The 134,764-nt window shown below is 41.1% G+C and overlaps 4 protein-coding genes across 6 annotated transcripts; 1 reads left to right on the top strand and 3 right to left on the bottom strand.

The window, feature by feature from the left end:
* Positions 1-9,603: 9,603 nt before the first annotated feature.
* Positions 9,604-12,459, bottom strand: ccn1 (cellular communication network factor 1). Its single transcript, XM_079350500.1, has 5 exons — positions 12,204-12,459; positions 11,798-12,023; positions 11,060-11,404; positions 10,742-10,944; positions 9,604-10,624 (listed from the first exon to the last, which is right to left on the bottom strand). Exons 1-5 carry the CDS (start codon positions 12,249-12,251, stop codon positions 10,322-10,324), a joined length of 1,125 nt encoding a protein of 374 aa, XP_079206626.1. The 5' UTR covers positions 12,252-12,459; the 3' UTR covers positions 9,604-10,321.
* Positions 12,460-13,552: 1,093 nt separating this feature from the next.
* On the top strand, positions 13,553-94,038 carry ddah1 (dimethylarginine dimethylaminohydrolase 1). Of its 2 annotated transcripts, XM_079350647.1 has the most exons (7): positions 13,553-13,816; positions 19,197-19,529; positions 71,316-71,415; positions 74,859-74,932; positions 78,469-78,588; positions 85,790-85,933; positions 91,128-94,038. In XM_079350647.1, the coding sequence occupies exons 2-7, from the start codon at positions 19,230-19,232 to the stop codon at positions 91,242-91,244; spliced, it is 855 nt and encodes a 284-aa protein (XP_079206773.1). In that variant the 5' UTR covers positions 13,553-13,816; positions 19,197-19,229; the 3' UTR covers positions 91,245-94,038. The 2 variants fall into 2 exon arrangements, with proteins under 2 accessions (XP_079206773.1, XP_079206774.1); XM_079350648.1 differs by lacking the exons at positions 13,553-13,816; positions 85,790-85,933; positions 91,128-94,038 and adding an exon at positions 78,862-80,617 and having other exon boundaries at positions 18,605-19,529.
* A 284-nt stretch (positions 94,039-94,322) lies between these two features.
* On the bottom strand, positions 94,323-106,517 carry mpl (MPL proto-oncogene, thrombopoietin receptor). The gene is made up of 12 exons (XM_079350646.1): positions 106,187-106,517; positions 105,503-105,626; positions 104,978-105,159; positions 101,702-101,862; positions 101,298-101,442; positions 101,060-101,174; positions 99,102-99,271; positions 98,076-98,218; positions 96,816-96,975; positions 96,311-96,392; positions 95,750-95,837; positions 94,323-95,454 (listed from the first exon to the last, which is right to left on the bottom strand). The coding sequence occupies exons 1-12, from the start codon at positions 106,278-106,280 to the stop codon at positions 94,984-94,986; spliced, it is 1,935 nt and encodes a 644-aa protein (XP_079206772.1). The 5' UTR covers positions 106,281-106,517; the 3' UTR covers positions 94,323-94,983.
* A 2,296-nt stretch (positions 106,518-108,813) lies between these two features.
* Positions 108,814-130,683, bottom strand: tie1 (tyrosine kinase with immunoglobulin-like and EGF-like domains 1). Of its 2 annotated transcripts, XM_079350644.1 has the most exons (24): positions 130,407-130,683; positions 128,832-129,128; positions 128,504-128,614; positions 128,218-128,373; positions 127,508-127,639; positions 125,847-125,987; positions 125,592-125,720; positions 124,806-124,951; positions 123,027-123,171; positions 122,719-122,877; positions 121,714-121,854; positions 120,115-120,417; positions 118,624-118,914; positions 116,805-116,998; positions 115,999-116,145; positions 115,858-115,921; positions 115,609-115,719; positions 114,024-114,214; positions 113,305-113,418; positions 112,912-112,982; positions 112,014-112,054; positions 111,017-111,113; positions 110,843-110,942; positions 108,814-110,747 (listed from the first exon to the last, which is right to left on the bottom strand). In XM_079350644.1, exons 1-24 carry the CDS (start codon positions 130,450-130,452, stop codon positions 110,676-110,678), a joined length of 3,399 nt encoding a protein of 1,132 aa, XP_079206770.1. In that variant the 5' UTR covers positions 130,453-130,683; the 3' UTR covers positions 108,814-110,675. The 2 variants fall into 2 exon arrangements, with proteins under 2 accessions (XP_079206770.1, XP_079206771.1); XM_079350645.1 differs by lacking the exon at positions 120,115-120,417.
* Between the last annotated feature and the right edge of the window lie 4,081 nt (positions 130,684-134,764).

Raw genomic sequence — 134,764 nt, 5'->3', positions numbered from 1 at the left:
ACTATGTCGGGCTGCTATAATGTCACACTGTTACGTAGCTGACGCGGCTATCACCATCCAGGTTCCACCTCTCCTGCCAAGGAGGGCTATGGTTGGCTGTGGAAACGCCAGCAAAGATCAGTTTAGCTGGCCTTTACCCGAACCCAAACTGAATGAACCAAAGCGGACCATTTGGTGGAAATGAGGCTCATATGGTCCAGAACATCAAGTACATACACCTACAAATAATGTGTTGGGTTTTTTTTTTTAATTGTCTCAATCGTATCAATGAAATGTAATTTGACATCAATAAAATCTACAAAATAAAGTAAATGGAGAATAAGACAGTGGCATCACTGAAGAAGATTGATTACAAATATTGTTTAACAATAGGTTTATCTGTTCCTGCACAAATAGTGACGCAATTAAAAGAATGAAGTGAAATAGTGAGAGAAGTATTTTTCTTGCTGTTTTAAATCTTGTTTCCTGTCGACTGTATGTTTTAATCAGAAGCAGCCCCCTTGTTGAGCCTCATTAACTTTGAAGTCCAACAAACTTCTTTTTTTTTTCAGGCTTCAGTTAAACCATTAGTCTCATTTTTCCATCAGCTCATAAACGTAAATGTTGACATACTCGTTTTTCTGACACCTCGGGGTGTCTCCCTGTGCGAATGTTCTCGCACACATGTGGTGCCTGTGCGTATCGTATTCTTACCTAATGTCGGTTTATTACGACAACGGATTGCCAGTAATAACTGACGGTGTGGCTGGTTGGTCCAGCCTGTGTTTATAGATGTGTTTTTATAACCTCTGCTGACCTCTGTGGAGTGTTAACCCCTCTGGATGGGCGCCCTTTGATGTCCAGGCTCTAATGACGCATTTTCCACCATTCTGCAGTCAGAGGCAATGATCTCACATCTCACTGCGCATCCCTCCTGTGAGGCATAACGCAGGGACCCCAAACTCATCCACCACTCAGTCTCGGTGCAGTTTTAAAGCTTTGCGTTTGGACCATGTGCTCATAGAATCTCCAGCTAGGCCCTTATGTAATCATTGTTTGATGGATAAGCAGCTCTCATTCTGTCCTACAGAAATATTACTTGAACCTTTTTTTTGGGATTAAAAACTTAATTGGAAAAAGTACAAAAATACTTTTCAGACAATCTGCTTATTCATCTTTTGACCCGTAGACGACGTAAAGATTGAAGAGAACGCTTCTTAAAGAAGTTTTCCTCCTGACCTACCATTTATAGGTTTTGTTTGAATTAAATGAAAATGTGTCGATAACATTTCTTCCAATTTCTAATCGAGCCAGCCGATAATATCAGCCAACATAATATGATTTTACTGTCGGTATCGACCAATTTTATTGCATGGATATGTCCAGATTTATTTACCAATCAAATAGTATTTCATTTGAGTTTTATTGTACGACACAAGCAGTTCTCTTTCACCAGCAGACAGTGATCTTTGGATTACAACAAGCATCGTTCTCCATGTACATGCAGTTACTTTCCAGTTGAGTGACTCATCTTGTCTTTGTTATGCTATATACATTTACTATATAATGTATTTTTTCCACAAGTATTTGATAACTGCATTAAGGAAGCCACTCAACTAATGTGTTTATCTATTTCTACAGTTTAAATGTGGATCTAAGAAAGATACGGCTGATATCCCGATATCTGATTTTTTTTTTCTTCTCTCCAGTGTCGATAATGGCATCAGCCACAAAAGTCAGATATCAGTCAGGCCCTGTTATGAACACAATCTTCCAAAAGGAATTATATGTGCAGGAAATAAATATATGTTCCTTCCTATATTAAAAAAAAATCTGAAAACTATTCTTTTAACTAAGGAAGCTTTTAGGTATCTTGTGAGTAACCTGAACCTGTTGTAAACACTAACCTAGAGTAAAACCGGAGAGCACGTCCTTCCTTTGCAGTGGTCTCCTTTTTTCCCTGAGTTCGATGTCAAGGTGGCAAAATCCATATTGGACACCTTTTTTTTTATTATTTATTTTTTTATTTAATGGAATCTATTTCATTAAGTTACTTAGCTGGACTAAGCTAACTATCAGCTTGTGCTGGACTACTAAGCTAACTATCTGCTTGTGCATGCTTCGTATTTCCCGTCTGATGTGACGGTGTTGTCAAGTGTAAGTAATCCGTTAAGCCATGTGTCACTCTGGCAGGCAGCAGTGCTACTGTGTTGGGCCTCCTCAAACCCCCAACAGGGGTGAGAAATGTTCCTGACATTGACAGCTAATAGAGAAACGTAATTTTGATTATCTCTTGTCAATGCAGTATAAGGAACAAAGTACTTGAATACATGGTTCAGTTAGAGCAAACTAATCCACTGTCACATATCAACAAGCATCTTAAAATAAAAAATATAAACCCTTGCTCTTTCAGATCTGCTCCTTGAGTCACAGCTTTGCCTGTGTTGAATTACCACCCATTTTATTTTAGCGGCTTTCTTAATTTTCTGTCTCAATAAAGTTACTCAATGCGACCACACAAAAGCTCGACTGTTGTTTCTGCTTGTTGTTAAAAGTACATTTGAGCTGTTTTTAGTCTGTGGAGAGCACAGTCATTGGAAATAATTCCTCCAATTGAGGTTAAGTGCCCTTTGAAATTTCTCTAGCTGGTTTGGACTTAATTAGTCTTAATTTGGTGGGCGGGGCATGATTGTGCTGCGTGCAGAGCTGCTCTTTTTATGAGAGCAGCTTTGGGACACAGCTCTGAAGTGGTGGCTTTATCCTGAAACAGGCTAATGTTAGCAGAAGTCTGAGTCAGGAGAGGCAGGTACTAAAACCCAACATCATGTTTCCACATCCTGATGTCATACATATTCACATCATGGCACACAGAGAGAGTGGACCCTCAAAGAAACGTTTATAAAGCAGAAGCTCACGTTTAACTCCTTCAGTGTTGAAGAAGCTGAAGCGTAAATCAGCAGTTTGACACTTCTGTCACATTTTGAATTGAAAACTACTCTGGTTGCTTTTAGTCTCACACATAGACAAACACAGCTGGAGAGGAGATGAGGTTTATTTTTAAAATGATATATGGTGGTTTTCGTTGGCAGTTCATTGTCCAACTCATCTGATGTAAGTTATTGTCTTTGGTCAACAGAACAAGATGGCCCAGCTCAATCTTTGGTGATTGCTCTGACTTTTTCCCCTCTTAAACTCAGACCAAAACAAACAGGAAGCATGTTTGAGAAACCCCCAATAGTTCTTAGAAGACTTTAACTTACAGTACAGTCTTTATACAGAAGTCCAAAGTGAGCATGCATTCTTACATTTTACTGACTCAGTTTAACCGTGATAACGATCATTTCGTTGGGTTTCCTTAAGATGTAAAACTAATTTATGTCGTTTTCTGAAGATAATACTGATTCTTCCTTGACAAGCTAATTTTCTTGAGATTTTTGCCTTTGTTTTCTCATTACACTACATAATGAGGAAAATTAAGTCAGTCCGTGATTGTTTTGCTCTTTTGCAACTCTGGAGATGAGATAAATACGTCGAGATTCCAAGAAAACAACCCGATATTTAATTGTTATCATGGGAAAAATGGAGTTAATGAATAACATGTTTCCATGCATGTCTGTTGACAGATTAATAGAAAAAAAAAGTAATTGGCTTATAGAACTCATCTTGTTCTGGGGATTAACAAACTTCATAGGACACTTCATCACAAACAGACCGGCAGTGTTGTCACCGCCGTCACCTTGGAGACGGATCCCCTGTAGGGGTTGTTAGCAGGAAGTGATTCACTTGTTCCCTGATGTCTGGTTTCTGTCAAGCTGACAGAGCCTGCTTGTTGTCTGTTATTCTTTTACTATCAGCCTGGAGTTATCATGTGAGTTCGTTTTTTAGAGCACCTGTCATTGTCTCCCGAGATGTTCTGGTTGCATTATTGAAGCTGTGTTTCGTGTTTGCATAGCTGAATAATTCCTATTAGCACTAGATTTCTTTCTGAAGTAAAAACGGAGCATCAGATGATCCCAGTTACCTAAAACAATCAATCTAATGTCAGCTCTTATTTCCCACATGTAAACCTGCATGTCATATTGTATTGATAATCAAACAGCCTAAACTGTAATATGCTTTTTGCTTTCAACATGGTGTTGCCATGGATTGTGTAAACTCCCAGTTATTCTGAATGACTGAATGTTTTTATTTTTTAGATACAAATTCAGGAAAACTAGAAACTGTTCCTTTATATTGGAGAACACAGGAACTTTATAGGAATCTAAATGGATCTGATCTTGACATTGGGGTCAGTTTGTAGAGTCAGTCGTCTCTCAAGCCGAAGGTTGGGGGTTTGATCTCCAGCTCCTACAGCCACATGTCTGATGTGTCCTTGTGCATGTCCTTGTTCCCACTACTTCGGCAGCGGCGGGCGTATGCATGTCAGTCAGTCAATCATTATTTGTGTAGAAGTCAACTCACGACGTGTTATCTCAAGACGAAGGATGTCTCCGTCGTATTCCTCGCCTTCCTGTTGTCCTCACTTCCTGGCTGCTGAGGTGGCAGAATGAGGACGGTGGTGGTTGTGGGGTCGATACAGTCCAATGGGCTGGCTGGTTGTCGGTCGGTGGATGAGACGACAAAGACCTATTCATGTATTTAAATCTGATGGTCACTTTACATAGCAGCCTCTGCCATCAGTGTGTGAATGTGTAGCTGTGACCTGCGGTGTAAAATCGCTTGGAGTCATCAGAAGACGAGAAAAGCTTGATACAAGTCCATTTTCCATGGAGCAGGTACAGTACAGAAATGCTGTAATGGAGACCAATTTCCTGTAATTTTTCATTCTCATGCAATATGTATATATGATGAAGCAGAGTATTCCTGTAGAAGAGATAATTATATTTGAAAAAAGAGATAAAGCAAAAATGCAATATCCTGAATGTCATCGTGTTATTCCTTCCCATCCATTCTGCTTGATCTAACAAATTGTATCCATACACTCTGTCATCAAGACTTCAAAATAAAAGGGCACATGTAGTGTGCGTGTGTGCTTCCTTCTTTAAATATACATCTGGTTCTTTGCATGTTTACTTTATTGCAGTTTGTGACAATGGGAGGGCCAGCAGGCACTCTTTAACTGCTTTGAGCTAAAGTCATAGTTGCCACTCATTAGCCTCATTTCCATGGTACTACCATTGTCCGCTCTAAAAGATCAAAAGACACAGAAGAAATCAGAAACCGTGTTACATAGGAAAGTGTGTGGCAGACGCCATAATGACTAAGGCCTTACTAGCCTTTATGCATTTACAATAGTGGAAACCAGGCTGCAATTACCCAGCATGAGTCCGACCCAAGAAGAGGAAAATACATCACTTTTGTCACTTAATGTTCCATTGGAACATCAGCAGAATCCTGATCCTTTGGCCAACCACTGCTGAAAGGTTTAAGTCCCATTTTAATATGCTAACCAAGAGCATTTTGTTTTATGACTTCAAATATTGTGGTCAAGTTTGAAATGATCTGTAAAAGAAATAAATACAGCTATTGTGCTTTTATGTGACCGACATTTACTGAAAGTTGAATATTCAAATGTGAGCAACAAGGGAGTTAGTCATTTGGAAAGTATGGTGGTCAAAAGTGTCACTCTTTTTATTGTGTTGTTTAAAGATCTACCTGTTTTAAATCAACCTCATTTGGTTTTGTGTAACATAAGAGAATGTGTAAAGAAAATCTGTGGCTATAAGGACAGACCGTTTAATTAAGCATTCTTTGATGATGAATGATGACCACAGTCTGATAACTGTCCATTATTTTCTGTGCTGAAAACTATCCAGTGTTCGTGCACATCTATGGCTCTGTAAACAGAAAACAAAAAGTCGCTCATACCATGCCGCAAACACTTGTATACCGCCAGTAACATTTGACCTTCATGCTCTGAACTCTTCAGCAGCTCTTTACTCTCCCTCTTATACATCATTGCCTGTGAGGAACTGAGCTTCACCTCGATAGTTCTTCAAAAAGGTATCTTCTACTCAATCATACTTTGTGTCTCTGTAACTTTTGTGTTACTTGTGGTGTTTACTTCTGTCTGTCTTGGCCAGATCTCCCTTTTAAAAAAGGTTCTTAATCTCAGTGGGACCAACCAGTTTAAATACAAATAAATATTAACTCAGGCAGCCGATGCTTTTTATTTCCCCAAAAGTATTTATTATTGGGTACAGTCGGTTCCCTCAAAATGCCCCTTGATTAATTTTTTCGTCCAGACCAACTGTAGTGTCGGGTGGATTTGTCTGGCTGCTTGATGTGTTATAATAAAGTTTTAGACAATAGATTTTTATACCCCAGCTTTAATATTGAGCTTTCTGAACACTGCGTTGGATTTACACTAACTAGACTTTAAGGTTGTCACAGTGTCAGACTTTTATTCTTTGATATTATTCTCGTAAAAATCAACAGTATTGATACCTGTTTTGATACCAAGGCAACAAAGACACAAGTCCCTGGCACCAATTGTTGAGTAATTCATTGTTTTGAATGTGCCAGAAAATGCAGGATAACTGTCCAACTTGCACAAATATGCTGGTTCCAACTTATTAGTGCGGCTCAGACAGTGCTCTCTCTCTCTCTCTCTTCGGTGTCAGTGGCTTTGGGGAAAACATGACTAAATGTCAAGTTTTCTGAAAGCAGCTTTTCAATACTGTCGCTCATTTAAATAACAGCGATTGCATCATTTTGGTATCAAAAAAGCATCAATTCAAATAAAAATAAAATGTGTGTGTGTGTGTGTGTGTGGGAGGGGGGGGGGGGGGGATTCAAGAAAAGTTTGACAACTTTGACGACCTTACAACACCTAAATATGTTGTGAAAGAGGAGAGGCCTGGAGAGCTGGGATTCAACGCCACATCTGCACCTTACACCTGTTAGTGTCCAGATCAAATATTGTTTTCACTGATATTTTGCATTTGGAAAAAATCACAAGTGTTAAATAAATGAGCTGTAGTTCAGTGTCTCTATGACATGTTGAGGACTTTGAAGGCAGAATAACAGTTTCTGATATTGTGATCTCATTGTTAAACACTAGTCAAGCAGCATATGCCAACATTAGCTCAGTTGTTGACGGCATCTGCCCCCTCGGAGAATATTCCCTCGAACATTGTCTTTAGACGCCCAAAGATTCTGTTCTGCCTCTTCCATCAATGCTCGGCTTGTTTGAGAGAAATAATCACCTCAGTAGCCAGCAGGCCTCTGGGGACAGACTGTACAATCCAACAGCCTGGGAGGGGATGGTTGCTCTTGTGTAATTACAGATGTGGATGTGCAGGGTGTGTCTGTGGAGCTGCATTACTGTCACTGTTGTGTATGTACGTGTTCATGCTGATTTATACAAGAGGGTCCTCCGCCCTTTAGCTAATGGATATCTTTGACATCACTGTGTTTCAGTGAGATACAAAGGGAAATACATGAGTTCATTACAGTACACAAATAAAAGACTTTTTTTGCTGCACGTTGTTTTCTTAAAACTTTCAAACGTGCAGGTGTATCAGGTGACAGACTTCAGGATGCTAGTTCCTATCTTGTCCAGCAGATGGTGCCTTTTGCAACAAGCGTCTGCCTCTGCATTAGTACTTGGTGGCCAGCCTCTAACCCTCTTTACTTCTTCCCCACTGGTTCCTTATAACAGTGAGTATTAACCTGAGGTTGCAGACAAGGGGGTTGTAAAATAGCTTACATCAGTGCTCAGCAGCTTCCAGCATGTTGTAATGGCCACTCTCAGTGCTGTTTGCTTCTGGTTACAAAGCATTACGTAGTAGTTGATGAAGCTTTAATACTAATGTCTTTGTCATATAAACACTTTCTGGGTTCAGGGGATGAGGTAGTCTCTGGGTGATATAATTACAGTGGTGCATGTGAGCGAGAGTGTGATGGTTTTTACAGAATTGTGCCGTCTTGGCTGTGACAATACTATTTCTCGTAAAGCATGGTGAGATCTTTTGGAGCTGAAGGGTTGTGGCTGTTTCCACTTTCTGTACGTTATGCTACAGATGATCGAAAAATACAAATCGGCCTAACATGCAGGTGCCATTACGTAAGCAAGTCACCTCCACTGTGTTAACAAGACAACTGACAGTCTCATTACATGGCACTTTCTAAACTCTGCCGATGTATGTTTTCTCCTTATGGAAACAACAGAAAGGCAAAGAGCACAAACAGGGCTCCCTGGAAGTGTACAACTGGCTGCATGGGGTGGCCACACATCTTTGTGATTTGGTAAACCTCAGGAGCCTTTCATGTGAGCAATCTGTAAAACCTCAGTGGGCACATCCTGTGCGGTATGCAGCTCAATCAAAGGCAGTGTGTCCTGCTCAACCTCTTATTAAACACACTCGATCAAGGCTTATTTTCCAGCAGCTAGTATGCAGGAATGTTGTGCAGGAGCTCCCTGTAGCTTCAGATAGTTAGGGTTCTTCATAGTTGTTGTTTGTGAGGAGACAAAATGCCTTTTTGTGGATTCAAGCGTGCACTCGGGAGTGTTTGTGTATATTTGGAAAATCCACTGAGCTGAAGTGAACATGTTGCTCTGAAATATTTTCCAACATCTGCCGCCCATCAGGATGTCTGCTTTCTGAGCCACTGCTACATTCCTGAGCCGCTCCCTCTACCTGGATCAAAAAAGAAACCCTTCCCTGTCGTTGCCCCTGAGCTCTGCTCTCCTTACCCCAGTTCAGACTGTACTGTAGGTGTTTGTACCAGGTGCAAGAATCTGCCATTAGACCCTCTGTCTCAAAAGAGAAAAAGAGAACATCCTTTCAGACTCATATTTATTTTTGTCTTCGAGTGCCGCTTGTGACAGTAGCAACACACTGTTTCAGAAGCTGGAAAACTGAAGTTTCTATGACCACGGAAGAAACTATGTTACCCCTGTTTCCTGTCCTTCCCCTGCTTCTACCTCGTAATAGTATTTCTTAATGCTTGTTAAAGTGAAACCTGGAAGGTAGACTTAATCCCTCACGACTTTGCAGGGCTGTTTACAACTGTTTAGCAGACCCCTGCAGTTTAAGAGCCAACAGAGGCCAATGCAGCTAATTCTCTGTTAAAGGCAACTGCTAATGAATTAGGTCAATTTGGTATTGCTATGCTGCCGTGTGAAAAAAAAAAAAAAAAAAGAAGCGAAAAGCTTCCCAGGGAATGCATTCTTTGTATACTGCCCATTGTATGCAATAATAGTCATTGTCCTTCTTGCAGGGTGTCTAATCCAAGCCCATTCAGTGCAGCACTTAAGATTCTTGGCATACTCAAATACTCATTGCTGCTCGTGGACTTAATCTCCCCCCCCCTCAGAATCAGTCAAGTGTATGGCTTAGCTAGATCAAATGAAAGAAAGCTAGCTTGCTGCAGAATTGCATTCCAACGCACAGAAAGTCAGGAGAGAGAGAGAGCCTCTGAGGTTGTGTTATATAAGAAGGGACTGACCCTGCTCAGTGTCTGTCTGAGAATCTGTTGGCTCTACAGAATGATATAACAGGGGGATTTTCTCTGGGAATGGTTGGCTTTAACCTCCCCCCATCTCCCCTGATGCATTGGAGCATTGTCCTTTGTGCTGTCCTGCAGCCTTGCTCAGACAAACGGAACCCAGACAGTGTCTTATTTCATAAATAAATCAGTTTTATTTGTAGCATATAAAATTAAATCATTTTACAATTTATTCCAGTATGACACATAATATCCAAATAAAGAAGCTACATTTTTTGATAAATAATATTAATAACAATAATAAAAACATTCATTCATCCTTTGACATGTTTCGCTTTGTCTTTTTTTTCATGAAAGGAGTTCAATAGCTGCCACAAAACATGAACAATAATGCCCACGTCAGGAAGGAATGAAACCGCACACTTGTTAAACAAGTCGAGAGGTTACATTTCGGTGTCTTGCTCTTAAGATACAGGATGGTATGCTAATTGAAGTTGCGCATGTGCATATCTACCTATACACACACAAGTCTACAGTCTGTGTCATGTCTGATGTAAAGGATCAAAATATACACAGTGAATTGATATCAGAGACTAACATGAATGTACAAATATTAATTACATCTTGCTCCATAACGAAGCTACTTTTGATGCTCCATTCATACGAAGCGGTTCTTAGTTAAGAATGCTGCCGAGTCACAGCAAACAGTGCACTTCATTAAGTCCTCATGATGTAAGCCAACGATTCCTTAGGAATCTAGTTACAACAAGAAGCTGGTAGTTGATTGGAAGTCTATTTACACCCCTGCATTCATCTTGACCGCCATTGGCCGCCAGTACTGCTGATGATGTCTTTCTCTTGCCGAAGGCTTTGGACATCCGCCACCAAATCAGTCTCTAAACTTGTGGATGTCATTGGAGAGGCGGTAGAAGGGGTAGGAGGCTTCGTTGGCATGGGGACAGTTGTAGGTGCACTTGCAGGACTCGATCATCATGATGTTCTTGTTGAAGGTCTCGCCGTCCTCGCAGCGGAACTTGACGCGGATGGTTCGGGTGTCGTGGGGGCTGCAGCAGCGGCCGTCCACGCAGGCTCCGCAGTACTTGGGCCTGTACTTCTTCAGGCTGGAGCAGCCGGCGTAGGTGAACTTCACTGGCTGGCTGGACTTCTTGGTTCGGCTGCACTTCTTTCCTTTCTGCAGACAAACAAAGAGAAGATTGACATCAGTCGTGCACTCAAACCCAGTTAAAATGATGCATTTGAAGGTTTTTGCATGCTTGGATCACATTGAGTACTGGCGCCTCAAGCTTACCTTCAGACTGGAGTAAAGTGACTGGGTGCATGGCCGCACTTCACAGATTCTTGTCTCTTTGACCAGCTTGCACTCGCTGTTGTTATTAGTGACTCTGGTCGAGATTCCTGTTCCACAGCTCTTGGAGCACTGGGACCAGGGCGTGGTTTGGACGATGCACTTCTGGCTGTCAAACATGTGGACTTCAGGCTGTGATCTGAATGCTGTCAAAAGAAGAAAGAGGAAACATGAGCATTTTAGAATCCTGCATATTTTAAAATCTTATGAATGTGTCTGAAGAGAGAAAAAAAAATCCAGGATAAGGGACAACTTTCTTACCTGCGAGAGACTTGAGTCCTCCCTTGACGATAGTAATGAGCTCGTTCCTATTGGTGAGTTCTCTTTCCGACTCATCGGTTAGCATGTCTTTGCCAAAGATCTTCTCCAGGATATCTGTCTGCTTGCCATCATCACACACCCACTCTTCACAGCACTGGCCTGCCACCTTGACCAGTCTTGGGTTGGCACAGCCCAGGTTTGGCAGGGAGAGCTCCTGCGGGCACAGCGGGACGCACCCCACCGCTCCATCGATGCATGTGCACTGATGTTTACAGTTGGGCTGGAAGCTCTCTCCATTCTGATAGATCCTGCTGTTGTACTCGCAGGGTCGGCCCTCTGACTTTGCTGCAAGGGGAGAAAAAAAACAGGAGGAAAGGAATGTTATTCTTTCCTGCTTTGCTTGGAAAAGTCTGCAGAAGACATCACATGGCTGCCAGGTAAGGATCAGTTAAACTGTGAAATTCTTGAGGCTGCCTGAGGAGTCTTTTTTTCCTCCACAGTGGGCTGTCTGTACTGTGAGTTTAGTCTAGTTTCCTTCTATCTGCATTCCTCACTGTTGAAATCACACAGCTTCCCATACTCCTAAATCTAACCCCCTTATTTAAACTGGAACCTTAGGCTAGTTAAAAAAGCATAATCATCTCACACTGGAATAGTCCAGAATAACTTCCCATATTTTAACAAACACTCATAGAAAATCACCATGCATATCTGTAGCTAGAGGCTTTTTCTACATACCTCGGCAGATGCCACGAGTAGTAGCAGCAGCGAAGCTGGCCCCAAAGTTACACTCCAGCCCTTTGGTGTGGTCACAAGGCTCGGTCAGGCTGCAGTCCTCGTTCAGCTGCCTGGCGCAAACTTTAGAGCAGCCACAGCCATCCAGCACGACGCTCACGCCTGGTGCGCATTTGGGCATCTCCAAGGGGGACTCACACACGGAGGGGCAGGAGGAGGAGGAGAGGACCTAAACAACCAGCAACACAGTCTGTCGTTAGAGACTGAACTTTTTTTTGTTTAACTCATGCCTCAGCAAACTTTAATAAAACTCTTCGTGTGTTTTTAACAAACATCTGCTGTCTCTCACAAGAGTATACAAACAACACGAAGTTTCTACATTCAGAAGCGAAGAAGAGGAATAACTCACCAAGTTTAGGCTTCCCAGGAAGGTAACGACAACAGTAAGCATCAGCATCTTTGTTAAATATCTTCTTCGCGTCAAGGAGGAATCCTGTGCTCGGTTGTACAAAAAGTAGGTAAAGAGTGTCTTCGGAGGAGTCCTTAGGTATTCCCTCGCTCGCTCGGTTTGTTTGCTGGTAGTCTCTGCTGTTAGAGGCTCCTTTAGAGAAGTTGAAGCTCTCGGTAAAGCGCTTGCAGTCTGCTGAGGTCCAGCCACCTCCGGACTTTTATACCGTAGTGGGAAGCTGACGTCGTTCCTGGGCTGCCTGCTGAACTGTTCCCAAACTATGCCAGGAATGTTTCTCGGCGCATTTTCCATCCAAGACCTAAGCTCCACCCTGTCTAAACCTTTCTCTTTTTTTTTCGCTCTCAAATGGATTTTTCCCCCCTGGATCCCATCTGAACACACTTTTCCGTCTCACATTTTTTCCCCCCTTCTTGTTTATCCCCCCTTTCATTTTCTTTCTCTTGCTCGATTCTCACATCTATCAACTGTTGTCGAAAACTCCACTGATTCTCTGTAGAAAAAGTTAAGATGCTTTTCTGTCACTTTTAGACCTGTGCTTCCTCCCTCTCCTTACTTTATACCCAAATGACTTCGATGAGATCATTTGGTATTTTTGGTTTCAGTGACGTGTTCTTCTTTTAAAACAGTTTATCACTGTGTAATCTTTTACAACAAACCAAAGCATATAGTAAAACAATACCACAGTGTGATAAGTATAATAACGTTATTATAAACTTATTTCAGCTGACCATATGTGCTACTTTGTTCCGTATGGCATGATGTCATTTTTTGTGCGTAAATTTTTTTCTGATGAATGCACTTTGTTAAATTCACTTTTATAGCATGATGCAGTGGCCACGTTTAAAATGTGTCTTGGGGTCTAAAGATGTGGGTAGAAATACGTTTAACAGTGTCTATTTCTGGCTCTCCAGCGCCTTTATTCAGAGCAGCTAAGCATTTCCAGATGCGCACCAGAGCTCAGACGTAACAGTATTGCCATATTTGGTATGGCAGTAGCCTACATTATTAACATATTTCTCTCCCTTCGGCCAGCAGACCACAAAGCATTCCTGACAGCTTAAAGTCTTGTTAAATATGTTCTTCATGCAGGAAAATTCCTCTGCATTCATTCCTTGTGGCAATTTGACTTTTTCACGCAATCTGTCCATCACGTTTGGAGGGGGGGAGTGGGTTCCCGTTGTAGGTAAAGTGATCTATTTTCCACTAGAGATGTTGTGGTGTTGGTGGGGGGAGACAGATACTTGCTCTTTGTCTCTCCTTTTTTTTTTTTAACTCAGGGGTCCCAATAAGTCCCTTCCACTTATATTTTTCAATGATTCCGATTGATGAAAACTTTTACCAGATGGAAACGAAGTGCGTAAAGACGCAACATAAAACCAATATTATCGCCTCGAAGATGCCAAAGAAGACATTTTTCATGAAGGCAGAGGTTTTATTTGTGTTTTATAGGGATCGGAGTCTTCCCTTCCCTCTCCCGTGAAGCCTCGTGTAGTTTGAACATGACCATAAACAGAGACAACAGGACAGAACAAGACGGCTGGAGAACCTCTCCGGTGAGTTTCTACTTATTTTACTTTTCTGCGTACTTGAGATGACTTAGAGGAGGTATGAACGAACTTATACCAGAGAAAACCTATATTACTATTGTATTATTTTGTATAAATGTGAATTATAACTTAGTCCGAGAGATAACATCCGTTTAACAGAACTGAGTAAATAACTGCAAAGTTTGTTTTTGCGCATCGTTCGGGTCCGATGTAAATCCCTTTTAAACTAAAAGGAGACTGGAGGCGTCTACTTTCAGTCTGAGCTGAGTTTGAGAAGTTATTTAAATTAAATAATGATCTTTTTTTCAGGATTTACAGCTTATTTGAAATGTAATATTCATAATGATAACATTATGGGCAGATCTGTGTAGTCTGTGTCTGCGGAAAGAATGTAGACTGTGGGTGTGTGCAGACTTTTTGGACAGGGGGTGTGTCTGAGTGAGCACATGTGCACAGCTCCCTTGTGTGTATCCCTAAGTTCTGCTAATGCATAACTGTGTGTTTTTATCCCCATGAAAATCAATCGTTTAAGACATTTCATTGATTTTTAACATCAACTTTCAGTTTACTCCTCATTTCAAGTAAAGAGTCAGCTTTCAAATGTCTTTATGAGGAAACACAAGAATTCAAAAAGGAAACGTCATTGCCTTGTATGGGGTTTTGAGGAATTACTATGCTTGAAGATAAACATTTCAACTGTGAGTCAGCATTCAAATCATTGACATTAAGTTCAGAGAGAAGGACATTTACATAACTTAGACAATATCATATGGATTTTATTATTCTGTAGGAAATAATGCATCAGGTCAATCTAAAGCTCAAAGTCAGGATACCATTGAACACTCATGTTTGTCTGCTTGGACAACATGCTGTCTTTGTTGACCTTTGGGCTTTCGTGTGTGTGTGTGTGTGTTTGTGTGCAGCATGTCTCTACGTGTGTGTTTATGGCTGCATGTGTGTGTGTGTCCGCCCATGTGTTCCAGCTATAGGAAACAGTGTTGTCATTGTACGTCAGTGGAGAATAACATGCAGTAATTGTCGTTCCTTTAATACGCATTCACTTCAGGAAGTCTTCACAAAGCTGGACGCGTGTCGACTTGTTGCAATTACTCTGGCATAATAGTTTCCATCGAGTTTGTCTGAGAGCCCCCATCACACACACTCCTTTGCCCCCCCCCCCCCCCCCACCCCCCTAAAAACAAGGAGGGGGTTTCTCTTTTTCACTGAGATGACCATTGTGCTCACAGCTTTGTAGTGTCTGTTTGCAGAGCTGTTTTAGAGCCTCCAGCTGGGAAGCTGAGGAGATTTCACTGTTCATTAAAGCATGAGAGATGGCGTGTTGCATTGTGGCTGGATGTATTGGAAATTCGTTGTCAGATATCACCAGGAGCTCTCACATTTGAAGAGAAAGCCGCCCTCGCTATTGGATTCCGGAAATCTGCTGCCTTTTAAGTTCAAGTGACAGATGGAACAGAACCGGACGTCCTTGGATGTTTAAACAGCAAATTCCATCGTATTATATTCAAGATAAATGTCATAACTGGTGTGCAGTTTGTACTTGTAACACTTCCGCTCTCTGTCAGCTCAGACTTATGGTTCCTTTTTGTGTGAATCAGGGGCAAAGATGAGGCCAGCAATAAAAAAAATAAATTAAAAAAACACAGAGTCGAGTTTGAAGAAAAGTTGATCTGACCAGCGCAGGAAGGAAGAACTCTGTAAATCACAGATCCACATGATGTTTATTGGATTGGATTTGTCTGTAGGTTTTGCCAATTCTTTGAAAGAGAAAAAGAGGCACAGTCGATGTGTTCAGCCATATTGTCTTTGTTATCCTGACTTAATTAAATAAAGAAAAGGGTCCTGAGAGACGAGAGATGTTTCATAACCTTGTTAACGCACAATTCCTTCATATCCTGTATTGTATAATTTTTTCCCCCACAGAATATTTTTGGACAGTTTATCCTTCGAACTGCAGAGAGCACTTTTGTCCTTGAGACAAGTCCAAATAATTACGAAAATATTCTGCTTTCTGTTCGTCACTGTCAGTGTTACGTCAATGCAACCAATACTGGCTGTCGCACATCTTCCGTTTGTAGATTCAGGGCGGTGGCTATTCGAGAGTCCGTTGGGGCCCAAGGCAAAAATCAATTGGGGTGGCCCTCCAACAAGGGTTCAGCAGGGCAATGAGAATGAATGTTGTCTGATGGGGGTCCTCTTAGTGAGGTTACTGTCATCGCAAAATTTACACAAACTGGGTTACATCTTCAGCTGCCTCTGGGGCGCCAAGCAGTTTACCGCCTTGCCTGTTCACAAGCAGCGCCTCTGATTCAGGGAGTTTTTGTGATATTTTTACACCATGAATCTGTTTAACAGGATTGTAGTCAATGCTGATCTGGAAAATATTGAATAATATGACGCTTGAGATGCTTTTTTTTCTGCAAGGCAGTGCTAGCATGGCAAAAGGCAATTCACTGTGCAAGAAATGTATTCGTGTAGCGTGGAAAAGTAGGCCTTGTTTTGCATCGTGGATTACTATGAAGACATATTCTATAGCTTGACATGGTCGTCATCTCCAAAACATACATTTCAGTGCATTTTGAACATTTTTGGGAAATGGTGAAAAGTAGAGATTGTGAAGGAAAATCAAAGTGTCCAATCTGATGTGAAACAGAACCTCTTTACGATCTTGCCAGAAATGTGAAAACCTGATGTGAAGCAGCAACAAGCGAAAAGAGAACAGGATATTCTTGTTAGTTAAGATCAGTTAGCGTTCACATAATGTTCTCTAACTGTCAAAAATGTGTGTTGTTGAAAAGTCTTTCATGACATGATCAAAGAAGAAAGAACACGCTCTTCATCAATAATGTGTGATCAGGAAAATAAAAAGTCAGCCTTATATGTCCAAATGAATTTGATTGAAAACAAGTTAATTGAACAATAAGTTATTTGATTCTCCAGCACATTATCCTCAGTGGAGTCGCACCAGTTATTGTTGAGTAACAGATTGTCAGTGATAGAACTGTATATGACAGGAATGTAGTTTCTTATTGTACACATTCTGAGGAAAGATGACAATCTACGATGAAAAAGTCCTGAACAAAGATTCAATTGATTCTTAAAGACATTGACAAAAACACAAAAATAATGAGCCACACATTGTATTGTTCTGTAAACCATGCTCATACAGGAATACACAAATGCATGCATGTTGGTTGATTGAGTGACCATGGTCTGCAGAGGCTAAATTCATGAACGTGAGAGGGGATAAAGGGGTCAGGTCAACCTCACATGCCTCTGCAGCCCATTTGAGCTGATATCAAAATCTCTCAAATAACAATCCTTTGCATCTGGAAACAGATGTGATCAACTCTTCTCCTGTCATTCCATCACTTTATTTTCTGTGCTATTTAGGTTCATAAATTTGCCTGACTGCTTTGAGATGACTTTGCTCCATGCACCTGTGTAATCATGCATGACTTTGTCACTTAAGATGTCTGGGATCTCACCACAAGTTCAATCATACCAGACAAATATGAGCTTTTGGTGCTGCTTCATTTGTAGCTGGGCGGATCATGTCTGCTTTCACTCCTTTCCTTTAGAGCCGCACAGAGAACCAGCCAGGTGTGCTCAAATGTATGAGGGCTTTCCCTCGTCTGGAGTAACCCAAATTCCTCAGCATGGAGAAAGAGAGAAGAGAAGAGGGTCTTTTCTTTGGCCACGTCCATCCATAATGAGGAATGATGGAAAAAAAGAGAGGTCTTGGTGTGGGCAGGTGTTAGCACTGAGAGGAGGGTGGTGGTCCTGGCCGGAGTGGAAAAAGGAATGTGGGGCTCCTGGAACCTCCTGGAATGTTTCAAGCAGTCTGGGATAATTGAGTGAATTTGGAACAAGAAAAGACAAACCGAGGTCCCGCGGTGGAAGAATGTGCTTTTGGGACGTCTGAAGAAACATTCCATCCATTCAGACGGCTTCAGCGGGCCCAGAACCTGCCTTAGATGGCACCATGGGGAATATAACACTCCTTCCTGCTTCCATACCCACAGTTCTCTTACTAACACAGACTTTCCTTTCACACTCCTCATACCGAGCACTTCTCACACTGCAGACAGGCTTTCTCTTTGATGTTTGTTTATTGCCCTTTTAAATTTGTCTGCATCATTTTACAAAATCTGCAGAGTTAAGAGCTTTGACATGTCTCCGAGTTCTCAGGTGCAAGACCTGAGAGCTGCGCCCTCTCTTTTTCATCCATAACAACTAACATGAAGCTAACTAGATATGAAGTGGTGAATAAATGTCCTAATGGTATGTCTTTATGATCAAGACAGGAAAACACGCTTGCTTTTGGGCAGCTTTGGCTCAGGTCTTAGGCTCAGTCGTCTCTCATAGACAGTCAGGGTTCAAGCACATGTCCGATGTGTCCTCGGGCAAAACACTTAACCCCAAGTTGCTCTGCTGCTTCGGTGGCGTACATGAATTTGAATGAATGGGATTAATTAAAACTAATGAACACTTTACTTAGCAACCTTTGCCATCAGTGTGTGAATGGGTGGGTGTGATTTGTGGTGTAAAAACGCTTTGAATAGTCAGAAGACTGTGGGAATATATAGTTTTTCTTGCTCTCCATCTAAACTTAATTTCCTGGGGGGAAATGGAGGAGCCTCTATACTTATCATTATTTGGGTTAAAAATCATCATCATCTTTTTTTTTTTTTTTTTTTTTTATAAACTCTGGACTGTAGCACTGTGATTTTTTAAAATAGTTTATCAAAGAACAATAAAAGGTTGAAATGAATGCAAATCACAATTTCATTCAGCTCAAACATGATGTATTTGGTTATACCCAGCCCAAAGACATTCCTTCCACTATCACATAAAACTAAGAAAAATGCTCACTTATCCACACATTGACTGGAACCGAAGGTGTCATTAGTTCCAATAAATGTTCCTCGAAGCAGCCTTACAGAAATGATGAGGAATAAGAAGTGATGGAGAAATAATTGATTATTCTGCTTTAATGTCTCCTTAAAGAGGCTTTAAGAGCATGAAGGAGTTTGACTTGCACACTCTGCCTCGCTGATCCAGTGTAAAACTGATTGAGCCTCATGTTCAGTGTATTCGGACTGTCACTTGTTGGGCTGAACGGCTCGCGGACGGCTGACAGTCTGCTGCACGTGATGGTCTGTGCGCGTCACAGCAGCGCCGTTTCTCGCAGGGAGACTGAAGCAGGGCTGACTGAAAGTGAATGTAGCAGGCTACTGTAAATAAAGAATTCAAACCCTACAAACTAACAGGCAACAAATACGCGAGCAGGGCAGCAGCGGGTTAACTGACGGCAGTTTCTCTCATTCATTCGCTGAGGGTGTTTCTTTGGTTCCTTTTCTGTCAGGTTTGAGCGTGCCAAGTGAAGAAAAGCAAAAACATGGCTGGTTTAATGGCAGGATTTGGTCTTTACACCCACGCTATCGTCCGGGGAATCCCTGCGTCCCTGGCCAAAGAGGCGCTCCGGACCAGCCAGGCGGAGGTTGAGGTGGACCTCGCCAAGGCGCGGAGGGAGCACGAGGCGTACGTCGAGGTCCTGAGCACGAGGCTGGGGCTGGAGGTGGTCGAGCTCCCGGCGGACGAGGCGCTCCCGGACTGCGTGTTCGTGGAGGACGCGGCGGTGGTGTGCGGTGATACGGCGCTGATCACCAGACCCGGAGCGGAGAGCAGGAGGAGAGAGGTAGGCAAGCAAGTGTCAGCTCATGTTATACACAGCGAAATAAAAAATAAAAAAGTTTGAGAGAAAGGCGTGTGGATTGAACAGTCTGCAGGTACGCATTATTAAAAAAAAGAAAGAAAGAAAGATTGCTCATTCAAGTGGCTGAAGTCTGAAGGTGATCAAAACATTTGAAACTCAAAAACAAAACTCTCCTTCTCTTAAAGAGTTTTCCTTCAAAGTTCGCTTCATACTTCACTTAATCTTCACTCCAGATGTGTGATGCTGAGGTACATCTTCATGCAAACATCTGTAAAAGTAAAGTCATTGTTTTACTGAGGCCTTACTTCTCTGCAGGATTGATGAGATCACATTCAATTTTTATTGTGCACCAGCCCATAGAAAGAATTATGATGATAGGTATGAGGCAACGCCCATTTATGAGAGGACCATGCTATTTTCATGCATTAGGTGCTTGATCGATTTGTCTTAGGGGGACACTAATGGTCCAAACATTATCTGTTTCTCTGTACGTTTTTGTCAATTTATTGTCATCTCATTTTATATTGATTCAATATTACCAATTTAAGACGTTTTGAAGCATCCAAGAAGCTGTTCCTCCATACCTGGCTGACTCAAACCACATATAACTAAAGAGTAAAGACAAGCAAACTACTGTGTGGCTGCTATTTAGGACTCTTGACTTGTTTTGGAAACGGACAAACAGTGGATGTCCTGGTTGCCGAGTGAGAGTATAGCTTCATTGTAGGGTAGCAGTGTGTGTGTGTTTGTGTGTGTGTGAGAGTGCGACAATGAGAGGGACGATAGGATGGCTCCTGTGAAAGCCCCTGTCATTTCACATCAGAGTCACTTTACTGTGCGCACTGGTTCTAATGGTCCCCGGCCTCTCTGGCAGCAGGGTTATTGATTAAAAAGCTCGGCGCTGCTACCTCCAGTCATCACATTCATTTACTGTACACTGAGTGTGGCGCACGTTACGTTTGCATGCACATGTTTGCACGCCATTAGCAGTCATCCCCCCCCCCTTTTTTTATGAAAAAATAGCAGAGGTTTGGTTGTTGTCTGTATGCTGCTCCTGGGAGATGTCAGTTGTAAGACTGAAATGTTTGCAGGATTGTCAAAAATCGCACATTGAAGTGCCGACCTGCTGGATTAGGAATGAATTTTATTTATATTGTCATCACAATATGAACATCTGAAGATGTGTGGACGTGACCATATGAAGACAAAAACTGGCTGAACTGGAACCAATTAGAAAAACAATTAAATGTACAGACACCAAACTTTAACACCATTTAGCCAACCAAGCTTCTCCTAGACATCAACTATGTGCGTCATCTACCATTATATATTCTTTCAGCCAATACCAATATTGATACTGAACAGAGAAAAAATCAGATACCATTATATCAGCCAATATCTTTCTTTGAACTTTGTTGGATGTATAGAGATGTACGTATTTTATTGGTTGGGCCCTCGTTAGATAATTTTGACTTGGAACCTTTTTTGAGACATTTCACTTGCGCGGAATAAAACATCCTTTAACACAGGCAGATGACCTCTTCTTCTGTGGAGAAGTCAATATCTTTTCTGCAGAATGTGGGCAGTGTCCAGTGGAGTCAAAACATTTATTGTCCTTTTGTTTAAGCAAGCTGCTTCACCGGTCAAAGTTCAACAAAGTTGAGCTTTGAACGAAGCAAAGGTTCCATTTATTATTCTGTCTTTGCAAATGTTTTATTTGGCTTTTGCTTGAATAATGAGAAAGTTAACATTAGTTAGATATTTATTTTGCACACCATGTATGTTTTAGTGGCTGCACACGACATCTGTTGATGAAAACGTTTATTGTATTAATATATCATGTTAATCACACTATAAATGTCTTTTAGACTTGAATCCTGAGATGTCGTGTGTTGTTCCTGGTGATGCTGGGTGCAGAAGACACATGCTTGATCACCTTTATGGCATTTGTCAATGTGGACTAAATAGTTAGCTTTAAACTCTTATCTGATAAACCATATACTGTTCAACAGCTGCAGGGCCTGCAATGAGTAACTCAGTAGAATCTATTTTGCTGGTCTTTAAATCAAGTGTGCAAAAATCAAGGTGATTATAATGTGGGTAGTTTGCTGGTGTTGTAGTTCTTGAAATCTGTTTTTTTTTTTTTTTGAAGGTCTCGGAAGTGAAAGCATTTCAACTGGGCATACTCTGGATTAAATCAAGACCGGCCAAGTCCATCACTGACTGGCTATTTTTCCACTTCATTACTGTGATTAGAAGAAATCACAGAATTCTTCCTAAAAGAACAAAATTCAATTCATTCATAATTTGATTGTTATCCCCGCTTATGGCTGCAACATTCCTGGTGTTACTGTCGAAGTGAGTGACATCCGTGCTGCACACAAGATATTGATTTTTCATCGATATTTCTGTTCTTGGTCTTGTCTCGGTCTCGCCCTGCCCTCTGCTCTCGAGTATGCCTTGTCTACAGTTTGTGTGGTCTTGACTTCAACACTCGTGCATACAATTGCGGTACATGACGTTGCCTCATTGTGCACAATACACAGACGCTCCTGTGATTATTGGGAACAGGTTTTTAAAGGGAAAACATTTTTCTATGTTATTTTCCTGTCGAGAATAAATCCTTGGAGGAGGTGGGAGTGATCACTCACTGTCTGTTGTCAATGACAAATGCTTTCTCTGCCTGTGTGCCTATTTGCTCTGTCAGTTGCAGTTAAACCATCATGTGTGAAGGCCCTGCTGAAGAGTCTTCACATATTCCCGTGTTGAAATAATTACCATCTCCCTTTCACCAGTGATTGAATGGTGAGGGCAGATTTCTATCACATAATTTCCCTCTTGACGGTTTAACAGCCTTGCGTACAGATGAGGCTCCAGCACGGCTCCACATCTTTCTGCTGTGTCACTAGGTATGCGTTCGTGTGAGGAGTCGAGATCATCGAGCTTTACTTTAAGTATAAGTGAACTCCTTGGAAGAGTAATGAGGGTTCATCAGTAAATGACCTTTCTGTCTACTTCTTGGTTTGTCAGGACCATTTGTTGATGCCAACTTACTCCCAAAGGGTATGAAGACAAAGATTCAGCCGTTTTAGGCGCTGTGAAAATGAAGGCCTGGTTCCTGCTTGTTGTTTTAGGGAGAATTATTTTCCAGACTTATACAGGGTGTAAGGGAAAGCGAGTGATTCTCTTATTTGGATTCTGTTGACACAAACATAACTTGATCAACCATCTCTGAACCCAATTCAATTATGGTTTGACAACTTTGGACAGTTGCTGAGCCACAGCCCCTTATTGGGTCCTCTTATGTTGCCATTGGTAATTTGGTTAAACAGTTAAGAATTTCTGGGCCAAGACTTCTTGTTATGCTCTCATCGTCCTGTTTAGTTTCACCCATTGGCCCTTGTCTGACGAAGATGCAGCCGATGGGAGAGGCAGCCACCATTTTGAGGTTTATAGTGTATCCATTTGTTAGTTATGAAGGACTTACAGCAGTGTTGTCCTTTATCAGGCATTGCAATTGTTTACTGTCTGACTAGCAGCTTGAGTAGGGAAGGTAGCATTGTATTATGAAGAACTATGTCGAAGAGTGTATTTTTCATAGATATAAAACGACTGCCGACGAGTCCTATGAGGTTTCGGTTCTATGGAGCTTTTATCTTTTTCCCTTTTGCTTTCAGGGGACGAAGCTTCAAAACCCACTTAAAATCCGAAGATCAGATACTTTGAATTGATGGTGTGCAATGCTGTAAGATATCTGACGTGGGAATTCCGAAGTGATCCTATCCAATTTTGAAGGAATCACTTGTTATTGTTTTGGGTGTCTCATATCCGATAAGGTTTTTGGTCTGTTTGCCTCCTACAGCTGGTTTACTGTGAGGTCTGTTTCCTTTTTCTTCCTGTAATGGTTTTGTGGAGTCACCGCAGGGGAGATTCAATAGTTGGCTCACACTATTTGATCATTAACCTCCCTGCCTTTGAGGGATGAGGCCATATGCTTTTGTAATTGATTGTATGCACTGTCGAGTACATCATTGTTTAACTCCATCAGTCAATAGATTGGAAGAAGTTTCTAAACTTTTCTTGAAGGCTGCAGTAATCTTGTCCATTAAGCCGCAGCTTAAAAGCCTTATTATTAAGGGAAAAGCTTGTCTAAATGGATTGCATGATCTGTCAATGCAGACTGCAGCATTTTCTAAAAACTTTCCAACATGGAGCCGAAGCTAATTGTTACATAATGATAAACATTAGCCTGATGCACTACAACTGTTCACTCAAAGCTGCAGCTTGTCAGATGACCTTTAAGTTCTCATTGTGAAGCTATTTAGGATTCATGATGAGAAATGGCATGTGTAAAATGGATGTTGTTTCATGCCTCGGTTGTTTTTGTGATGAGATAAAACACAATTATTTCCACATCGAGCTGTTTTACAATTTAAAAAACGGACTCTTTTCTCCACGCCGAAATGAACTCAGTTCACGGAATATGAGCTTTGATAGATTTCATGTCCTCCATAGCTCATGAGTTAATGTTTTTACATGACAGTGTCATGTAATATGCATGTTTTCATCATGTAGTGGGCAGCCTTAATGTTGAGTCTGTTTGCAGGGTTTTGATCTTTGCATTTGTGTCCTAATACTAGGTCCAGTCAAGTTTTGTATTAATGCAGAATTTTGGGTTCAAAAAATGCTGATTGATAAACATTTCTCTTCACACTGTTTGTTCAGTGTTAACTATGTTATGCAACACACTGCTTCACCGGCTGTGATGTAACCAGCTCCACGCCACGGCCACTGACACAATAATCACATGACAGAAACAAATCGGCAAACCAATCCGTTGCCATCTGTTTTTATTTGTCGGTTTATAGATTTCATTTATACATTGTTGCATCACAAATGCACATTTTGACAGACTTGAAAATATACAACAGGCATGTTGACAACATTTAAACCCTCTGAATCATCATCTTCATCATTAGCTGCAAAGTTGCAGATTTTGCCAAACCCTCCTTCCTGTGACCTTCATTTTAAATAATTTCTCTTTAAAATTCAAATGAGTGATTCTCTTGTATGTGTTTGACAGGAGAGGAAGTGTGTGTACTGCAGATGTGATGGATGGGTTTACAGTCATTTTTATTGTTGCGCCTGTCAGCTTCGTCACTAGTCTCTGTAGGTCCTCCGATTCAGGTTTTGAACTGCTGACATTCCTTATGTCAATCAAAACTCACAAGTTTTTGCTTGCTTACATGCTTTATTGATATCTACTCAGCACCAACCCAAGTAAAGGAGGTCAGCTGTCTCTTCATCATCAGGGATCAGCTGTCTGTTCACCTTGATTAAAGGGAGTGTAAAAGGGCATCACAACACTTCGCCAATGTAGGCCAGGGTACATATTTTTGCAATCCAGCCTGAACTAGAAAAACAACCACTGTTTAAATAATGATGTAGAAACATTGATGTCAACCATGGGTTCTGTCTTTTGAAAAACTTTGTTGCTGTCAGAAATGACCATATTTGGATGAGAGAGTAGACTTTGAGGAGTGTGAACATGTACATTTTTTTCTGTAAAATAAGGCAATCACCCTGACAGTCGGTAGAGATTGACTCACTTTTAGAACCAGCCTCAAGTCGCCACTGGAAGAAGTGCAATATTTGTCACTCCCATATTTGCTTTCAATGTTGCCATTTGCCAGTTACTGGGCTCCATATGGACCGGTATCGACAGGCCAATTCCCCTCACGTTTCAGTTTCCAAACAACAAAATTAGTTATATTGCAGCAGACTTCTTATACTGGTGGCCCTTAGCTCCATGTAATGTCACAATGTTTGGAATGGCGTAATGTAGAAGAAAACACTTTAAAGTATGTGATATTTGAAACCACCAAGTTTGTAAAATACTGAAGCCTTTAATGATTCACATCGCTATTCCTTTAAACCTTGGCAGACTGAGAAAAAATCATCAAGGCATATAGACCCCTTCCAGTGCTAGGCATCACACAGCTCAGGGCAGTCTGACTCATAATCCCTGACTGGCTCCCCCCCAGAGCACAAGTGGGTGATAGTGGTAACAAATACAGCAGTATAGGAAATGGTCGTTCCAGACCTGCTGAGAAATTAGAAAGCAACTTGATTTTTTTCTCAAAATTGCCCGGTTATTATTCTGTTTTCAGGAGATATTGTTAATTTGTGTACAATATACACTATATATATATATATATATATATTAAAGGGAGTTAGCCTAACCATTTAGGGACCTGAACCTCAGAGCAGCATTCACAGTAATCTTACAGTCGTCATCCTTAGGTCTCTGAGGTGGAAAGCATTTAGCAGTGACTGGAACAGAGAGGTGAGGGACCCAAGTGGCCAAAATGAGTTTTCTCCACAGGATATCTGGATTCACTCACTGTGACCAAATGAAGAGCTCAGCAATCTTCGTCAGTCTGGTGCTCCTCCAGAATCAAAATCAGCCTGGACAGGTAAAGGGCTAGTTCACGCTACAATGTGACAGACACTTGGGGAAGGCACGTTGACCCTGGTCCAGAAATTCTACAATTGTACTTATTTCGGAGACATTTGGTCCAAAGTGACAAAATGTACAAAATAGTACATCTGGGATCTCCACCTCTAGTATCAAACCTTCTTTTTTCTAACATTAGCGATTTTGAACGTACTTTAGTAGACACATAAATTAGATATATAAACTCCAAAAAGGGCATAATATGGGACCTTTAAGACCTGCATCAGCTCCTACTCTTTGCCGATACTCGGTAGACTGAAAGTTTTCCATATCTCCAGAATGGTGACTGCCATCATTGGCCTTCAAAACTCCCCTGCATTAAACGATAGCTGATGTCACTGAGACTACGTCCATGTTTCATACAGTCTACGGACAAACACAACCATTTATTTTTATAGAGTAAAATCCTTTATGTTGATGCTCTTACTCTTTTATTGGATATCCATTTCAACTGTAGTATCATGTATGGATGTACAGCAATGTTAGTTGTTTTTAAATTATAAATTCATTTGCCTTTAATTTAAGTGTTTTCAGAGCTGGACCACTCTTAATTATTTTAGTAAAGGTGCATGTGTCATAGCTGAAGACCAACTCTAACTTTTTTCTATAGTTGGTGCCAATTCCATATAACTTCATTTCCTTTGCGTCTTTTATTTACAGCCTTATTTCCTAATTGATTTTCCCAACATACTGAACGATGTACAGTAGTAAAGCTACTTGCAGGAAGTTGCTATAGATTTTCCTCATCTTCAAGCTGTTTCGTATTGTCAACTCTGACTCTAGCAGCCATGAGAGGTTGTAACTTGATAATTTCACATGTCTCCAAGTGGCTGCAGTTGGGTCACTTTTTCCTTCATATTCATACCCAGAACTTGAGGTGTTGCTGGCAGTCTTTTGGTATGAAAGTGAAGAGCAAACCTTATTCACAATGAAGAAAATCCCTCAAAAATTGTCTCCACTTGTACTTTTTACTTATCTACAGTTTCTACTGAAGCAAAAAAGAATGGTTGACTTCCAATCAGGTGATTAGGTTTGTAATTCTAGTGTTATCATTGGTTGAACTGAAGTTTATTTATATCCCCCATTCGATGATTATCAAATCCATCAACATGTTACTGGTGTTGCTCAGACAAGATGATGGCTTGAAGCGTAGGGATTTTGGAAATTCCAGTTGGTACTTAATGTATGTTTTAATGGTACACTGCTGAAAGCATTTACTGTAAGTTCAGGTTACAGACAGGAAAATAATGGTTGTTAAAAGGTGCTAGAATCTGTCATAACAAGTGAAAATGGCCGAGGCGTTAATTCAAGTCTGGAAACCGGATGGAAAATTCAGCTTCTCAGACTCAGTATTTGGGTCATGTTTTTATAGATGTAATATTTAGGTTCAGCCCTCACAGTTTATACGTCCGTGTGGGCCTCTTTCTTGTCATGCCTCACGTAGCCACTCCCAAACGAACACCAGACAGCACAGGAGCCTTGTTTTGACTAGACGGCGAGCAGATGCAGATTCCTCGCCGTCCTCCCAGCTCTTATATGACTTCCCCAACGGAACCGACCTGGTTTCCTTCAGGGAGGCTTGACATCCGCATGTGAACCGAGTAGGAGGGTGAGACACCTGGAACCCGCCAAGTAGCATCTGGACCAGGGTCAACGTGCCTTCTCCAAGTGTCTGTCACATTCCTACGAAAATTAACCTGCCCTTCCTCTTGCCGTTTGCCTGTCTGATTCCTCGTCTGGCATGTTTGTTCATACATCGCAGTTATGCTGCCGCTCCCAGCCTCTGCTTCTGATTCATTTTTCTTTCAAATTGTGGGGTCTTTTAAGGTCTTACTCAAGCTATGCCGACAACATCTAACCACCTGAATCACCCACTCAACAATGTAGAAGGTCTGCCAGTGATGAAGTTGAAAGTGTCCTTGACTGAGCAATGTAGGTTAGCCTGCTTTCAATCCAGAGAAAATTGCATTCCAACCATGTTCAATAATGTGATAATAGTGATAGTAAATCCCTGTGCTGCCAAGATGTCTTGTGTTGGCATGAACATTAACTGGAATTGAAAACACATTTAGGAAAAGCTGTAAAATGCAGTAGAAAGTAGGTCTTTGGCTTCCAATGTAGGACAGTGAGCCTGACATCTTAACCTGGTGTGTCAGGCTTTAAGAAGTTGTTTTAAATTTAACATAAAGCAGACTGAATATCATGGTTGAAAGAAGAATATAGAAGAGTTTAAACAGATTAGTTGTCTCTACATGTTTATACTAAGAGTCTGCCAGTTGTGATAATGTCGCAGCTAACCAAAGCGACTAATATTAGCTTAGATACCAAAACTGTTATTCTTGACTGCTATGTTCACAACTTGTGACGCTGTATTCTGTCGCTATACCTATAACTGCTTTGGACTTAACAGTTGCTACTGATGTTTGTGTGCGACTGAATTACACAATACCGTTCTGGCTAATGTCTTTCGAACTTCTTAGCAAAGGCAAAACAACCAAATCTTACTGACCTATCAACTATCAGCCGCTACGTCCCATGCCAGGGGCCTGTACTACGGAGCGGGATTTGAGGTTAGCGAGGTAACTTCATGGTTTACCCTGGGTTTTCAATCCTACGAGGGTCATTCACTTCTTACCTGGTTAAAAAACACGGTAACTTATGCTACACCCCTACAGAAACCTGCTCTGGACCAGGTTATGTTGGAGATTGGAGATCAAACTGTGAATATCTAGCATTTGTTGCTGCAGCTGTGTGACTTTAGTCTTTGGGAGCCTGTTTGTCTTAAACGTCTTTATATTGTTTGTAGATGTGACGATCTGCTGACGGCAGATGTGGTGATGATTGTGATGGTTAAGTGAAGATAACTCTGCCCTTTTATGTGAACGCGCCCTTGTCAACTCTGGGTTGACTTTTCAGGTTGATAACCAGCATCATAGGACTGATAAGCACGATCTCTCATGTTAGGGTTAGTGAAGCCAGATAACCCAAAGAGACCCTGGATATGTTGAACTGGCTTCGTAGTACAGGCCCCTGGATAATTATCTGTTCATGTTTTTGCATTATCATGATATTTTCTGCCTGGGTCAGTCAACACGTGCCAGGACTTTGACTCCCATGTGTACCAGAAACAGTTGTGTAAAGAGCATGAATAGACCAGACAGCTCTCCCGCCCCCCGTCACCTTGGACCCAGCCCCTGTTTGGCCACAGGTTCACCCACCTCATCCCTCTAACCCAGCACGGCACAGCAGCCTGTGAGACAGCTGCGGCACACTTGTGAACAGGAACTCCTCTCAGCCTCACAGGATGACCGGGTCACGCTCAGCCGTCACCGTGGGTGTGTGAATGTCTGGTTTGGTATGTGAGACAGTGGAGCAGTGGAAGACACAGGAAGTGGGCCCAGCACTGCAGTGCAGAAAAGTCACGCTAAGGTCAGAGAGGGCGCAGCATAAGCCGAGACAAAACCCCTTTTTTTTGTGAAGGCTCAGTGGAAACTGTCAATTTATATTAAAATGCTATTTATATCTAGCTTCTCTTTCTTCCTTCCTGAAGCTGTAGTCTGAACCATGTACATTATGAGTCAGGGAAACACAAGTAGTGGCCCCGTATAACTTTTGTATGAAAGTTATATCTTTTTAAAAAAAAATAGACTTCTTTCAAACAAGTAGTCTGCAATACTTTCAATTTCAAGGACAAACAAAATAAAATATACTACACTGCTCTTGTGCAAAAACTCCTTGATGGTCATAAGGCCTGCCTCTGTGAGGGCAAACATCCAATCCCAGTCTAGGCATCAGATTTCAAGGGGGGGCCCCTTGCCATCCAAGGCACCCCTGCCTGTGGAAAAAATCTGAAAAACCTTACTCTTTGCTGATCCTGACCTGTACATGTGTAATTAGTGTCCCCACACCCCACCCTCCTGTAATTTTTATCCTGTCTAAAAAATAATTTTAGTACCTGTTACTGTTTTTGCAGTTTAAACTCTTCGTTGGATGCCTTCACAGTGGCAGATGTTTCAGGCTTCAAAAATGACTTAATAGAAACAAGAGTTTCAATGCTGATGGTCTTGTTTGTTTTTGCAGAATAGAGGTTTCAATAGGCCGATACATTTCAGTTTGTTTCATGAGCAACTAAAATCACCTCAGAGGAGCTTTAAAGGATGGCCTCATTAACCTTTAACTCCTTCAGTGTTAAAGCGAGTAAACGTGCAAAATGACAAGTTCTTGTACTTTAAGACATTCACACATATTAGCAGAAATACATGTTTGGAATTTTTCTCAAAGAGGAACAACAGCTATAAATGACCAAGTTATTTATTTATTATTTGTTAGCCTGCTTGCTTTGGGCATATCGGCCGTATTTTTTGGGGGTAAACAGAAGAGACAGATGTTGTTTGGGAGCAGATTATGCAACAAGCACTTGTAATACTGAGGACTCAGTGGATGCCGTAGGATTGCATTTATCTACTTTGGAGTGGGCCTCACTTAACCAAACAAATACTTCATTGTTAATGCAATGATAAGCTTCAGCTTCATTCTGCATGCACTCACTAAACATGGCAGAAATAAGTCAAGACTAACTGAGCTAGAGCTCCCATAATCTCTTCTCTCCCTGGCCACTCTTCTAACTCCTCACCCCCTCCCATTTGTCCGCACTCTTTAAAAAACATCACACTCCCAAGAGATACAAACTGTCAACATCAACTTCACCGAGTGCTGGAGATGGAGAGCCAAAAGGAATCTCCAACATCTCTTAAGCTATAACCATCAGTCTTTTCTGTCACTGCAGTTGACAGTTGTTGTTGAAAGTCTTGTTTTCTCTGCTGCCACAGAAGGACCACAGTCATAACAGCTCTCATTTTATCTCAAGGCCTGTTGATGGGATTTGGCTGCCACCTCGAGTGCTAAAGATGAGATAAAGCTTGGTTTGAAGCACCTGCTGCACTAAGCCTGTGCTAACAGAGTATCATTTGTTTGTGAGATACTGCTGTTATGTGCAGTATGTGTTAGTACCTCACCACATAGACATCACTTGACCATGTTCTGCGTTTATAAAAACCTGAGCTACTTTACACCTTTTGGAATGTTTAAACCACTATATCCTGCAGCATCCATGCTAATTTGAAGTTATCTTAAAGATTCATCCCGCAGTTAAAGGCCTATACTGAAATTATGATTTTACTTTTTAAGTTGGCAGAGACCGAGAGTCTCTACATGTTTGGATCTGAGAAGTGAAGCTTGCATGACAAAGCCCAAAGACTGATATTAAGTAGCATGCTCACCATCAGTTGTTAGCATGCTAACAATTGCCAGTTAGCCCTTCAAACAAAGGTCATTATGAAGTTGATATCAGTTGTATCAATTATATAGGACAGGTATTAAGTTATAAACCACAATGCTGAATAAAATAAAATCTTTGCCAAGTGATAAAAAAGTTTCGAGTTTCAGGGTTAGCGGATTAGCACTTGAGTGTGTTTTGTGTTAAACAAAGCTTGGAGAGGATTAGCAAGCATGGAAAGCTAACCTGCTAGTCTGCTCTTGGGTGCTATGCTCAGTCGGCTTTAAAAATGCCTTAAAGCTGGGATAGAGAAGCTCTTATTTGGACCAAAAATGAGTGAACAATCCCAAGTGCAGGAGGAGTCATTAATTTCCATAAAGAAACAGACACGTAGTACCTCTAACAATACCTAGACCTTCAAAACAACTTTTTGCAACTAGCGTCTATGAGTCAAATGCAAGTAGTATGGGCTTTAGACCAATTAAACATCTGTTTTGAGTTTGGGTGAACTTAAAGGCATCATCAGATTTTGGTTATTCATCGGGAGGGGAAATTGGAACCACATATTGTGGAAGTGCAGAAAGCGACTGTTGAGATGCTTCTGCCTGAAGCAGCAGGGTTGTTGATGGCTTATTCATTGTAATGACTTCCTACTTATGTCTCTTTCACATTACTGTTATTTTCCCACTTTGGGTTATTATGAGGGACGATAACCAGACAAAGGAGCAGATTATAGATTTAACAAACAAAAGTGGAGAATCATGAGGTGCCTTTTTCTGGATTTTCTGACATTATAAACTCAATAGAATGATCAATAATGAAAACAAAATCACCACAGCGTTAACGCAGTAACTGAATCTTTCTATTCATTTATGTGCTTTAGACTACATACAGACATGCTGTTTGGTTGTTCACAAACCTGCATCTATGAAGAAAGTTGGGCAATGTCACTGAAAAGTTTAATATGCAAATGTTGAAATGTGGCCTGCCTCCACCCTGCGTGTGTCAACAGGTGCGAGCCTGTCACAACACTCCATAAACGACCTATAGTCACCTGGAAGTCGATGTGATTGCATTTTTTCTCCCAGTTGGCACTTTAAATTGACACTGCATCAAAAGAACTCAACATCAGACTACATACTTAAATCGTTCACTTTCCAATGAGCTCATGCTAGCAGAAAATAATAAAATTCTGCACACGACTCAGACATGCAGCGTAGGCTGGGCTCGGTGCTGTGTTGAAAGAACCCGGTTGAAAGTGTTTTGGTTTTGGTGCTGTGTGTCTGAGTGCAACAGAGCCCACTTGGAGCTGCATCAAGAGTGAAGTCAACGATTAAATATTAAACTGGAGCAACTTTTGTGGTGATAAACTTGTACTGGACCAACTCCATCGTAGTGATAAAAACAAGGGAACTAGGTCACTGGTTAAAATTTAGCCTTGATGTTTTTGAATTCAGAACTTTGGCAACTATTGTTGAAGTTATTTATTCCACTTCTCCTTTGTGAAATACATAGTGCTGCTGTACGTTAAGGCCTTCTATGTCATTAACACACTGTTGTTTTCTGTGTGAACTCTGTTTGAGAGACAGAGCAGATTATAAACTCTTCACCCTTTGTCTCCTGTTTCTTAAAGGGGGTTTACATGCCAAGATAAAACCAGCATAAATTAGACCCCTGGCACAATGACACACTGCAATGATGCCAGTAACTCCACTCCAACAAAGACCATCAAATAAATAGCTCTTGCACAACCTCGAAATCAAAAAAGACACAGAACAGACCTTAACTACTAAAATGTAGTATATACCCCACATAAAAGAAAGTCTATCCACCAATAGACGTACCTGTACAGCCAACACCCATTCCCATCCATCCATCTTTCTTCAATGATATGGACAGCAGGCATAATATCAATCATGCCGATTTCATGTCTCATTGTTAGAAGGCGTCCTAGGAGGACAAGCTAAAGCAAGGTTACCCCACATTTCGTAAATTGTCTGTCTGATGAATATGCAAAGCCTGCAGAGCAGTGCCCGGGCAGAAGACACTGTTTTCACATCTGCTTTTACAACACACAGCCGGTGTTATTTCAAACGTATCTCTCTGACTGGAACATGAAGTGATTTGTCTCTGCAGCACGCTCCAGTTAAAACTCTCTTCCCGTCATCTTATCTCTCTTATTGTCTTCTTGTCTCTTGCCAGCAAAATAGACTTTTCATCTTTCCCTTATTCTTCAGAAAAGCTGTGACTGATGCATACAGACTTAACCTGAAACTCACCAGGAATGTGTCTGCCTGTTTTTGTTGATACACCGCTAATCACAAACTTCTGTTAATTCATCATCAATGTGAATACATCGTCTTTGATGCAGGTTTCAAATGTCTTCCCCATAATTTTTGGCTCATCCATCACAGCACAGACCAAATAGTTCTGTCACTGGGTGAACTTCTCCTGCACTCTCGGTTGGAAAGGTTTTCTCAATCGGCTTTAGATAAAAGTGAGGCATCTCTGACGCTGTTTGCTTTCCAGAAACGCCCTCTCTGACTATGCATTTTTCTCTGCTCCATCACTCAGTCTGACTGATGCTGTTAGCAGAGTAGTTTTTGATTATGCAAAAGTATGGGCACTCCCAAATTGAATTTACTAGTGAGTGAATCTCAGCGATGGAACAATAAGCACTTCTGTTTGTCTCCTGTGAGTTTTATTTTCAGAGTTTTCAAAACTGAAACAGCGCTGTAGGCTGTCCTCTCAGAGACTTAAATCACAAGTTAGGAGGACCCTGAGCTGACTCGTTTGTGTGTCCAGTATGTGCACTTTGGTTTGTTCTTATTTTGACTTTATCAATGTGTACAGATCAATGCAGAGATCACAACATGAAAGGAAGTAAATTTAAAGATGTACACACTTGAAGTCTTTAAAAGGGCTCTTGAGGTGATTTCGGGGGACCCTTTGAAGTGGATCTTTCCATTGGGGAGTCTCCTGTGTTTCCCTACTCTGAAGCAGCAGTTAAAAAGGTTCCTCTAAACAGGTTTCAAGGAACTAAAATAGTTCATTGTTTCTGTGATGCGGAATGAGTAAAAAGGCGGGAGGGTTCCAACAGTTTCTAGAACTATGAAGAAGTTCCTGCGATCTGAAAACGCTTAATAGTAGCTTAAATACTGCTTACTTGTTTTCACCAGCTCAATAAAAATCCTTAATTTTTTTTAATTATGAATAAATGAGATTGTAACCTGCCTTGAAACACTAGTAAAGTAGCTGAAATTATTCTTGTTTTTATTTCCTATGCCGGAAAATGTGGATTTTAGAGGTAAAACAAGACACTGTTGAGGGCAGACCGTTTGAGTTTGGTGTTAAGATGAAATAAACTGAAATCACAAAGAGTTGAAGTCTCATATTGAAAAGCCAAATCCCTTGAGAAATTGGACTCCTTGAAACAGTCAGTAATTTGCTGTAAATGGGATTAACCAAAGCTAATGAACCTGTGATTTCGAGGGTTTTTAAAGATAGCATTCATTATGCACTGAGGGCTCTTAGAAGTGCTTAAAGATGAAGTGAGGAGGATTCTCTTCATTTCTTTTCACGAGTCCTTGGGGAGGAATATGTCATTAAGCCTCCACCATAAATTAGATGCTGTATTTATTCAAATTAAACCAGTTTCATTCAAGTGTATATGTCTTTAAAATCCTGTTAAAGGTACAGTAAGTAATTCTTAATGAAATATCTAAACTGAAGCCCACCACACACGTGCAGTATGGAGGCTCATAAGCAATGATTGGGCAGCATTAGTGTTATATACATCGATATTTAATTTTTATGTAAAAGCTATTATCAATCAAGGGTGCGTTTGTTCAGACAAACATGCTCACTTTTGGAGCACTTAAGTCCATTCATTGTCAGATGCAGGAGGTGAGTCAGGAGACAGTATTTGTCGACTGGGTGCCACAATGTTTTGTGTGTGTGTGTGTGTGTGTGTGTGTGTGTGTGTGGGGGGGGGGGGAGGCTGGAGGCCACAACTGTTGCATCTTTTCCGCATGTGTGCATGTGTACAGTAACGTGTCTCAGCTGCGTCGGCTCTAAGTTGTTGAAAAAACAAACAAACGTGCAAGTGTAACCATGGAGATGGATGCGTATCTTTTCGGATCTCTGAGTGTTCTGCTGCCAATTAATCCGACAGTTTTCATACCTTTTATCATAGCTTGTTGCCAAGGTTTTTGGTAACAGCTAATAAATAAAACTCTTTCACTCACAGCCATGACCTACAGCCCGGAGCTACGTTTGGTAATTACACAGAGTTGTGGTGATTTGTATGCATATCGCCGCTGACATTCACGGAACTGCAGGGATTTGAGATGCTCCTGCCAATATTCCCATCACCTCTGATGCCAGCCTGTATTTATTTAATTGGCAGGCAGTTGGAAGAGCTGAGACGTGAAGAAGCCATATCAACATCAGCCATTAACGGCTCACACTCAGAGACGTCTCATGGCTGCAGCTTGATGGTGTTTGGATTTGGCATGTCCACATGCATAAAATGTTAGACGTTATGCAAAGGTTAGAAAACACATACTGTAGGTTACCTTCTGCATTCACATGAGTATGGTGGGTAGGAATGTGTGTGTGTGTGTGTGTGTGGATATATGAGAGGTCGGGAGGGGCAGGGGCAGGTATCAGGGCCGAGTCGGGAGGTGAATGTTGCCTCTCCTGTCTGCCCTGGGCTGTCACAGTGTGGTGTGATGTCCGCTCTCAGTCTGTTCTCACGCCAAGGATCACACTGAAAACACACACTCTTCTTCTCCCCATCGATGTAATACCTCAGTCAGGCACAGGGTGAAAATACGTCAAGCGGAAGCAATCTGGTGATCAATCTAATTGTCCAAAAATGTCAGGGTTAATCGTTGATAAGGTGAATGTTAATTCTTTTCTGCGTCCAGCTTCTCATCTGAGAAAATGTGCTGGCTTTATTCTTTAGGGGTTGGACAAACTGTAGATACAGAAATACACTGCCATCCTGACTCGTGAGATACAATGAACCACTCAACATCACTACTTTTTGAACTTTTGGTGACATAAAACATGGATGAGGGTTATGTGAAAATTGGTTCTTTGGCCAAATCAGAAGCTGACATTGGACTGCAGTGAGAAGAAGTTTAAGAATGAAGTATGATGAGAGGTGAAATACCACAGTGATGTCGATGAATACATGAATGCACGCATTTTATATTTTGCAGTTATTTGGATATCCTGACGTTTGCTTTGCGATTGTTTTCAATAATCGAGGAATCAATGTGCCCTGATATTGTTAATCTTCTCTCTTTTTTTTTAATAGCCATGTGTCGAGTCACGTTCTTGGTCAATATTTGAATCCCACCCCTATAGATAGCAGTCTGATCCGCTTGCAAATTCCGACCCTTTCTGTCGTTGGCAACAATAATTAGTCATTGTCTTCCCCCTGCAGCGCTGCGTGTTACGAAGCCGCTGGAGTTGCGTGTACAGTACATCTGTGTACACATGGGGTTGGGGGAAGTGGAGTTGTATTCAAGTTCAGGGCCGTGATAATTGTTACATTTGCGCCACTGCATGGCTGGTGTCGGTTACATAAGAGCCCCTTTCCATTGTGTAACTGTGTTTATTTAGTTTTCCAGCAAATAGTTTGCTAAAGATGTGAATGTGGTAGAAAGACTCGGGAGGATACACAGGCCTCTGAGGTGGAGCGGATGAAGTATTTTGTTGGCACTGCACTCGGAAAAAAGACATCAACAGTGTTGGGAAATGCTCTTGGGACTGCACGGGGAGGTGCAACGTAGATTCTTTTTTTTTTTTTTTTTTCATGTAGTGGAAATGCTATGCTAGTTCTTTCATTGTTTCTAATGTGTTTCACTCTCCAGGTGGAAAGAATGTTTTGGATATCACTCCTCTGTCATGCCACAGCAGGATACATCCCGGTTGTTTGATCCCGTCTTGCTTTTGTAGGTAACTTCTTGAGCCTTTGTGTTTATACAGATTCTCTCTGAAGTATATTGATACCTAAAACCTCCCACAGCACCTGGGTTGTCTGATGATGGATGTTGCATTTCAGTGGATATGACAGGAGGCTTAGTGTCAGAGATATTCATTGCAATTCAAAGTATGTTGTACTGTACAGTAAATTCTGTACAAACTGCGGGAAATCAAAGGCGCTGAGGGAGGCTTGGATTAGATCAGTATCCCAGATCTGTGGGTTCATTCAGTCCCTTTTTACTGGATAAGAACCATTACTGCTGTCACGCATCATTTGACGCAAGGTATCCAGTGTTGGCTAGAATCACTTTGCAACAACATACTATATAGTTACAGGAAGCAAAAAACGGAATCACTACAGTGTCAGAAACCTTCTGCTTCCCTCATCTTGTTTCAGTTTTTGTACCTGAATGCATGGCTGAGGCCCGTGTCCACCCTTGAAAGTCCAAAGAGGTCGGCATTTTGAGCGAGGGGGGAAATCAGCTCTGACAGAATGACAAGCTTCTCCGCTCCTTAGCGCTTACCATAAACTCATCTAATTGCTCTGGGTCTCCAAACCCACAATAAGAAGTCATCCGCTGAGGCCCGGAGCTGTGGGAGGCTCCAGCAGACTTCCGGAAAATCTGAAAGAGGAGACACACACACACACACACACACACACACACACACACACACACACACACACACACACACACACACACACACACACACTTACACAGAGCTTATCCTAAAAAAAAAAAAGAACTCAACCTTCTGAAGGAGATACATTCATATTTGCTTCTAATTTTGTGCATGACTGCTCCTGAGAAGATGTTTGATAGCCCAGAGCAAAGGAGCATGTGTTTCACTATATGCACGTGTTTATATACGCGTGCCATCGTATCTCTGTCATAAGATCGGGTTAGTAATAAAATCACTGCAGGGGAGCGATCACACTCTACTGTCGTCTTGCTCGCTGCCCGGCTTCACAGGAATCGGACTTGGCAGGCGATCACAGGTCAGGGGCTGCAGGGTCAGCAGGCAGACTGATGGACTGGAAACCTGTTGGGCTGAAGAGGATGTTCCCATCAGCTGGTTAGCAGACTGGATCTGCACATTAACACTGCTGGAAGCCTGATTGCCAATATCAGCCAGTTTAACAGGTCAAACAGTTATATCACTGACTGGCCCTGGATTCATTCCAGTGAGATATGTATTAGATCTACAGTAGGCCTGAGATTGATGAGTCAATTATATAGAATAATTCATTTTAGGAGACTTGTTTAGGTTGTATTTTGGTACACAAGACAAAGGAATGTAGGCGTTCGTAATCAAGTTTACATCAAAATAATTAAAATTATTTATAAAAAAAAAAAAAAAAAAATTATCTATTCTAGCCAAAAACTACACTTGCCTGAAATGATTATGCCTATGAATTAGCCATTGCAACGTAAGTTGAAAAAGCCAGGAATGAACTTGAAGTGTGCTGATGTCAGGGTGTAACAGGATATGGTCAGGAAAATTCACCTGGAGCGAGCGGGAGGTGTTGGTGACTCGTATATCCGACAATCGGTGCACGATGGTAGACGTGTTCTGCCTCAGGAGACCTCGTGCCCCCTCTCTCAACAACAATCAGATCAGGAGGATTTCAGGGGCAGTCCTCCTGAAATTATCATTTGTATACAACACTTGTAATGCACCAATCGTCACAATCAAATGAATCATTTTGAGGCATTTTGTCTTGAAATGTTGAGCATAAAATCAACAATCGTTCGAATTCTTAATGATTTATCTTCTCCCGTCAACTGGGATTATTCGGCTGTATTATAACTTTAGTCGGTTGTGGTTACATCTGTTTTACTAACACACTCTACCTGTAAGAGATACTGAGATGAATCACAGACTAAGGAAAGGAACCATCTATGACTCAGGGGGCTCTGTGAATGGCTTGAAAGGTGCTGATGACTCAGATAGCCTGAAGCTAAAAAGGCTCTGGAAGACCTAAATGACGTTTGTTTTGATCTTTTAGCCCGAGGGTGGACTTATGAGCTGAATTCTCAACAGAGGCCCGGTGAGACTGAAAGATAGCCAAGTAGCTCCAGTAATGTTTTGGAGACGGTACAATGTCTAGCAGATGCAGGGGTCATTACGGCGGAGTTATCAGGAACAATCGGCCATCCTTCCGTCAGTCGTAGTGGGACCATTTCCCTCTTAGCACAAGTAAAGGTTGATCTGAGCTGGAATCATTGCTTCAAACGAGATCGCAAATTAAACCGGTCTCACATTGTGGAAACGGTCAGAAGCCGTAAGAAAAAGTGAGCATGACAGCGCCAAGATAATTATGTAATATTGCTAATATGCACAGCAATTATTCACCTTAAACTGAACTGTCAGAGACCATTAAAGAGGAGGGATTTTGTAGCTGATTGCATCTTTTGCAGTCTGCTCTGAGTATGTAACTTTAGTTCGGCTGTAGAATCAATTAATCTGAGGTGGACCGTCGGGAAATCTGCTCACAAACGCTTGTCTAAAGCCATAAATCACATTATACAGTGAAACGTGTCTGCGCGAAGAGCAACATGTGATTGAGAGGAGCGTGCAGGTCATGTTTTGGGTCTTGTTTTCCAGGTATAATGTGGACAAACCGCACTCACACTTCCTCCCGGCAGTAGCAGCTGCAAAAATAGAAGCAAAACTCACTAGCACAGGTCTTGATCCGTTTCTCCTAAAATCACATCTGTTGTTCCAGCAGACAGTCTTAGTCAAGCCCGAGATTTACACTCACACATAGAATGCGCAGAAATATCATTCAGAAGCTGAAGTAACATTTGAAATGATCCATTGTTTAGTGCCCTGGACTTGTATCTATGTTGCTGTGTTATCCAAACAGGTATCCATATCATTTGATTCTTACGATAAACATACTGCACATTATAATATGTTTATGGTCAGAACGCATTGTCTGTAAACTGCTTTTAACCATGTACTACTTATTATGACGTGTGCTGCTGCCCTCTGGGCCAGTTCACCTTTGTGAAAGAGATCTAGACCTCAATGATTTAGTTACCTGGTTAAATAAAGGTTCAGTGAAAAAAACAGAATTCAAGCAGAATCCTGGTGTTGTGACAAGCCTTGTCAAATAAAGGTTGAAAAATTGATGAGGGCCAATGTCCTGTTTAGGTCCCTGAAGCCTTAACAGAGGCGCTGCTTGGCAACAGGCAAGACCGCCAACTGTTTGGAGGCCCCAGGCCAGTGGGGGGGGGGGGGGGGGGGGGGGGGGGGGGGGCTAACTTTAAACCGAAGCTGTAGCTCAAAATGGGCAAATGTTGCAATAACAGTAGGAAACCTTTCTAAGATCCTATCAGGCAGCACATCGGACAGTTTGTCAACGAAAGAAGATGAAGAGGAAACATCTATGGGGAAGTGAAAACAGGAAGATGAAGAGGAGTAAGCATCGAGTCAGTGGCAGACGCAATGGGGATGAACGCTGGTTGGAGGGGGCCCCAAGTATTTCTTGCCAGGGTCCTTATGGAGTCTAGAATCGCCACTGAGCCTAAGTATCCTAAAAGTACAGTTTTATAAGAAGTAATGAAACGTATGAAGACACGGATGTACGTTCACATCTTTTGTGAAGCGTCGTCGATGTGTTTATGCTTTTGCTTGATCTTTGATTGTTACTGGACTACACATGAACGTAAGCAGTCTGGAGGGAAGCACTGAGAACACGCCGAACTCTTCTTCAAGTCTAAACCCTCCACCGGCACCCTCAAGTCCACCCTGCAAACAAACATAGAAGAGACAGATAAATACACAGATGCATTCGGAGCCAGACAGATTAAAACTCAGTGATATGAAAGAAAACAGGCCAAAAGTCTGTCTTTCAGAAGCATCTCATGCACTCTAAACACAAACCTGTACACACAGACATCCCTTCCAGACACACACACACACACACACACACACACACACACAGGCCGGTGTGTCCCAGCACACAGCGGCCAACAGAACTCTTTGTGTGTTTCCTGTTGGCTGAGCCCGTGCTCATTGTCCAGCCATAACAGACCGCACACTTCCTCCCTGTCACTGCTCTTCCACGGGATGCTTTTGATTGACCTTTTGAAGCTGTGTGCACTTGTCTGTTTCACATGTTAATACAGTGGAAACCTGAAAAGCCAATTAGCTGATCGCTGCTTTCCCGTATGTTCCTGTGAGAGATTTCTATAGATCTGAGAGAGTCATTCAGAGAGCATAAATTACCTGCTTCAAGGGGGAGGCGGGGCACACCCTGTTCACCAGTCAATCACAGGGCTGACTGATAGACAACCATCCACACTCACGCTTTAGAGACCTGGTTTACTGCAATGCAACTTTGTTCAGTTGTTTTCAAAAAGGAAAGGAAGCTCTGTTTCTTGTAACTATTAAACCAATAATGTTCATCTATTTTCAGTTGGATCTCTGAGGATTGTCCTGTTGAGCGCTTTTACCAAATCAGTCCCCCACCTTAGACTTCCAAGCACCAAACATCTTCCACAGCTCTGTTCTTCCATCAGGCCTCTGAAGGGTTTGCCATTCACCTGATTTCCTTTCATCATAACATCATTAAACCCCTGATGTGACTTTCCCTCCTCCCTCAGCGTTCACTTTGCAGTTTCACTATATAGCAAGGGGTGGGGAAGATATCTTTCGGTGCCACTAAAGGCATTATGTTCATGAATACCAAATGAGAGACGGCGATGTTTTGCAGCTTGTTCTGACATTTTGTGTAATTGAGGTCGTAGCACTCAGGGTACTGTAAGTGATCCTCTTATTTGCTGAGATGATAATGGATGTAACCCACTCTGACTGCAGAGAATCACAATGAGAAACAGACGGTGATGATGTCATTTTATCACACCTGTATCTGAACTTCTCCTTTGTTTTATAACTATAAGAAAACCTCGGTGAAAAAGCACATACTTTCTCATGATTGTAGGCCAAGCCAATCACATTTTGATTGACATCTGCCAGGATCAACTGTAAAGTGCATGCATGTCAATCAGAATAGAGAACAGCCAGAAAAAGTGTTTGAGATTTCTGAGTCAAAAATAAAGGTTACTTGGCGACGTCCCTAATTTTGCATGTCTCCTGTCCTTAAAGGAATCAAAACTTCACTTCCAAAATACGATGTTTTCCTCATTTAGCATACACTAACAGCTTAGCTTAGCTGCTCATATTTATTCTCAAAGGTTTTATTGTAACGTGAAGTGATGACTTAAAAGCCTTAAATTGTATTTTAGAGTTACTCAGCTAATCTCCCCCAACAATGCAGCCGACACTAAACTCACACAGTAAAAAAAGTATACGCCGTTATTAATCACCGGCAGCCGTCAGAACCTGGCTGACATTTGATCTAAAAAACCTGAATAGGTGTTGTGAGGCCCTTTTAATAAGGTTATTAATATTCAAGACAAAACATGTTACATTTAAACTTACTATCAGGACATGTTAGTGAACTGAAATTATAATCTGGATTTCTTATTCCTTAGATGTGTTCTAGACCTTAAACTATATAATTAGGTCATGATTATGGGTTTGTTTTTCAGAAGCTTCACGGGTTCCCCCTTCAAATATTTATGAGCATTGAACTTCGGGGGCAGGCATTACGTCAGCCCTGACACAGTTACCCCCCCTCTCTCACTCACTCTGACACACACTCACACACACACAGCAAGCTTTCTTGGCATGCAGTCACCCACTTTAAATATAGTGCTTCTCTGGGGCTTGGTTCCATAGGTAGAGGTCATGGAAGCCTTATCCATCAAACCATCCGCTAACATCAGACTCTCCCCTCTGACCTCTGTGATGACCTGGCCGCTCACGTCTGTGAGAAAGAGGTGACATCAGCCCTCTTATCTGCTGGGAGACACTTCCTCTGCACACAGACCAAATATCCCCATCCTCCACTCCGGTCTCCTCTTCTGCTGCCCACACATAATAAACAGTCGGAGCTGAGTCGGTCACCTCAGCACAACTATTTGTAGTCGTGTCTATAAATCTAGTACACGGCCAGTCAGTTCTTGCACCATGCATTATTGTTTTTCTGCAGAACTTTAGGGACAGCCTGTTTACAGGTGTGGCTGTTATGAAGAACATGGACTGGAATAGGACAGTCATTAACACCCTCTATACGTCTTCAGAAATGTATGACCTTTGTTTTGTTTTCAGTTTTTGATGTCCTTGTTAGGCAAACATGATTTCAATTTTGTCTGAATGAAAACAACACTGCAACATTTTCTTTGGAACTGCCAACCTGCAGACTGATTTCGTCCTAACCTGTATAGAGAACCTTTTTGTTAATAATGACATAATGACAATTAGAAGACGAGGCAACATTTTCAAAAGGATGTTATCAGGTAGGAAGCACAGTCAGTCAGACTTTCACATCGATTTAAAATTAGAGTCGAAAAAAAACGGAATTATAACCACAGTTGTAGCTGCAACCTTAATGTCCTCGTGCAATGGTGGATGGTTCTGACATTTTTTTAATGAGGATTAAATATGGCTGGAGTTGCCACATAAAACCCCACTGCTAAAAAAATAGAATTAAACTTTAAAGTTCTAAACCAACAACTTTTATGATTGATCTATCTTATTGAAGGTCAGCGTTGAAAATAATATGACCTTTTAACAGAAGAGGTGCATTTGAAGCTACCATGAGGTTTTAACATCTTCACTTTCCCTGAAGGAAATCAACTCAACTTCCCTGCTTTAGTCACTTCTACTCTGTATAAGACATAAACACAGCCTTGCAGACCAGCGGCGTGATAGACTAAACGGACTGATCCCACTGTAACGGGAAGTGGAAATGAAAACTAATCAGAACGAGTTGGGGGTCTAGTTAGGAAAATAAGGTCAGAAAGCTTTCTCTCTCTCTCTCTCTCGCTCTCTCTCTCTGTTTCTCTCTCGCGCTCTCTCTGTTTCTCTCACTGTCTCGCTCTCTCTCTGTCTCTCTCTCTCTCTCTCTCTCTCTGTTGTTGTTGCTTCTGCCCCTTCCTCCCTACTTCTCCTCGTCTCTTTTTCTACCTCTCTGGCACTCGCTTGGCCTCAATCACAGCACCTGCTTTCCCCATCATCTCTCTGCAGCCGGCCCACTCTGTGCGGAGCGAGTGCTGTGCTGTTCTACGGCCCGCTGACTTCAAACATGAGCTACTCCAGGAATGATAATGACAGAAACATGCCTGGAAAAATCAGATATTCCTCCAAAAATACACTCTGCTCTTTGTGTTGCTGTGCTTTGTTCCTTTTTTTTCTGTTGTGTTTGTGAGTGTGTTGTTGGCAGGAGATGGGTTTTGAGCTCACAGAGTGATTGATGGTTGTTCTCTTTGACCTGTTTACCGGTGTTTGGATGTAATCGACTGAATGGTAAAAGTCCAACTAGGCAATAACAGGTATTGGTCTATCCTGAGAAGCACACCTGTCCCCTGCCAAAGCTGAAGAGTTACACACACACACACACACACACACACACACATGCACACACACACAGCCTTTGAGACATTCCCACTGTGCTCCATTTCACATTCCTATCCTCTGACAGCATGTCTGCTTTTATATGATCATATTCAAGGTTTACAAAAAAATAAATGACACGTTTAGTTTAAAAGGACATGTTTGTTTTTGTTTGACTGTCCGATGATAACTTTTTAGATAGATAATGGTCTTTATGGTTACACAGACCTCAAGGCAGACCAAACTGTGGCTCCATGACTGCCTCTCCAACGGGCCCCCTTATTATTGATTTTTGCAAAGATTATATTTTATGTCTTCTGTGAAATCATGTGGCATTTGGTTAGGTCATACTTACAGAAATCATATGCAGACTGATGGGGCGACTGGAGAGAGTGCAGCAATAATAAACTACAATTAAATGCACAATTTCACATTATGGACTCAAGCTCAATTACTTTTGAGTCTTTTACTGCAAAGTACAAGTTAGAAATACATTACATAATGACACATTGGCCAAAACGAAGCACTATGTCACATAGTGTTAATCAAACCAAAGATATATCATTGTTGTTTTTTTTCCTCCTTAAGTTTGAACAGTTTGATTTAGCTAACTGCTAAGTTTTTAGTTTTGTAAAAACTAAAGAGCAAGCCTGAGCTCACTTTCTCTGAACAGAACTCTCATGTTCATTTGAAGCTGCTCTTAAAAGTAATAGAAACCTGTTTAGTAAGCCAAGTTCAAACGTGTCAGGACAAAAAGGATTAAATTTGTCTGTTTCATTTTTCGTCTTTGTAGTAGCCTTGACTTTGTGAGTTTCCAGTGGGGCTTAATTCAGCGACACTGGCAACATTTGTACTGGTATTTTGTTTGGTGCAGTATTCAGTCAGACAGTCATTCATTATAGTTCTTCAATGCCAACATCTACACAGGCAGACATTGTTAGCACCTGCTTTGATTTGAGCCGATCCTTTGTTGCTCAGGTTGTTACTCCTTGTAATAAAAAAATCCGAGACAACATTTATTGAGATGACTACTTGTAGACAGGAGTTATTTGCCTTCATCACATGGAGCCATGGAAGAGAGCTAGCTACTGAAAAGTTAAACCTGAGTTTTAGAGAAAGACTGACCTGACCTTTTCTAACTAGCCTTTAACTCATGTCAGCAAATAAAGGCTTATTCCGTTGTATGGAAGCTAATTAGCCTTCTGTGTGTTATCCAGCTAACTAGCTTTGTAAAAATCATTTGTTTGAACTACAAGCCCACATCACATTAGCCATGTAGCCCAATTAGCTCTCAAAACAATGAGCTTGTTAGCTTTGGCACTGTTTATATGGCTGTACAGATTTATGACGTTTCAGACAGGGTTCAAGGTAAGTGTTATTTTCCCTGTGAAGCAATTTGCTTTACAGTCAGCAGTGACTAAAACAAAGAAAAGCTGAAACGCACACCCCAAAATGACTCTTTCAGCAATGGCTGTTGAAAATCTGTCTCTGTCGATGCAATGTTGGAAAATATATTCTCAAGCTACAAGGTCACTACATTCATATTAACCTAGAAAAACGGTTTGAGATATCAGTGGAAATTGAAGGGGAGAGTTCTGTCAGAGACACTTAAGTGGAGCACAGACTGTGTAAGCTGCTTTCAAATATGATGTTTGTGAAAAGATTATCTCTACACCGCTGACATGTGAAATGTCAGTAAGTCTTGATGTCTCATCGATTCGATTTGTTAATGTGAATGGCGCTTCAACCGCATATGAGTGTGAACGCTTGGGCAGACTTCAGCGGTTACGTCATGCTAGTCAACATGCCAGCCATGTTACAGATAAACCTGCTAACAGATGGGAAGTCATGCATCGCTCCCAGGAATGCCCTTGTCATGGCGGCACGGCATCAAGGTCTCTGCAGGAATGTGTCAGAGCCCTCAACCATCACCTGCTCAGCACTACTCAGCATGACTGGTTGACACGAAAATGGGCACTTTGACCATAGAAGGCTCTGGTGCCAGTAGGGATAATGACTCATGACTGTTGTATCCTTAGCTTCAGACAGACTCATAGATCAAGAGTGTATGCAGAGGACACCTGTTGTTTCTTTGGATCTTTGAGGTTACTGTTTTTTGTTTCGTGGCCCCCTTAAAATAAAGTGTTGATGATCATGACATAAACATGTAAATGCCTGAAGAAAACTATTTGCTGCTGGTATTTAGCACCTTCCACGAGGCAACTGGACTGGGTTAAAGTTCTTGAAGAGTTTTTTTTTTTGCCTATCTTCCAAGATGTGTTCTATCGATTGATTTGTCCCTTCACATATTTTGTATCAAATGTAGCCCCTAATTTTTCAAAATATTCCAATAGTATCCTTTTTTTTAAGGTGGTTTACATGGGAAATGTCACTAAAAATTCCAATAGACCAAGCAAAAAATGGGTTTTGAATCCATTTTTTTACCCCATAGCAGCTCACAGCGAAGCCAGGAGAAATGAAGGAATTACCCGAAATAGAAATGAAGAAGTGCCATATATGGACCCCAGCAAAGAGCGGAGTAAGAGTCAGAAAATGAGGAGGACAGAATGACTTATTTTGCAGCTATTCAATGACGAGGGTGGTGTACTACAATAAAACAACAGGAATGTAAAGTATGTGTAAATTCCAGCAGAGTGAAATATCCCATTGTTGCTGTTTGTTGAACAATACCGTATTTGATCACCTACTTAGTCATGAGCTTTGCTTTTGTCCTGAGGAAATCTGTCGCGCTGGTAAAGAATTGTTGATTCAAGTTCGTATGTAATGGAAGTGGAATAACAAATACGCAACTGCTTCGTTGTTCCACCTCAATTGTGATTCCCACTCAAGAACCGTGACTAATGGAACAGAAGAAATCCTTGATTGTATTGAAACAGAATGACATTTCGCATGCAGCTCCTTCCATTGTCCCAGACAATTTTATTCTTTTCCTGCTGGCTTGTGGAGGAATTTACTTTTGTCAGAGGAAATACAAGCATAAGGCTTAGCGTTTACAATGGGCTGATTTGGTGTCGGGCCAAACCTCCTTCTTAAGTCGGAAGAGATTATTGTGAAGCCAAATTCCCCGTCATTCTTCCCATAGTTTGTCAGAAGAATCTACATTTTCCTCATCTCTCCCACCATCTGCATAATCCTCTCAGATTGGGTCCATGACATCATCGGGTGATAACGACTTGAGAGCCGCCGGCGTCTTTGGGGAAACTCTTAAAAAGATTGGGCCAGAAATCCTAACAAAGTTTAAAGGATTTGGAAGGTTTTGCAGTGATGTACGAATAAACTGTTTCTATCAGATCTTTTTTCCTTTATGGTGTATTAGAACATTTGGTCCTGGTTTCTAATACTTTTAGCAAAGATAGAGCTGGTCATATTCGGCCTATTAAAGAAGAAGTGCATCTGTGGTTCTTTGTGACTATAGATCCACCTCTTCAAGTCCTCTTTTCTCCTGCATATGTTTCAACTTCACTAGCAGTCAGCTGTCCGTCAACTTTGAAGCTCAATGTGTTTTGAATTTTAGCCCCATTATGGCGAAAGACATCATCATATGATTCAGTTCAACTTCTTCATTTTCAAATCTACTATATTATGCAACTGTCTTGATTCCTGCAGATTCCTCGAACCCTCCAGCAGGGTTGTGGTGTCTGTAGAGACTCTGATTGAGTAACTGTTTTGAACCAGCAGGGTTACGATTTGTCACGGAAATTAACCGCGGTTTGATCTCTCTTGAGAAGAGCCGGGTTCATCTGCGTTTCAGCCGTCTGTTCTGAGAGCTTAGCTGCAAAGATTTACTTTATTAAAGATTGACTGGATAGGGCGAAAATATGTCAATTGAATCCTTTTTACATTGCGTCTTTCATGCACTCGCTGTCCAGAGAAATGTTATAACCCGTGTCTAAAGGATTTTAATATTTTCCATAAGCTTTGGGTTTAAAAAAAGAAATCTGGGTTTGGTCATATCGCTACTCTATCTTCACACTTCCTTAGGCATCTGTCCCTCCGACATGCATATTTGTAAGAATCCTTAAAGTGACACAAGTTTCCTCTCAGAGCGCAGACATGAACAGACAGATAGGAGCAGAACTCATAAAATGTTTCAAAAGGAAACGATGAAAGATCCTATTTAACTGGTCCTGCTCCATGGAAACTGTGTTTTGGCAAACGTTTTTCAGTGCCAGCGTTCGCTCTACTGTACGTGTTGCAGCTCTTCTTTTTGTCCCCTCAGCCATTTGAAGCGACTCACCGCTGGTCACTTTGTCTCATGGTGTCACTGCTGGTGTGAGGACACTGAAAAAGTGTGTCAAGTATTTTGCACCATGCATGGGTATGTTCTTTGGACCAATGACTTCATAGCCTGAGCGGGGGGGGCTAAAATTAGCTTGGACCCTAAATGACTAGCTGTTGTTCATCACACACAATGGTATTTGCCATCATGCAAGGCCCTGACCTGTGACTTCAAAGGGAGGTATTCATGTTGGCATGAAGTCAACACACTTGTATGTGTGCCTGAGCAGCTGTTGATTAGACAGTTAAGGGTTCGACTTGTGCTGAGTGTACGTGACTGATTATATATGCATGCATGGCTCTGAGAGCGTCTTCAGTCTGTTTGGAGTGCTGCATGTGCCCTCCTGACCTCAGTGATGAACTCAGTGGCCTTGCCCCTGTAAGGCAGAGCGCAGGCCATGCTTCTCCTATTCTGTGCTTGCCATAACAACAACACTTTAGGTAGGTTGTTCACGTTTATTCAACGGTCTGGGTGCCCTAATCAGTGTTCTGTTTCAGAACCTGCAGTTGTGTCTGAAGTGCCATGATTGGATCTGACAGGCTGCCGGCTCCCTTCGGTGATCCTCCTGTTTTGGTGGCTCTGATATGACACTTAACTTTTCAGAGAGCGATGTCCTTTGAGAAGATGCAGAACATTTTTTAACAGTGTATAAATAGACTATATAGCATCACAGACAGAATTGATCAGTAAAATAGCTGTATAAAGTGATGATCATCATGGTGGTCACCATACAAACATTTTAAACTAAAATCATAGCAACCCAATATTGGGTTATTTGCTTCGCTTATAATTCATAATTCAAATTGCAGCCACATTTTATGGAATTGCACAGATTCCGTATGTGTTATGCAATTAAGAAACTTGCGTCTACTGTTGGTTAAAAAAATGACTGAATATCTGTAGTTTTTGTTCAAAGTTTGGGTACTTTTGGATTCTATTGATCACTCAAATAACTGAGATTGTTTCCTTTTTAAACTTGGAACTATAAAGCATTGCCATATTGATCATTTTGACAACATTGTTCATCAGTTATGTGTTTATATCCAGATGCTTTATATTTTAGAGTCCCATTGAGGCTCCACTAAAATCTAGGTGAAAAGAAATGTTGATAAATATTATAAATCCAACACCGAAAGACCATTTCTCAAGATTGTGAAGCTGGACAGGAAAGCATTTTGATCGACATCTGCCTCTGTTTGATTGACACCTCCTGGGCCATTCTGCACAGCAATCAGGCTTTTGACAGTCGGTGCAGTGCAGCCCTCCACATCATCGTTGGATTGGTGTCAGTCCCTGTCAGAAGAGGCGCAGACACCCTGTCAACTCAAAAGGATTAATTATCATTGGTCAGTCAAGAGTAAGTTCCAGACTGCATTTCTGATCACATCTCAGCCTGCACTTTAAATACTGGCCCAATGCTCCTTTGTGACAAAGCTTGGATACAACGATTAATGATGGCTCTGCTGCTTTAGCTTGTATTTCAAATTCAGATTAAAATGTATAGATTCAGGTACATTTGAGGTATTTACATTTTATGTGTGTAGGACTGTCACAAAATAACAGAGCCTCTTATAGAATTATAATTGACTTGAAGCTGTTGCATGTACTGGACAAATGAAGGATTTTGTATACGTAGATAAATTGACAAAAATTCTTGTTGCAATATTTCCTTTTTGTATTGCTTAACAATCTTTTTTACATTTATCTCTGATCCAAACAAGACCATGATCAATCAATCCATCAGTCATTATTTGTATTGCGCCAATTCATAACAAGTGTTTTCTGGAGACGCTTTACAAAAGAGCACATGGGATAATATGCAGGAAGAGTTTCTCCTTTTTATTCCTCGCCTGCCTGTTGTTCTCACTTCCTTGCCGCTGAGGTGAAAGTGGGAGCAGGCCGAGCATGAATGAGGACGGCGGTGGGTGTGAGGGACGACACAGTCCGTTGATGGTGGCTGGGCATCAGGCGGGGGCTGGGACGACACAGTTTGATGGTGGTGATTGAGGGAAGACGCAGTTGGATGGTTGTGGCTGGGCGTCATGATGAAGCTTCATGCTGCGATGGACTGACGTTATTCCCTGTTGAGTACAGGGGTTTGTTTTGATTTGAGTTTTGTTTTCTTATCCGAGGAAATCTAAAGGATTTGTAGAGGCCTTTTTAGAAAGATTTTTTTTTCTGGGCTGTTGCCTTTATTGGATAGGTCAGATTACAAATACAGACAGGAAGTGGTGAGGGAGCAAGATAGAGACAAGGGGTACGATGTTCAAAGATCACTTACTGAAATAGAAGCAGGGATGTTTTCAATGTAGTATATGTGTCTTTACATCTATGGCAGTAGATGCTTTATTTGAAAATGTCAGGACCCTTTGGTCCTTTAACAGTTAAAATGACCTTTCACGGACAGAAAAAAAACATGTCTGACATATTCCTAGAAAGAAGGAAGGAACGTTTCAGTTTGGTATTTTAAGTTAAAATCTGCACATTTTGCACCTATTTAATCAAAGACTACAAACTTCATAACTTCCAAGAATGTGAGTGTGCGCTGCAATAGGGACTTCACTTGCAAAAAAGTCCAACGTGTTTTTATGAAAAAAAAAAAAAAGTGAGGATCAGGTAGAAGTATAACCTGAGATGTTTGTAGTGCTTAACACTTCTCATCCTGCAGCAGACTTCAGTATTTATAAGCATTAACGGTGCAAAATCTTCAAGAGCTGGAGAGGAAGGGGAGGCTTTGGATCGAGGCTACTAAAATTCCAACTATGTTCCAGTTCAGACCCACCACCAGGAGGATTTTCTGTGTTTGTGTTTGTGCGTGCGTGCGTGTGCTGCTGGCATGGACCGCTGGAATGAAACGATGTAAGACCAAGTGGTAACCGTGGAATTTTCTCTTTATCTGCTGAAAGCTTTCCTAAACCGCTGCTGATGCTTCCACAGACCCCCGTCTCTCGATGATAAGAAAGTCTAACCAGCTGTGAAATAGTCTTCCCTTAAACTTAACCTAACTCCTGCAGCAGGGACACGCACAGACAGACACGTATACACCTATAAGAGCAACCTAATGCCCAAAGTATTCAAACCCCTTATATGGTCAAATCGCAGGTCGGTCTCGAGTGAATCTGTTTTGCAGCATCCCGAACGAACTTTGGTATTTGCGGCTGGGAAAAGCATCAAGTATGCAGAAAGGACATCCTTCAGTGTTTGTTTTCTCTGCTTCCCTGTATGCATCCCGTGGTTCTGACTGACTGGCTGCTGGCATTACGTAAAATCCAGACTCTATGCTTATGTATTTTTTCCACCTCAGTTTTGGTAAATGACTCAGCAGAGCTTGACTAAATGAATGTTTTCAGATCCTAGTCATGCGTATAAACAGCTTTCTTTTCCATTTTTCTGGTCTGATGTGGTGATTGTTCAAACTTTTGTGGTTTTTATACGTGTGTGCTGCACATGTCGGGCGATGTGACTTTTTTTTTTTTTTTGAAAACGTGCACTATTCATCTTTGTACATACAAGTTTGTACAGTTTGCTTAACTGAAGTATTGATTCGAGCTGCATGTGTGTTCGTCCCTGTGTCTGTATCCTTGTGTGTTTCACGATGCACACCTGAGCTCCTACCAGTGTACCTCATCATGTCCACCTACAGTCATCCATAAAGCCACGTGGAAATGGCGACTCATTCCGCAGCCATCACAATTCTCTTTTTATCAACAGCTAGTAATTATGTGCTTCAGCGAGAGGCATGCAACACACAGGCACACACATACACACACACACACACACACATACACACACACACACATACATACACGCACACTCACCTTGATTAGCAAACCTATTAGATCGCCTTGCTCTGTATTCCAAGAACATTGCTAAAAGCAGAAGGCCATATAATTGCTTTCTGCCGTCATAAACAAAACAAACACTGACACATTCCTCTTACCTTCACCTCGTCCCACTCTACCTACATCTCTTTCTTCAGCCTCTTTCAATTCACGTCCACTTTCTTTGTGTCTATTGATCTGCAAATGAAGTCGTCATCAGAAGCCACATAAACATGCATACATCAGGGTTTGGTTGACTGGAGAATTAAAATCCATGTCGGCAGAGTAATGCAGCTTTCAGCAAGCGGTTTTGCTTCTGTGACCTTCTTATACGGCAGACTTTATGGTCGAGTCTCTGCACTCTTATAAACCGTCAAAATAAAACTGAAAGCAGCTTCCAGTAAACAAGCTTTGATACGCCAAGTTTCTGCAGCCTGTCCAGCATGAAACAACAAAACGATACAGCTTTTGAGAACCCCGATGTTTTCCCCAGGATTATATGGAGATCAAAAATGCTAAAGACGCTTTCTCATTACAATGCTATACGGTAAAGTGGTTATATTGATGGTTCTGAATGTGTCAGCTGTGAGGTAATCTCCAGCTTACACAGCACTGCTGCAGAGCCATTATTTAGAATTGCATTAATAACTATGAACACAAATGCATCGAAGCTAATGTTGCATATGCCTGCTAACTTTGATACGGATAGAAAGCATGCTGAAGCTAATATTTTTGTTATCATTATTTTTAACCAGAAGCAATAATATTGAGGTGGCAGACAGCTTCTGCTCTCCAATCTGTTTTTTTATTATCGGTTTTTCTTTTTTAATTGGTGTCCTGATAGATTTAAAGGTCTGTTTGACTCCTATTTGAGGTTTTTACTATTTCAGTCCTTATTTCATGACTTTATAGTCTGTACAATTACAACACCGCATTTGCACTGATGAATGTGTATTTATCATATACACAAAGGAAACAAAGATCATTTCATGAAAATATGGCTCTGCTGTGAGTTTCATTTTCCATTTTTTTTTTTTTTTGGGGGGGGGCAAATTGATTTCATTTTTTCATTCGATTGCAATATCTTTAAGTGCAGTAACGTTATCTTTATCAGATTTGAACTTGCTGAATTTCCAGATGGCGTTTCATGCTCGTCTTAAAACATGTCAAAAGGTGCAGCGTCAGTTTTTTTTTTTAATGCGTTTGTGCACATGTGCACATGTTGCACCAGCATTGAACCACAAAGATGCTCACGTTTCCATTCGGAATTTGCATCTACCGAATCATTTGTGCATTGGAGTGAAATCAAGCTCACGTAGGAAAACATGTTGTTTTCACTTGCAAGTGCAGCCACAGTCAAGTTTGCACACACTCATGCATTCTTTGTTAGCTTAAGTTTCCATGTCGAAGCAAAGGCTCAGCCGGGGGCTATTTTCCTACCTGCTACGCTCACCCAATGAGGTCACACCATCCAGAATCTGGAGAATGTGAAGAATGGTGAAGGTTTAAGGGCTCCTCAACAGAACTATATGTTATCAGAAAGATGAGGGGCTGCTTGGGAGGGCAGGTCGAAATGTGATCCACTTTTATAACAGTAAAATGAAGGAGGGGGGGAGTGACACACTTTTCGCCTTCTCTAATCTTTGAGCAATGGATCTGTAATCTGTAGCAAAACTTCAATTTAACACAGCTTTAATACATCGACGCTTGAAATCTGACACCGACACAGTATGAATATTGCATTATCCTTGTATCAAAAGTAGGGTTTAAATCTGCGCTTTCAAATTGTCAAATTTAAATTGAGTGAAGGGAATGTCCTAATTAAACCTTAAATTAGCTGTAGATTACACATGGGATTACTTGTAGACTCTAACTGAACTAGTGACAGCAAAGCTGCATGCCTGTGATTAGTGACATGTATGTTTTCAACTGTGTAGTGTACTGTGGGTCCACTCAATCTACCCCTCATTATGCAAACGCATGCATACCTCTGAGACTTCATGTAATCACAACATATAAGTTATTCAAACCAAAATTCAGTGTCTTCTAATATAAAAACGATCTTTTCAGAGACCATATTAAGGGATTGAACCAGGCTCTAAATATTTTAAATTCTGCTGTAAAAATTGCCATGGCTGTTAAAAGAATGGCTTTTTGCATTCAGTCTCAAGTAGACATTTAAGTAACTGCAATTTAAATGAACTCTGGCTTGGCTTTCCTTAACAAAGATTGCAACTTAGGTCAAATTTTAATACTTCCTGATGGCAAGAAGGATATATCCATTTGCAAGAGCTGGTCCAGAAGGCCTAAATACATGCTTCTCTCTGATACCTTTTTCTAAAGTACCTTTTAATCAGCTGCTGGTCTATTAATGGTTTCGTCAACTTGTCATTAAAATGACAGAATATAATCAAAACATGTCATATTTATTCCAATAAAAATCCAAAGAAAGATCAACCTGTTAGTGGCTTGCTTATTACATTCATTTCTTACATACTCTCAATTGAATCTTTTCATCCTGGACTTCCAAGAATTCCGACAGATGTTTTCATCAAGTCTGGGTTTTGTATGATGCGGAGAAAATTAAAAACTGACAGCTCTCCCTGTGTACCACTGTGCCATGATCCCTCCCTAAGCATGGCAGCTCCACAGGTGAGGCAGCACATTCTACTGGAGACACTCGGAAAGATTATTATCATAATTCATTTTTTTTTTCTCCCCATTGTTTAAACTATGCTGTGATTCTTTTGGAGGTCTAGACTTCCAGTTTGTGATTCATCGTCGATGATTAGTATGCAACACAAACCACGGAAATCTGACACTGAGGAATGTCTGCACTTCCAAAGAAAAGTGTCTAATACAGCAGAACCTTACATCACAAATAATTAGAAGGTACAATCTGAATACGAGATCTCTGATGAATAAGACTTCGTATTTTTTTTCTTATCTTTAAAAACTCCTCGGATTTTACGGTTTATTATCTTTAATGTTTTGTAATGATTATGAAACCAGCCATTTCCTGAAAGACAAGAAGTCCTGCTGTCCAGACGTGCAGACGGGGCAGGGGGGGGGGGGGGGGGGGGACGGACCAGGGGTGGGTAGTCTGTATGTTTTTTTGTGCTCAGGCAGAGATGCTTGCTATTCCCTCAAGTGTCTGGAAAGTGTGCCATTTCCATTACAGTCTGTCTCGTTTCACTGCTGCAGCGGCAATGTTTTTGCATGGAGACCTGAGGGTTAGGAGGTGAGCTTTTGAGTGCAGGCCTCGCTATAGTGCATGGTGACGTGAGGGAGAGGAGTGGCACTCCAAGCAAACACACACACACACACACACACACACACACACACACACACATGGGTTACATGTGCAACTTCAAACACATAGCTGCATTGGCCTAACTGCTGGCAGCCTGTTATCACTGACAGGAAAGCAGGCCGAGGCTGCCAGGGACTCGTTTCAGACTAGTTAGCAAGATGATGGAAGAATGATTGGCTGAATGTTTTGCCAATTAACAGGCTGCCAAACATGCTAACAGACAATAATTCTGCATGACATCCCTGGATGTCTCTCCACCATTTTTTCTTAAATTATGCAATAACTTTTTGGCCTCCAAGAGAAAGTGGAAACAAGCTCTAAAAGCAGCATTGACATACTGTATCATCACCTTTTAGTTAATGTAGCTAAAACAGAAAACATCTTGTGTTTTCATACATGGTGCTGATTGGACAGGTGTATATCTGTAATCCTCCCATATAATTAAAAGTCATGGTACCCCCTGATTTATAGGCAGAGATTAAATCTGCAGGAATATTTTGTCTTGATGGCTTGATCTAAAAGAAGTATTTAATATTTAATGGGTAATTTGTGGGTGCACTTTTTCACAGTCAGGACATTAAGTCTGAAATGCATCTAACATTTCTGTTGCATAACTAAAATGCTTACTTTGGACAATTGACATTAACTTTTATTGCCTGTTTTTGACATTTCTGTGGTTAGGTAAAATCCTTGTGGAGTGTCACTCTTAAAAACCAAAACTGTTTCTTCAACAGGCATCTGTACTTTATTTCTGCTGTAAAGTTAGGCACATTTTATACAAGCTTTGCTACGGAGAATGACTGCCTTTTGAAGGCAGCCTCGTGTGGCCATTCCAAGAACTGCAGTTTTTATTACAATGGCAATGTCTGTTTTTTCAGTGAGAGAAAAAAACGTTTGGTCTGTTTGACTAAACATGGATGTGTATGTCATACGATGTTAGGCAAAGGTGAAAGCTCAGACTTTCTATTATTCCATTGTCATTTGTATCCGACTAACAGACTGATGCAGACAATCAGTGCACGCTACACAGGGTAATATAAGTGTTTCTCCCTGTGTGTCTCTGAGTTTAGTTGATGTGTTCAGCACAACACAGATGAGTTGTGTTAATCGGCTTACCTTCCACAGCCCTGGTCCAGTGTCTGTGCAGCGCTTAATTTCTCCAAAATTAACTTTGGAAGAAGGTATTGATTCTGACAAAACCTGAATCGTAGTTGACTCAACAATTATTGGCTGCAGTGAAAGTTAATATATGCTGGCTCTAGACGGGCAGCTGTGAGGATCACAAACCAAAACTCTTTTAGCGATACAGACAAGTATTCCATAATGAAAGTGACAGATCAGGGTGCAAGGGAAACAATATAGCAGCTTATTTGCGAGACACGACTAAAAAACAACAGTTTTAGCCTTTTCTACTCGCAGTAGAAGCAGCTACATTTCATCCACAGGGTTGGCTATGTGGAAAGATATTTGAGAAGTCAAAACTCATACATTTGTCCGACTGATGCCGTTGCTAAAAGTACAAAATGATTCACAGATCCTGACTTCTGCTAGGTCTGCTTAGTTTTTCTAACACATCATCATGTAAATTTAGCTACTTCACTTTTAAATCCCTGCAGGATGGTCAATTCCACATGGTTTTCTTCTTTAACGTCAGATCCCTGGATCTAGCACTGCTGGTTAACATTAGCACCTGACCCCTTGTTTCATGCTGAAAGTAGGAAAAAAAATCTTTCTGGGAAAGCCCTTCATTAACATTTATGGGAAACCTTTTAGCCCATGTAGTTTTTCCCTCTCAGGATTAAAACTCATACTTCTTTCCCTCATTTTTCCATACAGGCCCCTCCCATACGTATAACTTCACTTCTGTTTTGGGAAATCCCTCATAATGGGCAGTTAGCCTGTACTTTGCCTGGCAAACTCAGCTCTTTTCTCTTTTGGGATCACATCCATAGCATTCTTTGGAAATCATGGGTGTTACCATGAGGTATGATGGTGTTTTCTTTTTGCAGAACACACTGTGTTTCCATGCTCTTTTTGAGTACTCTGGACGGGGCATAAAGGAATAACCGCTGGAACACCTCAGTAATGACAAGAATGTCAATATGAAAAGACATAAACAGATCTTTCTGACAGCTGAGGCAGTATGCGTGGCATCAAAGGTGGCCAGATTCTGCAGTTATTCAAGCTTGCAGCCAAATTCTTTAAACCCTGTTCAGAATGTTAAAGGCATGAACAAAAACAGTATCAGAGCACATGGTGGGAGGAATTTTTGAGGGAAGAGCACTTGTCAGTCACAGTAAATATCCAGGCAGGTCAGAAATCTTTGACTCTGGCTCCACTCCTGTTCTTCCTTACTGGTTTTGCTTTCCTGACCTCTTAGCTGGGAATTCCTCTTCCTCTGAGTAAGCCAGCACCATACACTAAGAGGACTCCCTGCGTGGGAGGAAAAAGAGAGCGGGGATAGCCTTGAATAAGAATTTGATCACATCGTGACTCACACAGGACTCCACGCCTCCTTTCTCGACCCTTTCTTGTACTCCAATACTCCCTGCTTTGTGCTGCACTCTAAGTTCTGAACATATCTATCTCCTCCCTTGGAAAAGGCCCTGTAGGTCATGGTTCTGGGCCGCATAAATTCAGACAAACATTTGCAGAGTGTGTTTGGTTGGACATTCCGTTCTGTGGTGCACCTAGGGCCTCACAAATGTTGAAACAGCTTAAAAATGTGGGAGCTCTGGGTATTTTTACTTTAGCTTTCCAGGGGCCTCAACCCATGGAACAAAAACAAACACAATGGGGATTCCTCCTCCAATCATCTCAATTGAATCATATTTTGGTACACGTGAGTTGGTGCCAAGTTTTTGATTCTGTAAGGGCAATAAGAGTCGGTTAACCGCAGCCCTCGGAAAGCTTGACAGGTTATGGGAAATGTCTTCTGGTGACAGTTTTCAGGAACTTTCCATTCAACTTTAGTTCCCTTTTTCTATCCCAACCATATTTACTTCCACAAAAACTCCCTTGCAGATGTCTACAGAAGCTTATTACCCTCTTTCTGATACTCTTTCCATATGTCAGTCAGAACAGCCGAAGTTAATTGGTCAACAGCAGCTTTGAGAAACATATGGAAGCCAACACTTTAGCTCCTGCTCATTAACCAGATCCTGCTGTACTGTTCAGCGTGCTTCATCGAATTACTGGACATTTTTGTCTTACTTCCACTACAATAAGTTGCTGTTTAGCTTTTTGAAGCATTATTTTTATTTTCGGCCATATCATTGAATTTGACTCGACTAAACAGCAGCTGTCCATTAGATACTTGTGATTGTGTTTACTTGGTCAGGGTTGCGTGTCTAAGCTGTTATTTTCCTAATACTATAGAAATTACTGGAATTTTGTTATAGGGCTTAATGCAGATAATCTACTGAACACCTCACTAATAATTAAAAGGAACTTTGTTGGTAGAAGCTAGTTCCAGAAAGAAATGTTCATCAGCACTACTCCCACAATTCCATGTACTTCTATGTTATTGTGTTGGGTTGCACTTTGTGGGTAGTAATGTGCGTCATGCCGTTACAACAAATGATGAGTACAATTTCCAAGTTAATCTTTCCAAATGTCCTTTGGCTCTCATTTATTATCATACATCAGGAAATGAAATCCTTGGCTAATAACTGAGTTTAAAAGGCTAAAGCTTATAACCAAACTGTGAAGATGTAATTTTCTTCAAAACAAGGGCAGTGTTGACGTTAATTTTATGGATTACACAATACAAGTAAATCGAAAAGTAGTTTGTGTCAATAAGATTTTCATGAATGGATTCCCTGAAAAGTTTGTCATGGTTCCCATTGCAAACTGTATACTTTTTACAATAATATGTTGTTATTTTCTGTTTACATGTGGACTGTTTGTTTCTCTTGATTTATTTATTGCTTTTAATGTAGAGGGAGGTAAATTTGTGCTTGCCCAATTTCTCCAAAGGGACAATGAAGTGCATTGTATCATATTGTATCATAGCCTATTGTCTCATGACTGGTGCAAATAGACTTAAACATACACAATCATTCACATGTTTCTTTAAATTCAATGCCTTTCAATGCAAAAGGCCTTGGGGGTTGACCCTCTGACTTTCTATTTTTACTGGAGCGCTTGACGAGATCGACATTGACAGTGTTCTAACCTTGAAGCTTCCTCACCCTTTACCAGAGATGGTTTATGGATGGCTCTGTGTCTTTTCAGACGGGCTGATCCTGAACAGGGTTTCCCACTTAGGTTCCCTTCAGGAAAAAAAGAGAGGGAAGAAAGAAGGCCAATCAAATTCTTGTCTCACCGTTTTGTTCTCAACAAAGCTTTCATGTGGATACACGACTTCAAACATATTTGACTATTTGACGACATCAATTTAATAGAAAATCTAAGTTTATCAGATTACCAGGAGTTTTTCACTGAAGGAGATTAAAAAGGAAGGAAGGGAGGACATGTTGGTCATAAAAGCATTTTATTGGCAGTGCTTTTTCGCGGTGCAAAGAAGAGAGACGTTGACGGCATGCAATCGGATCTTAAGAACAAACAGGTATTGCTGATATCAAAGTTTCAGCTGTGACATTGCCAAACACATTTACTCTTGCTCTGGGTTGTAATGGCTTATTGATCTAGCTTCATTTTTACAGAGTATTAATGTTTGATAAGAATTTCATTTTCGAGGCCCAGGATAATTAGCCAGAGAAGTGTGATATTCCACGAGGTAGGTGAGTTTATTGGCTTTTCCACCTTGTTTGGATATACCGTTCCATTCTGTGGGGGTCAAACCCAATAAACACAGAGGAGCTGGTGCCAAGTGGAGATGTATTTACTGAAGCCCCCTCTGGTTTTTCCCCTTGGCGGAGGCTCTCACATTGATGCAGGAGCTGCAGTCCCCTCCGTCCCTCTGCTATCCAACAGCTCCTAGCCTGCAGCTCCTCTGTATTTGTGGAGCCTTCGCAGTGAGAGGTAGGCAGCATACACATTCTTTACAGCCCTGCTGATTGGAGCTAACGCTTTATTTGCTCTGGGACAGACTTTGGACTTGTCAAACAGCCTCAAATTTCTGTTTATTTTTGAAGTTCGCTGCTCTGCTTAGGTGTCTCCCATTGGAGTGAACACCAGAATGGTGTTACAGTACAAGAGGTCACTCCTCTTTTATTGAGGAAGTTTCTCAGTATTTCCGCAGGGCAACATTTCCTGATAATGGGGGATCTCTGAGGTTAAAATGTCATCTGACAGATTCTACTAGCCTCATTAAAAGAAAAGGAACTCACAGATGTGTGATCTTACAGTAGCTCTTCAAAGTGATTTGGAAATAAGGAGCTGGACTTTTAAATGTTCAGTCTTGGATTGAGGATGTTTTCATTTTCACAACCCAGGTTTCAACCTTCCCTAAAAATGATAAAATACATATTCTGATCTTGCGTGAGGCTTTTTTATCATCAGCTGAACACCAAAACTGAGACCCATGTTCATTGAAAGATTAACGATTAGATTTTTCCAGGGCTTTCAGGAGAGAGAGTTAGGAAATACATGCGGGGAAGGAGTCGTATGGAGGACAACAGCCTCCTTACCACTACGCTACCGTCGCCCTTTCTTTCAGTTTTTTTTCAATCCAAATTGAGTGAATAATGAACAGACAAAAGAGCGTAAATAGATAATGAATCACAGAGAAGTTTAATGAGTCTTTACACACTTTCATGTGCGATTACATGAGAGGTACTGTAGCTTTTCTCATCCCTCTGAAATCCAATTACCTCTTCCACACACACACACACACACACACACACACACACACACACACACACACACACACACACACACACACACACACAGACACACACTATTCTTTTACAACGTTTTTTTTTTTTTTGCAAGACAACCAATTTAACCATCAGAGGCACAAAGACCTGCACTTTCCCTTTGTTTCTCCCTCTCTCTCTTTAAAAGGATTTGTGTAATCTTGGCCTCACTGCGATCTTCCTCAATTGAGACTGGGGCTATAAATGTGTTCAAGCCAGACTCAAATGTGACATTTTTCCTCCCTGGAGCCCTGATATCCCAGGAGCCCTGTGTTAAAGCAGCCCGACAGTGCAATGCAGGATTGGCTGAAGCAGCTCTTTTACTGAAGCAGGCTGCCAGATCCTTGTGGTTGATGTGGTGCGAGGGTCTCCAGATCTGCTACTGTGTTAACTGTGCACCCTTCCCATTGACCTACTTCTCAACATTTATGTAATCCTAAAGCTGACCGGGTGGTGGTGGTGGTGGTGGAGGGAGGGGGGGGGGGGGGGGGGTGTCATGGCTTGGTTAACCACAAGTATGTTCCAACATACACCATGAGTTTGTTTGGATAACACAAGGACAGGCGGTGGAGGGTTTGTTTTCTCTTGGCTGCTACTAAATGAGTTGTTGTCATTTCATACTCTCGTTACAGGCTGCGACAGCTCCAACCGTCGCTGTTCTTTCCCCCCCATAGGAACGCACCATTTGACCACCATGACAGCATCACACTGGGCCCTCATTCCCATGTATGCACCCATCTGCGTGCCTTTGTGTTCAAGCTTCATCTGTCTCCTGTGATGACCACTTCCTGAAGAAGTAACTTCACTCTGTCAGATTTACATGATTTCTTCTTCGAGTTCAGTATGTGTGTGTGTGAATGTGTGCAAAGGAGATATGTGCATGATTGTAACACTAGCCCTGACACAATCCCCATTACAGCTTCTTTCGATTTCCTCCCTCATTGCTGCCTTTTATTCAAGCCTTAAGGCGCTCTCTTTTAAAGAAGCACTCATTGAAACCTCTGCCCGCAGCAAAGCTTCTATAATTGAGCCATTTAATCGCGCTGACTCCCCACAGCAAACAATGGGAATCATTTCTCTGTTTCCTCCATGATGTCAGAGACCTAATACCTGAAAGGATAAGATAGCCTTATCCATGTTGTCAATGTAAAGCTAATGAGATTTGTACGTTTATTTTAAATTCCACTTGGTCGACTGCCCTGAAATGTAGTCATTATTCCCATTCAGCTGCTCTTTTGAACTTTCCTCTGCATTAGGCCTCTGGTATCTGTTCCGATCATCATCTGTGTCCTGGATGTCCAGCCAAAGCGTGGCAGTGACGCACAAGGCTCCCTGTTCAACCTTGTGCCCACATGGCAGTCCAAACAAATCACTTTTTGCTTTGTTTTTGTGCACAGCTCTTTAAAATAATGAACTCTAACAACTGACAGATTGTTTTGAGTGTTTGGGAGATCTCTCAGATTCTAACGTAACAGCGAGTGAATGTTTTTGTATTAACAATGGATCCAATTACTTTATGTGGCCTGATGTAACGTGCCCATACATACGAGGCTCTGTTGTCATTTTACATTTATAGTTTGTGGGTAGAGAGGCGAAAAGGAGACTCAGTGTTGGACTTCCAGGTGGTTGCCAAACATTTTCAGACCGACTGTCCCCTTGCAGTTTTTTTTTCATTCTTCTGGACAACAGAGGCATTAGACCTTAAAAAACAACAATGCACAGTTTATATATGTACACAGCTGTAAAGTCCCACATACTGTATATGTTGTACATGTTACAATGAAGTTGGTGTGTGAAGGATGTTACCTCATCTCACCACTGAGAGAGAGACCTGTTTTTTATGGTAGAGAGAGATGCATCCTGGAGAGCAGAGCCAGGCGTTCCTGCACACTGTCAGAGTGGGTGTCAGTGTTTCCAATGATAGTGCTAAAATAGCTTTGCACAGTGACACAGTGTAGCACAGTAAAGCATCTCCATCACAAGGGGTCTACCTGCTGACTAAGGTGTGTTTAAAATGATGTCTCACTTGTCTTAAGTCCAAGATGATGCAAAGAAAGGCTGTGAGTCTGACTCGTGGTCAAAGTGGCTGCAAACGCTGTTAGTCCTGACAGCATTGTGGAGAATCGTAGCTTATTGTAGCTCCACTAAAGCTAGTATTGGTAATAAAACAATTCTAATATCGATAAATGTAGAAATTTTATTCTCAATAATTTATTTTCTCCTAAACAAGAAAAAGAAAATGTTTTGTTTTTTGTTTTTTACATAAAATCACTCCTAAATGCTCTTTTTGTTGTCTCAACCAACCCAACTGATTGGCATAATGTGCCATAGATTTCATGTAAATTCATACGCTGCAGCCTGTTCAGATAGCTGTCATTTAAAGAGGCTAACCCTCTAGCGTGTAAGGCGCAGAGGAATGCTGCATCCCCATTATGTCGGAGCGTGGGACTCGGTTGCCTGGTGTAGGGAGGCTAGGATGACCTTCAGGAATGCCATTGTTGTGTTCTTGTTCCCTTTCCAAATGCACCGTGCTCTATCATGACGGTCCTTTTTAGCAGAATGCGATATCCACGGGTACCAGGGGCGAGAGAAGGGAGAAGGGCTCCATAAAAAGGCCTGAATAAAAGGCTGTTCTCTCTGCTCCGTCTCCCCTGTCCTGGGCTGGAACGGCAGGAATGTGCCGGGCAGACTGGCTGGATCTCGGAGTCCTCAGCCCCCTAATGAATTTTAAAAAGCCTTTTTCATTCAAAGCAGGGTGCTGGCTAACAGCATGTCGCCTGGCCAAGCACTCAAAGCAAAGGAAGGAGAGAGAAGAGAAGAAGAGGGGAGCATAAGTGGGTTGGAAGGAGAGAAGAAGGGAGGTGCTGGCAAAGTTAGCTGGCACCTGGGCAGGGTGGGGTATTGGATGTCCCTTACAGTGAGAGATAATAGGCCACTCTGCATGAAAAGCCCTTTAGGAGCATTCTTGACCCATACACGAGGGTTTTAAAAACAAAAGAGGGAATTTGAGAGACAAAAAAGCAGTAAAAAAAAAAGAAAAAGGGTGAAGGAAGAGATTATGTGAATAATGGCTGAAGAGAAGAACTAGAGGTTTTCAATGTAGACTTGTAGGTCAAAATATATTTAGCTACTTTTCAACTCTTTCAGTCTAGCACAACGATATTTTACATAACCACAAATGTATTGTATCGCTTTTATAAACTTGCGCAACAAGAACCTTAAGCTCTGTGCGTCATCTTAAATCTCTCATGATTTTGATCTAATGATCTAATGAATATTGGCGTATAGAGGATGATGGTGACAATTATTTGGTGTCGACTCGCTGGAACTCGCCAGACCCCACATAGAGAAACACAGATCTGTGTTGAAGTGACTCTGTCCATCTATCTCACTGTTGACAACACAAGTGCCACTCAGCTGGGACCTGAGACCTCCATGTTTTCAGGGAGCTTTTTAGGGCTTGGAGTGGTTTTGCTGTTGTCTTGTGTTGATGCTTTTGGAGTCAGGGAAAAAGTCAGATTTAGAAATCGAAAAAAAAAATCAAACTTTGTTCCACAGATTTAAAACCACTGCTTGAATTTTCTATGCAAAAAAAGCTATTTGTTAACAAAACCTCTTGAATCTTGCAGTGGATGCGTTGCAGCAGGTAAAAAGAGGCCCTCCTGACAAGTATATAGGTTTTCTGCGTCAGCGAATCCTAGTTTCTGCAAAAACATGTTGATGGTAGCGTCAAAACGTGCAGCAAACATCATGACAGGTGAAGGTGTGATTAAGTCGGGAAAGTTTTCTTGGCGTATGCCAGGCCTTTTGGAGCCAACTCAGAGTTGTTTAAACAGTGCAGTCCATGGAGACGCTGTTTATCACGTGCCTCTCTATAGCAACTATTGTCTGTTAAATTAATACTTCCAGCATGGACAATAATATTTTTAAGAAATACGCCCTACTCCATCTGAGTGATGCTACACATTTCCTGTAGAATTGTCAGTGATTTGTCTTGCTGTCAATCTCAACAAAATCTAATTATTGGGTCCAACCGTCCCATACCTTTTTCATCTTTTGTGTTGGCACAGACCCAAATCTAGACTGTGTAGCTAATTGTCAGCAACTTCTCAAAGTGTGCAACCACACGATCTGGGAGCCAGACTTGTGTCAGAGCAGGATTGAATTTAGTCTTACCCTCTGAGGACACAGCTGAATGTGTCAGTTCCAGCTGCAGCTGTCCCTGCTTAAATGGCAATCGAGCCAAACAACAGCGCTGCTGTAAAAATCTAAACCATTGCTCATGCCTCTGTCACACTTACGCTCACCTGAAGGGGTCAGGGGTGGTGACTTTAACAGTGAGAAGCTGGTGGGATCTTCATGTTTGAAAGAAGTTGCTTCATACTGTTCTGTTCGCCAGTATGATCTATTGAATTATTCTCTTAATACTGCGAATAAAACCAGTTGCACATGCAGTAGCATTGGTGTAAAGGCACAAAATGTCATCACAGCATCAGATTCTGCTGCTCATCCGCCATCTTGGTTATTTTGTAAACATCGCTGCAACACTGTTACTTCTGCAGCAATCTTTTTACGTCATGTCTTCCTGCCTACATCAAATGTGAGTCTTTGCAATTTGGATCGAAAACATCTTTGTAGAATAAATGATTTAGAAACGTGACTTTTTGTTCAGTGGAGATTTTCTCATGACTCCAATTCTACAAGTTCTTTTGTGTCTCCACTAACTTGCAACAACAAAATACATCAACTCCAGCTTGAGGGGCTGAGCACAACCTTTGCTGCATCACTGCTCTTCTTAGTTACAAACATGTGGATATGGGCTGGTGATATCTTGACACACAAATTCCATCTGTTCAGAAGCTGTTCAAAATCTCTCCTTAAGATTCGATTTGAGAAACAAAACTGTTTTGCCTGTAGTTACAAAGATGTCTCAATTTCGTTGGAGACTTTGTATTATATTGGACGTTTTTGTCCCTTGGCTCTAAAGCTACACGGTTTGAGCAGTGGCCTTTTTGTTTGTTTATAGAAAGTGATAAATTACAGTGACTTTGTGATTTATTTGGTGTTGTCATTGTATGCCTGACAATTCACAAACTGTATACACAGGACCATTACATCACTACACTCAATCTTCCTCTCAGTGCGGCCTAACTTTTGGAGTGGGAAAGCCCCCTCTAAACAATTGTGACGTGGATCTAATTCAAATAGATTTTTCTTCGGTTTGTTCTTCTTTGTCCTTGGTTTTTTTTTGTCTGCGTCTCATTTTCTCCATGCACTAAATCTGTTATCTAAACCCGTGAGTTACATTTTTGGGGTCTCTGTGGAAAGACGGCCTAATTGATGTTCTCTACCACACACCGCAGCAGACAGAGCAGATATCGCATTGCAGCCTATAGTATAGAGGGTTATTATGTTTTAAATGTTGGTTGGGGGGGGGGGGGGGTTCTAAACATACTTTGGGTCACATCACCTACAGTGATGTCAGAGGAAATACCAGAGAGATGAGGCACAGCGCCGCTTCATTACAGTGCTTCAGATTCCTGGGCAGGCGACTGCTGTGATAGTGCAGGCTCCAGTTTTCTACAGACAGAAGTAGAGAGGAAAAACACAGTAGCTGATAATGATGGTGAAGACACAGCACAATGGAAGGGGTTTCTATCTGGGTAAGAAAAAAAACAGAGGTGGGAAGTAGCAAGTAAGTAGTTGTACTCAAGTAGATGTTTCAGATACCTGCGCTCAACATTTTGCTGTACCTCTGGCAAGACAAATATCTGAAACCTTTTACTGCTTCCAATTTAAAAACAGATTTGACACTTTAGCTTTAATGCATTAAAGGGAGTCGTTGGTTTTTGTTAGAACAATTACACACAAAGTAAAATCAGCATTCATGCTTCAATCAACTTTAATACCTTTTACAAGAGGAACACAGATACAGAACATACGAATATAACGTAGCCCTCCCGCTCCGTGTCTAAGGGGTTAGAACAGTCTGACAGTCCTTTATTGTCTGAATGTTGTTAGTCATCCTTAGCATCAGGTGTGTCCTGTTTTGCTGATGCTGGGTGGAGCTGTTCCTAGTCTTGGTTTCAAAAGGGAAGATGTGGTTCAGATACTGTGTGCTCTAAAACAGGTTTCATAAACAGGGTTCATAAATGTAACTATACAAGCTGTTTTACAGGCAGTGTTATTCTGAGGTCACTTCAGCTACGTATTTCCTTCCATCAGGCTCCTTTTTACTCTTATACCTCTAGTAGTCTGTATTTGTACTTTCTTAGTCAGTTCAGTCAGTCCCTCTACTTTTACCTGACATTTTCTTTTGTCTGGACTTAAACTCTATTTCAAAATGTATTTACTTTGCTGTTCTCAGGAATCATAGTGGCCTCGGCTGTCCCCATCTTTTGGTGAATATCTGGCCTGGTTGGTGGGCATAGTTATAAATACTTGGTCATTGTTTATACCTTCAGCATTTAAAATGACTGATGTTTCCACACAGGTAATGAGTCAAAGAGGAGGTGAAATGGAATTGGACCCTGGGAGTAGGAACAATGAGCGTCAGGGGAAAACAATTCAAGTTCTTTCCATATACAAGACAGTGCCTTCACTTCCCTTTTGTTGACTGGCAAACAGCAATTGAACACGTGAAACCCTTAGAGCTGCCAATGCAATAAAACATCCAGAACAGTCTACAGGCATCTCAGAAACACTGAGGCAATTAAGGAGACAATAGTGGGCACATTTGATGTGAGGCGTCACAAAGGTGAAAGGGACAATTCAGTTATTTTTCCAAACAAACTCTAATGTTGAAGCTTATTACTCTAAGAAAGGTCTGCTTTTATTCTTTGTCTATTTTTTGAAGATAACAATGGTAAGCAGAAGGGTCACTGAGAGAGAATGATAATACTGTGTGCGTCAGTGAATGTCTTCGTCTCAGGTGGGGCCGGGCTGCTGTAATAATCCACTGACATGATGTTTGTTGTGCTTTTGGCTCATCCCAGTCGTGTTTTCAGTGCTTCAGCAATTATTTGCATATAGTCGGGGCACATTTTTGCCCCTTCAATGAGTATGACGTGTTGTGTTCTGTCTCAGTGGAACACAAAATAAACACAATACATTGATATGAACAAGAAGTTCAATCCGAAGCATCTGGACCGTTTACTTCCCCTGAACCCAACTCAACCTTTTATAAACCGCTCAGTGTACATACTAACATTTTACCAAATGAAAAACAGAGAGTGTTCCTTTGGCCTGCCTTTGCGAGGGCTTAACTGCTACCTATACTCAATATGCTGCACGTGGTTGCTGTCAAGGCATTCAAGAAACCACTGATACGATTGTGATGCAGTTTCTTGGAAGGACGCTGTGCTCTTAGTTAACTGGTGCAGAAAGACGCCTGCAGAGAAGATGAAACGTTTTTTTTCAGGGAGATTCCACTGTCTTACCACAGGAAAGTAAATGCACTGGAAAAGTTCTTTTGAGTACTGGGGTCACACAGTCATTTAGATAGATAGATAGATAGATAGATAGATAGATAGATAGATAGATAGATAGATAGATAGATAGATACTTTATTGATCCCGAGGGAAATTCAGGGATTTAAAAGACCCTCATCCATACAAATAGATATATCCGAATGTTAAAAGCCATGTGGTGATTGAATATATACAGATACAAGTCAGTTAAATACACTGTGCAATAAAAAGGCCAAAACAACAGCTGTGCAATAAATTCCAAATAATTTAAGTTAACCCAGGTTGGAAAAAGGTTAAAAGACAAACACCTTTAGCGTAACACTTGTTTATTCAAAAGCCTCAATAAAAACGACCCTAGTGTATCATACCACAAACATTCATTACTCCAGTAAAATAAATGTATCTCCACCAAGCGGTTCAGTTCTGTTCGTCTCAGTACGGCGCACATTTTGTGGCGTTTCCATAGACTAAAGCTGGGAAAGATTCCCAAATTACAGCCTGTACCATCCTACTTTTTGGTACCCTTCTGTTGAACTGACCCTAAAAGGTGGAGCTAAACACTGCAGTCCGTTGATTGGTCGAAGGATTCCTCGCTTTCCATGTGACAATGGCAAACCCAATCCCAGTGACAGAGTAGATGAATTGCTGGATGTCCTCCATCGTTTGTTTTGTTTACTGGTGTCGTTTTTTTCTCCTTTTGTTGAATTTATTTGCGGGGTAGCTATTAGCTGCTATGATGTAAACAAAATATAAAGTAAACATATCAATAACAATCATAAACATTATTATTTCACATGATTCTAGCTAGCATACTGTAGCTAATTAGCGCAAGACTACCAGTAAACTGAAATGCACTATGTATTTTATGCGCAAGGATCTTTGTTTCTATATGTGTGCGCACACCGGCCTCCTCCACTGTGTTATCTGGTAAGTGCACGGAAAGTCTACCTGGATGACCTCATGCTTCAGCCCTCAACAAATGAGGAGAAGCAGAAGCATTGTGTTGGCCAAGAAGCACAGTTTGCAGGCTGAGGTCATAGAGAGATAGGGGCCTGCAGTGGAAACACTGATGCTCTCGCTAACATGACTGGTCTCGGAAACTACTCCCGCTGAAACCCCAAAAACAGGACAGTAAAATCACACTGGGCGGTCAGACAAGAGAGCAGAGCAGAGAAAGCCAAAATAAACACCTGAAAATGAAGACCAGGTTCCGCGGAGGAGATAGGCAGGTACGATGTGGATTTCCTAGAATTTACCATCTATAGAAGGCATTGATAATAAGTGCTCTTATTTTCCAGTTTGCAGCCATCCTTGTACTTCCTTCCTGTTAATATATAAATGACAGATGACCCAGATTCTGAGGACAGGAAGAAGAATTTTAAGAGCTTGTGTTTGTCCTTCAGCCTACCTATTTTCCGTAGCCCCTTCCTTGTAAATTTTTTTTAACATACTTCCTGTAAAATGATATCATTTCATGGCTCATTAAAATGATGTCATCACGATGCGTTTAAGAAAAAAGTTTTTTTTTCAATGTGCTCAGTCTTAAAAAGCTTGACCCAGCTGAATAAAGTTCCCTACTGAAATCCAATAAAATCCTCGAACTGATTTTCATCATCGTGTTTACCGTTGTCGGATTAGAACTGGAAAGTATCAGGATACTCCCCGAGACAGGAAATGCTGATGGTTCGGCAGTGTGGCTCACTGTACGTCATGACAATTCAGTCTATTGTTTATTTTAAACAGATGTTTTAAATGTCTTTCTGTTTGTGTCCCTGTGTCTGTTCCAGGCTGAGACAATGAAAGGAGCACTGAAGGATTTGAATCTGAACATTGTGGAAATGACTGATGAGACAGCCACACTGGATGGAGGAGACGTGCTGTTTACAGGTGAGTCATGTCCCTTAAATCTGTTCATGCTGAACACATACGTAGATCACCAATATACGCATCAAACATCAGCCTGAGGACTTGAACATCAAAGAGAGCTACAGAACTACAGCTATCCTCACAGGGCTTTAAGGAGGGACATATACAAACCTTTATAAACTCATGACCAATATGTATAGAGTATGAAGCTCCGCTAACATTTTACAAATACATCTCCAGAAAGAATAAACGTTCAGATTGTCAACAACTTCCCAACTGGGTAAAGTTTAAAAAGGTAAGTTCATTTGGGTGTTTGTACTTACAATAAAAAATAGGATAATTATGGTAATTATAAAAAAGACAGGAAGTTGTGAAAAATGTATTGGCAATACCAAAGATCAAGGATCATGTCAGTTATGTTCACAAAGTTTAGTGGGAGTGATGTTGTCAACCAGTAGATGAACCCAAATGGAAGACAATTAGGTGAAATGGGCAGCTGGTCAACAGAGTCAGTCTGACAAGCTGAACCAATGTACTCTGCCAAAAAATATACATTTGTAATTTTACATTTTCAAATTAGGAATTATTATTAAAGTTGCACTATTATGTAGCTTTGGTTGTGGGATTTGAAAGTTGAAGAAGTAAAACAATTTCAGAACTAAATACACAAACTTTATTCAAAGGAAGAAAATAAGTCCCTGGTACACTGTTAAGAGCTTGAAAGCTATCCGGAGAGTTATGGTTTTATTGTTGCAGGCCCACCACCATAACTTCCCGCGTCACATTATATCTTCAAAAAGTGTTCTAGGTACCAACTTTTCCTCTGAAGACAGTTTGTGTATAGTGGTATGAACATTATACCACAGAATGTGTACACTGTAAACATTCCTATTGAAGGTAAATTGTGTCCCAATCAGATCCACAGAAAGATTTTCAAAGAACAACATGTACAACTCTGACTACTGATTTGTTCACAAACTGTCCTGAGAGTGGCCCAATGGTCAGGCAATGAGGTCATTTGAGGCATTTCTCCATGTTTTCTCAAACTCCTGGTCCCAACATGATGTCAAACTAATCCTACTTCCCACACTGTCAACAAGAAACAAATATGACTTTTATAAGCTTTAAGCTTGAACCTCTGTAAGCCCGACGATTAGGAGAAGTTTTGACTCACCCTTGTACAAAGGGCCTCTGGTTCTTGTGAGCAGCGTGACGAAAACCTTACAGGAGGAGGCCATGTTTTTCCACCTTGCCTCTGTGCTCTAGGTCAGCGTTGACGTGTTTTTCTCCCGTCATTACTGACGTAAATGACCTAAATTTTCCCTTTAGGTTAAGCCAAGAAATTCTGCAAGCTGACAAAAAATATCATATGTACTTACACAGTAGAGTGTAGGAGTGCATACACATTGCAAAACAGGGCTGTTTTGTTTCTCTCACCTCCATCTTGTTCCTCATTTTTGCATCTCAAACTTGTGTATTTAGTATATCCTTCTCTGTGTTTTCTGTTAGTAATAAATCTATCACCCTTTACTTTTATATACTGTTAGAATCATGTGTATCTTTGTTGACTTTATATACAATAAGAAACTTGTGTTGGGCTTTTCTCCTCAAAGTACTTTCACACCACAGCTCACACCTACACATTAACACCCTTTCACTCACAGGTGGCTGAGGCTTCAAAGTGTCCATTAGTATTAACTATTCCCACTTACATGCTGCAGTAGAAGCAGCAGGAGCAATTCAAGGTTCAGTGTCTTGTCCAGGGACACATCAGCGTGTGACTGCAGGAGCTGGGGATCGAATCCCAAACCTTCCGGTTGAGCGACGACTGACTTTACCACTGATCCACAGCCTAAAAAAACATGCAAATAAGAAGCTCATGGAGCAAGCCTTACTCAGTAAGAACAACTAAAGGGCACTGACAGCCATGTTTATAGACGGGTACCGAATTACAGTCAATAATCATAACAAAGACTTGCATGCGATGAACTTTAAAAAATTACAGAGCTGATTTTTCGGTCAGATTTCATTTAACCCATTTTGACCCAAAGACGCCTAAAAAAAACGCCAAACAAAATCAACATCCCAAAACTTTGGGTTCTCAGAAAAACTGCACAGAATTTCAATGTTTGCTAAAATCTTTGTCTTTATCATATGGAGACAAATAAAACATTTAGAAGCTTTAACTGTAAATGAAAATGTCCTTTGCTCTCATGTTCATTGCCTTAGAAGTCTGAGACAAAACAACAACACCTGAACAAGTATTTTGTGATGTACAATGATAAGGAGCAGAAGGTGGTGGTATGTCTGTATAGTTTGGGCAGTTTAATGGGTGTCAATGTTTTTATTTTAGTTGAATCTTGAAATCATTTGTGAAAAACACAGTAAGTAATTAAAACTAAAGACACTTACTGCGTGGTCAGAACTATTATTTTATACAGGTGCATCGGTCCTTTTTTTTTTCTCTTGCAATATCTGCAAAATAATGTCAATGAAAACAGAATACTCAAGGTAGCAGACTGTGAATCTATTCAGTTTCAGCTCAGTTTATTTGGTGAGAAAAACATTGTGCGACTTCAGGTACGTGTGCGTGACCGTGCGTGTGTGCGTGCATGTTTGGGGATCCTCCACACGAGCATTCCTCTGTGTGACCTCAATGACCTGCTGCTTGGGTTCGCTGAGTGGAATTTGCCTGGAGCAAAAACACTGTATACACCAGTTCATACAGTCAAATAAAAGGTTCTTATTTTTCTTGCACGTGTTAAAACATTTTTTTTACGATGGCGGAGAATCAAGAGCACAGTGGTCTTTATTAGATCTTCTGTACGTTCTGTTACAGTCGTGCGGTGAGTCAAAATGTGGGTCAGTGTCTTCTTTACACTGAGCAGGCCACGAGAAGAGAAAAAAGCAAAGTACACTTAATTGAGTTTCTAGACATTGGCTTTGAGCTGTCGTTCCTTCCAGCTGAAATCGGTTTCACATGGCAGAGTTAAAAACATTTCCTGTTGGCAGCATCACAGCTAGCAGCTCATTTTGTAGAAGCTGAGCAGCTACACTCAGAACCCATCACGGGGCTCAGTGTGCTGCTGCTGCTGCTGCTGCAGCTCAGCAGGCATCCAGGGCTGCGTTAGCGTCCCACCACAGTGAGCATGGTTGACCTTTCTCACATGCATTCATAAAGTACAGCCTTTGGGGATTGCATTGTTTAGCTGCTTTAGCTCATCTATTACAGGAGACTACACAGATTTTTAATTTGTAAGATGTAGAAGGGAGGTTCATGTTAGAGACAGATTAATTTCTTTGTTTTTTATGTTCTTTTCTATGATGTATGTTTCTAATCTGGCAGGCAAGTTGTTACATGCAGGCATCCACAAAGTAGTAATGTTTTAAAGTTAACTCAAGCAAGTCGAACTAAACTCATATTTCTTTGCACAACTTCAGCTGTGTCTGATTCCTTCCCTCAGGTCGCGAGTTTTTTGTGGGCCTTTCCAAACGGACCAATCAGAGAGGAGCAGAGATCTTAGCAGATGCCTTTAAGGTGAGTTTAAGTGTTGCAAGAAAATTGACTTAAAGAGGAAGCATAAATATACACAGCACTACATAAAATACAAACAGTCCTGAACATTGATATTGTAATTGATACCTAATGTCGGATAAAGTCCAAAAGACATCAAACTTTTATCACTACTCTAACATTTCATCACTTCTCTCACTTCACCTCTAACAGTTGCCAGTTTAAACCTCCAGCAGACATGGAGGAAAGTTTACTCTGGCCATCAGGCACATTTCCAATCCAGTATTCACATTTCTTAAGCCCATGTACGGAGGCTGCAGTCCTCCAAGTGGACGGCCAGGTTCAATCCAACCTGTTACTCCTTTCCCAGCACGTCATTCCTCTCTCTCTTCTGACTCTATCCCCTGTATCAAAGGCATAAACAGCTTTTAAAAAAAGGAATTCATCAGCCCTTTTTCTACAAACTTTGTTTCATTTCAAAGTTGTTCAAATTCTTTAAGAAGTGTAGTGAATGGGTACCGGACAAAACGTGAGGTTGTTTCTGTATAATAATCATTGAAAACAAGTGGTATCTCGAGGTGCTTTAGAAAAGAGCAGGAAAAAAACATACTCTTTCTTAGACCCTGCTCATGGTTAACCATGACTCACATCTGCAGAGTGAATAAATATATAATGATCCCCAGACTTCTCTTTGATGTACGTGTGTATGTATAAGTCTCATTAATTCCAATCCTTACTGCTTTCAGTGTTTTTCAAACCACGTTTTCCTTCAGAACTTCTTTTGTAAGTTGATGCCATGACTGTAGTCTGTAGCCTCCGCAATCCCCGCACACAAAACACACCACACCACACACAGACACAACATATACAGACAGAGTTTGTTGATTTAGTCATGCAGCCCACAAACAGGGTCACAGTGAAGGTCTCACACACACACACACACACACACACGCACTGACTGATTCTATCTCTCATGTTTACTGTTTCACACTGCACACTCGTCCGTGTCTGTGTGTTGCATTTTGGATTTGCTCTGAGAGAGAATATCAAAAGGCCAACTTGAAAGTTCAGGGGTGCATGAAGAGTTCAACATCACGGTAACCTAAAAGGTCCTCATTGTTGTGCTTCCACCTTCCATCTGTGTCTGGTTCCAATTCGTCCTACTGGATTCCTCAGTGTTTTGTGTTATCTTTGATAAGACAGGACTTAATGATGCGTCCCTGGGAAACGACACTCGGAAAAATCACTTGAGCGTCCATTATTGTTTTTTCCGTTTTTTATCAGATTGATTTCTCCTATCGCTGTTGTTTTTTCCTTTCATTATCAAATTAAAGATCATTTAGTTGCCAGGTTTGTTTATCACTCGGCAAACGTGTACAGATGTTGAAACCCTTTGCTTCGTGGTCTCTGCAGAGGTCAGACCAGATGGGGATGTTGATTGACTGAGCACGTTTGGGAAGAAGTATCACAAAGGGCCAATATGGAGGTCGTTCAGGTCAGGACGTTGAAAAAGAACAGGCTTTCATTGCAGAAAGAAGTCTGGTTCTTCTTTTATCCCTTCAGGGATAAAAGTATGACTTTTCTGATTTCACACTCTGAAGGAAAACTTCCTGTTTGTGTATAAGGATGCTTGAAAGATTACATAACTCCCAGTGATGCGCCAAGAAAAGAGTTCAGGAGTTAGTAATTGACATTTCTCGCAAGCTGACCTGCCAAAAGCTACTCTGTTATTCAGACACAAACACTATTCCAGTGAATGACTGCACTTTATTGATCTAATGAAGCCATACAAAAAAAAGTGGAACTTGATACTTGAACGAAAAATGTCACATTGGCGTGTTACGATGAAAATTGTACACAATAATTCTTCATTTTCGATCAAGCTTAAGCAATGAAAAGACATTCAAAACATGTTATGTGATAAAGAAAACACATGGATGTCAGGTGGAAGTTAGTTTGTCAGGTCTAAACCAGAATTTATGCGGCCATATAAACTTTTTTTGCATTGATTCAGGAAGGAAAGGTCTTGGACGGCAAGCTTAAAGTTTCATATCCCATCATAATTCAAATAACAGTTCTGTATCATTTCCAGGTTTTACAACTCTCTGTAGGACTCAACTCTGGTTTATGTAATCCTCAAAAGGCTTACAGTATGTCTAAGAGTCACAAACTGTGTACCAAAAGCTCAATCAATCAACTCAAAGTGGGAAATTCTGCCATTCCAGTTAATCAAATCCAAACAAAGTCGGTGGTAAAATGATGTTATTTCAGCGGGTTCTGCTGTACTATAACTTTGAATTCTTGTGAGGGTTTCAACTGGCGTTTTAATGAAGGGGTCAGTCCAAAGTCAGATGTTGAAGGCTTAAAATAAAACCAACATCACAGAGCTCTACTTTGCATCACTATGGAGAATTTTTGGGGCGGCAGTAGCTCAGTGTGTCGGGACTTGGGTTGGAAACTGGAGGGTTGTCACTTCAAGTCCCACTACAGACCCAAAGTATGGAAGTCGGACTGGTTTCTGGAGCGATGCCTGGTCATTTCCAGAGTGCTCTGAGATAGGCAATGGAAGGATCATCCAACGGCTCTCTGTGCAGCAGCTGCACTCTGACACCTCTTCATTAATGCATGTTCATACTGTACTGAAGGTGCTGTTGGTGCATGTGTGTATTTTGTGTATTAAAACCAAGCGGCAATCTCGGGTCTTGAAAAATGAAGCAAATGTGGAAATGCAAAATCCTGCAGTTCATCGTCGATTTGAGGCTCACTCCAGGAACATCCGGAAGTCACATCTGCATGACTGACAAAAAGTTTGTTTTATAAATATAAATAGACTTTCACAGCATGGTACAAAAAACCCCCAAAATCAGTCATTAGTTATTGTCATCACTGGCACACACTTTCCGGGGTGTGATTTTTTAAAATGACTCCGTTTTTGATTTTGGAAACAATGTGTTGTCCATTGTCAGGCGTTTAGCTGACATGATTGACAGGTGGGAGCGATTTAATGGTTAAATTGACTGAAAGTTAAGCTGAGTTACAAATGGCTGACGTCACTCAGGCTTCGTCCATTAATATTTACAGTCTATGATTAAAACGAAACTTTCCAAATAAGTAAAGTCACTGACATGAATCAGCAGCAAAGGAACAAACTCTAATGACAGAAACCATGTTTGAGAAAAAAATCATTTGAAGTTTAAATTGATGTTATACCTTGACCCATGTCCCATCAGGTAACATGGATTATGCAGAGCCCATGACCTATACTGCATCCAGTCAGTAGGGGGAGCTCAACATGACGTCAATCTTTATATACAGTCTATGTTGTACACGTCACGCCTCTTTTTCTTCTGCGCAGCCATTATTCTGTGAAATACCACTGGGAACACAACATGAAGGAGTAAAAGTTACTTCAGCTTTTTGTTCGAGTTAGAGTGTTAGAGCAGTTAGAATATCTGAGTGAAAACAACAAGATGCAGGTTCAGCTATGTGAAACCATATTTGATCTCCTATCTTCATGAGGCTTATCATATTCTAACAAAAAGTGTTCCTGTGTTTTGCAGGATTATGCTGTGTCCACCGTGCCTGTGCTGGAAGGTCTGCACCTGAAAAGTTTCTGCAGTATGGGCGGACCGGGCCTCATCATCATCGGCTCCAGTGAGCATGCACAGAAAGCTCTCAAAGTATGGAGTGCTCATGTATTGTTTTCCCTCTGTGCATTGTATTGTTCTTTAAAAATTTCATCACTTTGTTATTCTTCTCCCAGCTGTGGTTATAGATACCCCTGAATCAGTGTAACGGCATTGTGACGCACATTGACGCAGCTATTTTTTTTTTTCTTTTTATTTCTCGGGTTGACTCTTGGCTCTATGTTGGTATGAACTGCCCTGTGTGTGTGTGTGTGTGTGTGTGTGTGGTTTTTTTCTCTCTCTCTCTCTCTCTTCTGCTCTGCAAAGTATTCCGAAAGAAAAACACTACAAGACAGGACATCACACGTGTTGATTCAGAGCAGACTCCCTCACTTCTACAGCTGGATTGCTGCTCCCCACTGCAAAGCACATCGAAACCACCTGTCACCTTAATCCTCCCTCATTAATTCATATTCATGGTTAATCTGAGGGGACTGCCCCTGGCGCTCCCACTCCAGCTTCAATTACGAATGTGCCGTCCTGCCATTAAGCAGCTTTAGCTCATTACTGCATGAAAAGAATCGATCAAGCTCCGTCGCAACGAAACAACAAATCCAGGGGGGCGCCAAGGGGCTCGACACAAACATGAAGAAGAGGCAGCTCACACCCTGACAGAGACGGATTTTCACGAAGGGAAAGATAAATCTCAGCCCATCCCTCTGATGGAATTATCCCTGAAAGCCCCAAACATCAACACGTGCGTCTGTGTGGGAACTTTTGTTTTTTTTCTTTTTTTGGGGGGGGGGACTGCACACATGGGTGAACTGTGATGGAATATGTAATATAACTAATTACATAAGTTTGAAGACTGCACACAGGCAAACAAAAAAACAAACACCCCTGGCCTTGACAGAACCTTACTTGGCAGAGCTGTTCACGCACCTTCTAGTGTTATATCTCCCCCTACTGGCCCAGTCCCACAAAAGGTTACTTTATATTAGGTAAGAGTCAGAGTATCTCAGAGGCAATTAAAACCAGACCATCTGGCAGCACATCCTAATGAAGCGGAGTGTTCGACAGCAGCACAAGGTCAGATTGTTGGTTCAATAAGGTTGTTTGCATCACCTGAAGTGTACACAAGAACTCGAAGAAATCTCTCAATAAGCACACATGATAATTGATTTTGTGTAGCAGCATCGACTCATTAAGATTCCTGCCTGTTTGATCACCCCGGTAATTAGCTACTGGAGCGAGGAGTGGCCATAAGCGAGACTTAATGACAGGCTGCTCGCTTTCTAATTACGGTTTACGTCACCCTCTCCTGCGGCAATTAGCTCCTGTTTAAAAGCACTTTTAACGACCCTGTATTTGTAATAAGGTAATGTTCTCCTTGTGGGGGGAGATCTCATGAATGCTGCTTTTTAATGATGCGAAAGTGCTTGTTATGGAAGGGGATGCAGCTCTTACAGCTGTGCAGCCTTGGACAGACACAATCTGTACAAATTACTGTCGGAGCCGGACTAATTCAGTTTGTCTTCAGGGTGTTTGATTTTGCTCTTATAGGATATTCCCTGAGGGTTTAGATTTCTGATGCTCCTGTTGCAGTTCGACACCATCGATTTCTGATATTCCCCTATATACATATCTCTCACAGTAAGCTTCAGTGCTCATAATGTGTATATATTTAGACCAGGTGTAATCTCCCGTCTGTGTTTAGCTCGCACGGAGATGAGGATACGCGCTGACCGGATGGATTTCATCATCTATCTGCCCGCTGTCACTGCCAGACTTCACTCATGAAGTCATCATACAGAAATATCCTCTCTGTCAGAAGCTGCAGCACCCACTCCCTGTTCTTTCACACACAGCTCCCTCCCTGTCGTGGACTCACAGGGAACTCTCTAGCTTCCCGTCCCCTTTTACTCAGCCCCTGTTTGCTTCATGAGGTCAGCATTTACTGTTAAGAGCTTCACCATTACCTCAGGATTTGTACAAACCAAAGGCTGACTAAATATTGGTTATAACCACCATGATGTCACCCATGGCTTTGAAAACTGCTTTTATAATAAACAAGATCGTCTTTCTGGCCATCAGCATCTTGTTTTTTCTTGGAGAATGAAATCCCCATTTTGGGAAGAGTGTTTGGCACGGGAGTGAGGGGAAGAGTTAGCAAATGCTGAGATGGCTTAACAGTAGAGATGTACACACATACGTAGGTGCTGCTTTCTGGCTTGTGAGATGGGTCTACAGTAATGTTGCGAGGTGTACTGTGATTCTCTATAAAGGGAATCAGAAAAGTTAGAGCATTTTCATATGAAAACCTGCATTATTTAAGTACCCTTGATCATAAATTCATGTGTAACGGTTGTGACAAAACAATCTGCTTGAAAATGTATTCTCATTTTGGTGAGTTATGAATGTTTGAATTGTGGATATACCTCCTGCGGTCATAGACTGGCTTTCATTAGGAATAGAGAGATTGCTCCTGTGATCGGCAGCAGCCCAGGCAGCATCTAAAAGTCATCAATATAAGTAGACTTTGGGCACAGCTTGTGACCAAATCTAATTCCATAGTTAGTGAATGAGCAAAATTCAGGGCCAAGTACAGATCATTTTGATGTAATCAATTCTAAGCACCAACAAGTGCGGTAACAGCTCTACAAGTCATTCTATGCCCTTCAACATCAAGTTTTCACTGAATGAGATTATACCTGCAGTGGCAGCTGAAGAGAGTTAGGCGAAAATGAAAACTTTGCTAACTCCCTTTTTAATCACCGACGTCATTACGACACAATGAACTAGACTTTATCATTCCATTGGTTATGGTTAAGTGGTAAGTGTGTGTGCACCTTGTTCAGAGGCTATATTCCCTGAAGCGGGCTGCCCAGGCTTGAATCCGACCTGTGGCTCCTTTCACACGTTGTTCCCCACTCTACACACTCTCCAACTCAAAATCCACTGTCCTGTATCCTTTCAATAAAGGCACAAAATAAAATCTAAATAAAGATAACTGGTCTTGTCATCAACACCATGTATGACAAAAATGTAAACAGGCAACATAAGCAGCATCTTTCATACCGTGTCAGGCATTTTTGGCCACATCCTTTTTTGACGATGCAATATCTGGGAGCAACAGCTCATCATGGAAATCTAAGTATGAGGCTAAGTAACATCCCGTCCAAGACACCTCTTCTCTGTGTACTGAACATGAGCTTGAGTTAGAGGTGAAAGACAACATCTACATACGTCAGTTTATTGCACGCCAATATCTGTTTATATTGTCTATCGATAATAGCCGACGGGTTCTTGGATGGCATTGTGGTCCGTGCTTCCTCCTCTCTTTCTCAGACTCTTTGCACTCTCTTCAATACACTTCACATGCCAGCTTCATGTGAATTGGTTTGCAGTTATCTGTTATAAGGATACCACAGGGGAAAGGCTGTGTAAATCATTTGGGCATTTGTTTTCCTTCCAATTGAGTCCCAGAAAGTAGCAGCTAGCAGCTAAACAGACACATAACACACATAACACAGAGTAAGGTGTCTGAATTGTTGCTGTGTTGTTTATGCACAAGAGGGGGTTGGGGATTGGGGATCATAAAAAAGTAAATAGTCTTCGGGCACTGCTCTGAAGTGTTTTTCTCAACATTATTCGAGATGTTCTGGATGCTCCCCTCCTCTTTCTCTACATCCAAATCGTTTCCCATACCTCAGGCTGCAGCAATAAAGACTCGACATAAACCGATTCTGTGAAATTGGTGTCGAGGAGCGACAACACAAACATTTACTGTACATTAACAGGAAGCAATTTGAGTTTCATTTCCCCTCTAGACTCGAAGGCAGCCTCTGCTCGGATTTGTTTTGAACATGCCGCTGTTGCTCGTCAATGAAAAGATATACTGTAAAAGTTTTAAAGGCTTCCCGGCAAGCATGACTGCAAAGAGCGTTATACATATTCATAGCAGATGCATTGATTGACCATGGTAGACTGCGTGCAGCGTGCAGTAGATTTTCTTTGTTTATTTGTCATCTGGTCAACATTGTCATTGTGCAGGGAAGATTTTATTGCCTTCCAGTAAATATTGTGGTCAGCAGCGATGACTGTACACATCCACTCTGTGGATTAACTGGACCTCAGCCATTGTCCAGAAGGAAGCCTCTGAGGATGATGATTGTGCTGCAGCTTCATGCTGGATCAGGGCTTTGCAGGAAGAGCCTTACATTTAAGACATATAATTGGTTCCAGGAAGACGAGTGGATGCCAGAAGAATCATCCAAGGGTCTTACGTGGAACCGCTTGAAATGATGCAGGGACTAAGATAACCTTAACTTGAGTATTGTTTTGTAACATTTGTATTTCAAAAGTTTGTTATCTGACCTTTTATTGACCGTCTGCATCCACTGACGATGAACAGAGTCCCAACTGTTCCATTAGTCAGGTGATTTTTCGGAGGATTTTATTGCATTTCATGGATCAGAACTTTACACGCAGACTTTTTTCCTTACACACCCGAACTGTTTTTCCCTGCGTTTTTATTGAGGAAATCAGATGTTTGAGCAGCGTTGAGTGAAGCAGAAACTCCTGTGATCTTTTGGTGGAGTCAGTCAGCTATTATTCTCCCTCTCTCCACCACTCTTAATCCCTGTGTGTGTGTGTGTGTGTGTGTGTGTGTGTGTGTGTGTGTGTGTGTGTGTGTGTGTGTGTGTGTGTGTGTGTGTGTGTGTGTGTGTGTGTGTGTGTGTGTGTGTGTGTGTGTGTGTGTGTGTGTGTGTGTGTGTGTGTGTGTGTGTGTGTGTGTGTGTGTGTGTGTGGCAGTGTTAGCGTCACACACATGGACAGTGTTTTCATTTTAGGGGCTGCTGCAGTCACCTTACACACGCACCTGTGACCTGGGAATGTGTCTGGTCGGGTTACACACATACAGTCTTGTGCACACACACTGCTCGTGCTCCACCCTGCAGCCCTGTGCAGAATGTAGAAGTTGGCTCCTTTAAAGTTAATGTTATTTATTTTTGCATGCTCAGTCATTTGTAATTTGCTTTTTAAAAAGCATAAATTAGTTATTGGAATTGAGTGATGGAAATATGAGTGGTGGGCTGCAAGGTGATCCAGTGGTTAGCTCTGTTGACTCGCAGTGAGTGAATCTCTGTCGGACATAGAACCTCTTTGGAGACTCCATGTTCACTCTCTGCATGTATGGTTTCTCTCGGGGTTATCCGGCTTTCTCCCACAGTCCAAAGACATGCTCGTTGGGTTCATTGGCGACTTTAAATGACTCTTAGGTGTGAATGTGAGTGTGGCTGGTTGTCTGTCTCTTAATGTCCGTCCTGTGTTTGACTGTGTTTGAGAGTGTATCCCGCTTTACGTCCAACAACAGTGGAATCAGCTCAAGCCCCCCTGGATGGGAAAAGTTGTATCCATGACGGGTGGATGGATGGAAATATGAGTGGCTCTTCCAGTTAAATTACTGATGTCATGCCTGCTTTTCTTTTCTTCTCTTTTCTTTACACTGTTGGTTTTTTAAGTGCACTTCCCACAGATCATTGCTCCATTTCATAAGTCCAGTCTTGTGACAGAGTTTTTTTCCCCCAGGGTTTCTATTTAACGATGGGATTGAATGCGCATACTAACCAAACAATTCTTCTCCTATTTTCTTCAGCCTAACAGCGTTGTTGCTGCCAAAGACATAAAATATGTCACTTCCTCTGTGCCAAATAGATTTTCCCAGGAAAGCCCAAACAGAGTAATCACAACAGCTTATTTGTTGTTGGGTTGGACCAGTTGGTAAAAAACATTAAAATGACTAAATACAAGCCCACAACCTTCCCATTGATGGCCCTGCTCTTCCCTGCATCCAGTCAGTGGGAATTAAATTTGAAACACTGTCATTCTATTGTTCATACAAACCACACATCGTCCACCCATACTTGTACTCAATATCATCACATACACAGTCACTCCTCTAGCTTTATACACGTGTGTCATCAAGACGTCACACAATTTTGTTGTTGTTTTCCCATAAATAGCATTAAATTCATCTCATCCACAATTCTTCATTTCTTATAACATTTTTCTAACTTGTATTAGTCAGCCTCTTTCGACTGCTACTTGTGTAAACTCATCCTGTCTACCCCTAAGTCTTGTATTACACCTAAACAGGAGACAGAAGTAGAAGATGGGGAAATGCCAGTCCAATCATATTTTGTATAAAGATGAAAAATTCAGAGGATGGTTGGAAGGGACAAACAATGAGTTTGAGGCAACTTGACAGATATATGGAGCAACACTGGTATCATTGTATCTTTGTGCAGTTCTTGAACAGGTCTTCAACATGTAACCCTTCTACTCCCCTTAAGGCCTTTTTTAATTCCCCTTGCTTACCAAGCTCTCACTAGGTGATGACAATGATACATTGCTAACTTCCGTTTAACATTTCATTATCTGCTGCTGGTTCATTGGAGGTATCCATTCCAAAATGAACAGGATTCTGCCTTACTCACTGACACCTTACAACCTCCAGGCAACAGAAAGCCAGCCTCCAAAATACATGAAATAATGTCATGCATTGTTTTAATTATTAAGTAGGTTTTGTTCACCCTATATGATACAATCCATGTATTTGACTTTGAGCTGTATTTTGATCTTTTTTTTTTTATCAAATGTTTTTTTTTGTTCCCCTGATTCTACAAATTAGGACAGAAAAACAAGCAAAAGAAAAGTGCCAAAGAGAAATGGACAGAGTAGGTCTATATCTGGTGAAAATCTCATTTCCAAAAATACCTTTCCCCAATGCTGTTTCTGCATTCTTTTTCTTTTTTCTTTTTTTTACACATTTCCACCTCCCCTCCCTCTTCTTGTCTCGGAGGTATCCGTCCGCAGATGTTCTTCTAATAAACATTAAGAGGCACCTGTCTTTCCTCTGGTCATAACATCCTCCCCCCCCCCCCACTTGACTTCCACTTGGCAACATGGGCGTCTTCTCTGCTCCTCTTCCCCCCGCCGCCTATCCCACCTACACCTCCTTTAGATTACATAAATAACATGACATCTGCTGAGGAGGAATGTCTGTCTGCTCCTGTGTTCTCCATTAAGCCCCCCAGACTCAGAGAGCCGTTTGGCCCAAAAAGATGTGGTTCTTTCTTTGGTATTTCAGTCTTCTGCCTGATAATCTGTCTTACAGTTATGTGGATGTGGGAGCCTGCTGTTTATTTATCAAAATGTTTTGTTCCACTTTTTGTCTTATCTTTGGCTGTAGATCATGCAGCAGATGAGTGACCATCGCTATGACAAACTGACTGTGCCCGATGACCTCGCTGCCAACTGCATCTACATGAACCTCCCTGATAAAGGCCATGTGCTGCTGCACTGCACAACAGAGGAGTTTCCAGAGAGTGTAAAGGTAACACTCAGCTCACTTCATATCCATGCACACTAACTTTGTCTCACATGCTGTTTTAAACAATCACGCGGTCCTTTGGGAGGAACCAACAGCGTGGGGACAGGCAGCCTGGTTTAGTGGCTAACATTTAAAGATCACTTTTCTTTGTTGCTCTCCGTCCTTTCCGGACCTCTGAGACAAACAAGTGGCTGGAGAGGGAAACCCTGCAGAACCAGTGTGGTTGTTTTACACAAACCACAGGCGGCAGCATTGTGTGTGTGTGTGTGTGTGTGTGTGTGTGTGTGTGTGTGTGTGTGTGTGTGTGTGTGTGTGTGTGTGTGTGTGTGTGTGTGTGTGTGTGTGTGTGTGTGTGTGTGTGTGTGTGTGTGTGTGTGTGTGTGTGTGTGTGTGTGTGTGTGTGTGTGTGTGTTTCTTTTTTTAAACAAAAGAACCTGTAGTTTCATGTGAAGTTGCATTTTGTGGGCATGGCTCAGAACAAAGACTAGGAGACAGAGATGTTGGACACTAAAAAGATTATTGGGCTTTTTTCCCCACGTTGAATAAAATAAAAAGGTCCTTAAAGCTGTCAATGTCAAACTAATATAAACATCATTTTCTGATAGTTATTTTGGATAGAGCTACTTTACTGTTAGTTCAGTGTCACTGCACTCTTCATTGTCCTTCTTAGACATTCACAAATAACCTCATTGTAAACACTGTTTTCCCACCTTTCATCACAGGTTAGCAAAGTTAGCTACTAGCTGATTAACAAAATTAGCTGCTAGCTGGTTAACAAAGTTAGCTGCTAGCTGATTAACAAAGTTAGCTGCTAGCTGGTTGAAAAAAGTGGAGCATTAAGCATCTAAGGAGCAAGATAATTCACTTGTTTAGACATCTAACCAAAGCTTCCAGAGACAGACACATAGTTGTCGGGTGAACATACTCACAAATAAAGATGCATACTAATGTGTTTTTTGTCTGTCTGTTTTTGCTGGATGTGTAAATACGGCACTTGCTAAAATGTTGATTGAATCAACTTTTAAAAGTTCTCGTATACTAGTGCTGTTTTTATAGTGTCCCTACACACAGATAAAAGTAAAATATGAGAGTGGGATGTCTGGTTACTCACTTGGTAGGATTTCAGGATTCTGTTATTAAACTATTCAAATATAAATCTTGAATGAAGAGACTAATTCAGGCGATTATTTGAAGATGCTTTCTTAGGATCTATCCTCAAAGCGTGTCCTTTGTGTCAGTGTTGAATGCTGTTTTGCTAAACTGTACAGTCATCTCACAATATGCACACAAATCATTGCATGAGCATGTGATTTTCTTTTAGAAACAGAGACTTACTCTTTGTGAAATGCCTCGCTGAGACTTTCCACAGTAGCCCACCGTGAACGACGTGTCATTATCTCACTTTCTCTGCTGGGCTATGGAAAACACTGAGCGCCAACAGTGTTATTTTGATCCTTTGGAGTGACTCCACATCACAACAAGTCAAAAAGATTCTCACGGGATCGAACGCAGCAACCCTACAATCTGCGGAGACAGCGTTCAGACCTCAAAATGTACTCTGTGGTTGAAACCCCAACCTCCAGCGGCTATTTTTAGAAGGAAGAATTCTTTGGACTCACATGCTTGGTGGAGGTTGTATTTTTTTTTTTCACATAGATTGACTGAGGGAATTCAACTTGGCGATAATAAAAATCTATAACTCATGCTTCCTACTTTTGGTGACACCTTTAAATGGACCATAAGGGTGCAGTATCTGAGAAATGTGTGTTTGTTTCCAGTTGTTATAAGGTTCAGACCCAACAGAAAATTGGCCTGGAGTCTACTTTATGGTCCAAACCGATGTTTAACAAATTGTATTATAAAGAAAGTGGGGGAACATGAGGACAAGACATCACATAAACCGAACAAGATTAAGGTATGTTTTGGTCCCGTTGAGCACCATGCTATTTTGTGGAGTAATTCTGTAGTTCATACATGTTTCCCAGGGGAACTTTTTCTTGTTCATCATTAGGGAGTTGATGTTTCTCTTCATTCTGTACAATTTCTGCTGCTTTCTAACTCTAAACATCAGCTGTCCTAATCCCTGGCCTATTTTTAGACCGCTTATGGAGTTACATAAGAGTTCCACATTAACGAAGGCAGGGGGGTCATGAGAGAAGAGTCGGACGGGGCAGAGACGGGGCATCTTTAATGGGCAGCAGTGGCGACAGCTCTCGAGTTCTCAGTTTCAAGATAAAGAAAAGAGCCCAGTGAAAAATAAGACTTCCTACTGTGTGGGACCATGCCACCCCCACAGGTCCGACACATAAATTTCAACCGCAGTAATGAGAACTCGGCTGGAAATGTTCAAAACAAGGAACACTTTGGAGGTAGAGATGCTATAAACAGCAGGGGATTTACTGATGTTTTGGAGGAGTTATACAAAAGCACACATTTCCCTGACTTGATCCGCTGAATAGGGAATCCAAGTGTTTTTTGGTTTTTTTTGGATGGTTTGTCCAAGTGCTGCCCATGAAAAGTCAAAGATTATACAATCATTCATGTAGCACCTGACTTGACTTGCTCTCATCGACCTTGTTATACACATGGTTGCAAAATCACCAACTTGGCAAGCTTTAAGGTTAAAAAACACGAGATTTTCAGCAACAGTTTACAAGAATATGATTGGGGATTTTTTTTTGAAAATATTGATATTGGGGAGGGAAAAGAAATCCTACAGTATATTGGCCAGTATTCTTAGATCTACCTTTGATCTGTAGATATAGATATACACATTTTGACACACATCACATTGATCCCTCAAATTCGGTTTGAGGGATCAATGTGATGTCACAAACCCAATTTCAACGACGGGGGCTAGGGATCGAGCATTCATGCCGTCATTGCTACAGTTAATAAGAGAAGCTGAGTTTCCGCTGACTTAGGAAATGTTCCACATAGATTCCTAAACATGCACAAAACACCTGGAAAACACACTAAAGAGCATATAAAACCAGAAAAAGCAGAATATGGGAGCTTTTAAATTTATCAAATTTGTGATCTCAAGTCAATTTTTAATACCTTAGCAAGAGACTGTCTGAATCTGACTCCGTCTGTACATGAATGTGAACACACAGTACTTTTGTTTGGGACCAAATACCTGCAAAAAAGTGACTGTGGGATCGCTGTATTGAAAAATTCATTGACCCCATATTTTACATGATACAACATATTGTTGTGCAGATCTATTCAAACTCAAAGACATCTGACAACATCACTCAAAATGTCTTGTGTTGAAAAAACTCAAGCGCAATAAGGTAAATGAGTTCATTGTCTTTATATGGCGACTGGATCACCAGAGGCTTCGTCAGCCATATTTCATCAGGAGATAAGAATTTGTTTAATTGGCCCATCTGAATTTGCCGCAGGGTCCTGCTCGGTATCACAGCACGGCTAAAGTGAGAGTTTAATAAAATAATATCCTGGTTTGGAAGTCTGAGTAGGAAAACACTAGTTTTCTTCTGGAAAATGTCCACAGGGTGACACACTACTTTACGAGGGTCTTTGGAACATGCCGTAATAGTTCTCACTCCCATCATTTTTCAGGTTTTTTTTTTTCGCCAGGAGAGCAGGAAGCGTCCTTGAATGCATGGCTGCAGGGCCTTTAAATCATGGCACATTGACAAGTTGGGGAAACAAACTTTCAGCAAGTGTTGCATAAGTTCTCCCTTTTCTGTTTAGCTACTGCCAGTTGAGCTGTTAGTCAGCCTCGTCTAATTAGCTCAGTGTAGTGCTGGCTGGTCAATACCTGCTGGCTCTCACACCTGGTACCCACGGGTCGAGACAGGAGGTAGGCATGCCATGACTACCTTTCGCACTTGATTGTATCTTTTATATGTTTGTTTCACAAATCAAGCAATCAATCAATAATTATTTCAATAGCGCCAATTCATCTAACTTTCCAAAAGAGCATAACAGATATTATGCAGGACTGACTTTATTTTCCTGTTTGTCCACACTTCCTTGCAGCTGAGGTGGAGGTCGGATCAGGCCGTGCATGGCTGAGGATGGGTTGTTTGGACGTCGTAGTCTGAGGGGGTGGTTGGGCATCGGGGGGTAGATGGGATGACACGGTCCGATGGTGGAGGCTGGTCGTAGGGTGGTGTTTGAAGGACGACAAAGCCAGATGGGTAGTGTCAGGGACATTGAGTGGTAAATAATAATAATATTAATTTTATTTTGAGCAGTAAGGGCTCAAAAAATGGCTCCACTGTTTTATGGCATATAGTCATAAAATATATAGGTCAAGTGATATTTAGGCCAGTCTTATAAAAATATAAAATGAGTTTCAATACTTAAAACAAAGTAACAGTTCCAGACCATTTGCACAAATGTGAAAGAAATGTCGAGTAGCTCGACACTTCTAAACAATTCATTTTTGAGTCATACAGAGGAGGAAAAGTTATCCCGACTCTGGAAAGTGCATTGTTTTGCTGCTTATTATCAGGCAAGGCAGGCGACTGCTCGGGGCCCCCGGCCAGTAGGGCCCCCCCCCCAGGACTGACAGAGTTTAAACCACAGCAGTGGCTTAAAATGTTTACTACAGGAGGGCATCTGTAAAACAGGAGGCACACTTCCACATTGAACTTGATGATACTGCATGTATTATTCATCTTGCTGCTTCAGGCTCTGACACACAGAAAATGTTCCAAATTCTGCGATAAAAATATATAAATCTTGATTTTCAGAGAAAAAGGGCTGGCCTAGCTAACTAGTTAGCTTGGTGAACTTACTATGAAATGAGATTAACTTTGTCAACTTTACACAATGTGAACAATTTGAATTTTGCTAGAATACCGATGTCCTTCTGGCTTTGAGCTTAGCCAAAGCATGAGCTTTATGGAGTAGAAGAGGAGGAATATCTTCAATGTCAAGTTGTAGCTAAGGACCCATCTATTTACTGGAATAGTGAACATTGTTTCCTTGGCATAAAAACCTCATGGACACAGAGAGACTTTTTCAGGTCTCAGTCAAACCTTTAAAAACATTTTAATTTCACAATGCATGCAAATATAAGTTCAATTGTTCCTCTTTAAGCAGCTGGCCAATGTATAGAATAAGCTGGGTGATGTCGTGTATGATGTAAATTTTGGAGTTGTCCGTTATCAGGACATTATGTCACTTTTTCCACTGACAGTCTCACGCGTGTGTCCCACAGGTGTTTGAGAAGTTAAAGGACCACATGTTGATCCCCGTTTCTAACCTGGAGAAGGCAAAGGTGGATGGAGCCCTCACATGCTGCTCTGTGCTCATCAACAAGAAGGCCAACATCTGAGGACACTCACCAGGGGGGTCTCTCAGTTCAATGTTTAACCGAGCAGACCCTGAATCCAACCACCATGGACCCGAGTGATAAGGAGAGCTATCTTTGGTATTACAGGATGATGTAGGCAAGTATGTTGCTGCTGAGGGACAGAGAATTAGAGGCAGACATCAGTTCCCTCCCCAGCAGTTAATTTACATTTAAAGGTCTTAGAACGTGTGTGAATTGTTAGTTTGACAAAAAAAGGCAGTTAATCTTAGGTTAGTGTTGTCACTGTAGGAATAAGTAAAAGTGATTCTTTATTTGGATTTATAGTAACTTTTTCATTAAAAGACAATTATGAAGCTATATTCTAGGCTTTCGGGATGCATAATGGACAATAATTTATTTTGAACTGTTTGCTTCTTAAAAATGAATGTACCACTAAAATGCAAATCTAATTAACAAACATTTGAAAAAGGGAAAGTTTTATGTATGATCAGAGGAGAAGGAGACCATGTACCATTGGGTAACCCCCAATTCCCAGCCTTAACCCTGAACGTGTAGAGCCCCCGTTGTGTGAGTAGATCCGTGCTCATTGTTCCATGTTTTACATAAAGAACCTCACACAACAGAGCACTGGAGCAACCAAACCACATGGATCTGAGAGATATCGTGAGATATATAGAGCTGCTGCTGACTATATATGTCATGACCATACAGTATTTTCACACTACCAGCTTAGTATTGTCTAATTCTTAATATGCATGGCCTCACTGAGAAATACAGTTCTTGAAATAAATTCTAAAGGGACTTTTGGTACGATAGCAGCAGGGTGTCTTTGTGATTTTTTTTTTTTAATGATTTTGCGATTGGTGTTGAAAGTATTGCCAATGAGACCTGAGGTGCTCTTACTTTTCATGACCATTACGTAGGATTGCTATTGAATGTAAAAGTGTTGGTGATGCTGCCAGTCAGAGACGCTAGCTGTAGCTCATGCTTTGACTGTTAGCTGTAGATGTTGCAGGATTCAGCAGGGACTAGGACGAACCTGTTGAGTTGTTCCAACCTTTCAGAAAGCTTCCTGTGATGGAAACAACAAGTGTATGTCGCCTTTTGGTCTCATAGTGACTCTTGTGAAGTAAACCTGCAGTATCTCGGATGAGCAGCACTGGAGACTCTAAAGTCTTCTGATGGCATACGAGAGTCATCCTCTGGTGATGAAGATGTGCAACAAACAAAAACAGCTGCTGCTGCAGCTCTGTGATTTTCCATTTGAGGCTGAAGAATCCCCTTTTAAGTCCCAAATTGAACTCATTAAAGATGAAGTCTGATATTAAAAGTTGTGGTGCTATTTAGAGTTAAATATAAAATAAAGCAGGAAGTGCTTTAGGGTGGTGCCATCTGTGATTGAGAAGCTTGGCAAACTGTTGATCAAAGAGGTATTTCTCTCTATTTCTAAGGTCACTCAAGCCAACACTGCAACGGCCAAAGTGTTAATTTGGTTTTAAAAAAGGGTGTTTAAATGATGGCTGACATGCCGGTCAGCCAACAGTCTAATCTAAAATGAGAAAATGTTCTATGTTCGTTATTAAGATAATAAGCTCTACTTTCCTTTAATTCCTTCTACCTTTATTGAAATTCTGTTACCCTAACTCTCGCTAAATAAATCACAAGGCCCTGTAGTTTCACACCATTATTTCTGACTGTGTTGTTGGCTCTTTTTATTTTCCTCTCTGGCAGTTTTCGCTCTAAAACTGCCCGTGAAGAGTAAGCTGTGAAGCTGATGTCTGCACCTCTAAATCCAATCCCACCGCATGTGACTGCAGCGAGAGTTTGAGAGTCTGCCCTCAGCATGCACAACAAGCTCACTGCCCCTGTTTGCTGTGTTTCCATGCGTGTTTACAATCCTCACTGCCAGCAGGAGTTTAAAAGAAGTTGATGGGCCTTGTTTTTATGGCCATAATTCTGTTGTTGCCGAGGCCCGTGTGCACACTTAACATGTGAAATGGTCTGAAGCGGTACATGCTTAGAGCCCATCACATCTGAAACCGTGTTGTGTCTCAGTGTGATTGTAAGTGAAAGTTGAGGAAATGACATCAGGAGGTGATTCAGCCTCCCTCTGCAGACGTTTGTGTGTATGGACAAGCGGGCAGTGGTGATGAAACACGGAAAGAATTCCTGCTGGGAGGAGAGGCTTGCACACCAGTAAACACTGACTCTCTTAAAACTCTCTCTCTCTTTCTCCCACCCTCTGATATTGCCTCATACTCAATCTGGGCTAATTTATGGCCATGATATCATACAGTCTGGCAGACACACTGTAGCTGTGATGGCCCTGCCATTAAAGTGTGACAGTAGCAGTATATTTTACAGAAGGTGTTTGGCTAGGTGCAGGGTGATAACATAGTTTGCGGAGCGTCTAGTTCTGATTCTCGTGCGGTTACTCCAGAAACCTGAGCAAGGACAGGCCAGTCGTACAGCGTCAAAAACTGGATCTAGAGCGTTTAATTGTTTCTATATTTCAGCGCCAAATCATCTCGATGTTGTACAGCTCCTTTCATTTGAAGACAGAGTAATATTTCATACATGGCTGCTGCTGGCAAGGTTGAATGTAACTGCTTGTGTGCCGACTTGGTTGAGGGCTTTCTTTACCCTCACAGTAATCTCCAACACTTATCCCACATGTCATTAATGTTTCCTTTACCTTTTGTTCCAACTCAGGTCTCTTGGTTTTTTCATACAAATTGTGAGTAATAGTGATTTGACTCATTTGAAATTGAGCCTTCTGTCCACTTCGTGAAATAAATTTACATCAAGCATTCAACTATTGCCTTTTTTCTTCTTTGGGAAATATTTTTAAGTTTTGACTTTCAAAGATAATGTTTGTTACGATTATGAGATTTCTTTAGGTCATTATAATCTAATCCCTCTGTCCTCTTCAGTGGACTAAAACAAATGTCACAGAGACTTCCTCCCACACGGCGACAGTCATCCTCTGCCTGTTGATCTCTGCTACCACCTAGTGACAACAGATGTGTAACACAATCAAACTCGTTTAAGTTTAACACATTCAAAGGAAGGTCAACAGGGTTGATTTTGAGGAAAATGCTTTTGATTTTAATTGAAAAAAATATATAAAAAAACAAACCCTCAACACTGAATATTATATAAAAACAATCCGTGTCCATTATTACATTAAAGAACAGGATTATTAAATACATTTGTCTTACGTCTCTGATTGATGACATCGTCAATGGGGAGCAAAAGGAATTAAGGTAAGGTCATTCAAAAAAATCACCACATAACATGTAATATAAATGTAATAAAATGATATTAAAGCAACAAACACTGGCAGAGCAATGAAGAAAAAAAAAAATAAGTTCACTCGGGATCAATGAAGTATCTATCTAACAGGGATTCATTTACTATTTGAGAGCAAGTTATTCTGAAACAATTAAAAACATTTCAATTGGGGTCTCTTCTTCCAGTTTAAACAATAATACTTTTGTGCTGTATTGTTCCCTCTTGTGGACATAAAAAGGCACATTAGTGCAGAAAGTGGTCCCTTGCTGATTTGGACCAAAGCTAACATACAGCTACATATACAGTAGGATGGCCATCCACCCTGATTTGGGTCCCGTTTCCAAGCTCTGTGTCCTGAGTCCACACATGCTTATGATGCAGTAACAATCCATATGTACATTCATCTTATTTTTATGCATAATATACAACACGTCTACAATCGTGAAATCAAAGCATGCATGTACATTTAGCCACAAGGGAGATTTGTATAGATGTTGCCTGGATCCCTCACAGCGGTAAGCTTACACTCAAATCTGTCTGCAGGCTCAGCCAGAGCCAAGTATGAGTAGTTCAGAAAGTTGGTGCTTGTGCATGGTGGGACACAGACTGAACCTTCGCTGCACAGAGAAGAACATGTCTGGATGAACTCATCTTTCACCACTGGCCCTTCGTTCTCTCCAACCTGCTCGCAGATGTATTTGTTTCCCATTGGACTAAGAATGACGCTGTCTTTGTTCAGAGTCACATAATCTGGAAACACTTCAGTCCCAGGACAACCGTTTGCCTCTTCTCTTCCAGAGAGGTCGCTTCCTGATGACAACAGCTGGGTTGATTCCTCTGATTGCTTATCCAATACAGAAATCTCATCTTCTGACATAATCTCCACCAGGGATGAGGTGGTTTCTTCAGTGCACTGCTTTGCTGTCATTGGTGGATCCTAGAGAGTAAGTGTAAAGTAAGTCATTATAAACACAGAGGCAGGTAAAGAGGTGATAGAAATGTGTTTCATTGTGGTTCTTTGTCTATCCCAATTAGCTTTTGGATCTATGGATTAATCAGTAATGGCTTGATTTGACTGTCTTGATTGACATTTTTACCACTGCCAAATCGGCTTCTACATCCCAATATATATTTCCCAATCCCATCCCAATATATATGTTCTCTTATGTGTATTTGTGCATTTTATGGAACTATCTGATGTTAAAAAATATTTACGTAGTTATATCATTTACCCATTTCTGCCCATTGATCTCTGTCAGAAAGCCCTGTAAGACTTTGTCAAGGTTGGGCACCGGCGGCCAAAAATACTGCTTCAGCTTTCTGTGAAAAAAATAAATAAAAATAACCTCTATTGTGGAAATAGTCGAACAATGAGCTCCAGGTAAAATCCTACATTTAAGGAATCAGTAATAAGCTTCATATTGTTGCTTTTATTGTATAGTTCAAGGAAAAAATAAAGAAATATCACGTCTTTGTTTGCAATTAAAATGTTCTTTGTTTAATCAAAAGAAATAGCTGACAACAGGGGTGTGTCCAGACTTTTTAGAGTGGGGTGGCCACCACTGGGCAACTGACTTGTGTAGGGCTGGCCACAAACAAATATTATTGATTACCCTTTCTAACTTGATAACACAAAATAATTGGTTTCAACAGAAGTCCCACATCTGACAGGGCTATTAGCCACACTATACAGTTTTGGATTTTTGGGGTGGCCAATCATATTTCTCGGGGGGCCCATGCCACTCCAGTGGACGCGTCCCTGGCTGTTTAAATGAGGTGGAAAACAGTCCTACCTGTGGTACATGTAAAGTAATACCATGAGCATGATGATGGCTATCAGCACTGACACAGGCATACGCAGTAACAGCAACAAGCCTGTAAAGATCATTTATACAGGTTTAAATTAAGGCAAATGTAAGGCAAGGCAAGTTTTTTTATATAGCGCTGTTCGGACATGAGGCAATTTGTCAGAAATACATTAAAACAAAGCTTTAGGAAAGAGTGCAACAGAAATTTACAGAAATTGTATTTGAGCCCATAAGGCTCAAATATAGTTCTATTTAATCATGGTAATAAAGAAAAGCATGAGATCGCTGTTTAAATGTTATTTTTTCAATGCGTGAAGAGAGCATCACAGCTGAAACATCACAATCCGTGTTTCACATCACAACATTAAAACAATCAGTAGATAAAGGAACTTAGTTATCAAACTTTTCTGCTCGCCATTTTTTTCCAAACAAAGAGATATTTTTAAATAACTAAATATGATTCGGGCTTATTTTCTGAGTGTCAGCTTACCCTTGTCTGTGGGTGTGTCACCGGTGAGCACATCAGACCAGTCGCTCCAGCTGCCTGAGTAAATGGACCCATTGGGTTTCGCTCTAAGCTTCACACTGTACTGACGACCTGCGGGAACATCCAGACACGTGCTCGTCTGTGGACCCTTTAAAATCCTCGTCTGCAGACAAAAAGGTGGATATAACATTGTATGAGAACGTCTCTGATGATGCACTTTTCATTTTTTATGAATTGATTTTTATTGTTTATCATAAGTTAATATTATTTTTTCATTTCATTCCTAAAAACATATCAATATTGACACATATTTTACTTTAATGACTTTTCATCTAAACCTCTAGCTTTTTAAAGACCAGAATAATGGATCAAGTTGCAAATTGGTTTCAAACTGAACTTTAATCAAATCAAATCAAATCAAACTTTATTTATAAAGCGCTTTTCATACTTTTAAAAGTAGCACAAAGTGCTTTACATGTTAACATCACATTAAAATCACATTAAAATCATTCCCACCCTCCCCCCATCCCCCACGCATACAGACAGTATCACACTCACAGTCATGCTCACAGTCACCCCACGCTCCAACACACACACGCAGACCTACTCACATACACACACATGCACACACACCAGCATCAATGGTATGGACAGAAGGCTGAGTACGGATGAACCAGGTAAGTAAACGCCAAAGAGGAGCCGTCTGCATCGAGAGCGGCAGATCGGCCGCGGCCATCAGGGGCACCATCACAGGGTGCCCAGGGGAGGCGGGGCCGAGACCCCTGACCTCCACCCAGACACCGCAGGGCGGCGCCCAGGCAGCCACAGCCCTCCACCGCTCCCGACACAGAGGGCTCCCTCGGAGGAAACACTGGCAAGAAACGTAAAATACATAAAACTTTAAAATGAGGCCAAACAATAGACTGAATAAAGCTAAAACCAATAGAATGATGGTAAGAGATAAGTAATATGCTAAAATCATAACAGATAAAATGAATAAATATTATTTAACTTTGAACTTGACACACATTTAAGAACTGAGTGGTGTTTTGGTGCCATCTGTTGGTAATATCAAGAATGACAGTCATATGACCATCTTCAGCCATTATCATCATTCAAACATTTGCCAATAATACAATGCAAGATACTTTACTCAGATATAATGCTAAAAAAGTACTTCAAAGATTTACTCAAGTGTTGCTTGACATTAAAAAAAAATGAACGAAGAATATAAATCTAAATTGGCCTTTAATGAAACTTTACCATCCATTCTTCACTCCCTCTGATGTTGTAGCCGACTTCATACTGCAGGTGAGCCAACAGAGCTGGGAGAGGAGCTTCCCATTTCAAACACAACTTGTCTTTCTGCACTGCAGCTTTTGGATGACTTGGTGGGGATGTTTTAACTGAAAACACAAAGTACGTATTAGTCAAAGCCATGAAGTGGATCTCATTGAGGTAAGACACGTAGGAGGCATTTGTGAGTAAAATGCAAACCAAATAAATAAAACTGTTTTATATATAGGATACAGCTTGGTTTATTAATGGTTTTAATAATTATTAGTATTATTATTGTTAGCAGTGGCTGCATGCTGCATGTCTTCCTGGTCAGACAGGGTCTCTCTATGTGGAGTTTGCATGTTCTCCCTGTGCGTTCTCTCAAGCTACTCCTGCTTCGTCCCACAGTCCTAAAATAAGCTTGTTAGGTTAATCGTTGACTGTTGAATGTGGCTGTTGCTGGTTGTCTCACTCTGTGTGTTAGCCCTGTGATTGACTGGCGAACAAGTCAAGGAGTACCCCATCACTTTCCCAACAACCCAGGATGGGAAAATAAAGCGATTTAGATAATGGGTGGATGGCTTATTAGCAGTAGCTCAGTCTGCAGTGACTTGGGTTGGGAACCAGTCGTCGGTTCAAGTCACAGTGCAGACCAAGTCTTGTAATTGTTGTGGTGGCTGGAGAGTTACCAGGTCACTTCCTGAGCAAGGCACCAAATCCCCTAACTGCTCAGGCGCTCTTTCATGGTTCATTCATTCATCCACTCACTCTAACATCTCTCCTGTTTGTGCATGTTTATTTCAGCCTGTGTGGCATGTCTCAATAACAGGATATCTTCTTGTTCTTTTTAAAGTTTGTTAAGAAGGCTACCTTGTATCTAAGTTTTTAAGCGGACTATTTTCATCTTCCCTTATAAAGATGTCATCATATCCCCTGATGCATCATTTTTTAAAGTAATCGAGTTCGAGAGATCCGTAAAGAAAGCGATGAAGAGAATCAAAAATCACTCACTGCTCCTGTTGAGGGTAAACGTGTCAGTGTAGAAAGTTCTGCTGAGAGAAGTAGCAGTGCTGATGAGTTTCACCCTGATTTTACTCGACTCGTCACCATAGAAACAGCACTTGTCAATCAGGTCCCGCTCAGTAAGACACTCGGTCCACTCTGTCCAGCCCATACCTTTACTGTGGGAGTCGTAAAATTGTCATGTTAAATCAGTCAGTTGTACTTTGATGAGCGTCAATGCAAATCTGTCAAAAAACATTTCATGCTCCGGTCGGTAGAGAGTGTGCTTTTTTTGGTCAGCTTGTGATTCACACTGTGTCTGGTGTTTTATGATGATTCCCTCGAGTTACAGTCTGGTCTTAAGGCGTAATATGTTATTATCATTATCACTTAATCTACTGGTTTGTTAAAAGACTCCTCTTATAGCCTCTAACATGTCATAATTAATCTCATGGTCACATCCTTTGAGACTTCAATCTGTCATTTTAATATCCTTGTATTCCTGAATTCCCACTGCAAGTATATCTGTCTTTCTTATGTTTAGTTGTTGTTGATTCCTGTTTTATTTTGTACTACTTGCCTCTGTGTTTCATGTCTAGTTCTTCTACCTGCGTTTATATCTTCTTCAGTATATTCATACGATTTTTGTTAAATTGCTCTTAAGAAGCTTCTAAGGCCCCGTCTGCACATAGCCGGGTTTTTGTAAAAACGAATATCCTGCCCCCTCCGTCTAGAAAAAAACGTACGTACACACGACCTTGTTTTTGGAAAAAACATTCATCCACGTAACCGCAGAAGTGCGTTTTTAAGCACATTCATACCGTTTCATATTTTGTCGCAGGAAGTGACGTTTCGAAACGCAAAACCCCGGTTATTGACGTCCATATGCAAAAGCATAAATGGAGAATTCGCAAATCTTCACTTTGGTCGGAGGTTTTTAAAAGCTTTGTTTTTGATAGCGTAAATCTGCATTTTCATGTGGATAAGAGGCCAAAACATAGAAAAATATTTTAATTTTGTAAGATACCCTGCTTCGTGTGGACGCTGTTGGATTCACCAACGTATTCTTTAATGACTGAATTGTTCCCAGCTGTGTTCTTATCGCCTTGTGTTTATGAGTTGAAAGCAGGTGTTTGATGTGAAAAAACAGACACTAATGCCCATAACAGGGCATGAGTGCAGTAGTTGTGTGCCCTACCCCCCATTTTGTTCCCCTGTATCTTGTTAGTCACACTTGTCTTGATTACCTCAGTGTATATTTAGGCCTCGTCCACACCTAAGTGGTTGTCTTTTGAGGCTTTCCTCCATTTCAAAAAAACTATCCCGTCCACATACGCGTTTCTTTGTCCACGTGAAAAATGCAAAGCGCAGCTGTTACTGGTGTCATTAGCATGCCAAGTCAAAAGCGATGTCCTTGATGTCTGCAATGCAAATATGTTGGGAGTGTGTTTGTGTGTGTGTGTTAGTATATAAAATGTCCCGTTAGCAACATTACCAGCAGCAATAAACTCAGTTTTCCCTGTCTAGTTAAATGACACCCTGGAAGGAGTTTGACAAAAGGTGCCTTTTTAGTGACCTAAAACACGGATGGCTTGTGCACGAAATACCAAAACACAGAAAATCCTCAGTTTTCAAAGACAAGGCCAGTCTCTATGTATCTGTCGTTTTTTGTCAGTCCACTATCAGTCCTACACCCTACATGCTCTTTCCTTTCAATTTTTATTTCATGTTTTACTTTGTTTGTATTTTTGGATCTTGTTTCCTTTTGGAATTTTTGATCTTCATAGATGTATTTATTTTTGTCCAACCAGCAGTCTGATTCAAAAGACTTCTCAAGAGTCTTTAATGAAAAATAAAAAGCCAAAAATCATTAAAACATCTATCTATCTATCTAATCTCCGCAGTTGTACTTGGTATTACTCTAAACTAAAACATGTCTCATTAATTATATAAAACAAGAAATGTACCTGAGACCCATCCGGTAGAAAAGTTTGATCTCTTTCTGATCAACATAACTGCTCCCATTCCATTGACAGGTGATATATTGAAGATCAGAGGTGAAGCACATCATGGAAATATCATCTAAAAATGATTGATGTCCAGTTATTGTATTTATGACATAGAAGGTGATAGGAGATGTACAGATAAATGTCTCTTAACCCAAACTCTTTATTGAGTCTTTGCTTCAACACTTTGCTGACACACCTGAACTCTGAGGAACGACAGCCCGCACAGGATGTGACCAGCTGCTCCAGTGTCCAGCATCTTCATCATAAGCACATTTTACTCTGATCTGCACCTGGACCTCCTCCCCTGGTACCAGAAGGTCCAGTACGTTCCCTTCGTCTACCTGCGAACAAGCAAAACCTTTTATAGAACCTTTATCTACACACTTTGATAAACACAACAAGTCTGCAGGAAGCAACATGTCGGGTAACTCGAAAACTTTAAAGGTTTTTATAGCTGCTTTAAACATTTTCACACAGTAGGAAAACATTTGTGTCAAATGAATCTGTTTCATATTACCAATTGGCATATTAACTTTGTCCTCTTGATCCATAATGAGTTTAGAAAAACTAAGTGACAGTGTTTAAGTGGCATGTGTGTACCTCCAAGTTTATCTTCTCTCCTATTCCTTTAGAGGAGTATTTCATTTCGTACGTCACTTCATCTTCGCAGTATTTCGGGACAGTTGAGAGCCAGAAAACCTCCAGCTGTCCTGGTCTGCCGTTTTGATGTAGGGACACATTAAACGGGGGATGCATCAGAACTATGACACCAAAAAAAGTTCACAATCAATTAGTGATAATTTACTTGTGTTTCAGCTTTAAGTACATTAACATAGGAGCAGTTTTCCTCAGTCGTCATGGTCAGGGTGGGAAGGGAAAATCAAATGCTTTTATAATGTTGTACAGTTGATTTGAACATTTCCATATTTAATTTTTTTTTTTTTTTTTTTAAATCAGAGCCTCAACAGTACTGAAAAATAGACATTGAATATTTTAAGGTTTAAATTGAAAGAACCAATCACATGCTAACATTACCGTTAGCGTGCTCAGATTACCCTTAGCTAGCTAACACATTAGCTTGGAACATGCACATCTCAACAGGGGTCTCACAAAGAGTCAACATTGACAATAAATTGTTATCCTGCCTCTTCTGATGAAAAAGTGAATTGCTGGTGCCAAGCATGAATTTAAAAAATAAAGTAAAACGACACTAAACAAATTTTTGACTCTCACTACTTCAAGACTCCTTGTGGTGGTGCTTTTGACATGAGTGAGTGCTACGTAAATCTCAAGTCTCAACAGATTTGAAAAAACCTGTCACACAATAATATTTTCAGTACAGTCTCTACAGTAATCCAGAAATAATGTTTATAACAAGAATGTATGTTGTTGTTGGTTTTTTTAATTTGTGCCAAATTTTTAAATTAAGTCCAAATTTATGAGTGGGGATACCGGAGCACCCAGAGAAAACCCACACAGACAGTGGAAACATAAAAAGTACTGACAGAAAGAAACTGGAGCACTTCTATCAACTAAGATTTCACAGTTTACAATGTGAGTGCATTTATGGTTTTGGAGGATTCGTTTGCATGGTATTCAGAATAAGACGCTCTCATTGCCGTTGCATGTTTTGCGTCACTTGGCTGAGTCTGCGTAGTTTTTGGCAGCGCTGTAAGGGATAAGGGTTTACATGCATAAAAACAGGATACTTAAAACCCCAATCAAAATGGGGATACTCAGATCTATGTAAACGCACTTTGTGACTGCTTGGCCTGCTACAGCCAGTGTGTTGGGGGATTGTGTGTTGGCGGGGCGGAGATGGGTTGATGGCTGGGGTTGTCACATCTCATCCACCATCTGCATCTTCTGCTTGAATTGGCGGCAGCATGCTGGAGTGAAGGCCTTCTTGATCCTCCGCCACAGAGAGATCTCGTTCTGCCTCATTTCATTTTGAAGTGTCTCCACTTTCTCCTCCAGCACCTGATTGGCTGCCTGCCCTTTAGTTCGTTATCAAGGCCATCAGCTCTTATTCTTTGGTTGTCCTCTTGCATTTGAAGTTCCTCAATCTTGTTCTGCAGTGCCTGACTGGTCTCTTCATGAACTAAGTTTGGAGGACTGCTCAAGACAGCTGCTCTTCAAACTCTCCACCTCTTGTGCTTTGGACACTTCATTAATGTAAACCTCTTTTTTCAGGGCCTCCATCTCATTCTTCTGGGCCTCCTTCTCATGCTCCAGGTCCTTACTGACTGCACACAGCGTTTTGAAATTATCGGCAAGATCCTGGTGCTTGATGGACTTTTCGAAATGCTGAAGCATGACTTCCCTCAGTTCTCTGGGGATTGTAAGCCCTCAACTTCTGATGCTTCTCCTACGCTTTGAGGTTCTCCACCTTATTCTGCTGCAGTTGACTGAACTCCTCATTTGATATCAGTTTGGCAGAGAGCTCCAGACAGCTGCTTGTCTTGTCTTTCAGCTGGTTATTTAAGCTCTCCAGCTGCGCCTCACTCATTGTATTCCTGCTAAAGGCCTCTTCTTTGAGAGCCTTCATCACCTGCTGCAGGGACTCTTTCTCTGCAACCATCTCTATTATCTTACTGGTGATTACCTCCAGATGCAGACGTGTGACTTCTTCCAGCTGCTTCTGGTTCAGGCCATGTCCTTCTGGAGGTCTTTCACCTTCTTCTGCAGGTTCTGATTGGCCTCCTCCTGTAAAGTCAGTTTGGGGGACAGCTCATGACATGTTTTAGTAATTTCCTCCAGCTGGTTCTTCAAGGCCTATGTCTGGATAACAGTTCTGCTATCTCTGCCAAAGATCTTTTCAGCTTGTTGCTAATCCTTTTCCCCAAGGCTTCTTTTTCAGCTGTCAGGTCCTGGTCCAGTATTGGGCCACTTGAGGCGATCCTGGAGCTTTTTGTTGAGTGCTGCAATATCACCTAGTGCTCCTCCTTGGTTTTGGTGGAGTAACTTGACACGTCCTCTTGTTTTAAAAAGGATGGATTCAGGTGCCTTAGTTCTTCTTCGAGCGTCCTGATTACCTTTTTGCCCTTTAGTTTCCCATCACTTTCTATCTTTAATTTTTCCTGCAACTCCTCAATGATGTTCTTGCTGAGGGTGTATCTTTCACACTCTGCTTTGCTCCGCTCCTTTTCCTCTTTTAGAAGAATTTGAAGTCCCTGGACTTCATTTTTTACGTTGTTCGTAAATCTCTTTGATTAAATACCAAGCAGAAACTCTCCTCCAGTCAGTTCACTCAAAATGCCAAATCCATTTCAGTATGAATCAACGTTTATATTGAGTTAGTCTAACGTGTTTGCAGAATCAGACTGCCCAGAGCCAGTTACCACTGATGATGATCTTAATACAGGTCTGATCCTATGCATCCGCTTCATTGCTGAGATGAGGAGCATTCATAAAAAAAAGTTTCCTCTGTATTATTTCGGTGTTTATCTCTCTTTTTTGCAATGGTTTTATTAAAAATGCATAGCCTAATATAGCCAACGATATTATATACTAAAAGTTATGTTTTTTCCATTTTTGAAGAATGTGTTTTAGCAACTGGTGACATGGTGCAGCAGTAAAAAAATATATATTGTAATTTAAGTCTTACCGCTCCACTATGGTGGAGGCCATCTTGAAAAATGGCCGCTATTGTGAAATATCAAGTAGTTGTGGGTGGCTTATTTTTCAAGTGACCCACAGACTGCTCATGCCAATGTTTACACTTGTATAATAAATAGAAAGATTCTGACAAAAATAATGGCCAAAGAAGAATTTGATAGGAGAATGGCGAGAAGAGAAAGAGCATGTTCCCTGGATGAATCTTGTTCCACTCCTTTAAAAAAGATAACTAAATATCACTTTGAAAAAGGGTCTTACAGTGGTCCTCCACAGAGACGGTCCGGTTGTAGAGGCTAGCGTTGGTGTCACGCTCCACAACTTCAAGGTGTATCGCCACAAAAATGAAAACATCCATTTCAGGGAATGAGCAGATGTGTAGGACAGTGTCTTCTCCTTCTGTTCTCTGGATAGACATTTCACATCTCCTCTCTCTGTTCAGGCTTGATTAGAGCAAGTGACAAACACAAATACATCATTCAAACGTCAGGACAAAATCATGTTTATCATGTTGTAATCGTGTTACAAATTATTTGATAAATGTACATGACAAAAAAAGGATACATGAATTTAAAAAAGCACAGGGAATAGGTTTTATCTAGAGCTAGAGACTTGCAGGTAACAGTTTGAAGAGGTAACAGATGGATACTTCACACCAATGCAAAGAAACAAGTACAACCTGAAAAAGATAGAGGCATTTCCAAATTATAATGACAAATGCCTGATAACATGTCTGACATCCTCCTCATTCATAGAATAAAGAATGTACTGCAGTGTCCAACATACCCTTCAACCCTGTAGAGCAAATCATAAGTTGTGTCATTGTCTGCAGTCTCAAAGAAGCAGGTGAAATCCTGCTCCGTCCGGGTGAAACATTTCGGATCTTGCTCCTCTTTCATGAGCAAAACATCTGCATGACAAAGAACGGACAGTATAAACACCCCTGGATTCAAACGTATTAAAGAGATTTTTATTTTTAAATATCATCATCCTGTCACGGACTGCAGATGAAAATTAGCCTGCATGGCTAAATCTTGCACATTTACATGTGTGACCTTGTTGATGTGAAATTAATGGATGTTGTCCCTTTTAAATAAAGAAATCACAAATAAGCCTTAGAGTTATAGGACACAACATTTTATGTTCTTGGTTTCTTGTTTCTTGAGAACATTTTACCTTTTCCAAACATCATTTTACAAAAAGACCCACTGATTGACAAGAAAAGCAATCTTTATGGCACAACAATTAACCATTGAAGTATGTTTATCTTAAAACTTGTTTGCACTGACGTCTTTTATAAAGAGATTATCTTCATACATGTTACCAGATAGTAGCTCAAAAACATTATTTATTATACAATTTTTTCCCAACAAGTCTTTCAATCAACATTAAAGTTAATTCACGTTATAAGTTCCCCTGAATTAAATTCTATCTTTGACCATATAACGATAAACCCTCCTTTAGTCCTACCTGTCTTTGACAGATGGTTCAAAGTCCCATCCTGGCAGTAGCACACCTGTATCCACAAGCTAAGAAGTATCTTCCAGATGCAAAGTAAATTCATTGTAGATCAAGATGTTCTGATAACTTGCACATCTTAAACCACCATGGCACTTAAATGCACGCGTATGTGCATTGGGAGTTGACTATGTTATGATTTTCAGTTGGCATGGTAAGGTTGAGCAGTGCGGAAGGGGTTGGCACAATGGGATCAGTTTAGCTGAGCAGGAAGAGAGCTTTTTGTAAAGCAGAAGTTAGCTCTAAAAATGGCTGTTTGGGTGGATTGAGTAAGAAAAAACGCCACACTTCTGATGTTATCAGAACTGAACACCTTATTAATGGAAAATCATCTCAAAAAAACATCAACTATACAACATTTAAAGCAACTTCCCCTCCTCCTGGCAAACATTACATGTTTTCAAATAACATACAACATACCAAAACCTCCCCCTCCAGACATATAAAAATAAAAACGTCCTCTGTGACAGTCTTGAAGTTCGTAATAAGATTTTCAATTTCTATAGCTGCACTCAGCCATCTTTGTGTGTCCATCGGACAAAAACAAATCAGATTCAATAGTTGATCAACTGGAAACTCATGAGGACTTTTTAAAGATGGAAATTTAGAAGATGAATGTAAGTTACAAAAAAAATACTTTATTTACATTTTATAAAGTGAAACTTATCAAATAAGAAACAAAACGTTGCATATGCACTGCACCTGACAGGTGGGAGAGCAATGTGTCCATAAAAATGTAACTGTCAACTCGCTTTTTGACTGATAAGTCTAGTACAGAAACGTTGATGATAAATATTTGTTTGAATGACAATCCCTGAGAGGGATTCTGGTTTACACTCTGAATTACACACACATGCACAAACAGGACCTGTAAACATGCATTAGTGGAGAGATGTCAGGGTGAGACTGCTACACAGGGAGCGCACCTGAGCAGTTTGGTGTTCAGTACCTTGCTCAAGGGCACGTCTGGGACTTCTCCAGCTACCATACCAACTCTCATAGTATGGTCGGCGTCGGGACATGACCCTCCGATTATCAACCCAAGTCCCTACAGACTGAACTATTGCAGCCCAAAAGTTTGCACGTTAGATGTGCTGGAGTTTATCTTCAAAGAAAATTTTTGGCACCTGTTCTGCCAACACATTCATGTTACTCAGTGGGTTTTGACTTTGGAAGCTCAACCAAATGATAAGCCGCCCTTGCCAAGCAGCTCTAAATGGATCTGGAAACAGTAGAACTGATACAAAAACATGACTCATTGATACGTTGTCGTGTAAATAATTATTTTCCGGTCAGGTCAGACAGGAAGTAGTCCGCTAAGATTACATATTTGGAAAAGCTTTCTTTCAAGTGAGTTCATTCGTCCTGATAACGCAGTGCATGCAACACAATATACATGTTTTCACAAACTGATAAAATGTCAGCATGAGACAAAACCAAACCTGAAATGTAGCATTTGACAACATTCACACCACTGACCCAGTAGTCTCCTATGGTCAGTGGATGATAAATATAAACCTACATCTGTGTGGTGGATGACAGTTCTCCATATAAAGATAGATAGTTAACCTTCAGACTCTAAAGTTTTTTTCTGGGATACACCAAGTTCTATAACTTCTTAAATGTTTACCTTCTCATGTGATCGTATCAGGTCAAACCAACAAGGTCACACTTGCGGCTATGGGGAAGGCTTCATACTTTAATGTTTTTAGTCAGTGTATAAAAATACATTTCATGGGCATCCAGATCTCTTATTATACGTTTGCGTGTGGAGCTGATGTGTTTGTGTGTGTCTTCAGGAAGCTGGCCCACTGTGACTGTGTTTGACAGACACTTGTGTGCCTGTGGTTGATTTGTGGAGGAAACTCAGTGACAGATCAGCTCTATGCAGCAGGGACACCACTGTTCCTGAACTTAAAGAGGACACTTTGGCCCCTCAGTTGCCCCATATGTGGTTTTCCACCATGCTAAGGATAAAGAGGTCAGCAACAAAAACACAAGTTAAAAAAAAAACCAACAATAAACACAAGTGAGGTCCCTGATGCCAAGCCACCATCCAACTGTGGTGTCCCCACAACCACTGTCATCCTCATTCATGAACGGCCTGCTCTGAGCTCCACCTCAGCTGCAAAGAAGGTGAGGACTAAAGTGATAAATACAAAGGAGAAATCCCTTCTGCATATTAACCCACATGCTCTTTTGTAAAGTGTCTTATGAATTGGGACTATACAAATAACAATTGATTGAATTGTTTTCTTGTTACCTGTTCATAAACCTGCGGCTGACTTTTTTTAAAATTATTTATAGTGTGCATATGGACATAAAAACTTCAACCTACAGATATGTAATAGACTTCAGAGGCCTTACAGATTGATCATGAATGAGCACATTTCCTTTGTGCATCAAAGGAGACTTAAAAGTTCAGAGATACAGGATCCGATTTAAGTTAATAATCTCTCAGTCTGTTTCTGGAAGTTTATAACTTTAAACCCGTCGCACATCTATTTCACAAAACAGGTGCGTAGGAGAGCAATATGTCCATCAGAAACTATAAAAGACAAACTCCCACACACTGTCTCGTCTGCAAACAAAATTTAATGCCACGTTTCTGTACTTGACCATCATTTTTATATATCTTCAAACTTGACACAAAAGTACGCAAGTAGTTCAACTACATGTGATGTTTCCAGTTAGTCCACAACATTTTCATTCAAGGCACTAGTTAATAAAAAAGTGGGTACATTACTGTACATTGCATTGGGGGGGGTGTCCACTCATATGCACATGTTGCAACTTTAAGGTAAAATAACATTCAAACCCACAAGTAAATTAGATTCACTAATTAACCTAACGAGAATGTCTTTAGACTGTGGGAGGAAACCAAGAGTACGTCTGGAGATGACCCACACATGCACAGCGAGAACATTCAAACTCCACACAGGCTTCTGTCCGATGGGAAATTCCAATCAGGAACCTCGTTGCTGTGAGAGAACAGTGCTTAACACTTTGCAGGTGTTCTATAGTCTGTAAAGATAAATAAGGACTTTCGTCAAGGCCTTGGCAACGGTGGCTTATTATTGGCTGAACTGAAGTCAAAAACCACTGAGCACCTGTTGGTAGCATGACTGCTTGGGCAGAGGAGATATCAGTCAGTGCTCAGAACAGGTGCCCAAATATTACGCTGAAAAACTGGTCTGGTAGCTCAGTCTGTAGGGACTTGGTTGGTCCCCACAATATGGAAGTTGGTCTGGTAGCTAGAGAGGTGCCAGGGAACTTCCCTATGTGCTCTTAAGCAAGGCACTGAACCTCCGACCGCTCTGGTGTGTTGCCTGCATAGCAGCGTGTAGCAGCCCCACTCTGACATCTCTCCACAGGTCCTGTTTGTGCATGTGTGTGTGTGTGTGTGTGTAATGCATGTGAGAAGCACGTCACTCAGTAACAGAGTGTAAAAAGAAACTTCCCTCAGGGATTAAGAAAGTACACAAAACATAAAAAGAAATCATTGGCTGTGGCTTGGGAAATGTTTTTACAAATACCTTTGTACAGAAAAGTGAACTTCATTCATGTCACTCGAAGCGACATGTTGTGGTGAAGAGTCCAGTTAGGGCACAAATCCTTTGTTCAAGGAGCCAGCTAATAAAAACACATTTGAATATGTTACCATACATTGCATTAGGCTGCATAGTGTTAAATGTCAACTATAATGTTGATAACAAGTAGACTGGTTGCACATACATTCAACAAGCTACTCTTGTGATGGAGCAGTACATGAAAGACATTGAGTGTTTACAATGGTTATCCATATCAGTCTGCAACTATCATTGGGAGGCTTTTATACATCGTTTATCCTTCAAACACAAACATACAGTAGTAGTTACATTTGCATGGCAGTGATAGGCTAACAGTCAAAGACACAGGTAGCATGAAAAACGTTGGTTCTAAGTGCTACATTGTTTCTAAAAGTCTGAGAACTTGTTTGTAATCCACACTGTGCCCTTTAAAATGTCTTTATGAAAAGGTTTCTTTCTCCACGAAGAGCAACATGGAGAGGAAATGAAGTCCAGCTTTGATACCCCACAGACCCTGTGGTGTTTCAGCAAGTCACGTAGCGCTGTATTTGCCACTTACCCTCGACACTCAGGCAAAAGGGTTTGAGCGTTGTAACTTTTGCTGCTGCAAAAGGTACAATGTCACGTCCTTTTACTGCGACTGATAGAAATTCAGGATTTCCCAAAAAAAGGCCCAGCCGTACTCCTCATCTCTAATCAAATCCACATAGTGTCCTTTCACAGTCCTCCATTTATAACTGGGTGACTTTGGTGGAACGTCTGGTCCTCCTGTCTTGGCGCTGAGCGGCAGGGTGGTGGCAGTAACGTGGCGACCATCCTCTGGGTCTCCTCTTCGGGCTACGTGGCGTGCTAGGGTCTGGGGGGGCTGGTAGTCAGGCCTCCTCGGCTGTGGCGTCTATCCCAGCGTAGGTGAAGTTCTCAAAGAGAGCCATGTTCACATAAGCCTGGAAGACGGGTAGAAGCTTGTGATCAATGTCAGACTCATAGGACATTTTCCCGTTCTTCCCTTTCTGCTAAATCTTTGTAAAGGCTGCATTACCTTCCTGGCCTCCTGCATCCTGTTGAGCTGCACAGAGATTTGAGAGAACGGGGGTCTCTCGTAGGGCCGATCCCTCCAGCACTGCTTCATCAGCTCATAGCTGTGAAAGGAGAGAAATATAAATGAACATGTCGACATGAGGAAATAATCGGCAAAAGAAAGCTGAATACTTACACCTCATCATCACAGTTTTTAGGTTTCTCCATCCTGAAGCCTTGTGGCAGTTTTTCATAAAGCTCAGCGCACGTCATCCCACAATATGGTGTGCCACCTGACAAACACACCAAAACGTGTTCATGATTGGTATGTTTGTTTAAGACAAGAATCGTCAACATCATGACACAAACACAACACATAGTAAACATGATTCACACAAACGTTGTTTTCCTGAGTTCCTAAGTGTCGTTCAGAAATACTTTGGATGAAGGATGATGTGGATCTTCTGCAGGCCAGTCAGCGGGTGTTTAAGGCTATAGGATATGTTGGGAGTCTGAATTTGTACCTCGCCAATCGATAGACCAAGTCCCAATGGTGTCCATTAAAGAGTGTTTTCCAAGAGGATTCATCTATTGGCTCAGTCCGAAATGTCGCCAGAAACTGCAACCAATCTTGGCAATGACAGTTCAGGATCTTGGATGGTGAAGGCTAGGTCATCGGTTCCAGCATCTGTTCATTTAAACTACCTCCAAGTGTCTTTAATAGTGACGGGACAGCTGACTCGGAAGCTTTCACATGATAGGCAGCCATCTTGTTTGTTTACAAAAAGACCATCATTTAAAAGCTGTGTTATCCAAACTGGTGTAATGTTTCAAGGCTCCTGTTTAACATTAGTATTTCTACTTTTTGGATGGAGTTGAAAACAGTAACTTACATTTAAATTTAATTCATTTAATTAGAAAGCTCGACATCTTGAATCATCTTTGAATTAGGCACAATGACTCTTGGGATACGTCGGGCCACAGAAGATGTAACAGATGAATCTTTTGTATTGTAAGAAAAGTATTGTGTATTTATGAGACTCATTTCAAGGAGCTTAAATCTGAATCCTTTCAAAAAAGCAGCTGTGAACTGAACTGAACTGTATCAAACTTTTATATGAATGAATGTAAATGGGAGTTGAAGCTGTATGCTGAGAACAATTTGTTTAATGCCACACTTTTAGGTTTCTTACCTAAGCTTACAATTTCCCATAGGAGAACGCCAAACGACCACCTGATGGAGAAGATGAAGGACAAGAAAAGTTAGAGAAGTATAGAATTAATAAAAGTTTGAGTCTTGTATTAAAAACATGACGTGACTACAAACGCCATTTTGATCATGTGTAGGTTAAAGGTGGAAGAGAAACAAATCATTATACTAATTAATGCACACTGATAAGTAAAAACTTTTTTATCTGAACACGAAATGTGTCACAGGTCACAAAATTGCGTGACACATTGGATGAGCTTTGTTTGCGCCGTCAGTCTGTTCTCGTGTTTATCTAATCTCTTCAGTGCACTATGTCGAAAACGGCCTCAGTTCTTGTTCCAGTCGCTTTGGTACATTTTGTTTCTCTTACTATTGTTTACAACTCTCTCTCTTTGACCCAACAGGGTTCACACGTCTTCCGTTAGCTGTCCATCTTAAGTTCTTCCAGACTTTGTATAAATAGGCTGCGTCTGACAGGCCGGCCTCTGGGTCTGAGCGCACAGTTGTACCCAGGGCTTCCTGATTGTGCTTATCAGTTACACAGCACACTATTATCACTTCACCGGTGACAGGGATGATTTGTTGTTCTCTGTGGGAAGGCTTTATTTTGTGTACCTTTGCAAAACTTAGCTGGTGACGAAAACAATGTTCTTTGAAAATGTATTAAAGGAAAGAATCACAATCGTAAAGAGTTGTAGATGACAGACTTTCTGATTGGCTGAATATCTGTGTCCGTAAACCTTTTAGCACATCTAGTCTGCCCTTTTATTTTGGTATCTTGAAGTACATTAAGACAATATAGAGCTTGGGGAACTTGGACCATGGAAACATAGATTAATCCTGCAGTTATGTAGAGCACATTAGTTGACACTATAACTCACACGTCACTCTTGGTCGTATAAACGCTGTAGTTCAGAGATTCAATGGCCATCCAGCGTACAGGAAGTCTCCCCTGAAATCAAAGTAACAGACTCATTAAAGAGAATAAAATGAAGTTTGAGTACATCTTACTGTTATTGGGTTGCCACAATATAACTGTTGTTCACTGCTGCACACTATGCTCTATTGGATAATATTTGACTATCACTGCCCTCTACAGGTCCTCTCACAAGTTGATCCACAAGTTGTGGACATAGAAGTTGTGTATTAGACTAGAGAACCTCAACTGTTTTTAAAGGGAATAGAAATAGGATACAAAGTAAAACCTAGCACCACCTGCTTGCTTGAACTTCGATAAATCCCCTTTAGGTTCTGTGTACGTTCTGAGCACTCACCATCGTCTTCTTGACGTAAACCTCCTCACCACGCGACAGGCCAAAGTCTGCTATCTTTGCGACTAAGTTGTCTCCCACGAGCACATTCCTGGCTGCCAGATCCCTGTGGATGAACTGGTAACAGGAGAGGAAAGGACAGCACAATTACATGTTGCTTATATACTGTGTGTTTAATCAGTCAAGGATGTATCTTTGAATAGAAGACAGGTCCGTTTAGTCAGAAAGTTATTGATGATGTCATACCTTGACCTGGATGATAAAACAACTCAATCTAGCATTTTAAAAAAGTTATCCAAAATGGACAAGAATATACAGACTCTGAATATAAAAATTCTCTTATATAAAGTTATTAGTAATTAGCAAATTTTGCAATGACAGTAGGAAACCTCCCGAAGAGGACCCCATCTGACAGCATTCTCTCTCATTGCCCTGCTGAAACCTGGTTGGAGACCCCCCCAATAGATTTTCCCTTAGGCCCCAATGGACTCTAGTATTATTCTACAGGTTATTATAAAAGTACACCTTTTTTAATGTAAGATTAGATCTTTAATTCTATTCTATTCAACTTGATGCACACCCTCTTCTCAAAGACTCCTCCTCAAACAACCAGCCATCCACACACACACACACACACACACACACACACACACACACACACACACACACACACACACACACACACACACACACACACACACTTGTCTTCTTTCCTCTTTTACCTGTTTGTCACTCAGGTAGTGCATCCCTGTTGCTACATCAACAGCGAACTGCAGGAGCTGCTGGGAAGTGAGCGTGGAGGCGGTGCCGTGCTCCCTCGCAAAGGCAGGATCGGTCTCTAACACTCGGCTCTTCCTCAGGAAGTCGAGCAGGTTACCGAAGGGAGCGTATTCGATGGCTATGTACAGGTAGCCTGGAGGAAAGAAAAGATTAACAAAAAGTGAATAAGTGTAATGTGTTATAGATAGATTCCCAAGGCACAAGGTCACATGTGTCCTTGCTCATCAAGAGTGATTGAATGCACCTGTGATGTTCTCCCTCAGCTGATGGCTGATGACAGTCAGCTGGGCTCGGAGTTGTAAATCAACATAATGAAACTTAAATAAACAGAGCGTTCTTTCCATTTCTTTCTTTTTTTGTTTTCTTTCTTTCTTCCTTCGTTTCTTTCTTTCTTCCTTCCCTCATTGCTTCCGTCATCGCTTCCTCCCTACCTTCCTTCCTTCCTCATCGTCTTATTCTACATATGATTCAGTTTGAGCACAAAGTCAACATTTCCATACTCTAAGTGGAGTAGGGATGTGTAAACCTCTAAAATCGTCTTTGTTTAAATATTTGTATGATAATAACTTTTGCAAAGCCATTGACGTGTGTCTACAAACATCTCAAACATAAAAAAACAAAAACTGGCTCAATATTCTGGGGAAGCTTCCTTTTTCAAATAATTAATGAAATATCAGTTTGACCACTTTCAAGTTGTTTGAGTGTGAGTCGGGTTACAGTATGCATACTGTATATTATAATACTTCAGATTAGAGGAGGAGCCCTGAGTGGAAAAAAACGTGAATACAGTAGAGTGGATGTTTTCATGCCATCTGAAAGTGAAACCGCTGCAGAGACGGGCGATTACTCCGAGGTTTTCATTTCAAGGCTGATTTGCTTTTGTAATGTCCTCACTCATGTACTTCCCATACTAGACTTCCCCTCTTACATGTTATCAATCTTTGATCAAACAAAAGTCGTTCAGTTGTTTAATGTAGAGGCCGTCGGATAAAGCTGCAGGAAACTGATACTCTATGGTCAGAACTGGTGCCAATTAAGGAAACCTTCTACAAATACATAAAGACATGCGCATGGGAGCCACTAATCAAACAAATGTGCAGGCCGAGATTATTTGGATTGGACAGATTCTCGTGCTTTGCAGGTGCAGAGGACAGAAGATCAGATGGGAGCGTCTCTTTGGATGTGAAGCAGGAGCCAGTTCATTGACTTTTTTCTGTCAGAGCCTGCCGCAACAGACCAGATTTGCAGAATTGGTGTTATTTTATTGAACTTTTATTTCTAATCTTTAATTCTATCTGTCTGTTTGCTTATATTACTGCATCGCTTTTATTACCTCAATTTGTCAATTTGATCCTGCAAAATAGAAAATGTTACTTATGTCAACCAAACCCAGTATCTGAATATATGAGACATGAATAAAGCCTTGGTAAAAGGTCAGTAAGTTAAGCCAGCCTCCTTAGTCTTGAAGTCCATTGTTTTGTTGTCAGACACAACATCCACAAAGGCCACTAGGTGTCGCTCACTCACCTCTGTTCTCACACGCTCCTATCAGGTTGATGATGTTGGGATGCTGGCCGAGTTTACACAGCACCTCCAGCTCCCCTGCAAAGTCTCTGTGGTCATTCTCTGAGGCAAACTCTGCAGGAAGATCAACACACGCAGCGGCGTTACGCAAAATGCAAGCGAAGCAGCTTCAGCCTTCCACTTTGAAATGAGATCTTCTGATTCGAGCACAGTCTCAGAGTGTACCTGTGAGCGCTCACATGACTGTGTTACCTTTCAGCATCTTGATTGCCGCACTCATTTTACTGCCGTCCTTCTTGATCATGGCTTTGATTACCTGGTTTAGAAACAGTTGTGAGCGAGTGAACGAAGGAATACAGAGAATTTAAAATACAAAAGAGGGAGAGTAATAACCTGGCCGAAGTTGCCCTCTCCAATGACATCTTCAAACTTGATGTCCTCCCACTCCAGGATCGGATATGTCAGTGGCTCTGGTGTAGGTTTGGGCCTTCGTGTCAGGGTCAGAGTTCCTGAGTTAAACTGCAGAATAGTCTCCTCACCCTGAGGGGGATGAACAACAAACACAGTGATATTAAAGTCCAATACAGGAGGATTTCTTTAAAACTGTTGACTGAATAAGAGAATTAGAATTAGAGCCACTGAGAGGTCACCTATCACTTTATCTTTGCTGACCATATTTGAAAAAGTCCATTGTATCTCTATCCTGGTTGACAGACAGGTCATGGGAGCAACTGGCCCCACCCTGTGTGTAGAGTTATGTCTAAATGAGACCATCATGCTTTACTGACGAAGACTTGACTGAAATGATGGGTTTGTTAATTGTTGTATGAGTCTGACAAAAAGGGTTATTTTCATACTTTATTGCATACGTTGGACTTTTGATTACAACCAGATGAGCCTCCCCCTGCTGGCTGTAAAACAGACAGCAGGTTAAAGGCAGTTTGGATCAAGCTTCAGTTTTAAAACCAGCAGCTTCATCGACGGATCAAATAAAGTCTTTGGACTGAAGTCAGGACGAAAAGATATTCTTCAGAAAATGTTCATGAGGGGGGTTGGTGTTTTTTTTTCACGAAACATTTGCTTAGACCCTTTGATGCATGTCTGCCTCACTCTCTTCTCCTGCACATTTCCTGTCTCTCTGCAGCTGTCCTGCCAGTACAGGTTAAAAAAAACAAACAGAAACGTTAGTGTGTCCTTACTGATCCAGACTGGTAGGTAAACGTGCGTCGACGGTTCAGCAGCGTCTTGCGGATGAAGAAAAGAGCCAACAGTGCGAGCAGGATGGTGACACAGGTGACCGTTACCGAGCCGACCACTGCCACCAACAGCTGGTAACTGTCCCCGTGAGGCTTCCCAGCCACACCCTGGGTGGTCGGGATTTGACTCTCAAAGCCTTTTTGTCCAGGCAGAGAAGAAGAGGTGGAGAGGGAGGACAGAGGGGTGGGATGAAACATGGAGAGAAGAAACACGTATGGAGATGACGCTGATTTTCAGACTCTTGACATAAATAAATACGCCGTCTATGAATGATGACTCCGGGTGAATCCCTGCCTCTGTGTGGGTGGTCCTGTTTAAACCCACCTTGGAAAAGCCCAGTATTGGCCAAGATGACAGAAATGAAGACATTTTTCAAAGGGAGTTACTTTTAGCTTGAAGGGAAAACAAACGAGTGTGTATGAAACGATTCAACTTTGGAAATAGTTTCATATCAGGACTGAACAGACTCTATGAACAGACCACATACTCTGGAAATTCTGAACATTTTTTCTGTTCTGTAGCTACCCTGATGTACCAACCCTCAGAGGAGGTTTTCTAAATGTTTTCTGAAGGTCCAGTTCAGGCCAAAATCTATCAAAACTAAAAGTGTGGAAACTTTGAGCAAACAAACTCAACCTCACACACTCACACTTCCTGCTCCTGGTTTGATTGTTATTGTTACTCCATGTTCATTGTAAGTTCAACCTTTGTAGGTGTTCATATTATTACTTTATGCTTACAGATTATTGAACAATATTTAGATGAAGGCTTCTAAACGCTCTCAGAGTTTCTGCGTCTTCACATCATCAATCCATCATCTGTAGTGCTTTTCCCGTCGGGGTGAGCTGATCCCGGCTGTCATTGGGCAGCAGGCGGGATGCACCCTGGACGAGTCGCCAGTCAATCACAGGGCTGATGTAGATAACTAGCTACACTCACATTCACACCACAGTCATCAGTTAACATAACACGCATGTCTTTGGACTGTGGAGAGAACCAACAGGGAGAACACGCATGTGTAGGTTCCTGTCCGACAGGGATTCAAACCAGGAACCTTCTCGCAGTGAGGCGATGGCACTAACCACTTCATATTATTATTCCTATAATCAAACTGTGTTATTTGTATGTTTGTGTTATTTGTGCATAAATAGCATGACAACTTCACTAAAAGCTAAAAGATGTCTGAGACGTTTCTTTGTGATCACCATCAGACCTTCTTGAAACACTGATAATCCTTTAATGCGCTCTGGTAAGACAATTTCCAGACATCTATATTTATATTCATTTTCCCTGCAACTTCAACATCTTTTTCTTCATTGTCATAGTGCTTTAATTCACAAATCACTGTACTTTCTGCTGTGATTTTGATCAATCGCAGCAGAAAGTACAGTGATTTGACAGATGACCAAAGAAAGAGAATGCTTATAATTCTGGAGCATAATCAAAACAACAAGACATTCAATTATTTGCACATTCGAGAAAGAATAGTATTCATTATGTCCAGATATATATTTGTTCTTCTTTGAACAAATTCTCTAATTGTGTCATCTACAGCGAACATAAGGTTCAGTTAAACATGCACAGAAACAGCCAGAAGGTTTCCTTTTACTTTCACACTTCGTACATGTGACAGCGTCTGTTTTTTTGTCTTTTTTCTAGTATTTTACATTCATCGGTCTTTTTATTGAACAGGTGTCTGCACGTGGACTTGAGTTCACACTGTCCCGTCCGGATAAAGTGAAGCACATACAGTACACTTACCATCTTCTTGTGTCATGGCGCGCACGACCTTGCTCCATTCTCCGGGCACTTTGGAGGAAGCTCTCACTCTGAACTGGTAGAGCGTGCTGCCGTTGAGCGAAGTCACATCTTTGGAGGTCTTGTTTCCATCGTCCGTGTCCACCCAAGGGTGAGGGCTCCCCTGGCCGACCGGCTGGTACTCTATGGTGTACTTAATGATGCCTCCGTTAGGGTCTTCAGGTGGCTGCCATCTTACCTGGATGGCTGAGATGGACAGAGGCAGGGCCTGCACGTTGCGTGGAGATGACGGACCTGAGACAGAGGGATTTATTAAAGTTAGGATCAACAGACGACTGCACCAGTCACACGTTTATAATGTGTCAGTTCTCTGGTTCAGCCACCAAAGACAAGGCTTTATTGCTTTCAAAATCATTTTATAGGCTCGATTCTCAGTCTCTGATTTTTGTATCTTCACTGTTTGAAAACTAATGTGCATTATTTCTTAACAGCGAACCTTAAGATGCTAAAGAGACGCGTCTGCTTTCAAGTTTGTGTGCAGGGAGAGAGAGTTGAGACACAACAAGCAAGCTCACTTTGACTGACGGTTTAACTCTTATCTCAAAGAAGTGTTTTCATTCAACATCTTTATCTTGTTTTAATACCACTGGAATGAAATACATGTGAATCCTTCACCAGACTGTATCCTTTAAGAGTCTGCAGGGTGGATAATCTTCTAATCTGAAGAAGTGGACATCGTGATTATGAACTCAAAACACATTTAGAGACCCTCTTGTATAGTAAGGGACTGTAAAGATTTGTCTCACAGGAGCAGGTAGCTTCTGTGTTTTTATATGCCTTTTTGTTTTGTATGAATGTCAATATTTCATGATCTGTTGTTAATGTTTGCAGATACATGAGCAAAGTTGAAGCACAGCTAGTAATGCATTGTCTTCATTTCAGAGTGTTTTGTGTTAGAGCTATTCTGGCTAACTTTCTGTCAAGTATGATGAAAAGTGATGGATACAACTATGAATTCTATTTTGTTTCATCATGTGATTCAAAGTACTTCAGATTTCAGATCATTACATGAACTCATTTTGAGTCTGACTGTCCTGAAAAGACATCAACGTCTGGTGTTTTCATTTGAGGTTAAAGATTGTACATTTTATGAAGTGAAGAAGGAACTGATGCCTCACATAAGATTTACCAATGTGTGTGTGTGTGTGTGTTGATATTTCAAAGAGCTTTTTTAAAAAAAATTTTTTACCTAGTCCGTTCATGACTAAAGAGACAAATGGAACAACAAATCAAACTAAGCTTTTCAAAGAAAAGGGGGAAAAATGAAGAAGCTGTTTGGCGTTGAGTGTAATCCTGTTAAAATCCTTCAGGTGGGTGTTTGAGTCTCTTTGAAGTCGAGAAGCTCACTCATAAATAAAATTCGAAATTATAAATTATTTTGCAGCATTTAGAAGGAGCTTTCCTTGCGGCGTATAAATAGCAGTTTCTAGTTACCCTGGCTGCTGAGACGGAAGGTGTATGGTTTGGAGGACGGCCCCCGGCTGCCACAGTTGATGAGGCGCACCACCACGGTGTAGTCTTTCTGGTACTCCAGGTTGTGGAACTTTGTGGAGAGCACAGTGAGCAGGGTGGTCTCCTCCAGGAGTTTCTCACTGTAAGGGGGCGGCCCGATGAGCAGCACTAAAAAGCCGCTGGCTGTGGCGGCGTTAACGCCGTTGTTGGGGGGCAGACGCCAACGTACGGTGGCGTTTCGGCCTTCCACAGAGCTGACATCAATCTCAGGCTGAGCTGTGGGCTCTGCAGCGACAGAGAACACAGGATGAGCTGAGGAGACGGGCAGCTCCTTCTGATTTTCTCTTATTAGTTAAACTGCTAAAGCTGCCCCCAATGACAGATAATAATGTTTTCAAAGTGAACTTTGAAAGTTTTTTTTTTCAAATGTGTGTTTCAGTTGGCTGTAGTTCAGTTTATAAGAGCGTTTGCTTACACCATGAATGGGCTACCTATAAATCCTCCCTCTTGTCCTTTCTAAATACAACCATCTAGATGTTTGTATTCCCTTCACAGTCCAGAAACATGCAGTTTAAACAGAGCTCTGAATAAGTGTGCTGCTCTGTGAACCAGTAAGAAACATTTACTACATGCTAAAAACTTAGCATGCTTCAGATGTATAGTCTACTTTAATAGTGGAAGTCACATAATCGAGCACACTCATAAAAACAGCATGTAAAACTTGACAGACTGAAAAAGAATTGCAGTAATTGCAGAGAATGAGCTTTTGGATCACCTGTGATCGTTAAAAGAAAATATGAAGGGTTTAATGTAAGTAAGAGGCCTGAGAAACTGTATGAAGGGCCTAAAGCTGCAGGCTCCTTTCAGCAGGAGAGAGTTAATTGCATCGTTTTCCATTCTAAATAAAACTTTATACTCCATCAGTGGTCAGGAAATACACTTCTACACAACTCAAAAAAACGTTTCTGCTTGTTCAGGAGACAAACTATCCCTTGTAACAAATAAAATTTGTTCCGCCGTGCACATGGATCTCACCACACGTTACCAAAGAGTCATATTTAATAAACCTCTGTGCTATGATGCTTCGGTTTCAGTTCTTTCTTTGCTGGACTCACACTTGATATGCTCTCTCCCTCTGCACCAATCATTGGGGAAATAAAAGACCAGATTCCTTCGATTCTTTGCAGGTTCTTGCAAAAGTTAATTAATTTTCTGATTTCTCGATGACTGATGACAAATGTTTATTTTTATTGGATTCCCTCGGGGTCTTCATTTTATCTAAGAGAAGTCTTCGAAGATAATTAATCTTTCTATATTTGCCTCAGACGTGAGACGTGAGGACGGATGTGCTCACTGGGGAGAGGATAACTGGCTCCTTGCAGCCTGGGAAAAACACAGCTCAGCAAAAATAAGGACAATTATCTTTTATTTTCAACGAGCCACCAGATAATTATTCTCTCTTAAGTTCAGTAGACCTGAGTGAAGAAATTTTTTCCCAGGCAAAGTTTCCAGCGAGATGTAATAATACAGTCAGTTGTGGGATTATTCGGACTGAACAGGGCAGTTCTTTCAGGGTCTTACCAGGACAGTCGGTCTCCATGATGGCCTCTGGCCCCGGGGCCCCCTCCCCTCCTATCCCAGGGCGACTGAGCTGGACGCGGACACGGTAACGGGTGGAGGGCTCCAGGTTCATGAGCGTGATGGGTTCTTTGTCACTGTAAACTGTAAAAAGTACATCGAAAAAATTGATGAATCACAAACTTTAAAACGGGTTTAAAGCAGTGATACGAAAACTTAAGACAATAGAAGAGTTATAAAAGCAAAGACCAAAAATATCAGCAAAAACATGTAGGTGGGACGTTTGTTTTGTTGTTAAAAAAGAGGAAAAAACTTTGTTTTGCTTAGAAATGTTTTTAAGTGAAATATGAATTTAATTTATAGATTCAAAACTGAGGCTGATGTTGTAACGCTTTAAACCTGCATTTTTTGTAATGGCCAGCAGGGGGGGACTCGACTTCCAGCATGAAAAAGTCTGTTTTTACAAATGTCAAGAGAACTGGACCAGGATCAGGATCAGTTCACTTTATTTGGACCTGTAGGTAAATTTGGATGCAGGGAGAGTCACATGTACTTAATTAAACAACGACGATACATAAAACTTACAAAGTGCATGATACATGGGTAAAAGTGCAGAAGTGCATAAAGTGCAGTAGAACTTAAAATAAATAGAAAAGAGATAATAAATAAATGAACCAATAAGAAGCATGACATCTGCTTCTCATCATGCCATATCTGTCCCTCCACATCATGATTTACAAACACATTGAACAGTAAACGGGAAAAAAAGAGAATCAAGCCTTGAAATCGAAAAACTCAAAACTCCCAGATTCAATTATGGACCAGAAACTATAAATAATAATAAAAAATATAATCACAACCCTCCTATGACTCTAGTCATTTAGTCAACGTTTGATTTCAACCAAAAGGAAAACATTGTTTCACTTACTCAATACAGTTTAACCTTTCTTTCCATTGAAAGATTTCTGAATGACTGTCTTGTGTCAGTGTTTCCTCTGCCTGTTTTACCTATGATGGAGGACCAGGAGTCTCCGTTCTCCACGGGTTTGTAGAGGAGCCGGGTGGAGACGATGGGGCCGTCTCCTCTGTGGGAGTCCACCGGCATCACGAGCAGCTGTTTACTCCTTTTTTCCAGCAGTTTGGGAGCAGTGGTGGGCACAGGAGGCTCTGAAGAGACACGGCAACAGAGTCTCTCATTAAGAGTCCGCAAAAATAATCTCTTCCTCTTACAATTTAAAAAATGTTCGTTAGATTGAAACTCGAAAACGAGATGGTTCGTCTCAAGGGGCTATCTATCAATAAACAGAAACACAGACCTTTGATGGTGAGGTTGAACTTGCGGGAGTCCTGGCCTCCATTGGTGGACACCCTGCACTCCCACAATCCTCCTTGCTGAGCGGTTAGAGGGGGGATGTCAAACAGGGCTGTGCTCTTATTTGAGTCCATAACAGTGCGAGAAGCCTGGCAGTCAAATATAAAACACACAAAAACCAATTATGCATTACTAAAACAACCTCTTTATTTGTTGTACTTTGGTTATCTGCTGCTTGGAGTGATGATAAGAATGTCACTGAGAAATGTCTTTGTTCCTGAAGGAAATGCTGCTGTAGTTTTTTTTTTTTTTATCAGATTATTTGTATGATCAGGGAAACAGCACACAAGGAATAAAACATCAATGTGAGCATGTTGCTTTAAGGCCACATGTGCTAACAGCTGCAGTGTAAAGCCTTATCTGGTCAGACCATTGTGTGGTTGACTTCCTCAGAGTTCGTCTCAACCTTGTTATCGTCAGATCGATCTTAAAGGCACAGTACAATAAGACTTCTTGATTCTAAAGCTGATGGTGAACCACACTGTAATATTCATGCAGATCCACAAAATACTCTATTTTGAATGACAGTGACTGGGTTCATTTGAAACGTTCAACACACTGTGTTTTGTGTCGCAGCAGTCATTTAGCGAGTGGCGGGATACACCTGTCAATGACAGGTGTATCTTAGGACTGTGGGAGGAAGCACAGAGACCAATTCATGCACGGGGGTGAAAATGCAAACTCCACATAGAAAGGCTCAAGTCTGACTGGGGATTCGAACCAGGAACCTGGTTGCTGTGAGGCAACAGTGCTTAACATTGCATAACTGTGCAAGCCCTGCAATTAAATATGAGTACATTTAATCACTTATCATTTAATGCACAGCATGTAAAGAAAGATTAAGAAGAAAAGCTGTGCATTGCAGAAGTTGTGTTTCATTGTACCACCATATATTAGTGTTTATGATTTATTTCACAAAAGACTGTGTATTTACATCCCTGACTTTACTTCCCATAGTTCAAGTGCTAGACATTAGTTTCAAGCTTTGCAGTAAAACTTTGTTTCAACTTTCAACTTTTTTTGTTTGGACGGGGAAGTTTGCTCTGCAGCCAGTAAAACCATAAAACACAGAAAACATTGAACACATAGATTTGGTTACATGAAACATAAAACAAATACAAGGCCACATAAAGGAAAAAGTGAAAGTAAAACTGTCCTAATAAAACATTAACAGACATCAGCCGTGAAGAATAAAATGATTGGGTCACTATTCAGTTGTGTGATGTGATAAAAGAAATGTAGAGCCTGTTGGTTTTGGCCTTAGGTAACCTGATTTAGGCTCACAGGAAATCTAATGGAAAAGTGGAGCCTACTTTTTTTTCATGATCACAAAGCATGAAGGAAACCAGACTAGATATACAGTATGGGATGCTGGGGATATATACAACCAGATGGGTTTCTTATTGTACAACAATGGAAATTGTTTTCCCAATAGCAGCCATCAGCTCATCGGTGTTCATTCTGGTGTTATTCTTATCAGAACCCTCCGATTCAGTTTTCTCTGTTTTTGGTCAAATGCATTTAAGTCCTCCTGCGTGTAACTCAAAATACATCAAATGTCAATGTTTAATTATGTGAAATGATTAACAAACCCTTCGATACACCTTAAGGCTACCCATTGTGTGCACCAACCTTGAAGACCTCTGTGCTGTGTTTGTTTTATATCAAGGCTGACTGTAAGGGATCTTGGCAAAAGCGTTGAGAGCATACTGTGATTTTCTACCTTGAGCACTGTACTGTCCAACTTTCTCAACTCGATGCTGGTGTGGCTGGGCAGGGGGTTGCCTGTGGCGGAGCAGGAGATCTTGGGGCTGGAGTTCAGATTCCACTCCAAATTACTATCCAAATCCAGGATCTGTGGAGCCCGGTCTGAAAAAGAAGAAAGGCACAGAGCTCAGAGAACAAATAACATGGATATTTAATAGTTTTTGTGCCGAAGTGTCTTTCAAAACTTCTTCATGGCTACTTGATAACTCGTTTCACCAAATCCCAACCTGATTAACTTGACCACATTTCTGCAGATGAAGGTTTTTGACTTTGAATCATTTGTAAGAGTTGGAATCAAATTCCCTCTTTAATTATGTGTGATGTTTAACTTGTATGAAGGCTCCTGCAGACTGTTGCAGTCTCAAGGATTACCAGCAACCTAATTGCCCAACAACTTACCAGACAAGCTCACTTCATCAGGGTTTAAAAATGGTTTAATCAAAAACTGATGAGGTCATCTTATCTGGGAAAACAGATGAACTAATCATAATAATAAATAATCTTTTTTTTTTTTTACAGATTTTTAATAACTATTTTACACTGGCATGCACCAAACATTTGCTCTTGTGATGAGAAAGATTAAGTGGATGAGTTTGGTAAGAGGGATGATAATATTGATTGAAAGGGACTTTTAGGAGTATGCAGTTTATTGGCTGCCAATTCATTCAATTACACAGAAGAGGAAGCACTAAAATGATAAAACTCAGTGAAAAACAGACAGTTGTGATGTGAAGATACCCACCAGACTTCTCACAGCTCTGTCCTCTCCACCCTGTGGGACACTGACATCCACTGAAACGGTTGCAGACTCCTCCATTCTGACATTTACATGTCAGTGTGCAGCCTGGTCCATATAAGTCACCATGGCAGGCTGTCAAAGGATTACAGACAACAGGACATTTTGCCAAACAGTACGGCACACAAAAGAGTTCAACCTTTTTACAGTATTTACTGAATATAACAGAAACTGCAGGGACTAATTTAAGGTGATGCTCACCTTTCTCACAGTGGTTCCCAAACCAGCCGCTGGCGCAGGAGCAGCCATAAGGGTCTGGTAAACAGAAGCGAAGCCCCTTGCAATTCATCTCAGAGCCGCATGACTCCTGGCAGTTTCGACCAAACATTCCTTCCCTGCAGGCTGCACCAAAGTAAGAGAAAGACAAATTCACAAATGTGTTTATATAAATTCCTTGGGTTTTGGAGTATCAATCTTCTTTGCAAAACAACATGAAAGACAGAAGCTGGTTTACCAGTGTTACCAATCATTTTAGAATTTAAAGGAAAATAAGCTTGAATTTCCTAAACAAAATAATGAAAACTTTCCCTGCTGACAATATATCAGACAAAGGTTTTGCTATATTTTATCCTCAAATTTTGTGAGGATGACAAACCCTGATGTCATCTTCAGGTTCAGAGGTCAAAACGTCTTAAGAATTTGGTATTGCTGTGTTTCAAATTGTATAATTGAAGAATAAAAGACAAATAGTTTTTTTGTTTCATTGCTTCCAGTTTTATAAGCCACTGAGAACATTGAATATTGAAAATCCTTGGTCATATTGGGACACGTTTTAAGTTAGACAAACATTTCCTTCCTAACATTGAAGTTTAAGAGTATTACATTTACCCAAAGGAGACACATTGATTCCAAGCTAATGGTTATGTCTACGATTTTTTGAAGGTAAAAAAAAAACGCTGTTTACACAATACCTATTTGAACGAACTCACGGTAACTGTGTTCTAGACATGTTGAAAATATTGCATTGTGCTCTGCACATTATTTCGTCAAAGGGTGTGGTCGTGGCATGCGGTCAAACTTAAATGGGTTTTTTTTAGCAAAATGCTCACTTCTGCCACGCAGAATGCAAAAATCACCAAATTCGTCATGCACAATACAGGGTCTGCCCTGAACACATTCATGCTAAAAAATTCTAAATTACTCACAGCACCATCTGTTGACAACAGGAAGTTAATGTTTCGTAATTTCGCACTAGCTACAGCTACATAGTACATTGTATCCTCCTCAAAAGGGGCGTGGACCGTCCTAACACCGTGGCCATACTAGAGTTTCAAGTTCAAAAACCTTCGTCAAACGCTTTCCCAATACAAATGTGTTGTTCGCCACAAACAGGAAGTAGTTTTTTTGAGGGGCTTAGTATTGTCCTAGACTCACCAAACGTCACACACATGATCCCGGTGGGAAAGTAAAACTTGTCATGTGGTTATAAGAAGTGGGCATGGCTAAATGGCTCAGTGGTGCACCTTTGAACATTTCAAAAAGGCCTCTGTGTTAGTATGTTCTAGACATGTTGAAGATCTCCCGTTGTGCTCCGCATTTTATTTCGTTAAAGGGCGTGGCCATGGTGTACCATCAAACTTTGATGTCTCACCCCTTTCTAACCTTTCCAAATTGCCTCCCCATAGAAGTTTTTTTCTCCGACATGCATGACAATTTTGTTAACCATAGCCACAGAAAATCCTCCACATTGTACAAAAAGAAACATTAGTTTCAGAGGAGAAGAGATGCTTTGTCCCTCAAGCTTCAAAGTGTTATTTGCACGAGTGTTCATGTTCAGGACTGATGTATTTCTAATCGAGTTGGACTGGTGTATCACGTTAATACAGCTCTTAAATTAATGTGGTTAGGTAACCTGTTCCAACCTGTCTCACAGCGTGTTCCCATGAACCCTGGAGGGCAGATACAGTCTCCATCAGCATCGTGACACATTCCACCGTTCAGACACTCTGGACAGTCTCTGTCACATTCAGGACCCCACCTCTTATTAGGACAGTCTGCAGGAAATAAAAGTTTTACATCCTTAGTTCACACACTGATAGGTAAAAAATAAACCTTGATGAACCTTCCAATAAAAAAAAAAAAACTCTTCAGTCTATTGAGCCCCGTACACCAACAAACTTCAGTAACAGGGTATATCATTGACTAAGTATTATTTATGACAGTGTTTTAAGTACAAATCGCCAGACTACCTTACCATGCATGGGTTCATGATATTTAATGTTATAGCTTTAAGAGCACAGTCTACCAAAGATGAATTCCTTGTGTTAAACAGGATGTGATTGTGATTCTCATTATTCTTTTTTGTTGTTGTTTGTTTTGCTGTTCTAAGAAAAATCTATCAGTTGCAGGTATAAACTCCAGCCTGCAGCCAGTTCTGATAATGCTCACATAAAGAATATATAATCACTGGTATAATCACTTGTGTAATCCAAACAGAGATGGTATTGGTTTGATCATGTTATATTCATCTTTTATATTGATCATATTTTTGCTACCCTCTACCTTCTTTGACAAATGTATCCATAGCTGCTCTATTGGTGTGTGTGCCTTAGTGTGTCAGCGTCCAACAAACCTCTTACTATAAGCCTCATCCAGGCACCATGAAGAGGACTGTCCCCCACGTAGCTGGCACTGTAGATGCCCTGATTGGCAAAAGCTGCGTTCTCCACCGTCAGTACAGCAGTGCGGTTTATCATATCGTTCCAGTGAGTCATGTAATAGTAGTTTCCTGGGCAGAAGACAAACAAAATGAGATGTCTATGGCATTGTTTCAAATGTGTCAAAAAGTATTCTGAATGGTTGTCACTAACGGATGCTGGCTTCTTAAATGTGAGTTAAAGGAGTGTCTGCTGTCTCACCGTTGTACTTCCACGTCACATCTCTCTTTTGAGAGCTGAGCAGCATCATGCTGAGGTGAATGGTCTCCCCTTTGTTAGCAGTCATTGTTAGGTGAGTTGGGATGAAATTTGCTGCATGAAACAAGAGAGATAAACAAGGTTATTTTCAAAAGGTTACACTACTTCCAAACAGGAATGTTAAGAAAACTATGAAGTACAAATACTTCATGCTTTAGGGATAAAGCTATCTTCCCTTTACAGCCAGCACTACCACATAAACTATCTTTCAAACTCTAGAAAGAAACACTTAGTGGCAAGTTGGTGGTTGTATTATGTAGTCTAAACCTACCTCTGCCGATGTTGTTGATCATTGTGACCGTCTCCAGTGGGGGAACTTCCTGAGTGGATTCGCAGTAGAAGATACCGATATGATCTAGCTCACGGAAGCCTCTGGCCACTGCCTCCCTGTTCCTGGGTTTATGCACTTTAAAGTTTGGCTCCTTGGGGAACACAAGGATCCTGTTGTCTCTCTTGATGTCCAGCTCCACCTGGGCAGGGCTGCGCTCCCCGTTGATACACGAGATGGAGAAGTGATTGACGTTTGTCACCTCCGCTGAGGAGATCATGGTCAGGTCAATCACGGCGTCTGTAGGAGAGGACGAAAGCTATGAGAATCTGAGAAGCTTAACTTGATAATCAAACTTGAACAAAGTTTTTTTTTCCATTAAGTACATTGACAAGTTGGACTTTTAAGATTAAAATAACTATTTTGGGGTATTTGTCAGCACATTGAAGTTGAGCTTTTACTTACACATTTTATTATGAAATCAGCTGGGAATATGCAGAATAAACTAATTGAACATAATATATAAATGGTCTGTATTGCACCTTTATCATCATGGATTTCTTGTCAATGTATATATAAAAAAAAAAGAAATAATGAGTGACAATGTGAAAACATGTGGTAACATCTGTCTCTACATCTGTACCCCACCCTGTTCAACTCCATGCTTTTATGAACTATCTGGTTCAGGTTAAATGTACATGTTGTACTTTAATAAATACGTCCAAACTAATCATGTTTCCAAAACTATTTAGCTCCAAATGGAAAATATATCTGTGAGTAAATCACCAGAAACTGGGCAGATATGTGTGTTACAGGGGTAGGATGAAGTCAGTTTAAACCTCATATAAACTTTTTCAAACATATATACTGATAGCTGATATATTTTTTCGGTTGCTTTCCTAATTTATGTTTTTAACATTTTAAATGAGAGATCTTTAAATCAATCAAATCTGGGTCCCTTTAGTGGAAACGATAAAAGGTACCTCATAACTCCAAGTCTATTTCAAACACCTGACTGCAGTTTACATGTGCTCCAGCCCCTATGAACACATGAACTAAAGTTCAACATGAGAAACAAAATAACTTAACCAAAAGTATTTGTTTCAGCCAATAATCAAGACTACACCTTAAATCTCAAAATCGACTGTTATGAAAGTTACTCTCCGACTTAGAAAATCTGACACACTGACACCAGAGATGGAGGTTAATAAAGTGGCAACATCAGTCCATCTTTCACAAGAACTTTGAAAATACTTCAGGCATGAAGTTATCTTTTTTTTAAAATGGGTTGTTTGTCCAGAATTCCTTCTCGCTGGAATTTAAGCCCCCAGAACCTCAGAACAATGGCAGGAAACATGGATGAGCTCCTTTCCCCCAAGGATTCAGAAATCTATACTCTACACTCAGAAGGTTTTCATGACTTTAACAAAGATCGAGTTATTGATAAAGAACATTACATTGAAAAAGTAAACTTTATCTTCCTAAAAAGAAGACAGCACTTATTGAAAGTCAAGATTGACTCTGAAATGTTGCTCCGTTTAAGAGCTCCCCAAACAACCTTAAAACCGTTATTCTTACCTGAAAAATCAAGGACCAACAAAATCGACATCCACAAAATCCTCATGACTTTTATATTCCTCAATGGCTAAAAAAATATCCGTACTAAACTGAATTTCACGGCAGAGTTGTACATCCAAAACAGTGACGCTGCGTCACGAGGAGTGGTGCGCTTTTTTACGCATAACTTATAGAACCATCCAAAGCTCCGGGTCAGGTGTGAAATCTCTTCGGTATAAAAAAAACTAAAGAAACCCCTGTATAGCTCGCAGAGAGAGAATCACGGTTCGTCACACTAACCACAGAGTTGGACCTGCGGTAAAGCTCAGCTTTCTCTGGGTGGGAAAGGAAGGAAGAGCGTCATCAGACAGCGGAGGACTTCTGGCGCTTCAAACCTCCCCGATCATGATTGATCTATTTATGAGTTTAAACTTTGTCACTACTGGTTACAATGAAAAGGGTTTTGTGGTTATTGTAACTATGACACAAGTAAGTGTGGTTACCACCTTTACTCTTCCGTGGCACTAACAGCTCCTTTTTTATTCCAGTATAGTATTTCCTTTATTGTCAAAATCTCATCTGTTGAAACTGTCAAAGGAATATTTTGGCTATTTTTGTTGTTACGTTTTCACATGTTCATATTTTTAGTTAATTACTACAAGACCCTTTATTTTGCATGCTCATGATGTTCTTAGAGGCTGATGTCTTTTAACTGATGCTTCTGTTTTCATTGTTTTATTCTTAACAATTATTCTGGCAGCAGCTGGTATTGTTTTTTTTTGTCAAATGCAGCAGCTTTGTTCCTTCACTTGAACGAGTGTTTTACAACCCCTCAGCTTTTATGCTCATGCAGCCTCCCTCTTACCCTCACTGTGACAATCAGTCAGCCTCAGGAAATGATGAACAATATGCTTGTTGTGTCTATTCTGCCCAAATCTTTAAGCGCTGCTCTGTCACACTTTCAAACAACAACACAAGCCTTTTTCGTATTTTCTCTGAAAAAACAAACAACAACAACAACTCTCGAGCTGATTTGATGTTTTCTTTATGTTTCCTTGCAGAGTCAGACAATCGACTTGAAGTTGAGTCAACTTCTTATTGTTTTGGATTTCCTGTTTTCAATTTCAGGAGCACATGTTGCTCTCTACGGCCAAGGAGTATTTCACAGTGTGCAAGGTTATTAAAAAAAAAAAAAAAGAATAATGTATTGTTTGACAAAGAGTGCATGTTGATGACTTTACTAAAAATTTAAAAATCCAACCATGAAAAATGTCAAAAAGTGCATTAATGACAAACTGACAAAAAGGATCTGAGAAGGTAGATAGTTCTGGTTTCATTATTTGAGGTATGAACGAAAACAGAAACACAAGAAACTTAAGTGGGTAGATTCAGAATGTTTGGTCTACAAATCGCTGTGCTTCTGTTTCAACTCTTGGCAAACAAAGAGTATTGGCGCCAAGGTTTGACTCAGATCTGTATTGTCTCCTTTTGACCTGTTAGTGTGACCTGTGAAGTACAGAAGCCAGAACAACTTCTTTTTTAAGAACCTCTTATTTCCTCTGCCCACTTCAAAAACATCGACAGTTTTGGACTTGACAGAGAGAACAAAGATACTGGACTGACAAGAAAGAATGCAAACTGCACATTTCTGCATGCAGCACATCTCTATAGTGTTCACAACTGCAAGTGTGCATTAACAAATTATTCAAAAGTACCTAACTGCAAAGAGAGGAAAGGTGGAGAAGTGTTGCATGCTGCAGACACAGCTCGACGGAGCCTCTAAAGGAAGCCAAAAGGGAAAAGACTCAAGGCTGGATCAACACAGGCTTCAACCTCAGGCAGCATTAATGCTGTCAGCAGCTAGAAACCATGGGGGTGACAATTTTGTGTGAGAGTATTTCTACGCACGAACATGTGAGTAAATATGTGATTGTACATTTGAGTGAAGTGTAGGCTTTGAGTCAACTTGCATTGTATCATGAAGTATGGTGTGTTTTTGTATCGGAAATTATTCGGGTAGGGTGGAGGTCACGCTGTGCTCCACAGACATTAGCCATTGTATCCGTAAGTCTTTGTGTCTTTATAGTAATTATGAACTCTGTTTGTTGTTAAAGAGACGGCGGCCTTACTTTAAGACACTAACAGACTCAGATTAGACTCAGCATGTCTGCTGCCAAGTTCAAGAAGCACAATAGTGTTTCCTCAGACAGGACATCAGTGCATCAAACACACAAATCTGGAACAATCTCCAACCTGCACACTCCAGTGCAGGGTTTGAAAAGCAAGAAAGGAAAAAAGGGGCGTGAGGAATGGACGCCTCAGTCATCAGGGCACCAGTGTAATGCCTCTGGAAATTTGGCTTGGAATACTTAAATAGATCTGACGTGATACAGAGAGTTTTTGATCATCTAGATCATCATGCCAATTATCCATTAAGATAAAGAAAGGCTTGTTAAAAAGATTTTATTTTCTGTAGCACTGGGAGCCAAGTGGTTAGTTTGCATCCCCCAGGCCGTCAGCCCAGGATCAAGTCCGACCTGTGGTGGTTTTCTCCACTCTCTCTCTCCTGGGTTTCTTTTCTCTATCCACTGTCCTGACTCGTATAATAAAGGCGAGGAAATCTCCAAAATAAACCTTTATAATATGTTTTCATAATTTCCAAGATTATGTCGGCGTTGTCGATCACATTTTGATAAACACATGCCTGGCAAATTTGAGAACAGTGGTCTGCATAGTGCAGACCTTAAAGGGATACTTCACCCATTTAATGCAATATGACGCTTTTTGCATCACATGAAGAAAACTTTCAAGCAAAGAAAAACACATTTTTCTCGTCTCAGGGCAAAATGAGGGCTGGATTCACGACCATTCAACACTGCTACCATGTTTCTAATGATACACAGCTTCATGCAAATGGGTGAAGTATCCCTTTAACAGAATGGCTGGACGGATTGTGATAAAACTGTTGACAACACTCAACACGTCAGTACTTTGCAAACAAAAAAAGGTAATGTTTGGTGCAAACGGTAAAATAGCTGCATCGTTCCACTAGGGGCAATAAAGGTTTCCTGTGTTCATTCAGCCTACATGTTGGTGTTCTTGGTGGCAATGGGTTCATGCAATCATCCATCAGTGCAATGTACTGTCACACTGTTTATAACTATTTATACTATCTTTGTAAGAGTTTACAGTGCCTATCATAAGCATGACTTTTCACATTCTTCATTGGGAAGGGTCATTGTGGTAGGCTGGAAAGACTGTGTGAAAATATGACCTACATTGTGTCAAACATTCAATTTACAGCAGCACACTCCCAGGCATGTTTTACTTGTGTCTGACATTTTGTTGTGGTTGTAGTGGAGGTGGTGATGGCCAAACTAGGGGTGTCTGGAAGTGAGACCAGCAAAGAGGAAGGCAGTTTCTGAGACTTTGTGAGAAAGTTTGTATTAAATTCCCATTTCCTGTCATTGTGTGGCGAGCTGGCCCAGCTCCACACGCACTGATCCTGCTGGGCCCTGGGAGACTAAGCAAGGGTGTCACTCACACCTCTCAGGACCCCAGGAACCACCCCCCCCCCCCTCCCCTCCATGAACTCTAACAAACCTTCAAACCAGTCAACCCCCTGTAGTCGAAAACCTCCTCAAGAATCATGGAGATCTGGAGAAACAATGTGTACATGTGTGAGAAAGGTGCTTTAAGATATCGAGTGCATGAGGTGTTGAAATACTGAAATACAGATTTTGAGATAGAGCATGTGTGCAAGTGTTGTGGGATTAAATGACCCCTGTTTCACAAAGTCGGATATCCCTAAAGATAAAGTGCTAAAAAGCCTTGATAATGCTTCTTATGTCATGTCATCCATCTGTTTTTAATAGGCAACAAGGTTTTTCAACACTATGTGGTGACAAATGGCAGGATGCTATGACAAATAGCCTCGCTTTTTAACCGTCTTGCGCTCACATACAGAACCAGCTGCATCACACAACAGCCAATACCTCTGCAGAGAACCCTTGATAGTTCAGGCTGTGTGCAACTTTGATTTGATGTGGGGAAAGTAAACAATAGACATGGTGAGACGAAGGCCAGGCCATCTACAATGTTAATCCTGAGTTCAGAATTGACATAATAACAACAATAATCAAGAATGACACCAAATGAGCTCAGGTCACTGATGATGACAGGCGAACAGAGCACACTGTGGGCACCGTCCCCATTCCATTACTCCAACATTTTCCTCCATGTACTGTATCATCGTAACCCCCCTTCACCTCTTTCCATTTAGTCTTGCAGGTTTGCCTGTCGACTTCAAGAACTGATCAATCGCTAGCTGTTTTTAAAATGTATGTTTGGCAATGACACATCATACAGATGGGAATAAT

The sequence above is a fragment of the Symphodus melops genome (assembly GCF_947650265.1).
Source record: "Symphodus melops genome assembly, chromosome: 8".
Taxonomy (NCBI): Eukaryota; Metazoa; Chordata; class Actinopteri; order Labriformes; family Labridae; genus Symphodus; species Symphodus melops.
This window is presented reverse-complemented; position numbering and strand designations above follow the sequence as displayed.

Coding starts and splice junctions, on each gene's coding strand:
- tie1 (XM_079350644.1), bottom strand. CDS start 130,452: ATGAGGATTTTGTGGATGTCGATTTTGTTGGTCCTTGATTTTTCAG. Junction 129,129..130,406: donor GTTGGTCCTTGATTTTTCAG/GTAAGAATAACG, acceptor CCTCTCCTACAG/ACGCCGTGATTGACCTGACC. Junction 112,055..112,911: donor TATACGACCAAGAGTGACGT/GTGAGTTATAGT, acceptor CTTCTCCATCAG/GTGGTCGTTTGGCGTTCTCC.
- mpl (XM_079350646.1), bottom strand. CDS start 106,280: ATGAATTTACTTTGCATCTGGAAGATACTTCTTAGCTTGTGGATACAG. Junction 101,175..101,297: donor TGTCGTTCCTCAGAGTTCAG/GTGTGTCAGCAA, acceptor AATCATTTTTAG/ATGATATTTCCATGATGTGC. Junction 98,219..99,101: donor GTTTACCCTCAACAGGAGCA/GTGAGTGATTTT, acceptor TTGTGTTTTCAG/TTAAAACATCCCCACCAAGT.
- ddah1 (XM_079350647.1), top strand. CDS start 19,230: ATGGCTGGTTTAATGGCAGGATTTGGTCTTTACACCCACGCTATCGTC. Junction 71,416..74,858: donor AGGAGACGTGCTGTTTACAG/GTGAGTCATGTC, acceptor TCCTTCCCTCAG/GTCGCGAGTTTTTTGTGGGC. Junction 85,934..91,127: donor AGTTTCCAGAGAGTGTAAAG/GTAACACTCAGC, acceptor TGTGTCCCACAG/GTGTTTGAGAAGTTAAAGGA.
- ccn1 (XM_079350500.1), bottom strand. CDS start 12,251: ATGCTGATGCTTACTGTTGTCGTTACCTTCCTGGGAAGCCTAAACTTG. Junction 10,945..11,059: donor AGGACTCAAGTCTCTCGCAG/GTAAGAAAGTTG, acceptor TTCTTTTGACAG/CATTCAGATCACAGCCTGAA. Junction 10,625..10,741: donor CACTTTACTCCAGTCTGAAG/GTAAGCTTGAGG, acceptor GTTTGTCTGCAG/AAAGGAAAGAAGTGCAGCCG.